Source organism: Pristiophorus japonicus, chromosome 15, assembly GCF_044704955.1.
Source record: "Pristiophorus japonicus isolate sPriJap1 chromosome 15, sPriJap1.hap1, whole genome shotgun sequence".
NCBI classification, from domain to species: domain Eukaryota; kingdom Metazoa; phylum Chordata; class Chondrichthyes; family Pristiophoridae; genus Pristiophorus; species Pristiophorus japonicus.
The window spans coordinates 125,494,946-125,639,124 of record NC_091991.1 but is presented as its reverse complement, the minus strand read 5'-3'; the positions used below and the strand labels follow the sequence as shown (position 1 = coordinate 125,639,124).

At 44.0% G+C, this 144,179-nt stretch overlaps 3 protein-coding genes across 3 annotated transcripts; 1 reads left to right on the top strand and 2 right to left on the bottom strand.

Moving 5' to 3' along the window:
• Positions 1–26,550: 26,550 nt before the first annotated feature.
• Positions 26,551–36,008, bottom strand: ptx4 (pentraxin 4, long). The gene is made up of 3 exons (XM_070856710.1): positions 35,831–36,008; positions 34,884–35,475; positions 26,551–27,230 (listed from the first exon to the last, which is right to left on the bottom strand). The coding sequence occupies exons 1-3, from the start codon at positions 35,966–35,968 to the stop codon at positions 26,593–26,595; spliced, it is 1,368 nt and encodes a 455-aa protein (XP_070712811.1). The 5' UTR covers positions 35,969–36,008; the 3' UTR covers positions 26,551–26,592.
• An 11,802-nt stretch (positions 36,009–47,810) lies between these two features.
• Positions 47,811–77,580, top strand: eci1 (enoyl-CoA delta isomerase 1). The gene is made up of 7 exons (XM_070900899.1): positions 47,811–47,884; positions 54,726–54,863; positions 59,324–59,451; positions 64,141–64,287; positions 66,669–66,790; positions 69,979–70,157; positions 75,892–77,580. Exons 1-7 carry the CDS (start codon positions 47,845–47,847, stop codon positions 76,056–76,058), a joined length of 921 nt encoding a protein of 306 aa, XP_070757000.1. The 5' UTR covers positions 47,811–47,844; the 3' UTR covers positions 76,059–77,580.
• A 4,595-nt stretch (positions 77,581–82,175) lies between these two features.
• On the bottom strand, positions 82,176–119,956 carry dnase1 (deoxyribonuclease I). Its single transcript, XM_070856709.1, has 8 exons — positions 119,819–119,956; positions 113,581–113,669; positions 107,636–107,719; positions 107,411–107,526; positions 105,575–105,687; positions 105,322–105,479; positions 86,727–86,823; positions 82,176–82,328 (listed from the first exon to the last, which is right to left on the bottom strand). Exons 1-8 carry the CDS (start codon positions 119,954–119,956, stop codon positions 82,275–82,277), a joined length of 849 nt encoding a protein of 282 aa, XP_070712810.1. The 3' UTR covers positions 82,176–82,274.
• Positions 119,957–144,179: the final 24,223 nt, after the last annotated feature.

Here is a 144,179-nt window from a genome sequence, read left to right as displayed (position 1 = left end):
GGCAACAACAATGTTAAAAGTTACTCACTGATATGGGAGAAAAAAGAAAAACTACTCACCAATCCAGCCAATCACTTACCCTCTTGGCTGTGACGTCACCTTTTGATTTCTTTCTACTTCTTTTTGCCTTCTCCCTGTAGCTGCACAAGTACGCCTTTTATAGGCCTCTCCACGCACCTCCTCGACGCTGCTCCCGACTGCCGCCGACGCTGGGCCCCGGACTCCCTGCTGTGCCTTTTATAGGCCTCTCCACGCACCTCCTCGACGCTGCTCCCAAGGAAGAGGCATATAAATTGGCTAGAAAAAGCAGCAAACCTGAGGACTGGGAGAAATTTAGAATTTAGCAGAGGAGGACAAAGGGTTTAATTAGGAGGGGGAAAATAGAATATGAGAGGAAGTTTGCAGGGAACATAAAAATGGACTGCAAAAGCTTCTATAGATATGTGAAGTGAAAACGATTAGTGAAGCCAAATGTAGGTCCCTTGCAGTCAGAATCAGGTGAATTTATAATGGGGAACAAAGAAATGGCAGACCAATTGAACAAATACTTTGGTTCCGTCTTCACGAAGGATGATAGAAATAACCTTCCGGAAATACTAGGGGACCGAGGGTCCAGCGAGAAGGAGGAACTGAAGGAAATCCTTCTTAGTCAGGAAATTGTGTTAGGGAAATTGATGGATTGAAGAACATAAGAACATAAGAATTAAGAACAGGAGTAGGCCATCTAGCCCCTCGAGCCTGCTCCGCCATTCAATAAGATCATGGCTGATCTGGTCGTGGACTCAGCTCCACTTACCCGCCCTCTCCCCGTAACCCTTAATTCCCTTATTGGTTAAAAATCTATCTATCTTTGACTTGAAAACATTCAATGAGCTAGCCTCAACTGCTTCCTTGGGCAGAGAATTCCACAGATTCACAACCCTCTGGGAGAAGAAATTCTTTCTCAACTAGGTTTTAAATTGGCTCCTCCGTATTTTGAGGCTGTGCCCCCTAGTTCTAGGCTCCCCTACCAGTGGAAACAACCTCTCTGCCTCGATCTTGTCTATCCCTTTCATGATTTTAAAATGTTTCTATAAGATCACCCCTCATCCTTCTGAACTCCAATGAGTAAAGACCCAGTCTACTCAATCTATCATCATAAGGTAACCCCCTCATTTCTGGAATCAGCCGAGTGAATCATCTCTGTACTCCTTCCAAAGCTAGTATATCCTTCCTTCAGTAAGGTGACCAAAACTGCACGCAGTACTCCAGGTGCGGCCTTACCAATATCTTATACAGTTGCAGCAAGACCTCTCTGCTTTTGTACTCCATCCCTCTCACAATGAAGGCCAACATTCCATTCGCCTTCCTGATTACCTGCTGCACCTGCAAACTAACCTTTTGGGATTCATGCACAAGGACGGTCCAGGGTGTCCTTGGAGATGGAGCACGCGGTGTCCACCGGTACGCTCGCGGCCTTCCGCGAGAGGTGGGCACCGGAGGGACTGGAGTGCATCATCACGCCCGGCAACCAAATTTTAATTTGATTTTACGTTTTAAAGTTAATTTGTTTTAATTGCCGGTGCTTTTAGTGTCCCCTTCCCTTTTATAGGGGGCACTGGGGAAAAATTGTGATTTTAGTGCCAAAAAAAAAAGGGGGGGAAAAAAAAAGGGCCTTGTAAATGTCTGGAGTGTCACCCAGGTCGGGTGGCACCGTTTAATGTTTTATGTTTTGCAGGTGAACTCCAAAAAGAGTTTCATGCACAAGGACGGTCCAGGGTGTCCTTGGAGATGGAGCACGCGGTGTCCACCGGTACGCTCGCGGCCTTCCGCGAGAGGTGGGCACCGGAGGGACTGGAGTGCATCATCACGCCCGGCAACCAAATTTTAATTTGATTTTACGTTTTAAAGTTTAATTTGTTTTAATTGCCGGTGCTTTTAGTGACCCCTCCCCTTTTATAGGGGGCACTAGAAAAAATGTGATTTTAGCGCCCAAAAAAAAACAAAAAAAGAAAAACACAAAAAAAAAACACAAAAAAGGAAAAAAAAAAGGGCCTTGTAAATGTCTGCTGTGTCATCCAGGGCGGGTGGCACGGTTTAATGTTTTTTGTTTTACAGGTAGACTCTAAAAGAGTTTCATGCACAAGGACCCCCAGGTCCCTCTGCACCACAGCATGTTGTAATTTCTCCCCATTCAAATATTATTCCCTTTTACTGTTTTTTTTCCCAAGATGGATGACCTCATACTTTCCGACATTGTATTCCATCTGCCAAACCTTAGCCCATTCGCTTAACCTATCCAAATCTCCTTGCAGCCTCTCTGAGTCCTCTACACAACCCGCTTTCCCACTAATCTTAGTGTCATCTGCAAATTTTGTTACACTACACTCTGTCCCCTCTTCCAGGTCATCTATGTATATTGTAAACAGTTGTGGGCCCAGCACTGATCCCTGTGGCACACCACTAACCACTGATTTCCAACCCGAAAAGGACCCATTTATCCCGACTCTCTGCTTTCTGTTCGCCAGCCAATTCTCTATCCATGCTGATACATTTCCTCTGACTCTGCGTACCTCTATCTTCTGCAGCAACCTTTTGTGTGGCACCTTATCGAATGCCTTTTGGAAATCTAAATACACCACATCCATCGGTACACCTCTATCCACCATGCTCGTTATATCCTCAAAGAATTCCAGTAAGTTAGTTAAACATGATTTCCCCTTCATGAATCCATGCTGCGTCTGCTTGATTGCACTATTCCTATCTAGATGTCCCGCTATTTCTTCCTTAATGATAGTTTCAAGCATTTTCCCCACTACAGATGTTAAACTAACCGGCCTATAGTTACCTGCCTTTTGCCTGCCCCCTTTTTTAAACAGAGGTGTTACATTAGCTGCTTTCCAATCCGCTGGTACCTCCCCAGAGTCCAAAGAATTTTGGTAGATTATAACGAATGCATCTGCTATAACTTCCGCCATCTCTTTTAATATCCTGGGAATCATTTCATCAGGACCAGGGGACTTGTCTACCTTCAGTCCCATTAGCCTGTCCAGCACGACCCCGCTAGTGATAGTGATTGTCTCAAGGTCCTCCCTTCCCACAGTTGTGGCCTGCAAATTTTGGCATAGTTTTTGTGTCTTCCACTGTGAAGACGGAAGCAAAATAATTGTTTAAGGTCTCAGCCATTTCCACATTTCCCATTATTAAATCCCCCTTTTCATCTTCTAATGGACCAACATTTACTTTAGTCACTCTTTTCCGTTTTATATATCTGTAAAAGCTTTTACTATCTGTTTTTATGTTTTGCGCAAGTTTACCTTCGTAATCTATCTTCCCTTTCTTTATTGCTTTTTTAGTCATTCTTTGCTGTTGCTTAAAATTTTCCCAATCCTCTAGTTTCCCCACTAACCTTGGCCACCTTATACGCATTGGTCTTTGATTTGATACTTTCCTTTATTTCCTTGGTTATCCACGGCTGGTTATCCCTTCTCTTGCCGCCCTTCTTTTTCACTGGAATATATTTTTGTTGCGCACTATGAAAGAGCTCCTTAAAAGTCCTCCACTGTTCCTCAATTGTGCCACCGTTTAGTCCTTGTTTCCAGTCTACTTTAGCCAACTCTGCCCTCATCCCACTGTAGTCCCCTTTGTTTAAGCATAGTACGCTTGTTTCTGAAACAACTTCCTCATCCTCAATCTGTATTACAAATTCAACCATATTGTGATCACTCATTCCGAGAGGATCTTTTACTAGGAGATCATTTATTTTTCCTGTCTCATTACACAGGACCAGATCTAAGATGGCTTGCTTCCTTGTAGGTTCTGTTACATACTGTTCTAAGAAACAATCCCATATGCATTCTATGAATTCCTCCTCCAGGCTACCCCGTGCGATTTGATTTGACCAATCGATATATCGGTTAAAATCCTCCATGACTACTGCAGTTCCTTTTTCACATGCCTCCATTATTCCCTTGATTATTGCCAGCCCCACCATGAAGTTATTATTTGGGGGCCTATAAACTACGCCGACCAGTGACTTTTCCCCCTTCTTATCTCTAATCTCCACCCACAATGATTCAACATTTTGTTCATTGGAGCCAATATCATCCCTCGCAACTGCCCTGATATCATCTTTTATTAACAGAGCTACCCCACCTCCTTTCCCTTCTTGCCTATCTTTCTGAATCGTCAGATACCCCTGTATGTTTAATTCCCAGTCTTGGCCACCCTGCAACCATGTTTCTGTAATGGCCACCAAATCATATCCATTTGTAATGATTTGTGCCGTCAACTCATTTACTTTATTTCTAATGCTGTGTGCATTTAGGTAGAGTGTTTTCATCCTAGTTTTTAAACCATGATTTTTAATTTCGACCCCTCCTGCAGCCCTTTTATATTCAGTGGCCCTTTTTGTTTCTTGCCTTTGGTTTCTCTGCCCTCCACTTTTACTCATCTCTTTTCTGTCTTTTGTTTTTGTCTCCTTTTTGTTTCCCTCTGTCTCCCTGTATTGGTTCCCATCCCCCTGCTATATTAGTTTAACTCCTCACCAACAACACTAGCAAACACTCCCCCTAGGACATTGGTTCCGGTCCTGCCCAAATGCAGACCGTCCAGTTTGTACTGGTCCCACCTCCCCCAGAACCTGTTCCAATGCCCCATGAATTTGAATCCCTCCCTGCTGCACCACTGCTCAAGCCACGTATTCATCTGTGCTATCCTGCGATTCCTACTCTGACTAGCACGTGGCACTGGTAGCAATCCCGAGATTACTACTTTTGAGGTCCTACTTTTTAATTTAGCTCCTAGCTCCTTAAATTTGTCTCGTAGGACCTCATCTCTTTTTTTAACCTATGTCGTTGGTACCAATGTGCACCACGACAACTGGCTGTTCTCCCTCCCTTTTTAGAATGTCCTGCACTCGCTCGGAGACATCCTTGACCCTTGCACCAGGGAGGCAACATACCATCCTGGAGTCTCGGTTGCGGCTGCAGAAATGCCTATCTATTCCCCTTATGATTGAATCCCCTATCACTATCGCTCTCCCACTCTTTTTCCGGCCCTCCTGTGCAACAGAGCCAGCCACGGTGCCGTGAACTTGGCTGCTGCTGCTCTTGCCTGAAGGCCGATAAATCTCCAGGGCCTGATAGTCTGCATCCCAGTGTACTGAAGGAAGCGGCCCTAGAAATAGTGAACACATTGGTGGTCATTTTCCAACATTCTATAGACTCTGGATCAGTTCCTATGGACTGGAGGGTAGCTAATGTAACCCCACTTTTTTAAAAAGGAGGGAGAGACAAAACAGGGCATTATAGACCGGTTTGCCTGACATCGGTAGTGGGGAAAATGTTGGAATCAATTATTAAAGACGTAATAGCAGCGCATTTGGAAAGCAGTGACAAGATCAGTCCAAGTCAGCGTGGATTTATGAAAGGGAAATCATGCTTGACAAATCTTCTAGAATTTTTTGAGGATGTAACTAGTAGAATGGACAAGGGAGAACCAGTGGATGTGGTGTATTTGGACTTTCAAAAGGCTTTTGACAAGGTCCCACACAAGAGATTGGTGTGCAAAATTAAAGCACATGGTATTGGGGATAATGTATTGACGTGGCTAGAGAACTGGTTGGCAGACAGGAAGCAAAGAGTAGGAATAAACGGGTCCTTTTCAGAATGGCAAGCAGTGACTAATGGTGTACCGCAAGGTTCATTGCTGGGCCCCCAGCTATTTACAATATACATTAATCATTTGGATGAAGGAATTGAATGTAATATCTCCAAGTTTGCAGATGGCACTAAGCTGGATGGCAGTGTGAGCTGTGAGGAGGATGCTAAAAGGCTGCAGGGTGACTTGGACAGGTGAGGTGAGTGGACAAATGGATGGCAGATGCAGTATAATATGGATACATGTGAGGTTATCCACTTTGGTGGCAAAAACAGGAAGGCAGAATATTATCTGAATGGTGACAGATTAGGCAAAGGGGAGGTGCGACGAGACCTGGGTGTCATGGTACATCAATCATTGAAAGTTGACATGCAGGTACAGCAGGCAGTGAAGAAGGCAAATGGTATGTTGGCCTTCATAGCTAAGGGTTTTGAGTATAGGAGCAGGGAGGTCTTGCTGCAGTTGTACAGGGCCTTGGTGAGGCCACACCTTGAATATTGTGTACAGTTTTGGTCTCCTAATCTGAGGAAGGACATTCTTGCTATTGAGGGAGTGCAGCGAAGGTTCACCAGACTGATTCCCGGGATGGCAGGACTTACATATGAGGAGAGACTTGATCGACTAGGCTTATATTCACTGGAATTTAGAAGAATGAGAGGGGATCTCATAGAAACATATAAAGTTCTGACGGGATTGGACAGGTTAGCTGCAGGAAGAATGTTCCCAATGTTGGGGAAGTCCAGAACCAGGGGTCACAGTCTAAGGATAAAGGGTAACCCATTTAGGACCGAGATGAGGAGAAACTTCTTCAGTCAGAGAGTTGTGAACCTGTGGAATTCTCTACCACAGAAAGTTGTTGAGGCCAGTTCATTAAATATATTCAACAGGGAGTTAGATGTGGCCCTTACGGCTAAAGGGCTCAAGGGGTATGGAGAGAAAGCAGGAATGGGGTACTGAAGTTGCATGATCAGCCATGATCATATTAAATGGTGGTGCTGGCTCGAAGGGCCGAATGGCCTACTCCTGCACCTATTTTCTATGTTTCTATGTAACAAGAAAAAGCTTGGTCTTGAGATTTCTCTTCATCAGTAGTTCAGCAGGGGAAACCCCAGTAAGTGTATGAGGTCTTGTCCTGTAACTGAGCAATATACATGACAAACAAGTGTGCAGTGAACCCTGAGTTACACATTTCATACTCTGCTTGATCGGTTGAATAGCATGCTCTGCTTGACCATTAGAAGCAGGTTTGAATGGAGCTGACCTCACATGTCTAATACCATTGAGTTTCATGAACTCCTGAAACTCAAGACTTGTGAAACAAGATCCATTGTCGCTCACAACAATGTCAGGCAAACCATGAGTGGTAAACATGACACGAAGGCTCTCAATGGTAGCTGTGGATGTACTGGATGACATGATGATATACTCTATCCACCACAACTAAAAACATCTTTCCCAGGAAGGGGCCTGCAAAGTCGATATGGATCCTGGACCATGGTTTAGATGGCCATGACCACAGACTCAGCGGTGATTCCACTGGTGCTTTACTTAGCTGCATGCAAGTGTTGCACTGATGCACACATGATTTCAGATCAGAATCAATTCCAGGCCATACATGAGACCTGGCAATGGCTTTCATCATGACAATACCGGAATGAGTGCTATGTAGATCATGTACAAATTTTTCTCTCCCTTTCTTAGGCATAACAACACGATTACCCCACAGTAAACAGTCTTAACTGAATGGATAGTTCATCTTTGCGACGGTTGTAAGGTTTGGTCTCATCACCCATTTGCTTGGGTATGGCAGACCAATCACCACTAAGGACACAACGTTTCACAACTCATAATATCGGTTCCTGGCTGGTCCAAGTCTTAACTTGTTGAGCCGTGACAGGGGTTCCTTCACTTTCAAAAGCATCCATGACTAACAGTAGGTCTGCAGGTTGTGGCACCTCCACCTCCGGAGTGGGCAACGGCAGACAGCTCAGTGCATCGGCACAATTCTCGGTGCCAGGTTTATGGTGAATGACATAATCATAGGCAGATAATGTCAGCGCCCACCTCTAGATGTGGGACGATGCATTGGTATTAATACCTTTGTTTTCCAAAAACAATGAAATGAGTGGATTGTGATCTGTTTCCAGTTCAAACTAAAGACCAGACAGGTACTGATGCATCTTTTTAACCCCATACGCACAGGCTAGGGCTTCTTTCTCTACCATGCTGTAGGCTCTTTCCGCTTTTGACAAACTTTTAGAAGCATACGCAACAAGTTGTAGTTTACCCGACTCATTAGCTTGTTGGAGCACGCAACCAACTCCATATGACGAAGCATCACAGGCAAATACTAGACACTTACACAGATCATAATGTACCAGCAGCTTGTTAGAGCAAAGCAGATTAGTAGCTTTCTCAAAAGCTCTATCTTGAGACGCACCCTAAACCCAGTTGACATCTTTTCTTAGCAGCTTGTGCAGTGGTTCTAATGAAGTGCTCAATCTAGATAGGAAATTAATGAAGTAGTTGAGATCCGTCACATTCTGAGGCTTGGGTGCATTTTTGATGGCCTTTGTTTTCGAGTCCGTCAGCCTGATGATGTCAGCAGCAATTTTCCTCCCCAGGAATTCGACTTCCGGTGTCGTGAAGGCACACTTCGAACGTTTCATTCTGAGTCCCACTTTGTCCAGACAATGTAGAGCCTCTTCCAGGTTGTTCAGATATTCAGCGGTATCATGACCTGTGACCAGGATGTCATCTTGGAACACGACGGTTCTAGGGACCGACTTCAGTAGACTCTCCATGTTCCTCTGAAATATGGCTGTAGCCGAGCGAATTCCGAAAGGACACCTGTTGTAGATAAACAGTCCTTTATGACTGTTGATGCACGTAAGTTTCTTCGATGTCTTGACCAGCTCCTGTATCATGTAGGCCGACGTCAGATCCAGTTTAGTGAATGACTTCCCCCCGGCTAGTATTGCAAACAGGTCATCAGCCTTCAGTAACGGGTATTGATCCTGTTTCAAAACTCGGTTGATCGTAACCTTGTCGATTCCACAAATCCTGACCATGCCATCACTCTTTCACACAGGAACAATGGGGCTGGCCCATTCATTAAATTCAACCAGTGATATGACCCCTTCACGCTGGAGTCTGTCCAGTTCAATTTCGACCTTCTCCCTCATCATGTACGGAACCATCCAAGCTTTATGATGGACGGGTCTTGCATCTGAGTCCACGTGGATCTGCACCTTGGCTCCCGTGAAATTGCCGATGCCTGGTTCAAACAGCGAGGGGAACTTGCTCAGCACTTGAGCACTCTGACGACAACGCTTTGATATCATTCCAATTCCATTTGATTTTTTCTAGCTAATTCCTGCCGAACAGCGTTGGACCATTGCCTGGAACAATCCATAATGGTAAATCATGAACCGCACCATCATACGACACCTTGACTACTCCACTGCCAATCACCGTTATGAGTTCTTTAGTGTACGTACGCAACTTGGCATTGACTGGACTCAGCTTAGGCCTCACAGCCTTAGTATCCCATAGCTTGTTGAATGTCCTCTGGCTAATTATTGATTGACTCGCACCCGTGTCCAATTCCATCAGTACCGGCACACCGTTAACTTTCACATTAATCATTATCGATTGGCTCTTTGTTAGGAATGAATACAGTCCATACACTTCCTCCTCTGGTATCTCAGATTGCATATCTGGATCCGCGCTATACTGGTCATCATCTTCCACGTGGTGTGTCGCAGCACGCTTGCTCAGTTGCGAACACATGTTCTGGGGATACCCCAGTCTCGAACACCCTTTACAAATGTACTATTTAAACTGACACTGATGAGGCTGATGATTGCCCCCACAACGCCAACACGGTGAAATCTGATTCATTCCCATTGGCGGACTTTGGGCAGCCACAGTCGAGTAGGTCCTACCATATGCAGCTCTGCCAAACGACGATACGATCTTGTTTACAGTACTTGCCGAGTTCCGATTTTTTGATAATATCTGCTTTAAGTTTGTGTCTGTCGTCATGCATGCCTGAGCAATCGTGATGGCCTTGCTCAAATCCAGCATCTCCGCCGCCAGTAGCTTACACAGGGTCATCTTGTGGTTGATGCCAATTACAACGAAGTCCCGCAGCATGTCTCCCAACGCGTTTTTGAACTTACACGGTCCAGCTGGACGTCTTAGGCCGGCAATGAATTCCGACACATCCTGGCCCTCAGAACGAACGTGCATGTAGAATTGATATCATGAGATGATGATGCCTTCTTCTGGTTTGAGATGGTCTTGTACCAGTGCACACAATTCCTCATAATCCTTGTCCATTAGACTTGCAGGCGAGAGAAGATCCTTTATGAGTTCATAGATTTTCAGACCACAAACCGTGAGGAAGACCGCCCTGCGCCTAACTGCGTCAGTGGATTCCTGCATTTTGTTGGCCACCAAGTACTGGTCCAGGCGAGCTACAAAATCCGCCGAGTCCTCTCCCTCCACGAATCTCTCCAGAATTCCAATTGTGCTCATTTTTGCATGCGAAGGTTCTTAAGTTACCTCGTCGCCAAATGTTATGTATGTGATAACTCGATAGACTGAATACTGTATACTAACACAGGTACAAACCTGGCTTTGTTTTATTAGGGCCCAAAGTGAATACATTACATGATGGCTTGCCTTTTATACCTGGGCCGCACACATGTGCGTACAGCCCAATGACCTCCAACAGTGGCTAATAACGGCAAGCATACATACATGACAACAGGTACAGCAAGCAATAAGGCAGGCAAATGGCATATTGGCCTTCATTGCAAGGGGGTTGGAATATAAGAGTAAAAAGTCTTGCTACAATTGTACAGGGTCTTGGTGAGATCACACCTAGAGTACTGTGCATAGTTTTGGTCTCCTTATCTAAGGAAGGATATACTTGACTTGGAGGCGGTACAATGGAGGTTCATTGGATTAATTCCTGGGATGAGAGGGTTGCCCTATGAGGAGAGATTGAGTAGATCGGACCAATACTCTCTGGGGTTTAGAAGAATGAGAGGTGATCTGATTGAAACATACAAGATTCTGAAGTGGCTTGACAGGGTAGATGCTGAGAGGTTGTTTCCCCTGGCTGGAGTGTCTAGGGGGCATAGTCTCAGGATAAGAGGTGGGCCATTTAAGACCGAGAAGGAGGAATTTCTTCACTCAGAGGGTTGTGAATCTTTGGAATTCTCTGCCCTAGAGGGCTGTGGATGCTGATTCTTTGAGTATATTCAAGGCTGAGATAGATAGATTTTTGGAGTCTGGGAGAATAAAGGGATATGGATATTTTGCAGGAAAGTAGAGTTGAGGTTGATGATCAGCCATGATCTTATTGAATGGCTCAAGGGGCTGTATGGCTTACTCCTGCTCCAATTTCTTATGATCTCTCCTCACCCTCATTCACACCAGGAGACAAGCAACAAAGCTAATTACATCTCATTTTACTGCTCAAAACAGCTCCCTGTCCTCCCCTCCCTCGCCCTACCCTCACTCACCCCACCCTTATCCCCCTCCCCACCCTCACTCACTCCACCCTCATCCCCCTCTCCCCACCCTCTCCTCCTCCACCCTCACTTACCCCACCCCTCTCCCCAACCTCACTCTCATTTACCCCATTCTTACCCTCCCCACCCTCACTCACCCCACCCTCATCCCCCTCTCCCCACCCTCATCCCTTCTCTCCACCCTCACCCTCACACACTCCACCCTCAACCCCACTCTCCACCCTCACTCACCCCACTCTCTCAGCCCAGGGGACTAGCAACAAAGGCTCACTACAACTCATTTGTTCTTTTGATACTTTGGATGCTGAAACAGTACCCAGACCTCAAAATAAATGTTTTGAAAAAGTTCCTCAGGGGAGTATGCTAATTTAAAGTGGCAGGAATTCAATAAAAATAAAAATTGGGACCGGACGGGAAATTGGCTGAAGAGTAGAGCGTACTGGTGGGAGAAGTCTGCGTGGAATGGCCCAGCAACTGCAGTTAGGAGCCCAATTGCTGCTATATGCAGTTCTTTTAATCTTTTTCCTACCTACTTGCAACCTGGAACATAGAAACATAGAAAATAGGTGCAGGAGTAGGCCATTCGGCCCTTCTAGCCTGCACCACCATTCAATGAGTTCATGGCTGAACATGCAACTTCAGTACCCCATTCCTGCTTATAGAAACATAGAACATCTCCCTCTATGCTGTTAAAATGTTGAGGTAACATTAATTACACAGTTAAAGAAACTTTTAACACCCATTAAAGATTTACAATTTCTGTACAAAAGGAGTTTGAACCTGAAAATATAACAGTCCTAAAACGCTGTAATAAAAACACATTTTGACTTATTCAATCCCTGTAAATCAGTGACCCTGAATTTGTATTGTACTGTACATTGCAAAGCATGATTTTGTCCTCTGACTCACCATGAGCAACAATGTAAAGAGATGCTCTCTGCCTTCACTAGTATTTTCAGAACTGATACTCATTTAGGAGATTCTGACCATTTTTTCTTAACCATTGATTTTGCAAATATTGCTTAATTGTCTTCATGTTGTGCGATTGAAGTTGTGTTCCAGATATGACTGCATCTGTCATTGATTTGCAGTAGAAAACATAGTTTTTACCAGCTTAGTTCTTAAATGCGTGTTGGAAGATATTCATGCAATATTATAGTGGAAGTTATTTTTTCAGTCCCTTGTCAAGTAAGGCCAGACAAAGTGAAGAAGGTGGGACCTGTCCCAGATTAGTAACTATATCATTGTGTAGAATGCACCAGAATGTAGAACTTTACATGTAATTGGAACATACAATGCCATAAGAAACACTAGTTATTATTGAATGATATCATCATACACAAGTACACACTTGTAAATGTGAAATAGTTTTAGTGACATTGCTTGAAAGTAGTCTTATTGGGCCCAAGTTTCGAGCCGCGCCTAGAACGGCGCAGTCCCGACCTGGACGCCCGTTTTTCGCGCCACAAAGTGCGCTTAAAAAAAACCTCCATATTCTCCACCTCCCTGCAGGTCCTCTGGCCCTCGGCGCAGCGCAGCAGGAGCTGTAGGGGGCGGAGTCAGGTCCCTGCGCTGAAAACAGTGCCGGGACCTCTGCACATGCGCGCTACAGTGGGCACGCAAGTGCAGTAGCTCCAGGTGCCCGAAACTGTGTGGGAGGGGCCCGAAGCACGCAGCCCCTAGCCCTGGAAGAATGGCCTCACTGGGGCTGCGTGAATAAGGCTCCTCCCACGGCCAACTCCTGCTTCCTCCCGACCCGACTCGACTCCCACTTCCCACTCCCTGCCTCCAGACCGAACACTACCCGACCCGACTCCCGCTTCCCCCGGACCCGACCCGACCCGATTCCCGCTCCCCCCCCCCCCCGGACTGGATCCGACCTGACCTCCCTCCCCCCGACCTGACCTCCCTCTCCCTCCCTCCCCCCGACCCGAACCGAACCGAACTCCCTCCCACCACCCCCCCGACCCGACCCAACGCCACCTACCTGTAAATCTGGTGCTGGGGACGGGCCCTGCCCGAAGTCTCGGGCCCGGCCCGTTCAGCCTCCCTCCCCCTTCTCCTTTCCCCCCACCCCTTCTCCTTCCCCCCCATCTCCTTTCCCCCCATCTCCTTTCCCCCCCACCCCATCTCCTTCCCCCCATCTCCTTCCCCCCCCATCTCCTTCCCCATCTCCTTTCCCCCCCATCTCCTTTCCCCCCCCATCTCCTTTCCCCCCCATCTCCTTTCCCCCCTGCCCATCTCCTTCCACCCCCATCTCCTTTCTCCCCCTTCTCCCCTTTATCCCCTTCTCCCCCCCTCCCCTCCCCCTTCTCCCCCCCTCCCCCTTCTCCCCCCTCCCCTCCCCCTTCTCCCCCCCTCCCTCCCCCTTCTCCCCATCCCTCCCCCTTCTCCCCCTCTGCTCCCCCCCTCTCCTCCCTCTGCTCTCCCTCTACCCCCCTCCCCTCACTGTCAGAAACACAGACACTGACAGACAGAGAATGAGAGACACACACAGACAGACAGAGAGATAGAGACACTGACAGAGACACACTGGGGGGGGGGGGGCATCCCAGCATGCTGTTGGAGGGCTCCCGGTGCTGCAGTCGGTAAGTAGAAAATGTTTTATTTATTGATTTTTAAAAAAAAATTATTTCTTATTAATTTTTTTTAATTGATTTATTGGTTGATCTATTGATGTATTTATCATTTATTATTGATGATGGCTCTTTATTTGTAAAACTAAAGTGTTTAATGTTTGTAAACTTCCCTTTAAACCCCACCATTCCCTACGCCTGATTTGTAACCTACGCCTGATTTTCTAAAGTGTAGACAAGGTTTTTTCGAGCGTACAAAAATCTTCACTTACTCCATTCTAAGTTAGTTTGGAGTAAGTTTTCACTGACGAAACTTTGAAAATAGGCGTAAGTGGCCAGACACGCCCCCTTTTGAAAAAAAAATTCTGTTCCAAAGTGAAACTGTTCTAACTGATTAGAACTGGAGTAAACTAAATGACGCGAATTCCGATTTCTAAGATACTCCGTTCTACACCAGTTGCTCCTAAAAATCAGGAGCAAATCATGTGGAAACTTGGGGCCATAATTTTGTAATTATCACATGGTCTATTCATTCATTCCTCGCTGAACTACGTTTTTTCCCTGTATGGTGGTACCTATATAACATATTTATTCATAATTGACAGCATTACTGGGTCTTGTATGAGCACAAACTTTCATTCTTTAACCATGTAACTGAACATCCAAAAATACCCAGATCTAGACAAATGTACAAATATGAACATTGCAATTGAATCTTTCCACTAGCTAACTTCTTTTTGAAAATGATCGTGTATATAATTGTGCTTAAAAGAAATGAATTTTGTTGGAAGCATTTTTCCCATTATAAGAAACATTACTGTTAAATGACAATCAGAGAATGCGGAGTCAGGGGACAAGTAGCACAATGGATAGCTAGCTGGCTTCATGACAGGAAGCAGAGAGTAGGGGTAAATTCAGAGCGGCGAAAGGTGGGAAGTGTTGTTCCACAAGGATCAGTGCAGGGATTCCTGTTATTCGAAAATTATATTAACGATTTAGACTTTGGAATCAAAAACACAATTTCTAAATTTGCGGATGACACCAAATTACCTCAATACTGAGGAGGACTACAACAAATTACAGGAAGACTTTAATAAACTTGCAGAAACGACGTGTAATTGGCAAATTAATTTCAACACAGATAAATGTGAGGTATTACATTTTGGTAAGAAAAATAGGGATGTCACATATTATTTGGAAAATACGAATCTAAATGGGGTAGAATAACAAAGGGATTTTGGAGTACAAATACACAAATCACTACAAGTAGCGACACAGGTTAACAAGGCCATTTACAAAAAATGCAAACCAAGCACTATGGTTTATTTCTAGAGGGATAGAATTGAAAAGTAGTGAAGTTATGCTAAACTTGTATTGAACCTCAGTTAGACCACACTTGGAGTACAGCAATGAAATAAACATAGTGGGAGAGTAAGTATTAAGGGAACTAGCATCTTTGAAAGTGCTTAAATCCCCAGGCCTGGATGAAATGTATCCCAGGCTGTTAAGAGAAGCAAGAGAGGAAATAGCAGAGGCTCTGACCATCATTTTCCAATCCTCTCTGGCTACATGTGTTTTCTGGAGGACTGCTAATGTTGTACCATTGTTTAAAAGGGGAGAAAGGGATAGACCGAGTAATTACAGGCCAGTCAGCCTAACCTCGGTGGTGGGAAAATAATTGGAAAAAATTCTGAGGGACAGGATTAATCTTAGTTTAGAAAGACACGATTAATCAAGGACAATCAGCTTGGATTTGCTGAGGGAAGGTTGTGTCTGACTAAGCAGATTGAATTTTTTGAGGAGGTAAAAAGGAGGGTCGATCAGGGTAGTGTGTTTGATGTAGTGTATATGGATATATATATGGACATAAATGCCGTGGATACTAGAGCAGGTCAGAGGCTGGGTATTCTGCGGCAAGTGACTCGTCTCGTGACTCCTCAAAGCCTTCCTACCACCTGCAAGGCACAAGTCTAAAGTGTGATAGAATACTCTCTATTTGCCTGGGTGGGTGCAGCTGTAATAACACTCGAAGCTCAATGCCATACAGGACAAAGCAGGCTGCTTTATTGGCACTTCATTCACTAGCCCAAACATCCACCCCCTCGATCACCACCATACTATGACTGCAGTGTGTACTATCTACAGGAGGTACTACAGCAATTTACCCAGGCTTTTTCAGCAGCATTTCTTATACCCACGGCCGTCATTACCTTGAAGGAAAAGTGCAGCAGGTGAATGGGAACACCATCGGCTCCAAGTTCCCCTCTAAGTCACACAGCCAGATCAACCATGATCTTTTTGAATGGTGGAGCAGGCTCGAGGGGCTAGATGGCCTACTCTTGTTCCTAATTCTTATGTTCTTATCCCGACTTGGACATACATCATCGTTCCTTCATCGTCGCTGGGTCAAAATCCTGGAGCTCCCTACCGAACAGCATTATGGGAGCACCATCACCACAGACTGCAGTTGTTCGAGAAGAAGGTCCACCACTATCTTTTCCAGGCCAACTAGGGATGGGTAATAAATGGCATCCTTGCCAATCATGTCCACATCTCGAACATTTAAAGAAAATGGCCATTTTGTTTTGCCTGATCATCATCACAGCCATTGATGGGGAAGAGGTGGCGAGTTGAATTGATTTAGCTCCCAGAGATGATAAGATTCTGTTTCAGAAATGACATAAACTCAGGAATGCTGGCATTGAGCCTAGATACAGCAAGTACTGCCTGGTATCCCTGTGGTAGTGCATGATCATAATATTTTTCTGTCTGTGATCACATATGTTTTTGTGTTGTATCCATTTTGGGCTTTTGTTTAATTGAATCAAAAAATGAAAAACAACTTCATAATGAACCAAAGGCTTTGAAAGGAGCAATTATTTGACCATGTAGAGTCTATGGCATTTACTGTCTAAATATATTGTACCAAAAGGAGGCTGACTTTTTTTTAATGCAAACTCTTAACTACATGGGTCAGACAAAGTGTTAGAGAGATATTCTCCCGGGAGGATAAAAGAGCTGGGGTGTGGGCCCCTGCAACATTGTGGGTCACCCCGACCTGCGAGAGGACACCACCACAGGTCGGGAGGATAAAAGAGCTGGAGCATGCCACTACAACTTCCAGCGCGAGCTGCTCCAAGTGTGCGACGGCTTCGAGGTGGGTGACTGGGTGACGTCATCAAAACCCAGGTCGCCATTTGGAGCGTAGGCAGGAACATCGGCGAGGCCCAGGTACAGCAGAGGAGCGGGAAGGCCGGGGCGGGTGAGTGGCGACAGATCATGGCGGAGGTATGACGAATGATTGAGGTGGACAAGCAGTGAGAGATAGAGGCAGAAATGCAGTGGCCGATCGGGGCGGAGGAGCAGTGAGGGATCGTGGCTGTGATTCAGTGAGTGATCGCGGCGGAGGTGCGGTGAGAGATTGTGGCGGAGGTACGGCGAATGTTTGTGGCGGAGGAGCGGTGAAAGATCGTGGCGGAGGTGCGGCAAATGGGGTACGGGGCCCAGAAGAGCCAAGGACCCGGGGCAGCACGGGCCATCCCACACTGCAATATGTGTGTGCACTATGTTCGTGCAGCAGAGCAGGTCTCCAGTCATCCTGGTTAACCCTTGCCACTGGATAAAGGCCTAGCTCTGTCAAGCCCATGTGGTGGCTGAAGTGCAATGGTCAGCACACATTAAAAAAATCCACACACAGGCATCTTCCACCCCTCGAGTTCAGGACTGGAATATCGGGTCCTTCATTGAAACATCTGCAAACTCATCCCTTTTGGTGTGGAAACAAGTCATCCTCGTTCGAGGTACCGCCTATGATGATGATGATATGGATTTTAGCAAGACTATTAAGTCCCACATGGCAGGCTGGTCACGAAAGTAAAAGCCCAAGGGATCCAAGGCAAAGTGGTTCCAAAATTGGCTCAGAGGCAGGAAGCAAAGGGTAATGGTCGATGGGTGTTTTTGTGACTGAGAGGCTGTTTCCGTGGAGTTCCGCAGGGCTCAGTACTATGTCCCTTGCTTTTTGTGGTATAAATCAATGATTTAGACTTGAATGTAGGGGGTATGATTAAGAAGTTTTCAGATGATACAAAAATTGGCCGTGTGGTTGATAATGAAGAAGAAAGCTGTAGACTGCAGGAAGATATCATTGGACTGGTCAGGTGGGCAGAACAGTGGCGAATGGAATTCAATCCAGAGAAGTGTGAGGTAATGCATTTGAGAAGGCTAACGAGGCAAGGGAATGCACATTAAATGGTAGGACACTGAGACGTGTAGAGGAACAAAGGGACCTTGGAGTGCATATCCACAGATCCCTGAAGGTAGCAGGACAGGTAGATAAGGTGGTTAAGAAGGCATACAAAATACTTGTCTTTATTGGCCAAAGCATAGAATACAAGAGCAGGGAGGTTATGCTTGAACTGTACAAAACACTAGTTAGGCCACAGCTAGAGTACTGCATGCAGTTCTGGTCACTACATTACAGGAAAGATGTGATTGCACTCGAGAGGGTACAGAGGAGATTTACAAGGATGTTGCCTGCACTGGAGAATTTTAGCTATGAGGAAAGACTGGATACGCCAGGGTTGTTTTCTTTGGAACCGAGGAGGCCGAGGGGAGACCTTATTGAGGTGTATAAAATTATGAGGTACCTAGATAGAGTGGATAGGAAGGACCTATTTCCCTTTGCAAAAGGGTCAACAACCAGACGGCATAGATTTAAAGTAATTGCTAGGAAGTTTAGAAGGGATTTGAGGGGAATTTTTTTTCACCCAGAGGGTGGTGGGGGTCTGGAACTCACTGCCTGAAAGGATGGTAGAGGCAGAAACCCTCACCACATTTAAAAAGTACTGGTATATACACTTGAAGTGCCGTAACCTACAAGACTACGGACCAAGAGCTGGAAAGTGGGATTATGCTGAATAGCTCTTTGTTGGTCGGCCGGCACGGACACGATGGGCCGAATGGCTTCCTTCCTGCTGTAAATTTCTATGATTCTTGAATTCTAGTTGCCATATTATAAAAAGGATATAGAGGCACTGGAGAGGTTGCAGAGAAGATTTATAAGGATGATACCAGAAATGCGAGGGTATATCTATCAGGAAAGAATGAACAAGCTGAGTCTCAGGGGTGACCTAATAGTCATTAAATTTATGAAAGGTTTTGATAGATTAATTTAGAACAGATATATATACACATGATTGTATTCTAGCAGGTACTGGTCTGGTTACACTCTATAAGGATGAATGGCAAAACACGCACATTCAAGAAATTGGTCTCACAACTGCAATTATGTTTTGTTGCTTATGCCACATCATCGGGGCATCATCAGTTATGTTTTCGATAAGTGGATAAGTGTAAGTGGGTAGCTGTGGTCAACACTGTCTGCTCACAATGCTACTGGTTTAATTAATAACCTTGCAGTAAAGGGACCCTTAGGAAAGAGTGACCATAATATGATAGAATTTTATATTGAGTTTGAAAGTGATTTAGTTAAGTCAAAACTAGGGTCTTAAACAAAGGAAACTACTTAGATATTAGCGGCGAGTTAGCTGAGATAGATTGGGAAACTACATCAAAAGATATGACAGTAGACAAGCAACGGCTAACATTTAAAGAATTAATACATAATTTACAACAAAGATACATTTCTTTAAGGCACAAAAACCCCACAGGAAAAGTGGTCCAACCGTGGATAACAAGAGAAGTTAAAGATAATATTAGATCAAAGGAAGAGGCTTATAATGTTCCCAAAAAGAGTAGTAAGCCTGATGATTGGGAGGATTTTATAATTCAGCAAAGGAGGACCAAGAAATTGATAAGGAAAGAGAAAAAAGAATATGAGAGTAAATTAGCAAGAGTCATAAAAGCAGATTGTAAATGTTTCTATAGGTATGTAATAGGAAGAGATTCATGAAAGTAAACGTGGGCCCATTAGAGGCAGAGACAGGAGAAATTATAATGGGCAATAAGAAAATGGCAGACATTAAATAAATACTTTGTATCTGTCTTCATAGTTGAAGACACAAAAAATATTCAGGAAATAATGAGGAACCAAGCGTCTAGAGAGAATGAGAAACTTTAAAAAAATCAGTATAAGTAAAGGCATAGTACTGGAGAAATTAATGGGACTAAGTGGCGACAAATCTGCTGGACCTGATGACCTGCATCCTAGGGTTTTAAAAGAGGTAGCTGCAGAGTTAGTGCTGGCATTGGTCTTAATCTTCTAGAATTCCCTAGATTCTAGAACAGTCCCTAAGGATTGGAAGGTAGCAAACATAACTCCGCTATTTAAGAAAGGAGGAAGAAAAAAAAATGGGAAACTATAGGCCAGTTAGCCTGACATCAATAGTAGGCAAAATGCTAGAATCTATTGTTAGGGACGTGGTAGCAGGGCACTTGGAAAATCATAATAGGGTTAGGCAGAGTGAACATGATTTTATGAAAGGGAAATTGTGTTTGACAAATCTGTTGGAGTTTTTTGGAGATGTAACTAATATGATAGATAAGGGGGAACCAGTGGATGTAGTGTATTTGGATTTTCAAAAAAGCATTCAATAAGGTGCCACACAAAAGGTCATTACACAAAATTAGGACTCATGAGATTGGGGGTAATATATTAGCATGGATTAAGAATTAGTTAATGGATAGAACACAGAGAGTAGGAATAAACGGGACTTTTTCGGGTTAGCAGGCTGTAACTAGTGGAGTATCGCAAGGATCGGTGCTTGGGCTTCAGCTATTTACAATCTATATTAATGACTTAAATGAAGAGGTTGAGTGTAATCTATCCAAGTTTGTTGATGATACAAAGTTAGGTGGGAAAGTGAGCAGGATGCAAAGAGGCTGCAGAGAGGTATGGACAGGTTGACGGAGTGGACAAGAACATGGCAAATGGAATACAATGTGGGGAAGTGTGAAGTTATCCAGTTTGGTATGAAAAACAAAAAAGCAGAATATTTTTTGAATGGTGAGAGACTGGGAAATGTTTGCATTTAGAAGATGCTCAGTCGTTGAGTATATCCACAACAGAAGTCGATAATCCTTTTGGAACTAAGGGAATTCAGGGATATGGAGATAGTGCAGGAAGGTGGAATGAGGTTGAAGATCAGCCATGGCTAATCCAGCTCTTATTTCTTATGTTCTTATATGGATTTCCACAAGGCATTCAAAGAGGTTCCACATAAGAGACAGTTAACAAAAATGAGAATGCATGGAACTAGAGGCAACCTATGTCCATGGGTGGGGAATTGGAACATATGAACAGGAGCGGTCATTCAGCACCTTGAGCATGTTCCACTATTCAGTGAGATAATAGCTGATCTTTATCCTAACTTCATTTACCACCTTGGTTCCATATTCCTTAATACCCTTAGCTAGCAAAAATCTATCAATCTCAGATTTAAAATTATTAATTGAACTAGCATCTACTGCTTTTGTGGGAGAGAGTTCCACACATCTACCACCCTTTGTGTGAATAAGTGTTTGCTAACTTCTCTCCTGAATGGCCTGGTTCTGATTTTAAGGTTAAGTCCCCTTGTTCTAGACTCTCTACTAGTAGAAAAAGTTTCTCTCTATCTACCCGATCAATTCCTTCCACAATCCTAAAAAACTCAAACAAACCACCCCTTAACCTTTTATATTCTAGGGAATACAAGGCTAGTTTGCATAATATCTGCTCATAATTTAACCCTTGGAGCCTTGGTAACATTTTGGTGAATCTGCATGGCCAATATATCCTTCCAAGGCCAATATATCCTTTCTAAGTTGCGGTATCCAGAACTGTACACAGTACTCCAGATGTGGTCTAACCAGAGGTTTGCATAGCTATCGCAGAACCTCTTCCCCTTTATATTCTAGCCCTCGAGATATAAAGGCTTAATTATATTAGCCTTTTCAATTCTTTTTTGTTCTTCACCACTACATTTTAGTGATCTGTGTACATGGATGCCTAAATTTCTTTGGACTGCCACTGTTCCTGGCTTTTTGACATTTAAAAAAATACTTAGATCTATCCATTTTTGGTCCAAAATGGACGACCTCACACTTACCTGCATTGAAATCCATCTACCACAGTTTTGTCCACTCACTTAATCTATCAATGTCTCTTTGTAATTTTATGCTGCCATCTGCACTACTTAATATGCACTAATCTTTGTGTCATCAGCAAACTTGATATATGGCTCTCTATTGTGTTATCTAATTCATTAATAAATGTAGTGAATAGTTGAGATGCCAGCACAGATCCATTAGTCACATCCTTCCAATCCGAGTACATACCCATTATCTCTACTCTGTCTTCTACTGCTTAACTCATCTTCTAACCAGGTCATGAATTTGTCTTCAATTCCATGAGCTTTTATTTTAGCTAACAATCTCTTTTGTGGAACCTTATTGAATGCTTTCTGGAAGTCCTTATAAACTACATCTTCAGACATTCCCTCTCTACTACTTTAGTTACTTCCTCAAAAAAATCAATTAGATTCGTTAGACATGACCTACCCTTTACAAATCCATGTTGGCTCTTTCTAATCAGCTCAAATTTCTCTAAGTGCTCAGTCACTCTGTCATTAATTATAGATTCCAATAACTTCCCCATAACAGATGTTAGACTAACAAGTCTTTAATTTCCTGGTTTCTCTCTCACCTTTCTGACTAGGAGGTAGAAGACAGAGAGTACGTATAATGGGTATGTACTCCAATTGGCAGGATGTGAAAAGTGGTGTTCCCCAGGGATCTGTACTGGGGCCAAAGCCTTTCACTATATTTATAAATAACTTGGATGAAGGAATAGAGAGCCATATATCTAAGTTTGCTGATGACGCTAAATTAGGTGGCACAATAGTGTAGCTGGGAGCAGAAAGTTGCAAAAGGACATTGATAGATTAATGAGTGGGCAAAATTGTGACAGATGGAGTTCTGTGGGGAAATGTGAGATCATCCACTTTGCACAGTGTAACAACTGTCTGCCTTTATAATCTTCTGCCTGCATGAGGGTATTTCATTATTATTTTTATCCATTATCTGGCCTCTTTCCCATCTGGATTTGTCCCCTAGCTGGAGGTGATCTCCTCTATTTTTTCTTTCACCAATCCCCCTTTTCCATGATGCTTATTAAGGATTGAGGTTTGTATGGTTAGTACAATGGCTCCTCCACTGTTAGTCAAAACACCATACGCTTTCGAATCTGTTCTACTCCTCTAATTAATTAAGCATTACTCACACACGTAGAGGTTATTTATCCTGTGCCCTGCAGCATATCTGTCGCCATGGGTTGCCAATGGTGGAAGTAATCTACTTCCTGTCCTGGAACTCATTCGCGATTAAGTTCTTGATGGATGCAGTTTCTTCAATCCGACGTCAATGACCCTACTGTGCCCCATCAACCTCTCTGTATCTTCCTTCTCCATGTTTGAACATGTCCCATGTTCCAACAATGTTACAGTTAAATAAAGCTCAGGTTAGACCCCATCTGGAATACTGCATTCAGTTCTGGGCACCGTATCTCAGGAAGCATGGGCCCGCAATTGATGCACTCACTGCCGCCCACTGCCATCCACATTCCTCCTCGGGTTCCACCCAGTGCCAGTTTCAATCTGATCTGGAGCAGGCGGGAGGGGAGAGCTGCCGGGAACCTTCCGCTGGCTGAGTGGTGTAAATGGACTCCTACCCACCGAGATGCCAAATTGGTGTGGGTGGGAGTCGGCGCCAGAATGGGGGTGGACTGCTGTGAGGAGGTTGGTCTGTCCCCGACGGTAGGTATGGAGAGCTGAAAAAAAAGGTGAGTAAACATTTTTTTCTTTTTTTCTTTACAGGGACTTAATTGTATGGGGTCCCCTGAAGGTGTTCCGATTTTTTTTTCATGACCCTCTGTGGGCCTGACTCCATCCTCGGTGACACTTGGGCGGCAAGTGCCTTTGCCGCCGAGATTGGGAGCTCCCGCCGGCTGCTGCCCAGATTGACAGCGTAAGTCCCTCATTTGCCGCCCGCGGCCCTTTGCAGGACCTTTTTGATGAAAACCCCATCCAAAATACCGTCAGGTACCTCGGTGGCCATCGGCGGAACTTTGGGCAGCACTTGGGCGGGCGGGGGCCTTCACCAAGGTTGTAAAGACTAAGTTTGTATTCCCTTGAGTATGGAAGATTAAGGAGTAATTTAATTAAGGTGTTTAAGATGATTGAAGGAGTTGATAGGGTAGAGAGAAACTATTTCCTGAGGTAGGGATTTCCAGAACAAGGGGGCATAATGTTAAAATTAGAGCTAGGCTGTGCAGGGGTGATGTCAGGAAGCACTTCTTCACAAAAAGGCTGGTGAAAATCTATAACTCACTCCCCCAAAAGCTGTTGAAATGTAATTTAATTAATAATGAAATTGAAAATGTTAAAATTAGGATTGATAGATTTTTGTTAGTCAAGGGTATTAAGGGTTCCAGAACCAAGGTGGGTAGATGGAGCTAAGATGCAGACCCCACTGTCAACCCACCGCAATGCGCCTTTCCCAATTTCGGGTCTGTCAGCGCTGAGCAGACCTGACAGGTAGCGGTGGGGGACCCAATTAATCTCATTCGCATCTAGTTGACAGATGCTTAACAGCTTTTTTAACTTACCTTTTCACTAACTTCACGGCCACGGGAACAATGCTGTTCTGGAACCATGGCTGTCAACCTGAGTTCAGTGGCCATTGCTCCAGCTGATTCCTTGACAGTTTCACATGTACAGTAAAAGCTCCCACCAGACAGATCTTCAATTTCCTCAGCCATAAGCTGGTTCTCAGTCCATTTCTAGCACACATTCTGCAGGCTTTCCACTTTCCACTCTCCATCCACCCTCACCTCATTGGAAGAACTCTCTCACCATTGACAGAATGCTTTGGTCATCTCTACTTTATCTGCCATTGATTCCATCAGCATGGGGTGCCCTTTATAACTGTCTCACCTTAGTCCTCACAATCCGACCACAATCAGCCCCAACACCAGCAGCACCAGGCACACCAGCAGCACCAATACCAACCTCCTCCGCAATCACCTGATGCTGCACAGGACAGAGTACATCAGCACCAGGTCACCGTTTGGAGCGTGGGCAGGAACATCGGCAGGGCCCAGGTACAGCGGAGGAGCGGGAAAGTCAGGGCAAATGAACGATGAGAGATCGTGGCAGAGATTCGGCGAGTGATCGTGACGAAGGTTCAACGAATGTTTGGTACGGAGGTGCGATGAGAGATCGTGGCGGAGGTGTGGCGAATGTTTTGTGGTGGAGGAGCGGCGAGAGATTGTGGCGGAGGAGAAGTGAGAGATCGTGGCGGAGGTGCGGCATTGTTTTTGTGACGGAGGAGTGGCGAGAGATTGTGGCGGAGGTGCGGCAAATGAGGGTACAAAGCCCAGAAGAGCTGAGGGCTCAGGGGCAGCACTGGCCAGCTCACATTGCGATATGTGTGCGCACTAGGTCTGTGCAGCAGAGCAGGTCTCCCGTCATTCTGGTTAACCCTTGCCACTGGATAAAGGCCAAGCTCTGTCAAGCCTGTGTGGTGACTGATGTGCAATGGTCACCACATGTTAAAAAAATCCACGCACAGGCATCTTCCACCCCTGGAGTTCACGACTGGAACATTGGGTCCTTCATTGAAACATCTGTGAACTCATGTGGAAGCAAGGTATCCTCATTCGAGGGACCGCCTATGAAGATGCATCAGCACCTGAGCACATTACTGCCCGGGAGGCCATGGGTGGCCTCAACAAGGTCAAATTTACTTTACTTGACACTGTACATCCTGGCTGCATCAAGTTGGCACCACCCCACACCAACACCATAAAGCATCCCTACAATGTCCAAGCCATTCCTTTCACACTCATTGGCTTAAAGCACTTTGGGATATCCGGGGATCGTGAAAGGTGCTATATTAATGCAAGTCTATCTTTTTTCTTTCTAAACGAGGAATCAATCATACGGCCCTCCTCTCAACCTTTTCCAGGGCCTTGATATTCCCCACGTTGTTATTATAGATGTGGCCCAACCAAGATCTTGTGCAAGATAAGGATCTTACATCTAATTTTATATTTAATTGTTGTAGTTATGCATCATAACACATTATTTGCTTTTGCATTGGCATCAGGACAATGGTCATGATCCTTCAATGGCTTGTGAACTATAACCCTTGGAGTTTTCGACTTAGCTGCCTTGAGTGTAACCCAATATCGAACATTGTAACTTGATCGGAATGCTCCCAGTAATAAGAAAATTTGACACAGGTAGCAGTTGTTTGATATCAAATCGCTTTATGAGTAAAACATTTTACAAAAATAGAAGGGACAAACAAGATTAATACATCATTTCAGTAAAGAATCAATTCAAAGGAAACGATAAATCATAATAAGAAAGCCCTAAAACACACAGCTAAATTTAATTATCAATATTCAAATTAGTATGACACAACTTGAGTTTATAAATTAGATGTGTAATACAAAAAATTGATTCTGCAAGACTATTTGCGTCTTTAAAATTGCAGTATCCTTGTACTTGGTCTTATAAATATTTCTATATTACATCTATAAAGGTTATTGCAAATACATTGACTTTATTTCGATGGATGTCTTCAACTCGACCCAAAGATTTTCTTTACATTGTTTGCTTACAGTCCTGCTATAATCAGGGAGTTTAGCCAAATATTACTGGTTGATTTCTGAAAGTACGAAAGTGATCAAGTTTTAAAGCCGATTGCTGAGACGTGAATATGACATTTCTGAATTGCTATATAAAAAATGCAGCAATTGCCAAAGAAAATTACCAGAATAGCCGTATTGCAATGCAGTTTAATGAGTCCCTATCCAATGTGTTATTTTACTAACAGTGTTCTAGGCATGTACAATTACGATGTTGAATAGCACCATTAAGAGTGGAAATATCACTGAAAGTTAAAACTCTGCCTCCAGGTAATGCCTTTCCTGTGGTGATGCCGGAGATTTCTCCAGGAGACAAAGCACGGTTCCAAATTGTGAATCCAGCCAAATTCCCCACAAAGGACTCAGTGGCATCAAAACCTCCTCCCATATTATCCTGTTCCTGACCTATTATAAGTATTCCACCAGCTGGAATCTCATAGCCTTTTTGGAATTTGGAACCAGCTGCTGCCAAACGTCTGTCTATATAGTACCAGTACTTACCCTCAAAGGAAGACCAGATGATGCAAACGTGATGCCAGTGGCCATCTAAGAGTGGTACCACTGGAAGTTCCCTGAATGCTGGATCTCCAATTACAAAATGTATGGTGGTTTGTTTGCTTGTATTTCTGCCATGCAGTACCAATTTGTTGTCATTATCCTCTGTTGCATAGGACAATATAGTTCCCAAATAGTTTGACTTGGTACTGAGCCAAGAGCAGATGGTCATTTCATATAGCCCAGTTGAAAAGCCTTTGCCAAAGGATGCATAGTTCTCAGTGGAAGAATTGGGAAAGTGCATCATTGATTTCACATTGCAGACTGCAACAAGAAAAACAAATGTATTACAAGAAATACAATGTATTACAAACTAAAAATAATGTGTTTGTACATCTAAGCAATAAATAATAATTGATCCCTACTTTCAGATCACTTTTGTGTGTTACTTTTGCACAAAATATTAACTTTGTATGTCAGTTTGTTGTACATGATACAAAACGTTATCAACCATTATGATGCAGTCGAAGTATTTACATAACCTATAATGAATGCATATTTTGAGATTGTAGGATTTCCCAGGCGATACAGAAAGTTAAACTAAATCCTTCCTCCGATGAAATAAGATGTAGAAATAATTTTATTCATTCAGGGATGTGGGCATCACTGGCAAGGCCAGCATTCATTGCCCATCCCGAATTGACCTTGAGAAGGTGGTGGTGAGCCACCTTCTTGAACCGCTGCAGTCCGTGCGGTGAAGGTACTCTCATAATGCTGTGAGGTAGGGAGTTCCAGGATTTTCACCCAGTGACAATGAAGGAACGGTGATATATTTCCAAGTCAGGATGGGGTGTGACTTGGAGGGGACCTTGGAGGTGGTGGTTTTCCCATGCGCTTGCTGCCCAAGTCCTTCTAGGTGGTAGAGGTCATGGGTGCGGGAGGTGCTATCGAAGAAGCCTTGGCAAGTTGCTGCAGTGCATCTTGTAGATGGTACACATGGCAGACACTGAGTTTTGAAAACCTTCAATTCCTTAACTTAACCACCAATACAGGAACTCTCCATAAATGGGTCAAGAGATAGAGAAGGAAAAAGAGTGGCTTTATTAATTAAGGACACAATCATAATCATAGAAAGGAAAGATTTTATTGGTGCTGGTTGGTGCTCAGAAAGTGAGTTAATAAATAATAAGTGATGTGTTACCATATTGGGAGTACACTATAGAGCACCAAATTGAGGAAAAGAAATTGAGAATAAGGCACATAGGCAAATTGGAGGTTGCAGTAATAACAGAGTTGTAAGAATGGGAGACTTTAACTATCCTAAGGTTGACTGGGATAAGACAACATTTTGTGGTCAAAATGGGAAGGGTCTTTTAAAACACATCAAGGACTCTTTCCCTAATTAGTATGATGAGTGCATTCTACCCAATAGAGAAGGTTAAGGGGTATAGGTTAATAGATGTTTCAAAATTATGAAAAGTTTTGAATGGTAGATAGTGAAAGATTGTTTCCTCTGGTTGGTGAATCAGTAACAAGGTCCATAGACCTGGAATAATCACCAGAAGAACAAAGGGGAAAGTTAGGAGAAATGCTTTCACACAGAGGGTTACCACCACCTTCCCAAGGGCAGTGAGGGATGGGCAATAAACACTGGTCTTGCCAGCGACACCCACATCCCAAGAACGAATAATTTAAAAAAAATTATAACCTGGCATGCTCTACCACATGGCTATTGAGACAGAGAAAATAGCATCATTTTAAAAACAATTGGATAAGTATTTGAAAAAGAACATAAAAGTATACGGCAAAATGATAGGGAAACGCGATAGCTCCAGTTGAGATGTCATAGCCAGAAACCAAAATGGTCTCTGTCTGTGCTGTAATTTCTGCTTTTATGATTATATGATAAATCAACTCAATACATCTACAAATAGCTAGCATGTACGATCTTAATTTCTTAAGCAATTTCAGAGACACTTAATTGCCAGAAAGAACTGTATAAGTAAAGATCATCCACATTAATATAGATAAAACCATTCATATTCTCATTATTGTATTCATTCTTAGAAATAAAGATCCATTAAATCTAACTCATCTATATCTATTCATCATCCTGTGTAAAATGATTTTTTTACAGCAATCTAATGTTAAAGAGGGTTATTATTGTTTGCTTTTTGACAATTAACAGTTTTCTTTGTAAACTGTATTCATTATGTATGAGAGTTTGTTTCAATTGTCTATTTCAGTGCATATCTATTGATACTATTGTAAAATCTTTCTGTTGCACAACAATTGGCAACAAGATGCTCAGTGTAAAATACTCTGACTTCACCAAAAATTCTTCAATCAACTGAGGCTACAATTGTACTGTAGCTACCAGGCTCAGACCAGTATCTTGTGGAATGCAGTATATGGTCAGTCGATCCAAATTATAGTACTATCTTCGCATCTTTCAAGATTGTCAGGAGGCAGTGACAAAAGGAACTGTGCGTGCATGCATGCTTGTTACATGTATAGAGCTCTGCTTACCAATGGCTAATTTGTAATGTTAGGAAAGTATGGGTGGGAGTATCCAAACTCTTGTAATACAAAATAAAGGTCATACAAAGCTTTAAAAGTTACCAGGTGATCCAATGGATTGTCTGGGCAGCTTTGAATCAGGCTGAAGGTATACAAATTGACATCAGTGTAAATTAACCTCCTGGCAGGCTCTGACACCAAGATATGGTGCAATTGGGGCATCAATGCACACCCAAAACTGCCTCGCATGACTGTTAAAATGTCAATATATCTGCATTCTCAGAAATGTAAAACAGTAGGTTTATGATAAGTTTATTTTTATAAAGCATCTTAGAATCATTGAAACATAGAAAACATAGAAACATAGAAAATAGGTGCAGGAGTAGGCCATTCGGCCCTTCTAGCCTGCACTGCCATTCAATGAGTTCATGGCTGAACATGCAACTTCAGTACCCCATTCCTGCTTTCTCGCCATACCCCTTGATCCCCCTAGTAGTAATAGAAACATAGAAAAGCAGAGTGGAGAATGCAGGCATTGATCCTGCTACCTCTCACATGCTAAGCAAGCGCTCTACCATTTGAGCTAATTCCCCATTAGCTATTTTGGGATATTTTACTACGTTAAAGGCGCTATATAAATGCAAGTTTTGATATCTACTCCTCTCAGGTATCATCTCCAGATATGTATATAGATTGTGGAAATCAAGTTATACAACACGAGTTCTTAGTATGCATTGTTGTACTTTGTGCCGTCTGAGTCATTCCATTTATACAGCATTAGAATCCTATATTTTTGTGGTGGCTTGTCACTACTTTCATGCGTAATGACTTTACCAAACTGTTTTGTAGAAATTACAAATTAAGTCTTTCTTCTACAGATGAAGTTGGATTCTCATGATCAATTTACAGTTCTAGATCTAAATTATACTGGAACTACTAGTCTTGGACTGGTGTCCATAATAGTCATATTGTACTTGCAATGTGGATCTCATAGAAGGCAGCAACAAAGGAGCTCTGACACATATGCTTGGGATGCATACTCAAATTTCTACTCTTCTGGGCATATTTGTTAATGTTAGAACAAAGTAGTGGAACTGCAGAACACTAAAAGCATAGAAAAGTAAGTTTATTAAATGCCCATTAAGTCCAACTGACTACATCTTCAAAAGATTATGATGAATTAATTGTAAGGATACTACCCTATATATAGATTTATTTGTTAATTCAAAATTAATTTGTTTGGCCTGCTTTGCACCGCATTCATTTATACAATTATGATTAGAGGTAGTAAATGGAAGAAAAGAATAGAGTTAAGTGCACTATCCCTTCACTTATGGGCGTAGGTATGAATCCAGAGGGATTAAATGAAATTATCCTCCCTCTGTTGGCTTCTATATACAACTAACTTGGGGCGGCTCAAATCAGTGTCTAGCATGTATGGCAAACAGCATAAATAATAATTAACAGACAAACTCTGAGGTTGGTGTAGAAAATTCCCATTGGTGCAGTAATTACTGTTTTATGGTATTGAGGCTATGATAGAACATAGTATTACATAGTATTACATAGTATGTTCAGCACAGAAACAGGCTATTCGACCCAACTACTCCGTGCCAATGTTTATGCTCTACATGAGCCTCCTCCCACCCGTCTTCATCTCACCCTATCAACATATCCTTCTATTTATTTCTCTTTCATGTGCTTATCTAGCTTCGCCTTGAATGCATCAGTGAAGGTGGAGTTGGATGTCACTGGCATGCATTGGCTCAGCTCCCTCATGCATGACAAAGACATCCAGCTCTTCCCCTTCACCACTCTCTCAACCCCTCCACTGTCTCTGTACCGTCAGACTGCTTGTCCGTCATTCAGTCTCAGACGTTGCAACTTCCTCCAGGCCAACATGGTAAAGACCGAGGTCATAGCCTTCGGCAACCGGCCACAAACTTCTCTCATTCATCACCGACTCCATCCCCCTCCTCGATCACTGATTCACAATGAGCGAGACTTTTCACAATCTTAACATGTTGTTCAACCCTGAGCTGAGTTTCAGAGTCCTGTTCTTCTCCATCACCAACACTGCCTACTTCCACCTCTGTAACATAGCCCACCTCCACCCCAACCCTGGCCACACCCTCATCTATGCCTTCATATGCTGCCCAGATCCTGTCCAGTTCGCCCATCACGCTGTCCTTGCTGACCTACACACCTCCTCCTGATCTTTAATTCCTATGATGGCATCTCCCACTCTTGCTCTGCCATCTCCTCCAGACGCATAAGTCTCTCCCAAGCCCTCCATTCATCTGACTCGGACTCAACCACCTCCCTCTCCTTCATCCCACTATTGCCGGCCATAACGAACAACACATTGCACTGTGTAGTGAAATCTGTTCTTTATAAAGTTCACAGAGTTCACAACTTTACTATACCTAGCATGCAAAGGAAATGTTTTCCTTTTGTTTGTGACGGAATGAAAGGAGTTTTACTCTGCATCATTGTGGACACTGGCTAACCAAAGTAGAAAAGTTCCATTCCTCAAGAGTGACTTCTCTCACTTCGACAAATACAAAAAGAAAATCTCAGGAAACATATATGCAAGTATAAGCAAATATTGATAATGTCAGCTTGATTTTAACTCCTGGGCCGGAACATGGCAAAGCAAGCGGCCATCCTGCCCAAGAATGGTAGCAATGAAGCTCGGACAATTTTGACCTGTGGGCTCCATTATCATGTTGCTTCTCAACTACCTAATCAAAGTGTCCAGGAATTTGGCAGGAAACAGCTGCCTGGCTATTAACCTCCAGGGATCCATGGGAATGCTACTCAACATGAGGCAAGTGCTCCAGCAGGCGAGGGAGGTGTGGAAAGCCGGGGCAGGGGATGCCCAAGGTTTCCTTGTGGACCCCAGAGATCCACTTCTGCTCCTCCTGACCCACGAGGAAACTCCTTTTAAAAGTGTTGAAAAATGACCTTGTTCGACCACTTCTAGCCTTGGCTGCTGTACCCAGCAGGATTGGCCTGGCGGAGGGAGCCATTACTGCTCTTCCATTCAAGCTGCAAGTCAAAATACCAAATTCGGACCCTGATAACATCATCAGAGCTTGTGGTACATATTTAAAGAGAACCCCGCTGGATTGAGCGGGTGTCCTTGTCGTCTGCAATTTAAAATTGCAGTTGACAATATCAGTCGGGAAAAGAGTGGGTAAGTCCCCCACTCCATTTTAACTGCCTGGGTTAAGATGGTGGAATGGGCAGAAAAGTGACAGATGGAATTCAATATCAGTACATGTGAGGTAGTACATTTTGGTTAAATAAAAATAAAAGTAGTAATTAAACTTAAAATGGGGGAAAGCTGGGTGATGTGGAATATCAGAGGGATTTGGGCATGGAGGTTCAAGAGGATAAGGTCATAAAAATAGCTAATGGAAACTGTTTAACAACAAGTGGTGTAGGCTATAAACATGTAGATGTAGTGGTGAATCTATACAAAACCTCAGGAAGACATAGTTAGAGTACTAGGTGTAGCTTTTGGGCAACGCACTCTAGGAAGGATGTTGAGTAAATGGAGGGGGTCCAATGCAGATTCAATAAGATGCTGCCTAGTAAGAGGAAATACAAATACGAAGGAAGATTTGACAAATTGGGACTGGTTTTGTAAGAGCAGTGGAGATTAAGGAATAGTTTGATAGAAGTGTTAAAAGTTATAAAGGATGGGACAGTAGATGGAAACAGATTGTCTCCAGTCCCTATTAAGTCCCTCCTCATCCTTCTCTTCTCTAGGGAGTAAAGTCCCAGTGTCGATAATCTTTTCTCAGAACTCAGCCCTCTATGTTGAGTAGTCTAGTACAAGGGGACATAGATACAATAAATGTAAGAGATTTAAGACAGAGAGCATGAGAAACATTTTTACACAGAGATCTGTATGGCTGTGGAATACACTACTGGAATTAATGATTGAAGCAGAGACCATGTCAACAATGAAGATGAGTTTTGATAGGTGGTTGAAGGAAAAATAAATAAAAGGGACATGGGAATAGAGCAGGTACATAAGATTAGGACTACTACTCATGTGGAGGAGAAACATCATGCTATTGGCTGGGCCAAGTAGCCTGTTTCCGAGATGTAATTTCTATGTAATTTCTTTTTTTCAAGCCTGTCAATGTTTTCTTTTCTACTATCCGCTGGTATTTTGTTTGAAAATTCTATCACCATCTTGCTAAAAAAAATTGTTGCATTCATTTCCTATAATCTTTTGATGCCCTTTTCTTTAAATCGTCCCCTCGTCCTCAAATCCTGTGACTTTATCCGAATCCAAATTCTACAAAGTTTGTTAAAATCTTGATGATCTCTATTAAGTCCCTCCTCGTCCTTCTCTTCTCTAGGGAGTAAAGTTCCAGTGTCGATAATCTTTTCTCAGAACTCAGCCCTCTATGTTGAGGAATTAGCACAGTCGCCCTTGTTTAGACTCACTGCAATAATTCTATAATCTTTCCTATAACAGAGGGCAAAACTGAACACAGCACCTCCAGATATATCATCATCAAGATCACCATTGCCTCGGACTTACAAGTCACGCCCTTGGGTATATAGTCTGACATTTTATTTGCTTTTTTCACCACCTGTGAAAACTGAACTTATGGTTTTAAAAACACATACACCAAAATCCCCAGATGTCTCTCCTATTCATTTAATAAGTAAACTACGTTCTGTCTTTTTCTACCTAATTTCGTGACTTTACACTTATCCATGCTGAACTTCCTCTCCTACTTCTGTGCCTATCGATCATAAATGGTTCAACGATATTAATATACAATCTGCATTTATAGAAAGTTAACCAAGATACCCCATGGGTGTAATTCAACAGCAACATGCTCTGAACTTCTGACCTTTCGTCCTTCTGCAGGCTCCAGTTTCTAAGAGGACTGCTATTCTGGGGTAGGAGTTGGAGCACATTGTTGGGATGGAGGAGAGGACTGAAGAGTCAGCACTAAAGCGTTAATTCAGCCATTGCAATGCGGCAGAAATAGAATATCCCGGAATACCCAAAGTACAGTGCTGCTATGTTATGTACATAGTTCCCGCAAATATCGCTTTGACCGCTGCATATGTAAATCAGAATTATATTGGTGTTTAAAAAGAATCCTGATTTTGTGTCACATTCCCTTGCAGTCTTTGAAATCCTAATTTAAATATTATAACGTGTTCCAGCGCAATGCAAATCCACTTCGCTCTAACGGGGATAGAATTGTTTAACACTTTGGGTGTGTGAGGGCTTTAATTTAAACTCATACATCAACACAATTACATTTTAAGAAATGATCAGGAATGATGAGGAACGGGGAGGCTGCCGTTTTAATTCAGGGAGGTTGATATTTGCTTAATTCAACTTGATGCCGTATAAATCTTCAATAGCCTTATTCGCTTTGCACCCGTGTCGGCGCTGCTGGGAATCTGACCTACCTGAGCCTTGTTTGCGAGAGAGAGGCTGCTTGGCCCGCAGCGCCTGGTTGAAGGAATTTGCCGGGTGCACTAGCGGCGCTGGCGCTGCCACCGCCTGTGCTGGGCTGGGCTTCGCCGAGAGCGCGTCGTTCTGCAGGGCACTTTTCATCCGCTCCTCAAACCGGGCTATTTTAACGCGTTGGCCTTTAATCTCGTCCTGAAGGCTCTCCATTTCCTTTTGCAGCTTGTTCTTGCCCAGGGCCAGGGAATGCATTTGATTCCTCTGATCTTTCACTTCTGCCGTCAGGTTGGACACGGTGGCGCTCTGCGCTTTCTTGTCTTTTAACCGTTGCTTGCTTCGCTCGTTAAGGAGTAACTCCAGGGTCGACATTTTCAGGTCAATTTTCTTGGTTTTCTTCTGCAGTTTTTTCATCCACGATTTCAGGCTCCGGATGTCATTTTCGGTGGCCGTGTGGAATCCGTGTACGGTGGCAGTGATATTGCGGTACTGTTGTGTGAGCAACTGCAGGCGGGCGTCAACATTGGAAGAAATATTGAAGTTCTGGGAAATGATGTGCAATCGTGTCAAGCTAAGCTCTTTAAATTGACGAAACTGTGGTAATAAAATTGGAGAGATACACATTAAAACAAAATGTTTCATTAAACGCTATACTAAACAAATAGTGAAGCTTATAAAAAAGACCTCGTGGACTCATTGATCTCAATGTGGCTGAAATCCGGTAACGCCACGGCTCTAAGACAGTCAATGGGGTTTGACTTATTCCCACTGACTGCAGCGACTTGCTCTGATCCGCAAATAGGCCCAGAATATTGGCCGGAGGGGAATCTGAGTGAGTGCATTTACCCTGTCGCTCCGCACAGCCACCTGAGCCATTCTGCCCCCCTCCCAAAGAGCAACTCTGTGCAAAAACTGCTCCATTGCCCCATTGGACATCGCTCGGACCCACCTGCTCCTCCAGCCGCCGAAACCGCTCGAAAAACGGCTTCTTCTGCTTCACACTTTGAGCCTCTTGCGAGCAGCAGACGCGCAGGTTGCAGCAAAGCCACATTATGAAAATCCAATTCGACTTCTTGCCGAAAGCCATCCTTAACCCGACGGACAGCTCGCTAGATTCCTCTCAGTAAATGCTGGCGACAACCCCGCAAAATGAACCGTGCTGGCGTGGGCGCTGGCTTTATATTTGGCAACTGTACCGTTTACATGATTGATGGTGTAATCTCTCCCCCAGCTTCTGTTACAGGGGAATCGGAAATAAAGGCAGTCGTTTACAAAGATGAGGTTTGCAGACCTGGTTCGCTGTATTTTCCAAATGGACTGAAGTACTTTCCAATTGTTTTCATTGTAATTGGGCAATGAGCAATGGGATCCGATGACCTTAAAGTAATACACTGCGGACCGCTCAATGCAACTGCGCCCGCTGTGCCTGAACACTTTTCCAGGTGCACTAAGCAACGCCTGCACATTGTAGAGTAAAACTGCTGGAAATACACTGGACAAGTCAGCATCGATAACGAGAAAGGCAGGTTCTGATGTTGTGGGTGTTTACACTTCGCCTTTCTGATCAAGGATTTTCAACATTTGCAGTTCTTCCTGTCTCCATCCTGCAGCTCACTATCATTTGAGTTTCCCTTGAATCACAATGCATTGAATGGCTTAAAAACAAAAATAAAGACTGGCATTTATATAGCGGCTTTCACGACCCCCGGACGTCCCAAAGCGCTTTACAGCCAATGAAGTACTTTTTGAAGTGTAGTCACTGTTGTCATGTAGGAAACACGACAGCCAATTTGCGCACAGCAAGCTCCGACAAACAGCAATGTGATAATGACCGGATAATCTGTTTTTTAATTGGTGTTGATTGAGGGTTGAATATTGGCCAGGCTACTAGGGATAAATCCCCTGCTCGTTTTCAAAATAGTGCCATGGGATCTTTTATGTCCACCTGAGAGGGCAGACGGGGTCTCAGTTTAACGTCTCATCCAAAAGATGGCACCACCGGCAGTGCAGCACTCCCTTAGCACTGCACTGGAGTGTCAGCTTGGATTTTTGTGCTCAAGTCCCTGGAGTGGGACTTGAACCCACAACCTTCTGACTCAGATGAGGGTGCTACTAACTGAGCCACGGCTGACAGACTAGATCAATTAATATAACAGAAGTTACTAATGGAAGAACTGAGAGATACCACAGAACACACAAAGCAAAACCCATAGCATATGTAACAGTCAAATGGTGGAAAACCACAACACAGTTCAAGGCTAGTTTTTTCAACTGAAGCTTCCTGCAGTGACCCCCTCAAGTTTGGTTTCATTACATGTTGCAGAAAATAGAAATAGGAGATGAGAGTAAAGGTCAGACCAAGTCTGTAAAAAATATGATTTTACAATGATTTTGGTGTAAAGTACACTTGTGAAATTAATACAATTGTCATCTGTACTTATTTAAATACTCAGACTTCTGCACATTCCTCCACAGTCCTCTGTTATTTCACTTCCATTGTTCCACATTGTAGCCAAGAATAATAATTATTGGATTTAGCAGTGTCCTAGCGGAAAAGATAAATAGGGCTGTAGATAGGACGTTAAGCTAGTAAGGTGGGGTGGGAGGGGGGATTTAGGGAAATAACAAAACCTGAAGATAAAAGAAATAGGAGATGAGAGCAAAGGTCAGACCAAGGTAAAGAATAAGGGTATTATAAATGGTCAGGGAACACATATAGTTATAGGATATCAGTGGATAGAGTCAATAATTTGTAGCGAGGAGCCAGATGTCATAGGGATAACTGAAACATGGCTTAATAAAGAACAGGACTGGCAGTTAAATATTGCAGGATATCATCATCATCATCATAGGCAGTCCCTCTGGATCGAGGACAACTTGCTTCCACACTATAAATTAGTACTCAACTGACTGATGAAATCATTTTAAATGGTGGAAGATGCCTGTGCGTGAATTCTTTTAACATGGGGTGGCCGTTGCACACCAGCCACCACATGGGTTTGATGGAGAAAGGTCTTGGTCCAGTGGCAAGGGGGTCCAAGATGACTGAAGACCAGGCTCCGCTGCATGTGCCAATAAATACACATAAACTCAAACGTATTCCTACTGTCCCCCTTCCTCCCTCCTTCCCATAGGACCGCTCTCTATGTGGAATTCATAGTACACAATGTGAGCCTCAGCCTTGCTATTGGCCCGTGCTGTGCCCTCCCTTGGTCCTGTCCACGCTGCTCCACCTCTGGGCTCTGACCTCTCCACTCCTCCGTGCCTTGTCCGTCCTCACCTCGCTGGTCCCGATCTCTGGGCCTCACTGGTCCTGACCTCCGCTCCTCGCCGCTTCTGACCTCCGCTCCTCCCCGCTCCCGACCTCCGCTCCTCCCCGCTTCCGACCTCTGCGTTGTTGATTCTGCTGCTGCGGTGGCTAGATTTTTTTGATTTGACCACAGCTCCAGCCTCGCGCTCCAAACTGCAGGATATAGCATATTTAGAAAAGGAAGGACAAAGGGGGTGGGATAACTGTACTCATTAAAGACAACATAATGGCAGTAGAAAAAGGGGACATAACTAACATTAAGATAGAAATAGAATCCATGTAGATTGAAGCAAATGATAAGAAGGGATCGATCATGTTAATAGAGGTACTCTAAAGACCATCTAATAATGGAAGGGAAGTGGAGGAAGAAATATATAGGCACATCTATGAAATGAGTAAGGTCATAGTATAATAATAATCATGGGAGATTTCAATTAACCCCAAATAAACAGGCAAACAGAGCTGGGGAAAAGAGAAAAGGATTGGAGTTTTTACATTGTGTTCAGAACTCCTTTCTTACCCAGTATGTAAGAAGCACAGCAAGAGAGGAATCACTGCTGGATTCAGTAATAGGAAATTAACCAGAGCAGATAAAAGAAGTAAGCATAGGGGAACATTTAGGCAATAGCGATCATATAACATAATATGGTTTGAAATAATTATTAGCAAAGACCAAAGTAATAGATTGTAAAAATAATTTTGGGGAGATGAGAATGGAAATAGGGAAGACAAACTGGAAAAAATGACAAAGAGATAGAACCACAGTGGGAACTATTTTGAAAGGCGATCAATAGAGTTCAGGAGAAATATATTCTGCTAAAAATCAAGAACAAACCATCCAATAATAAAACATCGTGGATGAATAAAGAGATAAGGGTAAAATTGAAACTGATGAAAAAGGCATACACTAAGTACATAGGCAATAAAGGACAGGATGAAAAAAGGGAATATGAAGAGGTTAGGTAAGAAGTCAAAAAACAATTAGGAAAGCAAAAAGAAACTATGAAATTAAGCTATTGAGGAATATAAAAACAAATAGTAATGTATTCTACAGAGACATAAATAACAAAAACAATCAGGATAGGCCTAGGGTCACTAAAGGGTGCACAAGATAAACTCACAGGTAATGACAGCAAGATGGCAGAAATATTGAATAGTTAGTTCACCTTAGTATTTACCAGGGAAACTAACAAGGTGGGCATAATATTAGAAGAAGAGATCAAAAAAGACAAAGGCATTTAAGATGAAAAGGGGGAGATAATTGATAAACTAATCAAACTTCGAGAGGATAAAACCTCGGGTCCCATTGGATTGCATCAATGCATTTAAAAAAAGTTACGGAAGAGAAAGCAGAGGCACTATTACATATAAATTCATGAGAAAAGGAAATAGTGCCAGAGGGCTGGTGGACAGCTAATGTTATACCTGTACTTCAAAAGGGAGCTAGAATAAATCCCAAGAATTATTGATCAGTTAACTTAACGTCAGTGGTAGGAAAGATAATGGAATCTTTACTCAAAGATGTAATAGAGAACATCTAAAAACCAAAAATATAATAAAGAGTTTCTTTGAAGAAGTAACAGAAAGAGTAGATTTGGGTAATGTAGTAAATGTAATATACTTTCAAAAGGCCTTCAATAAAGTACAGCATAATAGACCCATGACTAATAGACTCAGCATGAGGACCATATAATTCTTATTATGTTAATGTAAAAATTACACAAATATAAAGTTGTTTTTTCAGGGCCAGAATGGTTGCTCAGCAGTCAATATGTTGTTAAAAAAAGATCATGGGCGGGGGGGGGAGAGCATGGTTTAACAGCGATATTCCAGCGCAATAGGTGAAGTTTTCATCCTTCAGTGTGATTTGAATTGATTGCCGGCTCCAGGGAGTTTCACAGCGCAACCTTCTCACTTATTCCCTACTTTGCCTTTGTTGATCATTTGCTCACGCTTTTACTTTTTCCCCTCTGCAACTCCCTGCCTACTTCTATCTATCTTACAAACCTACCTATTTGCTTCCAAAGCTTCCTCAAGATCATTCTTCTCAAGCATACTGTTGCTTCCCCTATCGTAACCCTCTTCATTTTCCCCCTTCCTGGTTCGATTTTGTCCTCTTTAATATAAAGCAATTTGAGACATTCATAGAAACATAGAAAATAGGTGCAGGAATAGGCCATTCGGCCCTTCGGGCCTGCACCACCATTCAATAAGATCATGGATGATCATTCCCTCAGTACCCCTTTCCTGCGTTCTCTTCATACCCCTTGATCCCTTTAGTCGTAAGGGGCTAACTCCCTCTTGAATACATCCAATAAACTGGCATCAACAACTCTCTGCGGTAGGGAATTCCACAGGTTAACAACTCTCTGAGTGAAGAAGTTTCTCCTCATCTCAGTCCTAAATGGCCTATCACTTATCCTAAGACTATGTCCCCTGGTTCTGGACTTCCCCATCAATGGGAACATTCTTCTCGCATCTAACCTGTCCAGTCCCGTCAGAATCTTATACATTTCTATGAGATCCCCTCTCATCCTTCTAAACTCCAGTGAATAAAGGCCCAGTTGATCCAGTCTCTCCTCATATGACAGTCCAGCCATCCCTGGAATTAGTCTGGTGAACCTTCGCTGCACTCCCTCAATAGCAAGAACGTCCTTCCTCAGATTAGGAGACCAAAACTGAACACAATATTCCAGGTAAGGCCTCACTAAGGCCCTGTACAACTGTAGTAAGACCTCCCTGCTCCTATACTCAAATCCCCTAGCTATGAAGGCCAACATACCATTTGCCTTCTTCATCGCCTGTTGTACCTGCACGCCAACCATCAGTGACTGATGAACCATGATACCCAGGTCTTGTTGCACCTCCCCTTTTCCTAATCTGCTGCCATTCAGATAATATTCTGCCTTTGTGTTTTTGCCCCCAAATGGATAACCTCACATTTATCCACATTATATTGCATCTGCCATGCATTTGCCCACTCACCTAACCTGTCCAAGTCACCCTGCAGCCTCTTAGCATCCCCCTCACAGCTCACACCACCACCCAGTTTAGTGTCATCTGCCAACTTGGAGATAGTACACTCAATTCCTTCATCCAAATCGTTAATGTATATTGTAAAGAGCTGGGGTCCCAGCACTGAGCCCTGCGGCACTCCACTAGTCACTGCCTGCCATTCTGAAAAGGACCCGTTTATTCTGACTCTCTGCTTCCTGTCTGCCAACCAGTTCTCTATCCACGTCAGTACATTACCCCCAATACCATGTGCTTTGATTTTGCACACCAATCTCTTGTGTGGGACCTTGTCAAAAACCTTTGAAAGTCCAAATACATCACATCCACTGGTTCTCCCTTGTCTACTCTACGAGTTACATCCTCAAAAAATTCCAGAAGATTTGTCAAACATGATTTCCCTTTCATAATTCCATGCTGACTTGGACCGATCCTGTCACTGCTTTCCAAATGTGCTGCTATTTCATCTTTAATAATTGATTCCAACATTTTCTCCACTACTGATGTCAGGCTAACCAGTATATAATTATCCGTTTTCTCTCTCCCTCCCTTTTTAAACAGTGGTGTTACATTAGCTACTCTCCAGTCCATAGGAACTGATCCACAGTCGATAGACTGTTGGAAAAGGGTCACTAATGCATCCACTATTTCTATGGCTACTTCCTTAAGTACTCTGGGATGCAGACTATCAGGCCCCGAGGATTTATCGGCCTTCAATCCCATCAATTTTCCTAACACAATTTCCCGCTTTATAAGGATATCCTTCAGTTCCTCCCTCTCACTAGACCCTTGGTTCCCCAATATTTCAGCAAGGTTATTTGTGTCTTCCTTCGTGAAAACAAAACCAAAGAATTTGTTTAACTGGTCCACCATTTCTTTGTTCCCCATTATAAATTCACCTGATTCTGACTGCAAGGAACTTACATTTGTTTTCACTAATCTTTTTCTCTTCACATATCTATAGAAGCTTTTGCAGTCAGTTTTTATGTTCCCAGCAAGCTTCCTCTCATACTCTATTTCCTCCTCCTAATTAAACCCTTTGTCCTCCTCTGCTGTATTACAAAATTCTCCCAGTCCTCAGGTGTGCTGCTTTTTCTGGCCAATTTATATGCCTCTTTCTTGGATTTAACACTATCCTTAATTTCCCTTGTTAGCCATGGTTGAGCCACCTTCTCCATTTTATTTTTACTCCAGACAGAGATGTACAATTGTTGAAGTTCATCCATGTGATCTTTAAATATTTGCCATTGCCGATCCACCATCAACCCTTTAAGTATCACTCGCCAATTCTAGCCAATTCACGTCTCATACCATCGAAGTTACCTTTCCCCAAGTTCAGGACCCTAGTCTCTGAATTAACTGTGTCACTCTCCATCTTAATAAAGAATTCTACCATATTATGGTCACTCTTCCCCACGGGGCTTCGCAAAACAAGATTGTTAATTAGTCCTTCCTCAGTACACATCACCCAGTCTAGGATGGCCAGCCCTCTAGTTGGTTCCTCGACATATTGGTCTCGAAAACCATTCCTAATACACTCCAGGAAATCCTCCTCCACCGCATTGCTACCAATTTGGTTAGCCCAGTCAATATGTAGATTAAAGTTGCCCATGATAACTGCTGTACCTTTATTGCACGCATCCCTAATTTCTTGTTTGATGCTGCCCCCATCCTCATTACTACTGTTTGGTGGTCTGCACACAACGCCTACTAGAATTTTCTGCCCTTTGGTATTCCGTAGCTCCACCCATACAGATTCCAAATCATCCAAGCTAATGTCCTTCCTTACTATTGCATTAATTTCCTCTTTAACCAGCAACGCCACCCCACCTCCTTTTCCTTTCTGTCTATCCTTCCTAAATGTTGAGTACCCCTGGATGTTGAGTTCCCAGCCTTGGTCACCCTGGAGCCATGTGTCTCAGTGAAGCCAATTACATCATATCCATTAACTGCTATCTGCGCAGTTAATTCATCCACCTTATTCCAAATACTCCTTGCATTGAGGCACAGAGCCTTCAGGTTTGTCTTTTTAACACCCTTTGCCCCTTTAGGATTTTGCTGTAATGTGGCCCTTTTTGCTTTTTGCCTTGGGTTTCTCTGCCCTCCACTTTTACTTTTCTTCTTTCTATCTTTTGTTTCTGCCCCCATTCTACTTCCCTCTGTCTCCCTGCATAGGTTTCCATCCCCCTGCCATATTAGTTTAACCCTCCCCAACAGCACTAGCAAACACTCCCCCTAGGACATTGGTTCCGGTCCTGCCCAGGTGCAGACCGTCCGGTTTGTACTGGTCCCACCTCCCCCAGAACCGGTTCCAATGTCCCAGGAATTTGAATCCCTTCCTTTTGCACCACTCCTCAAGCCACGTATTCATCTGATCTATCCTGCGATTCCTACTCTGACTAGTACGTGGCACTGGTAGCAATCCTGAGATTACTACTTTTGAGGTCCTACTTTTTAATTTAGCTCCTAGCTCCCTAAATTCATCTTGTAGGACCTCATCCCATTTTTTACCTATATCGTTGGTACCTATATGCACCATGACAACTGGCTGTTTACCCTCCCCCTTCAAAATGTCCTGCACTCGCTCCGAGACATCCTTGACACTTGCACCAGGGAGGTAACATATCATCCTGGAGTCTCGTTTGCGGCCGCAGAAACATCTATCTATTCCCCTTACAATTGAATCCCCTATCACTATAGCTCTCCCACTCTTTCCTGCTCTCCTGTGCAGCAGAGCCACCCATGGTGCTATGGACTTGGCTGCTGCTGTCTTCCCCTGATGAGTCATCCCCCTCAACAGTACCCAAAGCGGTGGATCTGTTTTGCAGGGGATGACCGCAGTGGACCTTTGCACTACCTTCCTTCCACTGCTCTTCCTGTTGGTCACCCATCCCCTATCTGGCTGTGTAACCTTTACCTGCAGTAAGACCAACTCACTAAAAGTGCTATTCAAGTCATTCGCAGCATCGTGGATGCTCCAGAGTGAATCCACCCGCAGCTCCAGTGCCGCAATGCGGTCTGTCAGGAGCTGCAGCCGGATACACTTTCCGCATATGTAGTCGTCAGGGACACTGGAAGCGTCCCTGACTTCCCACATAGTACAGGAGGAGCATAACATGTGTCTGAGCTCTCCTGCCATGACTTAACCCCTAGATTAACTTAATTTGCCAACAATAATGCTAAAGGTTACTTACTGATAAAGAAAAGAAAAAGAAAAAACTACTCACCAATCACCAGCCAACCACTTACTCCCTTGGCTGTGATGTCACCGTTCGATTTCTTTCTACTTTTTTTGCCTACTCTCCCTGCTGCAGCTGCACCAACTGGCCTTTATAGGCTGCTCCAACATCCCCGAACCTCTTGCTGTGATGTCACACTTCGTTTTCTTTTCCTCCCAGGTCAGGAAGTCAGCACTGGTGGGGAAAACAAGACAAAGCAACACCTCCCGCTCCCACTTACCAAACTCTTACCTTTGCACTCTGACCTGCCGCTGCACGCCGAGCAAGACTGCACCAAACCCCCTCTTTTTATACTGTTCCTGGCTGACTCACCGCTGGCCTGTTTAGGGAACCAGTTTTTACTGGCTGCCCAATTAACTAAGCTAGCTTGCTTGTTTGTCTCTGCTTAAACCTACAAGAATCCTATCTGTTTAATATTGCAGTTTTACTGAAACTTGTAATCTTATTTTACCTTTAGAAGCTACTAGAGATTGTCACTAGTAATTAACACCAACCTTGAAAGGCGTACTAAAGAATTACTGCATGTAAGGAGTACTAAAGAAATGCAATTAGTGATTGTGAGATAACCTCTTTTACTGTTACTGATCCACATTTGGTATTACCCTGGAGCATATCGGGACAGCAGACAGAGATTTGCCTATCATTCAGCTTTTCTCTATACTTATCATCATCATCATCATAGGCAGTCCCTTGGAATTGAGGAAGATTGCTTCCACTCTAAAAATGAGTCCATAGGTGGCTGAACAGTCCAATACGAGAACCATAGTCCCTGTCACAGGTGGGACAGATAGTCGTTGAAGGAAAGGGTGGGTGGGACAGATTTGCCGCACGCTCTTTCCGTTGCCTGTGCTTGATTTCTGCATGCTTTCGGCGATGAGACTCAAGGTGCGCAGCGTCCTCCCGGATGCACTTCCTTCACTTAAGGCAGTCTTTGGCCAGGTGTCAGTGGGGATGTTGCACTTTATCAGAGAAGCTTTGAGGGTGTCCTTGTAACGGTTCCTCTGCCCACCTTTGGCTCGTTTGCCGTGATGGAGTTCTGAGTAGAGCGCTTGCTTTGGGAGTCTCACTTCTGGCATGTGATCTATGTGGTCAGTGCTGCAATGCTGGGGATGTTGGCCTGGTCGAGGACACTAACGTTGATGCGTCTGTTCTCCCAGGAGATTTGTAGAATCTATATTTAATACCATTTGTGGATCATTGCATGATTATTGTGGTCCTGCTGCAAGGTCCCAGATGAACAATTCTCTGCTACACCTGCTCAAATTGGGAGCATGGCATCCACTGCCTCTCGCTACCGCTGCTCCAATCTCCCAAGCATTGATCTTCGCACCTGCATCTGTCGCAAGTTTCCCTTTAGGTTATGCAATTTCATTGGTTTCTGATTGATTGATCAACAACCAATGAGGCTTTCCATAATCCTATTCTTAAAATAAAATGAACAGTAAGAGGAAGTGCAAAGTCCAAGGCAGCTTGATGCTGTGGATTTGCAACATAGAAACATAGAAAATAGGTGCAGGAGCAGGCCATTCAGCCCTTCTAGCCTGCACCGCCATTCAATGAGTTCATGGCTGAACATGAAACTTCAGTACCCCCTTCCTGCTTTCTCGCCATAACCCTTGATCCCCCGAGTAGTAAGGACTTCATCTAACTCCCTTTTGAATATATTTAGTGAATTGGCCTCAACTACTTTCTGTGGTAGAGAATTCCACAGGTTCACCACTCTCTGGGTGAAGAAGTTTCTCCTCATCTCGGTCCTAAATGGCTTACCCCTTATCCTCAGACTGTGACCCCTGGTTCTGGACTTCCCCAACATTGGGAACATTCTTTCTGCATCTAACCTGTCTAAACCCGTCAGAATTTTAAACGTTTCTATGAGGTCCCCTCTCATTCTTCTGAACTCCAGTGAATACAATCCCAATTGATCCAATCTTTCTTGATAGGTCAGTCCCGCCATCCCGGGAATCAGTCTGGTGAACCTTCGCTGCACTCCCTCAATAGCAAGAATGTCCTTCCTCAAGTTAGGAGACCAAAACTGTACACAATACTCCAGGTGTGGCCTCACCAAGGCCCTGTACAACTGTAGCAACACCTCCCTGCCCCTGTATTCAAATCCCCTCGCTATGAAGGCCAACATGCCATTTGCTTTCTTAACCGCCTGCTGTACCTGCATGCCAACCTTCAATGACTGATGTACCATGACACCCAGGTCTCGTTGCACCTTCCCTTTTCCTAATCTGTCACCATTCAGATAATAGTCTGTCTCTCTGTTTTTACCACCAAAGTGGATAACCTCACATTTATCCACATTATACTTCATCTGCCATGCATTTGCCCACTCACCTAACCTATCCAAGTCACTCTGCAGCCTAATAGCATCCTCCTCGCAGCTCACACTGCCACCCAACTTAGTATCATCCGCAAATTTGGAGATACTGCATTTAATCCCCTCGTCTAAATCATTAATGTACAATGTAAACAGCTGGGGCCCCAGCACAGAACCTTGCGGCACTCCACTAGTCACTGCCTGCCATTCTGAAAAGTACCCGTTTACTCCTACTCTTTGCTTCCTGTCTGACAACCAGTTCTCAATCCACGTCAGCACACTACCCCCAATCCCATGTGCTTTAACTTTGCACATTAATCTCTTGTGTGGGACCTTGTCGAAAGCCTTCTGAAAGTCCAAATATACCACATCAACTGGTTCTCCCTTGTCCACTTTACTGGAAACATCCTCAAAAAATTCCAGAAGATTTGTCAAGCATGATTTCCCTTTCACAAATCCATGCTGACTTGGACCTATCATGTCACCATTTTCCAGATGCACTGCTATGACATCCTTAATAATTGATTCCATCACTTTACCCACTACTGAGGTCAGGCTGACCGGTCTATAATTCCCTGTTTTCTCTCTCCCTCCTTTTTTAAAAAGTGGGGTTACATTGGCTACCCTCCACTCCATAGGAACTGATCCAGAGTCAATGGAATGTTGGAAAATGACTGTCAATGCATCCGCTATTTCCAAGGCCACCTCCTTAAGTACTCTAGGATGCAGTCCATCAGGCCCTGGGGATTTATCGGCCTTCAATCCCATCAATTTCCCCAACACAATTTCCCGACTAATAAAGATTTCCCTCAGTTCCTCTTCCTTACTAGACCCTCTGACCCCTTTTATATCCGAGGAACTGAATAGAGGCACTGAATGTGAATCGAACTTGGAAATATAACACCATTCGCAGTGAAAGCATGCAGTGCTACAATAAGGTAAGGTACAGCACTCAGTCTCCTGAGCTGCAATACCTCTGTTGCCCGCTGGGCTGTAACAGGCTACAATCCCGACCTACCCCAGGTGGCGGCGCTGCTGGCGGATTACCGTTTCCGGTTCCCGGCCGGGCCTGGCGGACGATGGCGGCGCTCTGGAGGGCGGCTCGGGCCCTTGGCTCAGGTCTGTGACACCGAATCCCGGCTCTCGGGGCACGGGCACGGGCGGGCCTATGATTCCCCGCCCCGGGCCTAAAACATTGGCCACAGCGGATTTGGGCGCTTTGTTACAGGACAGTCCGGCAATTCAGCCACACAGTACACCGCTCCCCGCCCGTACAGCGCCAGTACCCCGCTGGTACAACACCGATACTCCGCCCGTACAGCGCCAATACCCCGCTGGTACAACATCGATACTCCGCCCGTACAGCGCCAATACCCCGCCCGTACAACACCGATACTCCGCCCGTACAGTGCCAATAACCCACCCGGACAACGTTGATATCCCGCTCCTCGCCCGTACAGCGCCAATACCCTACTCCCCGCCCGTACAGCGCCAATATCCTGCTGTCTGCCAATACCCCACACAGCGCCAGCTCGCTGCACTGTGCCAATATCCTGCCCAACACAGCACTGTACCTTGCTCAACACACAGCGCCAGCACCCCGCTTACCACCAGTATCCCACTCAAAGACAATACATGGCACACTGCCAATAAATCGTTCACCGCCAATGCCACACATATCTGTAGTACAGCGCTCTCCGCCAGACACTTCACATCAATGATACAGGTGTGACGTCCGAAATCCAGAAATCTTGGGACCGAGGTCGTTCAGGATTCTGGGTACTTCCGGATTTCGTAACATCTTTGCCTGGGCCGATGAAGGTAGGTAGGGGAGTTCGGTTAGGCCGCTGGAGGTCTGGGGGGGGGGGGGGTTGGTCGGGCCGAGGGAGGAGGCGGTGTCGGTCGGGCCGCTGGAGATCGGGAGAAGGTCAGGCGGCTGGAGGTCAGGCTGATGCCGGGTGAGGTCGGTCGGGCCGCCGGAGATCGGGGGGCGGTTGGGCCGAAGTCGGGGGAGTCCGGATTTCGGAACATTTTCTGGTTTCCGGATGACCCCACCATGGATCGGCCCGGATTCTGGAACTCCGGATTTTGGACGTTGCACCTGTACATGGCTCACTATCAGAACATCCTCTGATTTGGATTTTGTTCCATGTGCTATACAATATAAGATCCTATTTGCTTCATTTACTGCAGTTGGTTTCAGTATGTCCACAAATTTCCCAAAACTTTTTCCTGAGCTGAATCCCATTCCCTAACTTACGTGTAGTTTATGGCTTCGAGGCTTATTCTCCTACCCCATCTCACTTTGCATTTGTCACCATTGAATTCTGTTTGCCATTTCTCAGCCCAGCTTCTCGATCTATTGACCCGCTCTTGATTGTTTGTAACCCCCACCCTCATCCACTTTGGTATCATCAGCAAAGTTTTAAAGTTTTGCCTCTATTCCTGCTTCTGAGTAATTGATATACAAGTTGAATAATAACGGCTCGTAAGCGATGCACCAGTTACCTCCTGCTACATCAACTCATTTGTTGCTGATTGTGCCAATCCACTTTAATATCTACCCAACTATTCCATGCATTTTGACTTTATAGACCAACTTCATATACACCACTGTATCAAAAGCTTTGCTAAATCTAAATAAACACTTTGTTCACGGAGTTCCCTGTATCCACAAGCTCGGTTACCTCAAAGAATTACATAGAATGTACAGCACAGAAACGGGCTAACTGGTCCATCATCATCATAGGCAGTCCCTCGGAATTGAGGAAGACTTGCTTCCACTCCTGAAGTGAGTTCTTTGGTGACTGTACAGTCCAATACGAGAGCCACAGACTGTCACAGGTGGGACAGATAGTCGTTGAGGGAAGGGGTGGGTGGGACTGGTTTGCCGCACGCTCCTTCCGCTGCCTGCGCTTGATTTCTGCATACTCTTGGCGTTGAGACTCGAGGTGTTCCGCGCCTTCTCTGATGCACTTCCTCCACTTAGGCCATGGACTCCCAGGTGTTAGTGGGGATGTCGCACTTTATCAGGGAGGCTTTGAGGGTGTCCTTGTAGCATTTCCGCTGCCCACCTTTGGCTCGTTTGCCGTGAAGGAGCTCCGAGTAGAGCACTTGCTTTGGGAGTCTCATGTCTGGCATGCGGACAGTGTGGCTTGCCCAGTGGAGCTGATCAAGTGTGGTCAGTGCTTCAATGCTGGGGATGTTAGCCTGAATGACGACGTTGATGTTGGTGCGCCTGTCCTCTCGGGAGTTGTAGGATCTTGCGGAGACATCGTTGGTGATATTTCTCCAGCAGCTTGAGGTGTGTACTGTACATGGTCCATGTCTCTGAGCCATACAGGAGGGCAGGTAGACCATGAGCTTGGTGGCAGTTTTGACACTCTTCCTCAGGTGGCCGAAGGCTGCACTGGAGGCAGTGTTGGATCTCGTCGTCGATGCCTGCTCTTGTTGATAGGAGGCTCCCGAGATATGGGAAGTGGTCCATAGTGTCCAAGGCCGCACCGTGGACCTTGATGACTGGGGGGCAGTGCTGCGCGGTGAGGTGAGGATAGGCTGGTAGAGGACCTTTCTCTTACAGATGGTTAGCGTAAGGTCTATGCTTTCGTCAACTATGACCTGGAGTTCAGCGTCCGTATGTGCGCAGACACAGGTGTCGTCCGTGTACTGTAGCTCGACGACAGAGGTTGGGTTGGTCTTGGATCTGGCCTGGAGACGGCGAAGGTTGAACAGGTTCCCACTGGTTCTGTAGTTTAGTTCCACTCCAGCGGGAAGCTTGTTGACTGTGAGGTGGAGCATGACGGCGAGAAAGATTGAGAAGAGGGTTGGGGCGATGACGCAGCCCTGTTTGACCCCAGTCCGGACTTGGATTGGGTCTGTGGTGGATCCGTTGGTAAGGATCACGGCCTGCATGTCGTCGTGGAGCAGGCGGAGGATGATGACTGAACTTTTGGGGGCATCCGAAATGGAGGAGGACGCTCCATAGACCCTCGCGGTTGACAGTGTCAAAGGCCTTCGTAAGGTCAAAAAAGGCCATGTATAAGGGCTGGCGCTGTTCCCTGCATTTTTCCTGTAGATGTCGTGCTACAAAAACCATGTCCATTGTGCCCCGTAGGGGACGAAATCCGCACTCTGACTTTGGGAGGAGCTCCTCGGCCACGGGAAGAAGACGGTTGAGGAGGACTCTCGCGAAGACTTTCCCAGTGGCTGATAGCAGGGAGATTCCTCTGTAGTTCCGCAGTCCAACTTGCCCCTTTTTTAAAGTTGGTCACGATTACTGCATCTCTGAGATCCCCCGGCATGCTCTCCTCCCTCCAGATGAGAGAGATGAGGTCGTGTATTCGTGCCAGCAGTGCCTCTCCACCATACTTCAATGCCTCAGCAGGGATTCCGTCCGCACCCGTAGCCTTATTGTTTTTAAGCTGTCGTATGGCTTTTTCTACCTCGTGCAGCATGGGGTCTTACTGAGGTGGTGGCGGGTAGCATGCTGCGGGATGGAGTCGAGAACACTCGAGTCAAAGGTAGAGTCTCAATTGAGGAGATCTACGAAGTGCTCCTTCCAGTGTGCCTTGACTGCCTCGGTGTCTTTGAGTGTTTCCCCGTTCTTGGCCAGCAGTGGGGTGGAGCCTTGAGTGTTTGGCCCGTAGGTGGCCTTGACTGCGATGAAGAATCCTCACACATCATGGTTGTCGGCTAGCTGCTGTATCTCCTGTGCTTTCTCCATCCACCACCTGTTCTTTAGGTCCCGGGTTTTTTGTTGAACCTCAGCCTTGAGCGGTCTGTAATGTTGCTTTGCTGCTCCTGCGTTGGGTTGTTGTTTAAGGCTCAGAAATGCCCTGCGCTTGCAATCTATTAGCTCTTGGATCTCCCGATCTTTCTCATCAAACTAGTCCTGGTGTTTCCTGGTTGAGTAACCGAGCGTCTCTTTGCAGGCACTGATTATGGAGGCCTGGAGGGCAGACCAAGCGCTGTGGGCATTCTGCATCTTGGGGGTCGTCAAGGCACGTCAGGTTAGCTGTGAGGTGCTGGCTGTATAGGGCTCTCTTCGCTGGGTCCTTAAGTGCTCCGGCATTGACTTTATTGCGGCACTGCTTCTGCTGCCCCCTCCGCTTTGGGCTTATGTTGATGTCGATGATGGATCGGATTAGGCAGTGGTCCGTCCAGCATTCGTTGGCTCCTGTCATGGCGCGGGTGATGTGCACGTTCTTGCGATCCCTGGCTCGGACGATGACATCGTTGAGCAGGTGCCAGTACTTGGAGAGAGGGTGTTGCCACGATGCCTTGTATTTGTCTCTCTGGCGTTCATGCTCTAGACATTTTGTCAGGAGTAGGATACCACTGGAGTTGGCTTTCCCTACCCCCTCTCAACCAATCGCGCCCTCCCCCCCCCCCCCACCCCCGAAGTCTGTGTCCTTGTCAACCCTGGCGTTGAAGTCACCAAGGAGGATCAGTTTGTCACCCGCGGGGACACAGGACAGGGATTTTTCGAGTTTGGTGTAAAAACCCTTTTGGCCTCATCAGTTGCATCAGGTGTTGGTGCGTATGCACACTCCACACGACTGTACTCCCACCCCTCTTCATCTAACCTTATTCGCCTCACCTATTTCTTGCTTGCTCGTGGATTTATCTAGCTTCCCCTTACATGCATCAGGTTTTATGACAGTTTTTTCAAGCATGGTCTCTTCCCAACCCCTTCCCCCCCCCCCGCCGCCCCCAAATAAATCTATTTGTTTCTGCTCCCCATTCCTCTACTTCATTTTGGGTAGCTTAAAATTCCCCAGGCAATCATATTTCCACTCAAACATACCACCCTAATCCTTTTTGTATAGTTCAGCATCTGTAGCCTCAATCTGATTTAGTGAGCTGGCACAGAGCCCAACAACTAGCTTCTTATTATCCCTTACCGCAGTCCACAACACCTTTAGCGTGTCCATACTGAATCCAACTTTAATTATTTACCATACTTTCATATGTATTATATACAACACAACATTGCCTTCTGGCCTATTCTGTCCCTGTGCATCAATTTACATCCTTTGAGATTGCCATCATTCTGTATCCTTATTTAGCCATAACTCTAATAGCTGGAATGTAATTCTTGTCATGTATAGAGTTGCAGATCACTGAGTTTATTCTGAATGCTCCTTGTATTTGTATTTTAAGACACTTGCCCCCGCTCCCTGGTGCCCTCCACTCTTGCGTTCCCACTTTTCTTGATCTCCCTTTCTTCTTCCGTTTATTCTAATTGACCTACTGTAAATGATCAATTTTCAGTGTGCTTGCTCCGTGGTCCACTTCTATTCTGCTTGTTTCCTGCTCTTTTTAAAATGTCCTTCCCCCGACCAGTCTATTTTAAATCTACCCCCTTGTTCTATTTATCCTCTTCACCAGCATATAGCATCCTGTAGAGTTCAGGTGTTTTGGAATTTATTATTCAGGGTTTAAGAACACAAGGTACAGGAACTGGAGTATGCCTTATGGCCCCTCGAGCCTGCTCCGCCATTCAATAAGGTCATGGCTGATCATCGACCTCATCTCCCACATTCCCGTCCGATCTCCATATCCCTTGATTCCCCTAGACTCCAAAAATCTTTTTAGCTCAATCTTGAATATATTCAGAGACCCAGCATCCACAGCCCTCTGGGGCAGAAAATTCCAAAGATTCACAACCCTCTGAGTGAAGAAATTCTTCCTCATCTCAGTCTTAAATGGCCGACCCATTATCCTGAGACTATGTCCCTAAGTTCTAGACACTCCTGCCAGGGGAAACAACCTCTCAGCATCTACCCTGTCAATCCTCTTCAGTATCTTGTATGTTTCAATGAGATCACCTCTCATTTTTCTAAACGCCAGAAAGTAGGCCCATTCTACACACTCTCTCATCATAGGACAGACAGCCCTCTCATCCCAGGAATCAATCCAACGAACCTTCGTTGTACCGCCTTCACGGCAAGTATATCCTTCCTTGGATAAGGAGACCAAAACTGTGCACAGTACTCCAGGTGTGGTCAAAACCAAGGCCCTGTACAATTGGAGCAAGACTTCCTTACCCTTATACTCCACCCCACTTGCAATATATGCCAACTTGCCATTTGCCTTCCTTGTTGCTTGTTGAACCTGCATGCTAGCTTTCTGTGTTTCTTGCACAAGGACAACCTAAATATTTCAACACCAACATTTAATAGTTTCTCACCATTTAAAAAATATTCTGTTTTTCTATTCTTCCTACCAAAGTGAATAACCTCACATTTCCCCACATTATACTCCATCTGGCACCTTACTGCCCGCTCATTTAGTCTATCTATATCCCTTTGCAGATGCTTCATGTTCTCCTCACAGCTTACTATCCCACCGAGCTTTGTAGCATCAGCAAACTTGGATACATTACATTCGGTCCCTTCATTAGGTCATTAATATAGATTGTAAATAGCTGAGCGCCCAGCAATCATCCTTGCAATACCCCACTGGTTACAGTCTGCCAACCTGAAAAAGACCCATTTATCCCTACTGTTTATTGTCCATTAACCAATCCTCTATCCATGCTAATACATTACCTCCAATCCCATAGGCCCTTATCTTGTGTAATAACCTTTTATGTGGCACCTTATCGAATGCCTTTTGGAATTTGAGGATTTGCTTTTGGGAGTTGATGGTGGTGGTTATTGGGACTTCTTATGACAGGTTTCTTCCTGGATTTATCCTAGGGTTTGTTAACGGGAGTTGTCATTTTATGGATAATTGGGAACAGTATATGGGCCTGTTATCAGGGTCTGACATTGGTTGTTATTTAGAAGCTGGTATTGGGATTGCTGCTGGAGTCAAATAGCTGAAGATTTCAGCCTTACAGGAGTTATAAGAATATTGATGTTACCTACATTGATTTACAATGCAAGAGAAACAGTTGGTATCAGATATTCTCATCCCCTGAGTATTGACTACCTGCAAAAATTTTGTGTTTCAGGACATACAACACTTTCTGGTATTAAAAGTTTACAGGATAAGCCCGGAAAGATTTTGTGCCCATTGCCATGGAAATCATCTATCAAGAGGAGACTGTTCACAAATAAGAACATGACAGTTGAACTGGATAGCAACACAGGTAATTTCCGAAGTATCTATGTATGTAATATGTTGCAGTTGAAGATGGGTTGTGTGTAAAAATAGCACACGATACTCCGTTAGTTGTGTGATAATTCTATGTTTAGGAACATTAATTATATCATTTATTATTTTCAAGTGTAGAATTTATAGATAGGATACAATTACTGAGGAATGTAATATGTAGGGCTGTAATTCAATCCAGCCAGTGACGCCATAAACTGAGAGAGTGAAACTCAGTCTGTTACTTTTCTTTGTTTTATGTGGTGATTGCAGCAGAGGCCTTCTGAAGTGGGCTCTGGGCCACCTGGGCTGAATGGTCCTCCTCACCTGTATCTATTAAAGTTCAACAAGTTGTTCTTTTGGGACAGATATAGCCCCAACAAGTTGGCTTCATTTGTAGAAAGGGGAATGTGCCTATCATGCTGGCCACCTCCATGCACTCTATTGCCCAAGAATGGTGCGTGTCAGTGGGTTGGGTAATAATCCATTCCGGTAGTATTTCAGGATTTGGCTTTTGCGTGTGGGGATGAAGGGTTGTGCTACCCGCAGAAGCTGCGTGAGGATTGTGCGTGATAACCGTTGGGTATATTCTACGGTCTCTTGATCAGTATTGGGGCGGCTGGCATTGATGATGCACGCAAAGGCCTGATTGCTCGCGGATACACAGAACTCACAAGGATAATGAAGGGTAGTCAGGTAAGCCATGCATGAAAGCCAGAACAATGTCAGGATCCCAGGTGTGGGAAAAGAGCTGAAGGCAAAGCTGAGACCACAACTGAATGGAGGCTTGTGAAGGCTAAACTTCCTCAGCCACAGGAAGTTGGGATGGGCGAGTTGATTGGAAATATTTGAACTTTTTCACAACTATTGAATTTTCTTAGCATTTATCACCCAGGACGGACGGAGCCTATCATCTGCCACAAAATATTTTTTAAAGGACAAATCTATTTTTTAATTTTCTTCAGCAATCTTCCAACTTGCTCTATTTCAGATGCTGCCCGTCAAGGCACTGTCCCAACTACTCCTCGGCCCGGACAGTCGTATCTCCAAGTTCGTCTGGGTGGGCAAAAGGCCCTGAATATGCCTGAAACGCCCCCAGCTCCAAAAACAAGAGGAAGGACTCGGTCTCCCATATTTCTGGGCAGCTCAAACCAAGTGATTGTGGCCTGGTTCCCAGTTCCCATCCCAGAACATAACCGTGGTTGGGAGAGGAATCCAGGACCTCCTTCCTAACTCCCTACACAGCGCACCATTCATCCACCCTCCGAAGAGACCAGTAGAGAGCGAGAAGTATCTTGTTGCTACAAGCTTCAAACTTGGAGACAGGTGTGTTGCCTCCTTAAAGATCCCAGAAGGTATGTCGGCCTTCTGCCCATTTTGGCACAATGGGACGTTCCTAGAAGGACTTGTCTGTGCTGAATGCAGAGTCTGGCAGGAGAAAGTGAGCACCAGATTAGGTGCTTCCATTAGTTAGCTGACCAATTTCATCTCTTCCCAACATGATCTATACTATTATCTCCAGATAAAGCTATAACTCCGGAACCCTACAATAGTTTGCAAACTTCAGCATGAACCCTTGGAACTTTTCCTCCACTCCCCCAATATCTTCTTGTGGAAGCATCTCCAATCTCTGTGTTACTCCTCTATGACCAAAGACAGGACAGAAACCCTGAAGGAAGCCTTGAAATTGTGACCTAGGCTGAGTGTTGAGAGGAGAAACGGCAGCAAGTATGGAGTTAGTCTCTTACAATCACCATCTGCAACAAAATAGACAAAGGCAAATTCAAAACCAAACATTACACATACCGCACGTTGCACATAGAAAATAGTTGCAGGAGTAGGCCATTCGGCCCTTCGAGCCTGCACCGCCATTCAATAAGATCATGGCTGATCATTCCCTCAGTACCTCTTTCCTGCTTTCTCTCCATACCCCTTGATCCCCTGAGCCGCAAGGGCCATATCTAACTCCCTCTTGAATATATCAAATGAACTGGCATCAACAACTCTCTGCGGCAGGGAATTCCACAGGTTAACAACTCTGAGTGAAGAGGTTTCTCCTCATCTCAGTTCTAAATGGCCTACCCCTTATCCTATGTCCCCTGGTTCTGGACTTCCCCAACATCGGGAACATTCTTTCCGCATCTAACCTGTCCAGTCCCGTCAGAATCTTGTACGTTTCTATGTGATCCCCTCTCATCCTTCTAAACTCCAGTGCATAAAGGCCCAGTTGATCCAGTCTCTCCTCATATGACAGTCCAGCCATTACTGGAATTAGTCTGGTGAACCTTCGCTGCACTCCCTCAATAGCAAGAACGTCCTTCCTCAGATTAGGAGACCAAAACTGAACACAATATTCCAGGTGAGGCCTCACTAAGGCCCTGTACAACTGCAGTAAGACCTCCCTGCTCCTATACTCAAATCCCCTAGCTATGAAGGCCAACATACCATTTGCCTTCTTCATCGCCTGTTGTACCTGCACGCCAACCATCAGTGACTGATGAACCATGACACCCAGGTCTCGTTGCACCGCCCCTTTTCCTAATCTGCTGCCATTCAAATAATATTCTGCCTTTGTGTTTTTGCCTCCAAATGGATAACCTCACATTTATCCACATTATACTGCATCTGCCATGCATTTGCCCACTCACCTAACCTGTCCAAGTCACCCTGCAGCCTCTTAGTGTCCCCCTCACAGCTCACATCGCCACCCAGTTTAGTGTCATCTGCAAACTTGGAGATAGTACACTCAATTCCTTCATCCAAATCGTTAATGTATATTGTAAAGAGCTGGGGTCCCAGCACTGAGCCCTGCGGCACTCCACTAGTCACTGCCTGCCATTCTGAAAAGGACCCGTTTATCCCGACTCTCTGCTTCCTGTCTGCCAACCAGTTCTCTATCCACGTCAGTACATTACCCCCAATACTATGCGCTTTGACTTTGCACACCAATCTCTTGTGTGGGACCTTGTCAAAAGCCTTTTGAAAGTCCAAATACACCACATCCACTGGTTCTCCCTTGTCCACTCTGCTAGTTACATCCTCAAAAAATTCCAGAGATTCGTCAAGCATGATTTCCCTTTCATAAATCCATGCTTACTTGGACCGATCCTGTCACTGCTTTCCAAATGCACTGCTATTTCATCCTTAATGATCGATTCCAACATTTTCCCCACTACTGATGTCAGGCTAATGTTTTCCCCACTACTCTTGATCCGCAACTTCCACCCCTCCACACCAGACGGCTGCCGGAGGGGCTCAGCCAGAAGGAAACCTCCCCCATATTCTGGTCAGGACCTTCATCTGTCCATTCTGAATAGTAGTCCCAAAGATCATCAGGAACAGGACTGATCTCACGATCCTAGAGGACCCAGCATGGCACTTCCTGGGCCTGCCCACTGGAGAGAAAGGGACCTCCACCCCACCCAACAAGTAGCACAACTCGTTACTAGCTGCAAGAAGATGCAAACCCCCTCTCTGGTGGAGTGCAGCCCCATCCACAACAAATGTGGCTGAAACAGAAATGGAATTTCTGCTTATAAAACGAGTCTCCACCTGGAACTGGGAAAACACCACACAGTCTGATGTCCATTCCTGAAGATCCACCCATCCCAAACTACCTCCTCAGGAAAGCAACCCACCAGCGATGGGAGCATTCGCCCAACCAACATGATCATCAGTACACAGGGCTCCTCCCCATTGTCCCGAATCTTAAGTATCCTCCGAACCCAGGGTGAAACAACCTTTCATTGCTCCTAGTGCAAGCAGCCCGATCACTTGACGCTTCCCCCCTACAGGCACTGTGCAGTCAGGATGTACAGTGACTACATAATCCATGTATGAGAGTGAGCGTATTCCAGTGAAATGTATAATGTCCTCATAAAAATTCTAAATGAATATTCCCTTACTCGTGCAGTGGCTATATAAAATATATATGAATTTACAAGTATTATCAATAACAGTTTCATAGACTATGTGTTTGAATGTAAAAAGAATGGAAATGTAGTGTCGAACTACCTATTTGGCTTTATGGACCACTCCCTAAGTACTGCACTGAAATATCAACCTAGATTATAGGCTAAAATTCTGGAGTGAACCTTCTGGTACAGAGGGGAGAATGCAACCAACTGAGCCAAGCTGACAATATAGAAGAGATTTTGAAGCATCTCAGCTGATAGTTGTCCCATCATGAGCTGAGAATTTACTGGAGCAGTAGTGGGCCAATTATCCAAGCAACTCAACAAATATTAACAATTGGATGTACAAAGCCTCCATTCCCTCTGGCCAAAATTATTCTGTACTTCCAATGGTCATTTTATTCATTTTGCCATCAACTTCTGATCATTTTGGTTTAAAATGGTATTACTGCAGTGGTCATGTTATTTTTTCATTACAGAAAAGGAATAAGAATCTTTTTGATGCATTAGTAATCAAAAGCCTTTTCTATTAATGTTGTTTTAGGTGTTGCGGTGATTCAGATGAAGAAACCTCCAGTTAACAGTCTAAGCATGGAATTCCTCACAGAGTTTGCGATTAATATGGAGAAACTTGAGTTGGACCGAGGGTGTCGCGGTGTCGTTCTCACTTCTGTATGTATAAAACATTGAACAATAATTCTGGCTGATAGAATCATAGAATGATACGGCACAGAAGGAGGCCGTTCGGCCCATCGAGTCTGTGCCGGCTCTTTCGAAGAGCAATCCAGTTAGTCCCCATATCCCTGCAATTTTTTCTCCTTCAAGTATTGATCCAATTCCATTTTCAAAATCTGTATCCACCGCCCTATCAGGCAGTGCATTCCAAATCCTAACCACTCTGTGTAAAAAAAAAAAAAAAGATTTTCCTCCTGTCGCCTCTGGTTCATTTGCCAATCGCCTTAAATCTGTGCCCTTATGTTAACGACCCTTTAGCATTGGAAACAGTTTCTCTCTATTTTATCTAAATCCTTCATGATTTTAAACACCTCTATCAAATCTCCTCTTAGCCTTCTCTGCTCCATGGAGAATAACTCCAGCTTCTCCAGTCTATCCACGTAACTGTAATCCCTCATCCCTGGAACCATTCGAGTGAATCTCTTCTTACTTTCTCCAAAGCCTTCACGTCCTTCCTAAAGTGTGATGCCCAGAATTGGACACAATACTCCAGCTGGGGCCAAACTAGTGTTCCCCATAGTCTTGTATTTATTTTGCTTTCAAGTATTTATCCGATTCTCTTTTGAATGTTACTGTTGAATCTCTTTCAACCACCCTTTCAAGCAGTGCATTCCAGATCACCAACTCACTGTGTAAACAAATGTTTCCTTATGTCACCTCTGGTTCTTTTGTCAATCATCTTAAATCTGTGTCCTCTGGTTACCGACCCTTCTGCCACTAGAAACAGTTTCTCCTTATCTACTCAATCAAAATCATTCATGATTTTGAACACCTCTCTTAAATCTGCACTCAATCTTCTCTGCTCTAAAGAGAACAACCTTCGCTTTTCCAGCCACTCCACAAAACTGAAGTCCCTCATCCCTGGTACCAGTCGAATATATCTCTTCTGCACACTCTCCAAGGCCTTGGCAGCCTTCCTAACGTGTGGTGCCCAGAATTAGACACAATACTCTAGCTTAGGCCTAACCAGTGTTTTATAAAGGTTTACCATAACTTCCTTGCTTTTATACTCTATGCCTCTATCAGTAAAGCCAAGGATCCCATATACATTTTTAACAGCCTTCTCCCTTGTCCTGCCACCTTCAAAGACTTGTGTACATACACCCCCAGGTCTCTCCGTTCCTGCAACAATGAGGTGCCACACAAGAGGTTATTACACAAAAATAGGGCTCATGGGATTGGGGTAATGTATCAGCATGGACTGAGGATTGTTTAACAAATAAAACAGAGTAGGAATAAATGGGCCATTTTCAAGTTGGCAGGTTGTAACTAGTGGGGTATAAAAACATAGAAACATAGAAAATAGGTGCAGGAGTAAGCCCTTCGAGCCTGCACCGCCATTCAATGAGTTCATGGCTGAACATGCAACTTCAGTACCCCATTCCTGCTTTCTCGCCATACCCCATGATCCCCCGAGTAGTAAGGACTACATCTAACTCCTTTTTGAATATATTTAGTGAATTGGCCTCAACAACTTTCTGTGGTAGAGAATTCCACAGGTTCACCACTCTGGGTGAAGAAGTTTCTCCTCATCTCAGTCCTAAATGACTTACTCCTTATCCTTAGACTGTGACCCCTGGTTCTGGACTTCCCCAACATTGGGAACATTCTTCCTGCATCTAACCTGTCTAGATGCTTGTCTAGAGGATTGGTGCTTGGGCCTCCGCTATCTTTATCAATGACTTAGATGAGGGCGCCAAATGTAATGTATCCCAGTTTGCTGATAATACAAAGCTAGATGGGGAACTTGAGTTGTGAGGAGATGCAAAAAGGCTGCAAAAGGATATAGACAGGTTAAGTAAGTGGGCAAGAACAAGGCAGATGGAATATAATGTGGAGAAATGTTAAGTTATCCACTTTGATAGGTAAAATAGAAAAGCAGAATATTTTTTAAAATGTTGAGACTGAAATGTTGGTATTCAGAGGGACCTGGGTGTCCTTGTACATGAATTACTGAAAGTTAACATGCAGGTACAGCAAGCAATTAAGAAAGCAAATGGTATGTTGGCCTTTATTACAAGAGGATTTGAGTATGAGTAAAGACGTCTTACTGCAATTATATAGGGCCCTGGTGAGACCACACCTGGAGTATTGTGTATAGTTTTGGTCTCCTTACCTAAGGAAGGATATACTTGTCATAGAGGGAATGCAATAAAGGTTCACTAGACCAATCCCTGGGCTGGGGGGGATTATCCTACGAAGAGATTTTGAGTAGACTAGGCTTATATTCTCTAGATTGAGAGGTGATCTCATTGAAACATACAACTGGGTAGTTGCTGTAATGACATTTCCCCTGGCTGGGGAGTCTAGAACCAGGGGTCACAGTCTCAGAATAAGGCGTCGGCCATTTAGGTTTGAGATGAGGAGAAATTTCTTCACTCTAAGGGTTGGAATTCTCTACCCCAAAAAGCTGTGAAGGGTCAATCTTTGAGTATATTCAAGACAGAGATCGATAGATTTTTGAATATTAAGGGAATCAAGGGATATGGGGATTGTGCAGGAAAATGGAGTTGAGGTAGAAGATCAGCCGTGATCTTATTGAATGGCGGAGCAGGCTCGAGGGCCGAATGGCCTACTTCTGCGTCTATTTCTTATGTTCTTAAGTCTGTCCATTTTACCAGTGACTTTCTGAAGTTTGTTACAATCCTCCCCATTGTTTATTACATTTCCAAGTTTCGTATCACTTGCAAACTTTGAAATTATGCCCTGTGTACCCAAGTCCAAGTTGTTAACATATATATCAAAAAGAGCTAAGAGACAGTGAGCACATTACACATAATGGGACTTTAGAGCAGATCGTAACAGCAAGGATTGAGTACTGTAACAATTCTTGTATTGTAATGTGAGTAATCAGAACTTGCTCGTAAAACTGAGCAGCTAAAATAGTAACTAATTCCAGAATACATTCTGAGTAGCAGATCAGTATTATTGATATGTGTGACACAATCAACAATCTGGCATAGTTACAGGTTGGGCTTGTAATTGCAATAAACTGAGTCAAAAACTGACCTTGATGGTCAGTATGTGCTTGCTTCTCAATTGGGTAGCTTTGCCTCAGTAGATGATTACCCAGCATTGTTTTGATGGCCTACAAATTTGTCATACATTATGGAGAAATTTGCAAGTGCAGTATTTGTTTCTGTATTTTAATTATTAGAGTTTACATTTAAATAGAAGAATATGAAGACTATTACGTAGTGCTCTTAATCTTAAAATCTTCAAGTGTGAAATATTATAGGGGATCAATAATGGAATATTACCTGCTAGAAAAGAAAGTGCCGCAAGGTTTAGAGTTTTCCCACAGCAAAATTGAGCCAAATATTCCTGATTTTTAAATTGCTTTCCCCAAATGCTCAGTTGTTGAAGTACATGTGTAGCTGAGTGCTACAGACCAGAGGTTTCCCGATTTACTTCCAGTGGCTACTTCAACTGGGGTGGCTACAGTTGGCCTCAGCAGCCCTGAGAAAAAACATCCAATACTTCCACTCCTGACTCAGTGACTCCTGGTGGAAGTACACGGATGCATGTTTGAATAAGGACACTCTGTTGAATGGCCCACGAACACTCACCGTCTCGTCTCACACATGAAGAATGGCCACTTGGACAAGGTACGGGGGAACATCCAAGTGTTGTAGCAAGGAGGGGAGAAAATTGGCAGAAAACGAGTGCTTTAAACTAAACTTTATGTCTGACACAATCAATATGTTATGGTTATGTATATCATTTACTTAGCAATTTATATTGGGACTGATTTTTTCCATTGTAACATTTTCTGCTGGGAGTACTTTAGGAGGAGCAAAGTATAATTATTCTTAGACAATATTGTTTTGAAATGACAAATGTCCACTTATTTACAATACAATTAACCCTAAAATGGGGTGAAAAATCTGTGTCCAAGAAAATCTGTTATTCAGGATTTTAAATATAATTCACTCTGGACCATGGAAACATCTATTTCTCCATCTTGTCATAGAGTTGGCTTTGTCAAATGCACAAGATGTATAACATAAGTATATTAAATTAACGTAAAACTATTCTTGAATGTTTCTGCAATATGCGATCAATGCATCATATACGTAAAACCAACATGTGGATTATAATAAATAATGTATACATTCATTACTTTAATGCAATTACATTTCAGGATAAATAATCCAGCTGGGCACGGTGATAGTTTTAGCAACGCAGTACAGATTCTTGGAACACAGATTTGAATGCAGCCCAGACTAAAGTTGGAATTTGGCAATTTGTGAAGATTAATTTTCACTTCATCGAAAATGGAGAAAAAAGTGCACGTGAAATATTGTGATTCTGTGAAGCAAAGGAAAAGGTCTGTAAATCTCTTTATACAGAGCTTTGCCCATCAATGGCTGACAAAATTGGATTGGTGTCTATTGGTACAGCATTGTTCATGTAATCATGAATTCCCCGAATCAAACAATGCTCCTTGTGAACATTAGGTTGCTGCATTGAAATCCCAGCAGCAAGTGGTATGAGGCATTTCATCTTAAAAGATTACAAACTAAAATTGCAGTCTAAAGTACAAGGTGATCCTAACTAGCTTCCAATATATTTGGATTGTCTTGTGTTTTGGGAAGAAATGTAATCATAAAATTTTCATTTTAGTCTGTTCCTAAGATCTTTTCTGCTGGCCTGGATATCAGTGAGATGCATGGGAAGACACCAGAGCATATTGGGGAGTTCTGGAGAGCCATTCAAGAAGTCTGGTTGAAGTTGTACGGATCCAATCTGGTGACAATAGCTGCAATCAATGTAAGTGGCACAATGGTCTTGCAATTTAAAAATTATTCGCATAGATTGTTACCTAGCATTGAGATTGTATACATAAATAAATATCAAAAACACCAGTAAACTAGAATATGTAAAAATACTGATCCACATTCAGTTAAGAGTTTCATTTTCAGCGTCAATTTGAAGAATCAAGACCGGTTTTGAAAAGGAGGAGTGAATTCAGTAATGCTACCAACATTGTGAAGTAATAATTAACATACAAAATTGTGGGAGCAAAATCAACTAACGTTGTAAGAACATAAGAATTAGGAACAGGAGTAGGCCATCTAGCCCCTCAAGCCTGCTCCGCCATTCAATAAGATCATGGCTGATCTGATAAGATCGTACTAATATGGGAGCATCATTGACTAATGTACTTGTGTGAAAGCAACATCCATTAATTCAGTCATAGCCAGAGAAGCTCCAGCAATGGCTGCTCTTCCCGCCCACCCACTGCAACCTCTGGAGTCACCCAAGGATCTATCCTTGGCTCACTCCTATTTCTCATCTCTATGTGGCCCCTTGCCGACATCATTTGAAGACACGACTTCATGTCCTTATGTACGCTGACAACAAACAGCTCTACCTCCGCCAGCTCTCTGACCTCTCCTCTGCCTCTGTTTTGTCAGACTGCTTGTCCAACATCCAGTCCTGAATGAGCCACAATTTCCTCCAATTAAACATTGGGAAGACCAAAGCCATTGACTTCGGCCCCACCACATACTCCGTTCCCTAGCCATCGATTCCATTTCCCTCTCTGGCCACTATCTCTTGCTGAACCAGATGGTTCACATCCTCAGCATCCTATTTGACTCTGAGCTGAACTTCCGACTCTTTATTCTTTCCACCACAAAGACTGCCTACTTCTACCTTTGAAATATTGCTCATCTCCGCCCTTGCTTCAGCTCATCTGCTGCTGAAACTGTCATTAATGCTTTCGCTACATCCAGACTCTCGAATTCTAACGTTCTCCTGGCCAGCCTCCCATCTTCCACCCTCCATTAATTTGAGCTCATCCTAAACTCTGCTGCCCGTATCCTAACTCACACCAAGTCCCATTCACCCATCACGCCTGTGGTCGCTAACCTACATTGGCTCTCGGTGCACCAATGCTTTGATTTTAAAATGGGCATTCTCATGTTCAAATCCCTCCACAGCCTCACCGTCCCTATTTCTGAAACCTCCTCCAGCCTTACAATCCCGAGATCTCTGCGCTGCTCCAATTTTGGCTCCTTGCCCATCCCCCACTTCCTTTGCTCCATCATTGGCGGTTGTGCCTTCATTCATCTAAGCCCTAAGCTCTGGAATTCCCTCCCTAAGCCACTCCGCCTCTCCACCTCTCCTCCTTTAAGACACTCCTTTAAAACCTACCTCTTCGACCAACCTTTTAGTCACCTGTCATAATTTCTCCTTCTTTAGCTCGGTTCATGTCTGATAATGCACCTGTGAAGCACGTTGGGACGTTTTACTATGTTAAAGATGCTATATAAATGCAAATTGTTATTAATTCAACTGTGACATTACTGGAGTCCTTCCACCCTTGCTTGCTTTGGTGATTATCACTCACTGTTGCAACAAAATATTTCAAATCAAAATACAAATAGATGAGGAAAAAAACAACAGCAAAAAGATTAGACTGGAAGAGGTCACCTGAGATAGCTGGTCAGTCTAACACCCACAGCCATCTGTGTCCCTGTTGCTCCTGACCCACTGTTTGACTACACTTGAAACCTAGAACAATATGACAGCAACCAAGAAAACAAGAGTAAGTTGAAAGGAACAAGGCACTTTTGCTACTCGCCATCAAGAAGGTTCACCATCGCTGTTATACAGGACCTCTATGCAAATGTGTCAAACATATAACCATTACCTCCTGGTCGACCAGTGAAATCACCATATATTCTGTTTTCCAAATCATGGAGCAGGCCACCTGATCACACTTTTCCAGCGTGCCTTCCAATAGTGTGTCCTGATCCTCTGATGACAATAAATATTGTTATTATACACAACCTGGATTTTAATGCTGTGAATAATAGCACAGTTAGAGCAAATGACTTACTCGCTCTATCTCACCCAAGCACTTCCTGTTCTTTGAAAAATAAAGACAGCCTTACAAAAATGATCTGCCCTGTACTTAGCTATTAACACCATAACCCAGCAGGTCAATGCCTTGCTTTCAACACCAGTCTGCTTCAGTATTTATTTCACTGTGCCTCCTGTTCACAGCTACTTATTGTATATTGGACATTTTATTCTGAAAATCAATCATTATTGTTTTAAATATGTTGCTGTGGAAGTAACACAGTTGATGTTGTCCATTTCTGTCCATGTTTTGAAATTTGCCATTTCCATCATTATTCTAGGGAGCCAGCCCTGCTGGAGGGTGCCTTTTGGCTTTGTCATGTGACTATCGAATTATGGCAGATAATCCAAAGTATAGAATCGGACTAAATGAGACAAAGCTTGGAATTGTTGCACCATTCTGGTACATCCTCGCAAATTGTAGTAGTTGAATTTTACTTCTATACGTTGTATTGCTGCAGCAAAAATAAGAAGTTGTCTTGTCTTTCACTTTTGAAATGTATTTGTCTTCCACTATATATCTATATGATTTTTTTTCTTGCTGTCATCTTTAGATCTGTCTGTGAGTCTTTCTGACTCTTCTATCTCCCTTTCTCTGTAAGCTTGATGTCTCCTTTGCCATCCCTCTTCATGTTTCAAATTCTCTGTATTCCTGTACCTGTCCAATTCTTCCTCAGTCTCTTTCTTTGTGTATGTGTGTTTCCTTGTCTTGCACACACTTCATTGTCCTTTGCAGCACAGTAAAACATACACAACGCATGCACCTTTTAAACACTAAAGCAGAAAATCAGCTGTTGCAGTGTCCGTTCGAGCTGCAGCGGCTGATCTGCCCCAAGTGATCTGGTCAGGGAATTGCGCTCCATTCACTGATGTTCTCCCTGCTGGTCTCAGCTGCACTTGATATCTGGTACTGCTGTTTGGTTCTGGGGCAGGACTCTGTTGCAAATATTAAATTCTCATCTGAAGTACAGGATCTGATCTCGGAACAAAGTAACAAAACCAGGTAGGAGCTGCATCCAGGACTGAGAGTAAGGAGCACGTTAGGAGGTAAAGTGTAACTATGAACTGTGTGTGTTTGTGTGTGTGTGGGGGGGGGGGGCGGTGGCAGGGTTGGATGGGTAAAGTGACTGTAAACTGGAGGAGAGTGCCTTGGTGGGAGAATTTCTGTGGAAAGAGTTGAAGGGCAAGTGCCTGTAAGCTAGGAGTGAGTGCATCTATAAACTGGGAAACTTGAAGGAGATGCACGCGTGCCTCTGAATTGGGGGCTTGCAAGAGCAGGGTGTCTCCGAACTGGGGAGTGTTAGAAGGGAAAGTGCCTGTGAATTGGAGGGGAGAATGTCTCTGAACTAGTAGGGGATGGTATTATAGAGAGACAGCGGCCTAGAAATACATCCTGGGCAGTGGCGCAAAGCAGGTGGTATTGGATTGGCCACCCATTATACACAGCGCTTGATACTCAGTCCCATTGCAGTCAGTGAACTCAATATTGGGCAGAGTGTATTATGGGCAGCCAATCCGATACCGCCACTGCCCGAGACAAGTTTTCAGCCCAGAGTCTGTGAGCTGGGAGGCAGTTGGATTGGGAGAGTGTTTGAACTGGGGGTAGAGGAAGGTGCCTCTGTGAACTGGGAAGAGTTAGAGGATGAGAGTGCTCTTTTGAAATAGGAGGAATTAAGCTAGTGGGAGAGAGAGTCTCCCTGAAGAGGGCAGGTACGTACCTCTTGAAGGAAAGAAGTAATGGTTGAGGCAAACTTTAGGATGTGTTGGTCTGTTGAATATGAATAAATCTAATATCACTTTTTCCTATGATTTATAGAATATGAAAATCTATCAGATGTGATGTTATTAAAACTGTCATGAACCAGAATGGACAATTGCTGCTGTACTCCCCCCACACCCCCACAATCAGGGAGAGAACAGAATCTGGTTAATTTGCATACAATTTAAAATTTGCTGCCTACAGTCCTGAGCCTTTCATTCTTGTGGATTTTTTTCCCTACTTTAGAATTTGCTTTTTTTTCTTTGAGATTTTTTTCCGGTCCCTTGGTCTCCATTTTATTTCTCAATCTACTTCTACTCATCTGATATTTAAATATCTTTTTGTTTCATTTCCCAGTCCCGGTTTCAGGGCTGTATTGGGAGGGGAGTGGAGGAGAAGTAGGCCACGTATGGGAGCGGAGAGGCTGCGCAGGCTGCCAACTAACTGGGAGAAAAAATATATAATTTAAAAATGTGGAGCATACTAAACAAAAAAGCCTAAAATAAAGTAAATGATTTTAAAAAAAAAAGAAAGCAGGTAAAAATTGTCGAACATGGGAAGAGCATAAAAAATACTAAATGTATGTTTAATGTGACTTTTTGGAATGTGACTGGTCAGTGATGACTACATGGTCAGGCACATTATTGGATCGGCGCTGGCGGGACTCTCATCATCATCATCATAGGCAGTCCCTCGGAATCGAGGAAGACTTGCTTCCACTCTTAGCATGAGTTCTTAGGTGGCTGTACAGTCCAATATGAGAACCACAGTCTCTGTCACAGATGGGACAGACAGTGGTTGAAGGGAAGGGTGGGCGGGGAGTCTGGTTTGCCGCACGCTCCTTCCGCTGCCTGCCCTTGATTTCTGCATGCTCTCGGCGACGATACTCGAGGAGCTCAGCGCCCTCCCGGATGCACTTCCTCCACTTAGGGCGGTCTTTGGCCAGGGACTCCCAGGTGTCAGTGGGGATGTTGCACTTTTATCAGGGAGGCTTTGAGGGTGTCCTTGTAACATTTCCTCTGCCTGCCTTTGGCTCGTTTGCTGTGGACGAGTTCCGAGTAGAGCGTTTGCTTTGGGAGTCTTGTGTCAGGCATGCGAACGATGTGGCCTGGGCAGCGGAGCTGATCAAGTGTGGTCAGTGCTTCAGTGCTTCAATGCTGGAGATGTTGGCCTGGACGCTATAGTATTACAGACACACAACTTTGTAATGACATAAATTACATTCTATTTTATAAAATGTGACTCTTTGAACTATGCAAGTATTAAAGATGAATGGACTTTTATTTGTGGGATAAATATCACTAGAGCACATAAGCCTCTGGATAAATTGTAGTGATTTGTATTTCTGTCTCTGTAATCTCTTTCAGCCTCACAACCCCCACAAGGTGTCTGCGCTCCTCAAATTCTGCCCTCTTGAGCATCCCTGATTATAACTGCTCAACCATCGGTGTCCGTGCCTTCAGCTGCCTGTGGCCTAAGCTCTGGAACTCCCTCCCTAAACCTCTCTGCCTCTCTACCTCCCTTTCCTCCTTTAAGACGCTCCTTAAAACCTACCTCTTTGACCAAGTTTTTGGTCACTGTAATTTCTTCTCATGTGGCTCGGTGTAAAATTTATCTGTTTTGTCTTATAACAGTGCTGTGAAGCACCTTGTGAAGTTTGACTAGGTTAAAGGTGCTACATAAATAAAAGTTGTTGATTGAGTTGTGCTTTAGTTTTCTCTGTCATATCCTCACATTGTAATTGTTTTCCCATAGCCATTTAATTAAGTAGCTGAACTTTTATGCAGCTTTTTGGTTCAAGTTGTAGCTTATTTTTCATGTCATCATCAAAGGTTAAAGGACACCATGGTAAACACCATTGGAAGGAGGGCCACAGAACATTGTCTCCAGCTTGGGCTCCTGTACAGTGCTCCGGAGGCCTTGAAAATAGGACTTGTTGACCATCTGGTACCACAAGATAAAATGATGGCAACTGCTTTGAGTGTAATGTCAGAATGGTTGACTGTTCCAGGTAAAGCTAGTAAAGTGGTAAAATGAGTGCTAGTTCTGATGAATCTTTTTGGGGAAAATCTTATTTTATAATTTCTGCATAAAGATAAAGTAAAAAATTTCATATGAAAATAACTGCTGAAAATGTGCTGAGCATACTGGGAAACTGCTTTGTAATTGCTGAAAGCAGATTTACACAACAAGCTCTTTACAAATTTAGCCAAGGGTTTCATACAAATGGCAATGAGCCTTTAAAATGTCCATAATGTCATAACAGACTTATAACTCGAGCTCCATGTTCTTTGTGTGTAAATCATGTTCTGCATGCCCAAACTAATAATTGAACTTGGTTATAACAACTTGTTTTTTCCCCCACAGTTATTTACATCTGAGGTTCAAACAGAGTATAATACTACAACCTGTACACCATCAAGGGGCCATGAAGATTTTATCCCAAGATTGTACACTAAGAATCAAAGAACCTTGCAGCACAGATGGAGACCATTCGGCCCGTCGTGCCTGCACTGGCTCTTTGAAAGAGCAGCCGTGCTTAGTCCCACATCCCTGTTTTTTGTCCATATCCCTGAACGTTCCTCATCCTCATGTACCTGTCCAACTCCCTTTTAAAATTATTCACGGACTCAGCTTCCTCTCACCTTTTCAGGTAGAGCTTTTCAGATCCCGACAACTCTGAGTGAACAAAATTCTCATCTCCCTTTCGATCTTTTGCTAACGATTTTGAATCTATGACCGCTGGTTATTGACCCACTCACCAGAGGGAATAGTTTTTCTCTATCTAACCCATCAAAATCTCTCACAATCTTGAAAACCTCTATTTGGTCACTTCTTAACCTTCTCAGTGCCAAGGAGAGCAGTTGTGACTTCCAATTTCTCATAACATAAGAATTAGGAGCAGGAGTAGACCATACGTCCCTTCGCGCCTACTCTGCCATTCAATAAGATTATGGCTGATCTTCAACCTCAACTCCACTTTCTCGCCCGATCCCCATATCCCTTGATTCCCCTAGAGTCTAAAAAAACTGTCTATCTCAGCCTTGAATATACTCAATGACTCAGCATCCACAGCACTTTAGGGTAGAGAATTCCAAAGATTCACAACCCTCTTGAGTGAAGAAATTCCTCCTCATCTCTGTCTTAAATGGCTGACTTTGTATCCTGAGACTCTATCCCCCAGTTCTAAACTCTCCAGCCAAGGGGAAACAACCTCTCAGCTTCTACCCTGTAAATCCCCCTCAGAATCTTATGTTTCAATGAGATCACCTCTCATTCTTCTAAACTCCAGAAAATATAGGCCCAGTCTACTCAATCTCTCCTCGTAGGACAGCCCTCTCAACCCAGGAATAAATCTAGTGAACCTTTGTTTCACCGTCTCTAAGGCAAATATGTCCTTCCTCAGATAAGGAGACTAAAACTGTGCACAGTCCTCCAGGTGTGGTCTCACCAAAGCCCTGTACAATTGTAGCAGGACTTCCTTACTCTTGTACTCCAACCCCCTTGCAATAAAGGCCAACATGCCATTTGCCTTCCTAATTGCTTGCTATACCTGCATACTAACTTTCTGTGCTCCCTGTACGAGGGCACCTAAATCTCTCTGAACACCAACATTTAATAGTTTCTCACCCTTTAAAAAATATTCTCTTTTTCTATTCTTCCTACCAAAGTGAATAACCTCACATTTCCCCGCTTTGTGTCCTGCTCACAACTTACTTTCCCACCGAGCTTTGTATCGCCAGAAAACTTGGATACATTGCACTTGGTCCCTTCATCTAAGTCTTTATTATAGATTGTAAATAGCTGAGGCCCAAGCACTGATCCTTGCAGCACCCCACTAGCCACAGCCTGCCAACCTAAAAATGACCCATTTATCCCTACTCTCTGTTTTCTGTCCGTTAATCAATCTGCTATCCATGCTAATATATTAACCCCAACCCCATGAACCCTTATCTTGCATAGCAACCTTTTATGTGGCAACTTACTGAATGCCTTTTGGAAATCCAAATATACTACATCCACTGGATCCCCTTTATCAACCCTGCTAGTTACATCCTCAAAAAAAACTTTAATAAATTTGTCAAACACGATTTCCCTTTCATAAAACCATGTTGACTCTGCCTAATCATATTATGATTTTCTAAGTGCCCTGTTACCACTTCCTTGATAATGAATACTAGCATTTTCCCAACGACTGATGTCGGGCTAACTGGTTTGTAGTTCCCCATTTTCTTTCTCTCTCCCTTCTTTCTTGAATAGCGGGGTTACATTTGCTACCTTCCAATCCACTGGGACAGTTCTAGAGCCTAGGGAATTTTGGAACATCACAATCAATGCATCCACTATCTCTGCAGCCACCTCTTTTAGAATTCTTGGATGTGGACCATCAGATCCAGGGGATTTGTTGGATTTTAGTCCCATTAGTTTCACTAGTACTTTTTCTCTACTGATAGTAATTACTTTCAGTTCCTCACACTTATTATCTTCTTGATTTCCCTCCCCCCCCCCCCCCCCCCACTATTTTTGATGTGCTTTTTTTGTCTTCTACCGTGAAGACAGATGCAAAATATTTGTTTAAAGTCTCTGCCATTTCCTTATTCCTCAATTTAATTTCTTCTGTCTCCGCCTCTAAGGGACCAATGCTTACTTTTGTTACTCTGTTCCTTTTGACATACTTGTAGAAGCTCTTACAATATGTTTCCTGAGTGTTGTACCCAGAATTGTCCACAATACTCCAGCTGAAGCCTAACCAGTGATTTATAAAGTAATGATCTCTTTATTCTATTCCTTTATTTATAAACCCAAGTAACCCATATGCTTTTCGAACCACCTTAATAACTTGCCTTGCCACCTTTAAGGATTTGTGTATATGGACACCAAGTACTCATTTAATACTATAGCCATATCCTCTGCCTCCACATTAATATTTCTCTTTGGGTCCTTAATAGACCCAACTTTTTCCCTTAGCTTACCGCTTACACTTTTGATGTTTATAAGATATTTTAGGGTTCTTGTAACCTCTCCTTGCCTCTTGTATTAACTTTTTCAATTCCATCCTGTACTTTCCATAATCTTCCTAGTTATTAACTGAATTTTGCTCCTGACATCTGTCATAAGCATCCTTTTGCAGTTTTGTTTTAAGTTTTATTTCCTTTGTCATCCAGGGCGCATTAGCTTTGGATGTTCGACCTTTTCCCTTCAAAGGAATGTGCCTAGTTTGTACCTGAATTATCTCTTCCCTGATTTGCTCCATTACTGCTTTACCCTGCTTTTCCAATCTACCCATGCTAGGTCCCTTCTTGAATCACTGAAATTAGTTCTTCCCAGTTTAGCTCTTCCCCAGTTGAGCATTTTTATCTTTGAAATTACTTTAAACCGAATTATGTTGCGGTAACTGTTGGCTGGATGATCTCCGATTATAACACACTCCACTTGCTCTACTTCATTTCCCAGAACCAGATCCAACACGTCTTCCTTCCTTGTTGGACTGGAGACTGATTGATCAAGATAGTTCTGCACACAAATCAGGAATGACTCTCCTTCCCTATCCTTCGCTTTATGTGTTTCCCAAACTATATTAGGAAATAAAGTCTTCTAATATTGCTACTCTATTTTTGTTGCATGCTTTTGATGTTTGCCGACAAATTTGCTCATCTATCTCCATCATTGTTTGGAACTCGATTTTTTTTTTTAAAAACTCCCAAAAGTAACAGATCCCCCTCTGTTCCTCAATCCAAGCCAAATAGATTCAGTCCTAGAACCACCTAGTATATCCTTTTTATTTCGAACTGTAACATCATCCTTAATCAATACTGCCACGCCCCCCCCCCCCCCCCCGTGTGCAGTTTTGGTTTCCATATTTATGAAAGGATACACTTGCTTTGGAGGCAGTTCAGAGAAGGTTCAAAAGGTTGATTCCAGAGATGAGGGGGTTGACTTATGAGGAAAGGTTGAGTAGGTTGGGCCTCTACTCATTGGAATTCAGAAGAATGAGAGGTGATCTTATCGAAACGTCTAGGATTATGAGGGGGCTCGACAAGATGGATGCCGAGAGGATGTTTCCACTGATGGGGGAGACGAGAACTAGAGGGCATAATCTTAGAATAAGGGGCCGCCCATTTAAAACTGAGGTGAGGAGAAATTTCTTCTCTGAAGGTTGTAAATCTGTGGAATTCACTGCCTCAGAGAGCTGTGGAAGGTGGGACATTGAATAAATTTAAGACGGAGATAGACAGTTTCTTAAACGATAAGGGGATAAGGGGTGATGGAGAGCGGGTAGAGAAGTGGACCTGGTCCATGATCAGATCAGCCATGATCATATTAAATGGTGGAGCAGGCTCGAGGGGCCGTATGGCCTTCTCCTGCTCCTATTTCTTATGTTCTTATGAACATTGACATACATACAATTTAATACCTCCTTTGGTGCTTTTGCTATTTTGCTCAATCTGGTCCCTGCAATTTCTGGGATATTCAAATGTTACTGTTTATATCTTTCTGTCCTCTGATCTCATTTCTGCTCCTTTCTGATTCCCCTCCCCATGCAAAATTAGTTTAAACCCTCCCCAATAGTACTAGTTAACCTCTCAACGAGAACATTGGTCCCAGCTTTGTGCAGGTGCAACTCCTCCATCTTGTACAGGTGACCCTTCCCCCAGAACCGATCCCAATTCCCCTTCCCTCTGAAACCCTTCCTCCTGCACCACATCTCCAGCCACGCACGCATTTACCTGCAATATCTTCCTGTTTCTATACTCACTAGCAAGATGAGGCAATGTTTGAACTCGAGCATATAATTGAAACTAAAACGGACAATACTTAGTCATTATTTCCTTTTTTCTGCTCTTTCCTTCTGTGTTTCTGCATCCAATCCCCTATGTCCTAAATTGGCCAAAATCGTACTTCAGCCTGTTAGCCCATTCAGGCAGTTCTTTATGTAATGTACTCAAAGTCACAGCAAATTTGCATGTGCGGCTGTTGTGCGAGTTAATGTCTATCACTTTGGAAATATTTAGGTGATCATTTTTGTTAGTGACATTCAGATTACTGTTTGTGACCAAAACTGTCCACAGGTGTAGTAAAGTGCTTGTTGTAAAGGTAGTTGCAGAATTTTGCTGAGGTCATGAATCCTTCTCTTACTTTCCATGCTACATGCTTCCTGCAGCCTGCTATCCCAGTCTCTGCAGCTAGCGTTCTGTGTCAGCCACAGCTCTGGGGCAAACTCTCCATGATTCTGGCTTTTGCTTGGCACCTCTCTGCCATAGTGGAACTGAGATCAGCAACGTGGGAGATTGAAGTTGTGTCATTTCAATGGCATCATGCGTAGGTACTCCAATGAGCCAGTATATCAGCATGCTTTTACAATTGGGCTGTCCTTTATGAGCTGTGTGCTGTTGGAGTACTAAGTTCTTTTGTGTATCATTTTGTAACTTGCTGTCTGTCTGGTTGTAAAGTAGCAGGTTCTTCTAAAGATCTACTGTGTGCTCAAAATTGGGTCAATTCACTGAATGTGCCCAACTTGAATACAATCATAAGAGAAAAATGCCACGGTTCAATATTTGACTTGGCATGACATGGCAAGTTGGCAAGAAAATGCTTTTCTTCAATTTTTAATAAAAATGTAAAAAAGTGTTTACATCAATTGCAGTGATATGCTTTTTCTGTGTTTATATTATATTAATTGCAGTTAAGTTTTGTCTTGCAGATCTGTTACCATACTTTTGTTAATGATTGACTTTGCTTTGCAGATCATGCTCGGCAGATTACCAAGTCCATGATGAGAAAGCCGACACTCGATCGACTTCTGACTCACAGGGAATCAGATATACAAAATGTTGTTAATTTCATCAGCAAAGATTCCATTCAGAAGTCGCTCCAACTGTACATGGAGATGCTAAAAGAAAGAAAAAGCTGAGGACCTGTGTTCTTAAACAGGGTACTAATAAACCTGTGTACATGACTTGATGGACAGTAATTCCTAGGATTCTCCGAACAATTCACAATCCCATTTTTCTTTCAATTTGAATACTGCAAATAAGTTTAGCATATTCATTCTCTAATTCTATCACTAATTTTTTTACATCCTTTTCCAAAATGGCTTTGCAAAATGTATGCAATTTGTATCCTAACGCTCAGCGGTATAAAACCTGAAGGTGCCTAATTCTGATGTCGGGTTGATTGTGTAATTTAATCAAGCATAGTAAATTGCTTGTTGAATGCCTGAGTATTTTTAAAAAAGAAGTCATTTAAACACATTTCCAAAATGTGCTTTTTATTTATTTAGTCTGGGTTTCATACACTTTTTTTTGTTTTGTTGAAAAGCTAAATATTGTCTATACTATCTGTTTTATGGAGAACTTTTTAAAAAAAAAGTGTCTTTCAAATGAATTGCTTTAAAAAACAAATTGCAGTGATCTGGATCTACATTCAGAAACAATTCTACAATATAAATTATAATATGTCCTCCTAATAAGACCCTTTTAATTTTTATACAAACTTTGTCTTTTTGAATTATGTTAATACAGTGGTAGATTCGTAAGAGGATATAACAGCTGTTCAGAAGATGGATGTAACAACAGAAGGGGAGATTTGCAGAAGAAATCTGGGTAGAAACTAGTTAGATGACAAAGTGGTATGCAGCAATTGCTTTCATTTACATTTATATTTATATTGTACCTTTAAGTCGAAAAACATCAAGTTAATTCACAAAGGCATGAGGAGAAATGGACACCGAGACAAAGAAGCAATGATTGCCAAAGCTTGGTCAAAGAGATGGGTTTTAAAGAGTGTCTTATTAGGAGGACAGGGAGGTGGAGAGGTTTAAGGAGAGAATTGTAGAGCATATATGGGGTCTAGGTGGCTCAAAATACAGCTGCCAATGATGGAACAAAAGGAACAGAGGATGCATGATGCCAGAATCAGAAGAATGGAAGTTGCAGGGCTGGTGGAGTTAAAGAAGATAGGATGGGCGAAGCCATGGAGGGATTTAAACAGCCCAAACTATGTAGGCAGATGAACTGTTTTAACAAGTTAGAGAGGCTTTAGGAAATTGTCATGTAATCAGAGATAAAGTAGTCCGGGACAATGAGAAGGATGAGATAAAAGATTAACGCTTTCATAGAGCAAGTCAGTGTTTGCCACTACAGACAGTGTGTGAAGTAGATACTGTATTAGCTTAGATTAAGTAGTAACCTGGTAGTAAAAAAAAAAGTTTAGTCTGGGTGTGATTTTGCATTACGGTCAAAAATAATAACTTTAGGGCAGAAAACGTTATAAAAAAGAGCTTTAAAGAATATTAATTGAGAAGCAGTAATAGAAAATAAAACAGAAGAAGTTGAAATTTTAAGCAATGTGGAAAGAAAATATATCCTTATGAGAAAAATTCCAATATGTAGACCAGAGTGGCTAAATAAAGAATATAACCTGATTTAAACAAGTATACAGGATCAAAGTGTGAGGTATTAGTGGTAATCTCCAATACTTGATTATGAACTGGCTGAAAGTAGTTGTAGATGGTTCGGATTTGCTTGGAGATCGGTCATGAATGGTGTCTCACAGGCATCGGTCTTAGGACTGTTACTATATTAATGATCTAGATGTAAGTGTTGGGAATCACCTGCAATGACTTCTCTTCCCGCTCCCGCACTGTTACCTCTGGCATCCCCCAAGGATCTATCCTTGGCCCCCTCCTATTTCTCATCCACATGCTGCCCCTTGGTGACATCAGGTCAGGTTCCATATGACACCCAGCTCTACCTCACCACCACCTCCTCTATCGATCACTGCCTCTGATTTGTCACGCTACTTCCCTCCAACTAAATATTGGGAAGACTTAAGCCATTGTCGAGTCCTTGCTGCAAACTCTGTTCCCGAGCCATTGACTCCATCCCTCTGGCAACTGTCTGAGGCTGAACCAGACCGTTCACAATGTTGCCATCCTATTTGACCCTGGGCTGAGTTTTTTAAATGTATTCATTCGTGGGATATGGTATTGCTGGCAAGGCCAGCCTTTATTACCCATCCTTAATTGCCCTCAAGAAAGTGGTGGTGAGCCGCCTTCACATACTATGTATCACACTATGTTCGTCTATATTAAAAGGCCAGAAACAGGCTCATTCTTTCACCAAGTTTGCAGATGACACTAAGCTGGGTGGCAGTGTGAGCTGTGAGGAGGATGCTAAGAGGCTGCAGGGTGACTTGGACAGGTTAGGTGAGTGGGCAAAATGCATGGCAGATGCAGTATAATGTGGATAAATGTGAGGTTATCCACTTTGGTGGCAAAAACAGGAAGGCAGAATATTATCTGAATGGTGACAGATTAGGAAAAGGGGAGGTGCAACGAGACCTGGGTGTCATGGTACATCAGTCATTGAAAGTTGGCATCCAGGTACAGCAGGCGGTGAAGAAGGCAAATGACATGTTGGCCTTCATAGCGAGAGGATTTGAGTATAGGAGCAGTGAGGTCTTATTGCTGTTGTACAGGGCCTTGGTGAGGCCACACCTTGAATATTATGTACAGTTTTGGTCTCCTAATCTGAGGAAGGACATTCTTGCTATTGAGGGAGTGCAGCGAAGGTTCACCAGACTGATTCCTGGTAAGGCAGGACTGACATATGAAGAAAGACTGGATCGACTAGGCTTATATTCACTGGAATTTAGAAGAATGAGAGGGGATCTCATAGTAACATATAAAATTCTGACGGGACTGGACAGGTTAGATTCAGGAAGAATGTTCCCGATGTTGGGGAAGTCCAGAACCAGGGGTCACAGTCTAAGGATAAGGGGTAAGCCATTTAGGACCGAGATGAGGAGAAACTTCTTCACTCAGAGAATTGTGAACCTGTGGAATTCTCTACCATAGAAAGTTGTTAAGGCCAGTTCGTTAGATATATTCAAAAGGGAGTGAGATGTGGCCCTTACGGCTAAAGGGATCAAGGGGTATGGAGAGAAAGCAGGAATAGCGTACTGAAGTTGCATGATCAGCCATGATATTGAATGGTGGATGTCAAATTTTTTTAAAGCATTTTTTTCCATTTCGGATACTGCCTTACGCTCAGGGCCTGTTTCCACTAGCTGTAAAATTTCCCGAAGTAATTGCTGGCCAGTTGGTGGGCAAATAGCCCAACTCTGCGCCAGCGATTAGCTTTTCAATGGCCTGACAACGCGTATGTAAACAAACCGTAAGTTCTGGATTTAGCGCATGTGCAATTGCATTTGGAAATCCCAAACTGGCGGTGGATTTCAAAGGTGCTATGACGGCGAACTCTGAGAGTCGCTGACGTACCCACTGCAAAATTAGGGCCCTACGGCTGTAAAGCTCCTGAAATTAGTCACAAATTGGGTAGTTGGATTGATAGCTGCTGTGGCAGTAGGAAATGGAAGCTGATTGATTCCTGAGATGAAGGGATTGTCTAATGAAGAAAGGTTGGGCCTATACTCATTGGAGTTTAGAAGAATGAAAGGCGATCTTATTGAAACATAAGATTCTGAGGGGGCTCGACAAGGTAAATACAGAGAGGAAGTTTCCCCTTGTGGGGGAATCTAGAACTAGGGAACATAGTTTCAGGATAAGGGGTCCACCATTTAAGACGGAGATGAGGAATTTCTTCTCTGAGGGTTGTGAATCTTTGGAATTCTCTGCCCCAGAGAGCTGTGGAAGCTGAGTCATTGAATATATTCAAGGCTGAGATAGACAGATTCTTGAACTACAGGGTAGTCGAGGGTTATGGGGAATGGGCAGGAAAGCAGAGCAGACTTGAGGGGCTGAATGGCCTACTCCTGCTCCTATTTCTTAAGTTCTTATGATAGTACAGGGTAAATGGAAAAAAAATCTGGGAGGCACTGATCAGCAGAGATACACAGAGATCTGTTCTGTTACATTTTAAAATTTGCTGAAGTTATGTGGCCAGGTGATGAGTATAAGAGAAGCGTCAATCATTCAAAAAGATCTGGAAAAATTAAGCTGAAGAGATCAAGAACATCAGATAGATTTTAATATAGACTACTTGGTCTCCCATGCCATTGCTTCAGTAAGTCATATTGTACACTGTTTTACAATAGCTGAAGCATTAAGCTCAAGTAATCCATGAAGTAGTATTCTGTTTCTGAGGTGCAGTTGTGTTTAATGTGCCATGTCCCTTTAAGGTAAGAAAGTCTCAATTGATGTAAATCCTCAGCTCAGTACAAGGTTAATTGGTGTTGGTGAGGGAGATTTGCAGATCAGCAGGTGTTTCTCATTTCCGTTTGTATATGTCTTTCGTTATATCTGGTCACCTATATGCTTGCGCACTCTCTGTTTTTCTGCCTCACTCGCATACTATGCCTCTCTCCTTCCCTCACATACTGTGTCTGCCTCTCCTCACTCACTCATTCACACACTGTCTCTCAAAAAATAAGCCCTGGAACATAATTTTACTTTCAAATTTACCTCAAAAGAAGATTTCAAGGTTCATGCTTTACAAAGTTTTAAAGTCTCCAGGGAATATAAACTTTTAACTTGAGAAATATGAGGCTTTCAGTACTCTATAGATTACCCACAGAGAATGATACTGCTGAAAGCTGGGATCTTTACCCACCGTGAAGAGTGCACTACGCTAAGTATTTTAGGCACAGGTGTTTGCTAAGAGTTCTCGTCAATCAACAAAGCGAATTAAATAATTGGATATATCTCAATGGCCTTTGAGTCATTGCATCTTGCTGGAGAGACCACATCGAGAATATCGTGCAGTTTTCTGAGCTCTCAAAAGCGTTTGAGGGCCATCAGAATTGGGCAACTTGGATAATTCTGTAAATTAAGGCTATAAGCTGTGACAAGACTTGCGGAGCTGATCCTGTTATATTTGAGCAAAGAATCAGATGATTCAGGTCGTGATATAAATGTAAACAGGTTATTTGACTTGCAGCGTGAGTCCTGAATTAGACACAGATTTTAAATGATCAAGAAAGTTCAGATATGAGAAGATTGTTTTCCCTCCTAGGAGTATTCGATGTGTAAAACACATTGCTTGTAAAAACAGTAGATATTGTTATCAATGTACTTCTTCAAAAAGCAGCTGCATATTACATTTTGGAGAATAGATTCAAAGGCTGTAGTGATAATTATGAACTCATGATGAAATACTCAATGCTTCGTGTGCGGCACGGTTGAGCTGAATGTCTGCGGAGTGAAGCCTGATTATCAGGGAAGGGAGGATGGATGAATATTCTGGGGTTTTGTTACCCGGTGAGATCAAAGGATTATTACAGAACTTTTCAGGAGATTAAATGGATGGGCTAGTGTCCACGATGAAAAAGAAAGAATGGTTTGCATTTATATAGCACTTTTCACAGCCTCAGGATTCCTAAAGCACTTTACAGTTAATGAAGTAATTTTGAAGTGTAGTCACTGTTGTAATGTAGAAAATGCAGCAGGCAATTTGCGCACAGCATAGTCTCACCAACAGCAATGTGATAATGACCAGATAATCTGTTTTTTTACTGATGTTGATTGAGAGATACCAGCGATAACTCCCCTGCTCTTCTTCACAATGGTGCCACGTGATCTTTTACATCCACCCGAGAGAGCAGACAGGGCTTCAGTTTAATGTCTCATCCGAAAGACAGCAGCTTCAACAGTGCAGCTCTCCCTCAGTACTGCACTGTCATCCTAGATTTTTGTGTTCAAGTCTCTAGAGTGGGACTATGAACCCACAACCTCCTGACTCAGGTGAGAGTGATACCCACTGACCCACTGCCAAGGTAAACTGGTGTGTGTGTAAGAAATAGGCTCGAAAGGTATTGTGAATAGTGTGCTTCACTTTTTTGACTAAATCTTAGGACAATGTCCAGTTCTGGGGAAATTCTTATTCTAAACACAGATATGACAGTGACTTTCTATAATCTTACATTTCTAGAAGGATTTCACTGGCAAATTCCAAGTGACAGTGCACCACCTAATAATAAAAAAAATGACGCCAGTAATTATAAAATGGCAGTACATAGAGAAACAATTGCATGTGGTGCCTTGTGAAGTCAGCAGAAAACACTCTGTAGCTTATATGGTATTTTTGACTTTATTTATGTATGTTATAAAATATCATGCCAATTTAAGTTGGTTTTAATCAATGCTGAGGTCGTAGATTCAGTGACTTCTTTATGCAGCACGAAGACGTACCTCGACTGGGTAATGGTCGCTAACTGCACGGGTCTGTAAAGAAAGAACACATTGTTTCCATTTCTGCTCTCGCTTAGCTGTCTATCCACTGGCCCCCTTCACTTGGAGGCGGAGTGGGGAGAGCTGCAGATTTCTGTTTAACTATATGCTCACTTTGTACGGCCTTTTCAAGGTAAGGCAGATTTCCCTGATATTGCCGTTCCATTGCCTTGAGATAAAACACTTCACTGTACCGTAAGGGAATTTTTCATTTAATAACTTTTACTGGTGAAGCTTGCTTTAGAGAGAAACTGAGGTCAACTCTCAGTCAAAGCTGGCAGTTACGTTAGGCCTACGAAATGGGGGTTAAGCATGCTCTCTAACCAGATCTCCCGAGGCACTAGACAATGAGGTCATGGTTAATGGAAAGGATATTTTCTCAAATACCAATATATTCCAAAGTATTAACACAGAAAATAGGAGCATAGTAGGCCATTCGGCCCTTCGAGCCTGCACCGCCATTCAATGTGATCATGGCTGATCCTCTATCTCAATACTATATCTCAATATTGCGCAAGACATAAAAACAGATAGTAAAAGCTTTTACCGAAATATAAAACGGAAAGGAATGACTGAAGTAAATGTTGGTCCCTTAGAAGATGAGAAGGGGGATTTAATAATGGGAAATGTGGAAATGGCTGAGACCTTAAACAATTATTTTGCTTCGGTCTTCACAGTGGAAGACACAAAAACCATGCCAAAAATTGCTGGTCACGGGAATGTGGGAAGGGAGGACCTTGAGACAATCACTATCACTAGGGGGGTAGTGCTGGACAGGCTAATGGATCTCGAGGTAGACAAGTCCCCTGGTCCTGATGAAATGCATCCCAGGGTATTAAAAGAGATGGCGGAAGTTATAGCAGATGCATTCGTTATAATCTACCAAAATTCTCTGGACTCTGGGGAGGTACCATCCGATTGGAAAGCAGTTAATGTAACACCTCTGTTTAAAAAAGAGGGCAGACAAAAGGCAGGTAACTATAGGCCGGTTAGTTTAACATCTGTAGTGGGGAAAATGTTTGAAGCTATCATTAAGGAAGAAATAGCGGGACATCTAGATAGGAATAGTGCAATCAAGCAGACGCAACATGGATTCATGAAGGGGAAATTATGTTCAACTAATTTACTGGAATTCTTTGAGGATATCACGAGCATGGTGGCTAGAGGTGTACCGATGGATGTGGTGTATTTAGATTTCCAAAAGGCATTCGATAAGGTGCCACACAAAAGGTTACTGCAGAAGATAAAGGTACGCAGAACAGAGGAAATGTATTAGCATGGATAGAGAATTGGCTGGCTAACAGAAAGCAGAGAGTCGGGATAAATGGGTCTTTTCAGGTTGGAAATCGGTGGTTTGTGGTGTGCCACAGGGATCGGTGCTGGGACCACAACTGTTTACAATATACATAGATGACCTGGAAGAGGGGACAGAGTAGTGTAACAAAATTTGCAGATGACACAAAGATTAGTGGGAAAGTGGGTTGTGTAGAGGACACAGAGAGGCTGCAAAGAGATTTAGATAGGTTAAGCTAATGGGCTGAGGTTTGGCAGATGGAATACAATGTTGGAAAATGTGAGGTCATCCACCTTGGGAAAAAAAACAGTAAAATGGAATATTATTTGAATGGGGAGAAATTACAACATGCTGTGGTGCAGAGGGACCTGGGGGTCCTTGTGCATGAATCCCAAAAAGTTAATTTGCAGGTGCAGCAGGTAATCAGGAAGGCGAATGGAATGTTGGCCTTCATTGCGAGAGGGATGGAGTACAAAAGCAGGGAGGTCCTGCTGCAACTGTACAGGGTATTGGTGAGGCTGCACCTGGAGTACTGCGTGCAGTTTTGGTCACCTTACTTAAGGAAGGATATGCTAGCTTTGGAGGGGGTACAGAGACGATTCACTAGGCTGATTCCGGAGATGAGGGGGTTACCTTATGATGATAGATTGAGTAGACTGGGTCTTTGCTCGTTGGAGTTCAGAAGGATGAGGGGTGATCTTATAGAAACATTTAAAATAATGAAAGGGATAGACAAGATAGAGGCAGAGAGGTTGTTTCCACTGGTCGGGGAGACTAGAACTAGGGGGCACAGCCTCAAAATACGGGGGGAGCCAATTTAAAACCGAGTTGAGAAGGAATTTCTTCTCCCAGAGAGTTGTGAATCTGTGGAATTCTCTGCCCAGGGAAGCAGTTGAGGCTAGCTCATTGAATGTATTCAAATCACAGATAGATAGATTTTTAACCAATAAGGGAATTAAGGGTTATGGGGAGCGGGCAGGTAAGTGAAGCTGAGTTCACGGCCAGATCAGCCATGACCTTGTTGAATGGCGGAGCAGGCTCGAGTGGCTAGATGGACTACTCCTGTTCCTAATTCTTATGTTCTTATATTCCTGCTTTTTCTCCATACCCTTTGATGCCTTTTGTGTCTCGAAATCTATCTCCTTCTTAAATATATTCAGTGACTTGACCTCCTCCACAGCCTTTTGTGGTAGAGAATTCCACAGGTTCACCACCCTCTGTGAAAAAATTTCTCCTCATCTCGGTCCTAAATTTCCTACCTCGTATCCTGAGACTGTGACCCCTAGTTCTCGACTTCCCAGCCAAGGGAAACATCCTCCCCGCATCCAGTCCATCCAACCCAATCAGAATTTTATATGTTTCAGTGAGATCCCCTTTCATTCTTCTAAACTCTAGTGAATACAGACCTAATCAACCCAATCTCTCCTCATACTGCAGTCCTGCCATCTCAGGAATCAGTCTGGTGAACCTTCGCTGCACTCCCTCTATGGCAAGTATATCCTTTCTTGGGTAAGGAGACCAAAACTGCACACAATACTCCAGGTGCAGTCTCACCAAGGCCCTGTATAACTGTAGTAAGACATCCTTGCTCCTGTACTCAAATCCTCTTGCAATGAAGGCCAACATACCATTTTCCTTCCTAGCTGCTAGCTGCTTGCTGCACCTGCATGTTTGCTTTCAATGATGGGTGTACAAGGACACCCAGGTCCCTTTGTACATAGAGACTTCCCAAGCCATCACCATTTAAATAATACTGTGTTCTTATGTTTTTCCTACCAAAGTGGATAACTTTACATTTATCCACGTTATACTGCATCTGCCACGTGTTTGCCCACTCAACCTATCTAAATCGCCTTGCAGCGTCTTTGCATCCTCCTCACAACTCAATCCCACCTAGTTTTGTGTCGTCAGCAAACTTGGAAATATTACATTTGGTTCCCTCATCCAACTCATTTCTATATATTGTGAATAGCTGGGGCCCCAAGCACTGATCCCTGTGGTACTCCACTAGTAACTGCCTGCCACCCTGAAAAAGACCCGTTTATTCCTACTCTGTTTCCTGTCAGTTAACCAATTTTCAAGCTATGCCAGTAATTACCCCCAATCCAATGTGCTTTAATTTTGCACACGAACCTCTTATGTGGGACTTCTGAAAATCCAAATACACTACATCCACTGGTTCTCCCTTATCTATTCTATCAGTTACATCCTCAAAAAAACTCCAGTACGTTTGTCAAACATGATTCTCCTTTCATAAATCCATGATGACTTTTGTCTAATCCAGTTGATATTATCTAAGAATGCCGTTATCACATTCTTTGTAATAGACTCTAGCATTTTCCTTATTACTGATGAGGCTAACCTGTCTGTAGTTCCCTGTTTTCTCTCTCCCTCCTTTTTTAAATAGTGGGGTTACATTTGCCACCCTCCAATCTGTAGGAACTGTTCCATAATCTATAGAATTTTGGAAGATGACAACCAATGCATCCACTATTTCCATGGCTACTTCTTTTAGTACTCTGGGATGCAGATCATCAGGCCCTGGGGATTTATCGGCCTTCAGTCCCATTAGTTTCTCCAGCATTATTTTTTTTTTACTACTTTCACTCATTGAAAGCTATTTGCGATGCTTTTGTCTCTATTAGGCATAAGAAATAGGAGGAGGAGTCGGCCATAGGGCCCCTCGAGCCTGCTCCGCCATTCATTTAGATCGTGGCTGATTATCGGCCTCAACTTTCCCGCCTGATCTCCATATCCCTTTATTCCCAAAATCTATCTATCTAGGCAGCTGAGTAAATGGGTGATTTTATGTTCACAAATATCCCAATAAGTAAGCTTCATCTGTAGAAACAATAGTTTAGAAATGTTTCATTAAATGTTGCAAAATCTTTTGAAAATATTGAACACACTGACCACTACGTAAAGCATTTGCACCAAATGGTCAAAGCAGTCAACTAAATGCAGAATCGTTATGGTGAGCATAGCGAATACCCTGAAAGAACCTGTTCTATAGATATAATTCTGCTATAAACTGCCGTAACCAAATTAAGCATAGTTTCTGATGTATTTTTAATTCAAGTTCTTAAATCTAAACTTACCATTTTATCATTGAGATTGAAAGCTTTACTGAAATTATAAATAGCAGCTGATCCCTCAATTACAGCATTTTTCATTTCTGAGCCAACAACTATGATTCTGTAGTGGGAGAGAAAATACATCCATTACATGAAGGAAATAAATATCACAACATTTACTTAATATGCCTGGCTTATTAGATAGCATAGTGGTTATGTTACTGGACTCGTAATCCAGTGGCCTGGACTAATGATCTGGAGATGTGAGTTCAAATGTCATCACGGCAGCTGGAGAATTTAAATTAAGTTAATTAAATAAATCAGTAATGGTGACCATGAAACTACCAGATTGTTGTAAAAACCCATCTGATTCACTAATGTCTTTTAGGGAAGGAAAGCTGCTGTCCTTACCTGGTCTGACCTATATCTGACTCCAGACCTACAGCAATGTGCTTGACTCTTAACTGCTCTCTGAAAAGGTCTAGCAAACTGCTCAGTTATACAAAACCACTACGAAAAGCAATAATAAGAATAAAACTGGACGACCATCCGACACCCAGCCCAGTCGACCCTGCAAAGTCCTCCTCACTAACATCTGCGGACTAGTGCCAAAATTGGGAGAGCTGTCAGGCAGACCAGTCAAGCAACAGCCTGACATAGTCATACTCACAGAATCATACATTTCAGCCAATGTCCCAGACTCTTCCATCACTATCCCTGGGTATGTCCTGTCCAACTGACAGGACAGACCCATCAGAAGTTGTGGCACAGTGGTATACAGTTGGGAGGGAGTGTTCCTGGGAGTCCTCAACATTGACCCCATGAGGTCTCTTGGCTTCAGGTCAAGCATAGGCAAAGAAACCTCCTGCTGATTACCATCTACCGCTCTCCCTCAGCTGATGAAACAGTACTCCTCCATGTTGAACACCACTTGGAAGAAGCACTGAAGGTAGCAAGGGCACAGAATGTACTCTGGGTGGGGGACTTCACTGTCCATCACCAAGAGTGGCTCAGTAGCACCTCTATTGACCGAGCTGGCCAAGTCCTGAGGGGACTTAGTTGCCAGACATAGTCCTCTCACCACCTGTTGCAGACTAACACGAAGGAAAAGCCTACTTGACCTCGTCCTCAGCAATCTACCTGTCGCAGATGCATCTTTCCATGACAATAATGGTCAGAATGACCACTGCACAGTCCTTCAGAACAGATCTAGCAGTTCAAAACTGGGCGTCCACGAGCCGATGTGGGCCATCAGCAGCAGCAGAATTGTGTTCCGAACACAGATGAGACTGCACACAGGGAGGTTAAAGTAACAGTGACCTCAGTCTTTATTAAGCCACTCCAGAGTGAGGAACAGGCCTTAAGGGGCCAGCTTATATACAGTGCTCCCAAGGGATGCTGGGATCCCTTGGGACTTAAGGGGATGCGCTCCCTGGTGGCGGAACATGGGAGTGCATGCTTTACAGATACACAACATCACTCCGCCCCCAAAGTCAAAGTGAAAACTATTTACCAGGTGAGGCGATCGGGAGCCTTTGTTTCCCTGTTGGACCGCCTCGGTACAAATGTCTGTTCTGGTGCGTTGGCTGTGCCCTCGTTGAGCTGGCGTGTTGTTGGCCCTGCACGGCTGCTGGGTGAGCCTGGCCTTGCTGAGCTGTTGGGCGTGATGGGTTTGATTTCCTGGTCCGGGGTGGTGTCGTTGATCCTTTGGGTGTGTGTTGTGGGCTCGAAAAAGGAGTCTGCTGTGGGTTGTTCAGGGCAGTCTGTGAACCGCAGCCTCGTTTGGTCCAGGTGCTTTCTGCAAATTTGTCCATTGTCTAGTTTGACTACAAACACGCTACTCCCTTCTTTAGCTATCACCATGCCCATGATCCACTTGGGACCATGTCCATAGTTTAGCACATACACAGGGTCATTCAGATCAATTTCCCGCGACACAGTGGCGCGACCATCGTGTTTGCTGCTGCCGGCTCTCTACCTGATCATGCAATTTGGGGTGAACCAGCAACAGTCTGTTTTTAAGTGCCCTTTTCATGAGTAGCTCAGCCGGGGGCACCCCTGTGAGCAAGTGGGGTCTTGTGCGGTAGCTGAGCAGTACTCAGGACAGGCGGGTTTGGAGTGAGCCTTCTGTGACTCGTTTAAGGCTCTGTTTAATTGTTTGTACTGCCTGCTCTGCCTGCCAGTTGGAGGCTGGTTTAAACGGGGCCGAGGTGACATGTTTGATCCCATTGCAGGTCATGAATTCTTTAAATTCGGCACTGGTGAAACAGGGCCCGTTGTCACTGACCAGTATGTCAGGCAGGCCATGGGTGGCAAACATGGCCCTCAGGCTTTCAATAGTGCCGGTGGCGGTGCTTCCCGACATTATTTCACATTCAATCCATTTTGAAAAAGGATCCACCACCACCAGGAACATTTTACCGAGAAACGGGCCCGCATAGTCGACATGGATCATCGACCATGGTCTGAAGGGTCATGACCACAAACTTAGTGGTGCCTCTCTGGGCGCGTTGCTCAACTGAGCACACATGCTGCATTGCCCTACACAAGACTCTAAGTCAGAGTCGATACAGGCCACCACACATGGGATCTGGCTATCGCTTTCATTACTATACCCGGGTGTATGCTGTGGAGATCCGAGATGAACGTCTCCCTGCCCTTTTTGGGTAGCACTACGCAGTTACCCCACAACAGGCAGTCTGCCTAAATGAACAGCTTGTCCTTTCGCCACTGGAACGGCTTGATTAGCTCTTGCATTTCAATGGGGATGCTGGCCCAGCTCCCATGCAGTACAGTTTTTTTACTAGAGATAGCAGAGGATCTTGGCTGGTCCAAGTCCTAATCTGGTGGGCCGTGACAGTGATTTATCATTTTCAAACGCTTCCATGACCATCAACAAGTCTGCGGGCTGCGGCACCATCAACAAGTTTGCAGGCTGCGCCATTTACACCCCCGTGGTGGGCAATGGTAGCCGATTGAGAGCATCCGCACAGTTCTTGGTGCCTGGCCTGTGGCAGGTGGTATAGTTATACGCTGATAACGCGAGTGCCCACCTTTGTATGCGGGCTGAGGCATTAGTATTCCCTTGTTTTCAGCGAACAGGGATATGAGGGGCTTGTGATCGGTTTCCAGCTCAAATTTGAGGCCAAACAGGTACTGATGCATTTTCTTTACCCCGAACACACACGCTAATGCCTCTTTCTCAATCATGCTGTAGGCCTTCTCGGCCTTAGACAAGCTCCTGTAGGCATAGGCGACAGGTTGCAACTTCCCTGCAACATTGGCTTGTTGTAATACACACCCAACTCCGTATAACAACGCATCACATGCTAGCACAAGTCTTTTACACGGGTTATACAATACAAGCAGCTTGTTGGAGCATAAAATGTTTCTGGCTTTCTCAAAAGCAATTACTTGGTTTTTTTTCCCCCATACCCAGTTCTCACCTTTGTGCAATAACACATGTAGGGGCTCTAAGAGGGTGCTTAACCCCGGTAGGAAGTTACCAAAATAGTTGAGTCCCAGGAACAACCGCATATCCATGACGTTGTGTGGCCTGGGCGCGTTCCTGATAGCCTCTGTCTTGGCGACTGTGGGCCGAATGCTGTCCGCCACGATCTTTCTCCCCAAAAACTCCACTTCTGTTCCAATGAAGACGCATTTCGACCTCTTCAGCCACAGCCCTACGCGATTCAGTCGCTGGAGGACCTCCGCCAGGTTTTGTAGGTGCTCGACGGTGTCCCGACCCGTGACCAATATGTTGTCCTGAAAAACCACCGTGCGGTTGTTCCTGGGACTCCTCAACTATTTTGGTAACTTCCTACCGGGGCTAAGCACCCTCTTAGAGCCCCTACATGTGTTATTGCGCAAAGGTGAGAACTGGGTATGGGACTGGAGTAGGCTCGCCATGTTTCTCTGGAAGATCGCTGCAGCCGACCGAATTCCAAACGAACATCTGTTGTAGATGAACAGTCCCTTGTGCGTGTTGATGCAGGTGAGGCCCTTCGAAGATTCCTCCAGCTCCTGCATCATGTAGGCCGAAGTCAGGTCGAGCTTGGTGAACGTCTTGCCTCCTGCCAGCGTCGCAAATAGGTCGTCTGCCTTAGGTAGCGGGTATTGGTCCTGTAGCGAGAAACGATTAATAGTTACTTTATAATCGCCGCAAATCCTGACCATGCCATCACTTTTGAGTACTGGAACAATCGGGCTGGCCCACTCGCTGAATTCCACTGGGGAGATGATGCCCTCACGTTGCAGCCTGTCCAGCTCGATTTCCATTCTCTCCCTCATCATGTGAGGTACCGCTCGCGCCTTGTGGTGAATGGGTCATGCGTCTGGGACCAAGTGGATCCGCACCTTCACCCCGGAAAAGTTTCCAATGCCTGGCTCAAAAAGGGAAGGAAATTTGTTAAGAACCTGGGTACATGAGGCCTCATCGACATGTGATAGCGCTCGGATGTCATCCCAGTTCCAGTGAATTTTGCCCAGCCAGTTCCTTCTAAGCAGGGTGGGGCCATTGCCCAGAACAATCCAGAGTGGCAGTTCGTGCACCGTGCCCTCGTAGGTGACCTTGACCATGGCGCTGCCCAGGACAGTAATGATCTCTTTGGTGTACATTCTCAGTTTCGTGTGGATGGGGCTCAGGGCTGGTTTGAGTGCCTTGTTGCACCACAGTCTCTCAAACATCTTTTTACTCATGATAGATTGGCTAGCGCCAGTGTCCAGTTCCATGGTTATGGGTAGGCCATTCAATTTTCCATTTAGCATTGTAGGTGGACATTTCGTCGAAAATGTGTGCACCCAGTGTACTTCAGCATCTGCCTCCTCTCTCTGAGGCTCGAAATTGCTTTGATCCACCATGGGCCGATCTTCCTCTGCCACGTGGTGGTTAGCAGGTTTTGCAGAGCTTGCAGCTTGTCTGCAAGCTCGTTGGAGGTGCCCCATTATTCCACAGCTCTTGCAAACATACCCTTTGAAGCGGCATGAATAGGCTGAATGGAAGCCTCCACAACGCCAACAAGGTGTGAATTGCCTTGCATTCATCCTTTGTTGCCGACTCAATCATCTGGGTCACCTGAGGCCTGTTGGCAGTTGCAGACTCGTGGTTTCTGCCCTGTACATTTCTGCTCGCAAATACAGTTCCAGTTAATTGATGAACATTGCTAGCACTTGCGTGCTGAGAGATTTGTTTGGTGTTATCACTGGTAGACATAAATGCCTGCGCTATCGCAATGGCCTTACTGAGGGTCAGTGTCTCTACAGTCAAAAGTTTTCGTAGGATGGTCTCGTGACCAATGCCCAGTACAAAAAAGTCTCTGAGCATCTGCTCCAGGTAGCCATCAAACTCAGTGTCCTGCAAGTCGCCTTAGCTCGGCGACTTAGCTCGCCACTTCCTGACCTTAAGATCGCTGGCACGTGTAGAACCGATACCTCGCCATCAGCACGCCCTCCCTTGGGTTAAGATGCTCCCGAACCAGTGTACACAGCTCGTCATATGACTTATCTGTGGGTTTCACTGGAGCCAGAAGATTCTTCATGAGGCTGTAGGTCGGTGCCCCGCAGACCGTGAGGAGGACCGCTCTCCTTTTTGCAGCGCTTCCTTCTCCGTCCAGCTCGTTGGCTACAAAGTACTGGTCTAGCCGTTCAACATAGGCTTCCCTGTCCTCACCCTCTGAGAACTTCTCCAGGATGCCCACAGTTTGCTGCATCTTTGCGTTGGATTCGTATACTCGTCGCCAGTTATTGTGTTCCTAACACAGATGAGACTGCACACAGGGAGGTTAAAGTAACAGTGACCTCAGTCTTTATTAAGCCACTCCAGAGTGAGGAACAGGCCTTAGGGGCCGGCTTATATACAGTGCTCCCAAGGGATGCTGGGACTCCCTGGTGGCGGAACATGGGAGTGCATGCTTTATAGATACACAACATATTCCATCCCAATCTGTAACCTCCTGGTATTTCTCACTCTACCATTACCATCAAGCCAGGTGCCCAACCCTGGTTCAATGAGAAGTGCTGAAGAGCATGCCAGGAGCAACACCAGGCATATCTAAAACTTAGGTGCTAGACTAGTGAAGCTGCAACACAGGACTGTATGCATGCTAAACAGTAGAAGCAAAATGCTGTAGACAGTTAAGTGATCCCACAACCAATGGATCAAATCAAAGCTCTGCAGTCCTGCCACATCCAGTCGTGAATGGTGGACAATTAAACAACTAACGGGAGGAGGTGGCTCCATGAATATCCCCATTCTCAATGATGGCAGAGCCCAGCACGTGAGTGCAAAAGATAAGGTTGAAGAGTTCACGACCATATTCAACCAGAAGTGCCGAGTGGATGATCCATCTCGGCCTCCTCCTGGAGGTCCGCACCATCACAGAAGCCAGTCTTCAGCCATTTCGATTCACTCCACGTGATATCAAGAAATGGCTGAATGTACTGGATACAGCAAAGGCTGTGGGCCCCAACAACATCCCAGCTGTCGTACTGAAGACTTGTGATTCAGAACTAGCCGCACTTCTAGCCAAGCTGTTCCAGTACAGCTACAATACTGGCATCCACCTGAAAATGTGAAATACTGTCCATATATGTCCTGTCCAAAAAAACAGGACAAGTCCAATCCGGCTAATTACCACCCTATCAGTCTATTCTCAATCATCAGCAAAGTGATGGAAGGTGTCGTCGACAGTGCTATCAAACGCGATGCTCAGTTTGGGTTCCGCCAGGACCACTTGGCTCCAAACCTCATTACAGCCTTGGTACAAACATGGACATAAGAATCTAATTCCAGAAGTGAGGTGAGAGTGACTGCCCTTGACATCAGGCAGTATTTGACCGAGTGTGGCATCAAGGAGCCCTGGTAAAATTGATGTCAATGAGAATCAAAGGGAAAACTCTCCACTGGCTGGAGTCATACCTAACACAAAGGAAGGTGTTTGTAGTTGTTGGAGGTCAATCATCTCAGCCCCAGGACATTGCTGCAGGAGTTCCTCAGGGCAATTTCTGAGGCCCAATCAATTTTCAGCCGATTCATCAATGACCTTCCCTCCATCATAAGGTCAGAAGTAGGGATGTTTGCTGATGGCGTTGTTCACAATGTTCATTTCCATTCACAACTCCTTAATGAAGCAGTCCATGTCCACATGCAGCAAGACCTGGGCAACATTCAGGCTTGGGTTGATAAGTGGCAAGTAACATTTGCGCCACACAAGTGCCAGGCAATGACCATTTACAACAAGCGAGAATGTTACCAGCGCACCCTCGACATTCAATGGCATTACCATCACCGAATCCCCCACCATCAACAGCCTGGGGTCACCATTGACCAGAAACTTAACTGGACCAGCCACATAAATACTGTGGCAGAAAAGCAGGTCAGAGGCTGGGTATTCTGCAGTGAGTGTCTCATCTCCTGAATCCCCAAAGCCTTTCCACCATCTACAAGGCACAAGCTAAGAGTGTGATGGATACTCTCCACTTCCCAGGATGAGTGCAGCTTCAACAACACTCAAGAAGCTTGACACAATCCAGGACAAAGCAGCCAGCTTGATTGGCACCCCATAAAGCACATTAAGCATTTACTTCCCCCACCACCGGTGCACCGTGGCTACAGTGTGTACCATCTACAAGATGCACTGCAGCATCTCACCAAGGCTTCTTCGGCAGCACCTTCCAAACCCGTGACCTCTACCACCTAGAAGGACAAGGGCAGCAGATGCATGGGAACACCATCACCTCCAATTTCCCCTCCAAATCACACACCATCTTGACTTGGAAATATACTGCCATTCCTTCATCGCCCCGGGTCAAAATATTGGAACTTCCCACCTAAAGCACTGTAGGAGTATCTTTACCACATGGCCTACAATGGCTCACCATCACCTTCTCAAGGGCTGTTATGTATTGATGATTTGGGTCATCAGACATGAGAGGGTGCCACTGTCAGAGGTCATCAGGCTGTATGTGCGTGTGCGCGATCACTGGTATATAAGCGCGGGTACTATGTCACGCGGATACTCTGGGCGTGAATAAAGTTGCATCAAGTTTACACCTGAGGCAGTTTACAGTAACAAGACTCTTAAGTTACCTCATCGCCAAATGTAATGACACAAGAACCTTCACATGTATAATGGGCACTATTGGAATTTTGGAGAAACTTGTGGAGGGCAAGGATTGGGTGGATTTTAGCGACGGTCTGGATCAGTATTTCATGGCCAACAAAATGGACGGAGAGGCTGATGAAGTGGTGCAGGGCGGTTTTCCTCACTGCCTGTGGTCCGAAAATTTACGGCCTCATGAAGAACCTTCTCCCGCCTTTACGTCCAATGGACAAAGATTATGAGGATTTGTGTGCTTTGGTGTGTGACCATCTTAAGCCAAAAGAGGGGATCATCATCGCATGCTATTGCTTCTATACGTTTGTTCACGCTGAGGGCCAGGATGTGACGGGACTTGTCACCAACCTACGACGTCTTGCTGAGCCGTGTAAGTTCGGGAACATGTTGGAAGACATGCTGCGAGATTTCTTCGTGATAGGCATTAACCATGATGTGATTCTCCGGAAGTTATTGGCAGAAGAGAAGCTGGACTTGAGAAAGGCCATCGCGACTCCCAGGCATGCATAACGGCTGATGATAATTTGAAGCAGATATCATCGAAGAGTCGGAGCTCCACGGCAGGTACTGTAAAGAAGATTGTGTCGTCTGGCAGAGCTGCCTCAAATTATCGACTGCGTATGTGAAACCTGTAGCTGCTCAGAGTCCGCCAACTTGTACGAATCTGACTTCACCCTGTTGGCATTGTGGGGGCAATCAACAGCCTCATCAGTGTCGGTTTAAACAATACTCCTGTAATGGCTGTTCGAAAGTGGGGCATCTTCAGAGAATGTGCCCACAACTGAGCAAACGCGCTGCTGCTCATCACATTGTTGATGATGACCAGTCTAGTAATGGCCTGGATACACAACCCAAGGAAGAAGTGTATGGGCTGTATTTGTTCTTGGCAAATAGCCAGCCGATAATTGGTAATGTGAAGCTGAATGCATGCCTGTACCAATGGAGCTGGACACGAGTGCAAGTCAGTCGATAATGAACCAAAGGACATTCGACAAGCTGTGGGACACTGAGGCTGTGAAGCCTAAGCTGAGTCCAGTCAATGCCAAGTTGCGTACTTACACTAAGGAACTCATACCGGTGATTGGCAGTGCAGTAGTCAAGGTGTCATATGATGGTGTGGTTCAAGATCTACCGTTATGGATCATCCCAGGTAGTGGTCCAACGCTGTTCGGCAGGAAGTGGCTTGAGAAAATCAAGTGGAACTGGAATGATATCAAAGCGTTGTCCTCGGTGGATGACACTTTGTGTGCTCAAGTGTTGAAGAAGTTTCCTTCTTTGTTTGAACCGGGCATTGGCAATTTTACTGGAGCCAAGGTGCAGATTCACCTGGACTCTGATGCAAGGCCTGTCTATCATAAAGCCATTCCTTTGATGAGGGAGAAGGTTGGAATTGAGCTTGACAGACTCCAACGTGAAGGGGTCATATCACCGGTCAAGTTTAACGAGTGGGCCAGTCCTATTGTTCCTGTGTTAAAGAGTGATGGCACGGTCAGGATTTGTGGAGACTACAAGGTTACGATTAACTGATTTTTGAAACAGGATCAGTATCCGTTACCGAAAGCTGATGACCTGTCTGCCATGCTAGCTGGTGGAATGTCGTTCACTAAACTAAATCTGATATCGGCCTATATGACACAGGAGCTTGTTGGCACTACGAAGAAACTCACTTGCATCAACACCCATAAAAGGACCGTTTGTCTACAATAGGTGTCCTTTTGGAATTCGTTCGGCTGCAGCCATATTTCAGAGGAATATGGAGAGTCTACTGAAGTCCATTCCTAGAACTGTTGCATTTCAAGATGACATTCTGGTCACAGGTCGCGACACTGCTGAACATCTGAACAATTTTGAAGTCGTCCTCCATCGTCTGGACAAAGTGGGGCTCAGGCTGAAATGTTCGAAGTGTGTCTTCATAGCACCTGAAGTTGAATTCCTGGGGAGGAAGATTGCTGCTGATGGCATCAGGCCTACTGATTCAAAAACCAAGGCCATCAAAAATGCACCCAGGCCTCAGAATGTGACGGAGCTGCATTCATTCCTTGGGCTACTCAACTACTTCGGTAATTTTTTATCCAGACTGAGCACTTTTCTGAGTAGCATTTGCAATGGCTCTAGTAAAGGCGACAACTGGGTCTGGGGTGTGTCTCAAGATAGTCTTTGAGAAAGCTAAGAATCTGCTCTGTTCAAACAAGTTGTTTGTTCATTATGATCTGTGTAAGCGTCTTGCATTGACCTGTGATGCTTCATCATATGGGGTTGGCTGTGTACTCCAACAAGCAAATGAGTTGGGTAAGCTACGTTGCGTATGCTTCGAGAAGTTTGTCAAAAGCGGAAAGAGCTTACAGCATGGTAGAAAAATAAACGTTGGCCTGTGTGTATGGAGTCAAAACGATGCATCAGTACCTGTTTGGTCTTCGTTTTGAACTCGAAACGGATCACAAGCCACTCATTTCATTATTTTCGGAAAACAAAGAGATTAATACCAATGCATCATCCCGTATTCAGAGATGGGCATTGACATTGTCTGCCTATGATTATATTATTCGTCATAGACCTGGTACGGAGAATTGTGCCGATGCACTGAGTCATCTGCCTTTGCCCACACCTGATATGGAGACGCCTCAACCTGCAGATCTACTGTTAGTAATGGATGCTTTTGAGAGTGAAGGAACTCCTGTCACTGCTCAACAAGTTAGAATCTGGACCAGTCATGACCCTATTTTATCGGTTGTGAAATTTGTGTCTTCAGTGGTGATTGGTCTGCAATACCTATGGAGATGTGTGATGAGACCAAACCATACAACTGTCGCAAAGGTGAGCTGTCCATTCAGTCAGATTGTTTACTGTGGGGTAATCGTGTCATCACACCTAAGAAAGGGAGGGAGAAATGTGTACGTGAACTACATAGCACTCATCCCGGTATTGTCATGATGGAAGCCATTGATAGGTCTCATGTATGGTGACCTGGAATGGACTCTGATCTAGAATCATGTGTGCATCAGTGCAACACTTGCATGCAGCTAAATAAAGTTCCAGCGGAATCTCCGCTGAGACTTTGGTCGTGGCCATCTAAACCATGGTCAAGGAGCCACATCAATTTTGCGGGCCCTTTCCTGGGAAAAATTTTTTTTGTTGTGGTGGATGCATATTCAAGGTGGATAGAGTGTATTATTATGTCATCCAGTACATCTACAGCTACTATTGAGAGCCTTCGTGTCATGTTTGCTACTCATGGTTTGCCTGACATTGTTGTGAGCGACAACTGATCTTGTTTCACAAGTCTTGAGTTTCAGGAGTTCATGAAACTCAATGGTATTAGACATGTGAGGTCAGCTCCATTCAAACCTGCTTCTAATGGTCAAGCAGAGAGTGTTGTTCAAACAATCAAGTAAAGTATGAAACGTGTAACTCAGGGTTCACTGCAGACTCGCTTGTCATGTATATTGCTCGGTTATAGGACAAGACCTCATACGCTTACTGGGGTTTCCCCTGCTGAACTGCTGATGAAGAGAAATCTTAAGACCAAGCTTTCTCTTGTTCATCCTGATTTGAATGATCGTGTTGAAAACAGATATCAAAGTCAGCAATGGTATCATGATCGTGCTGCTGTCTCTCATGACATCTTTATCAATGATCCGGTTTATGTACTGAACTATGGTCAAGGTCCAAAGTGGATCGCTGGTACTGTTACAGCCAAAGAGGGTAACAGAGTGTTTATTGTTATGCTCAAGAATGGGCAAACATGCAGGAAACATGTTGATCAGGTCAAACTGTGGCACACGAATGAACTGGAACTGTTTGAGGAAGATGCAATCAGTGACCAGTAACCAATGTTCATTCATCAGGAGGACTCTGCTGTCATTACTGAACCTGGACCTTCAGTCTCTGCTGTGGTAAGTACCACTCCCACCAGATCGGTTACTCAGCCTTCAGTCACAACTGACTCAGAACGCTCGCCCAGAACTAAAGTTGAACTGAGACGATCAACTTGCGAGCGGAAAGTCCCAGACCGTCTTAATTTGTAAAGAGACTGATAGTAAGAGCTTGAAAGGGGGATGTTGTTATGTATTGATGCTTGGGGTCACCAGACACCAGAGGGCACCACTGTCAGAGGTTATCGGGCTGTATGTGCGTGTGCGCGGTCACTGGTATATAAGCACGGGTGCTATTTCACACGGGTACTCTGGGCGCAAATAAAGTTGGATCAGGTTTACACCCAAGGCAATTTACAGTAACAAGACTCTTGAGTCATTACAAGGGCAATTAGGGATGAGCAATAAATGCTGGCCTTGCCAGCGAAATCCATATCCCAGGAACAAATAAAAAAAATTATAGTCAAGAGTTTAAATTAAGCTTTACTGTACAGATTTTAACTGGGAATTCTATTTCATGCATCTTTTTGAAGAGTTAGCGAGGTGGCACATTGAAAGAAGGAACTTGCTTTTATATAGCGCCTGTCACAAACTCGGGACATCCCAAAAAGCTTTCCAGCCAGTTAAATACTATTGAAGTGTCGGCACAGTTGTAATGTAGTGGAATGCGCAAACCAATTTGATCCGCAAAACAGCAGTGAAATAAGTGATTAGGTTATTGGCTGAGGGATGAATATTGGCCAGGACACTTGCAGAAATCCCCTGCTCTTCTTCGAATAGTGCCTTGAGATTTTTTGCATCCACTGAGAAGGCAGATGGGAGCTTGGTTTAACAGTTCATCCAAAAGATAGCTCTTCCAACAGTGTAGTACTCCCTCAGTACTGCACTAAAGTGCCATCCTGGATTATGTGCTCAAGTCTTTGGAGTGGGGCTTGAGCCCACAATCTTCTGACTCACAGGTGAGAGTGTTACCACTGAACCAAGGCTCACCCTTGAACTAAAGTGCTGTACAATGTTGTGGTAGGTTGTGAGGTCGTGCTTGTGCTTGACAAACAGTGAGCTCTCAGTTGTATCTGTGCCATCAGGTCGAGGTTTAGAAAAAAGGTCAAGGGTTTTCTTACAGGCTGAGAAGGGAACTCTGAGGTCTTGCACACAGCCTATAAGTTAATTGCAGTCCACGTTTCTTACCCGTACTTTTGAACGGGACATGTTACAGAGACCTAAACACGAGGCAGAGGAGAGAATATTTTATATAAAGTAAGTTACAAAAAAAAATGAATCAAAACTGTTCTGTCATATTGAGTCAAAATGTTCAAATTTCCCTCCGGTCAAGATGTAACTTTAACTTGGTCCTCATTTAGTTCCTCAGGATCACAGATCAATGTTAATGAAACCTCAGTGACTTTCATTGGTCACACCTTGAAGTTCAACTCATTTATTTGATACAAGCTTTAAATGTGTGGCTGAGTTTATCAGTGAAAAGCCCTGCTACAAGCAACACAAGTGTGTTCAAAATGTACTTTTTAAACCAAAATAATGTGTTAATTGTATTATAAACCTGGGTCTGCTGTAGCTGCCAAACAGGGCTGCGTCATCGCCCCAACCCTCTTCTCAATCTTCCTCGCTGCCATACTCCACCTCACAGTCAACAAGCTCACCGCTGGAGTGGAACTAAATTACAGAACCAATAGGAAGCTGTTCAACCTTCGCCATCTCCAGACCAGGTCCAAGATCACCCCAATCTCTATCGTTGAGCTACAGTACGCGGACGATGCCTGCATCTGCTCCAGGACATAGTCGACGTATTTACTGAGGCGTACAAAAGCATGGGCCTTATGCTAAACACCCGTAAGACAAAGGTCCTCCTCCACCAGCCTGTCCTCGCCGCACAGCACTGCCCCCCCAGTCATCAAAATCCACAGCGCGGCCCTGGACAACGTAGACTATTTCCCATACCTCAGGAGCCTTTTATCAACAAAAGCAGACGTTGATGAGGAGATTCAACACCTCCGCCAGTGCACCAGCGCAGCCTTCGGCCACCTGAGGAAAAGAGTATTCGAAGACCAGGCCCTCATATCTACCACCAAGCTCATGGTCTACAGGGCTGTAGTAATACCCGCCCTCCCGCATGGCTCAGAGACATGGACCATGCATAGCAGACATCTCAAGTCACTGGAGAAATACCACCAACGATGCCTCCGCAAGATCCTACAAATCCCCTGGGAGGACAGACGCACCAACATTAGTGTCCTCGTCCAAGCCAACATCCCCAGCATTGAAGCACTGACCACACTAGATCAGCTCCGCTGGGCAGGCCACATTGTCCGCATGCCAGACACAAGACTCCCAAAGCAAGCGCTCTATCGGAACTCCTTCACGACAAACGAGCCAAAGGTGGACAGAGGAAACATTACAAGAACACCCTCAAAGCCTCCCTGATAAAATGCAACATCCCCACCGACACCTGGGAGTCCCTGGCCAAAGACCACCCTAAGTGGAGGAAGTGCATCCGGGAGGGCGCTGAGCGCCTCGAGTCTCATCGCCGAGTGCATACAGAAAATAAGCGCAAGCAGCTGAAAGAACGTGCGGCAAACCAGTCCCACCCATCCCTTCCCTCAACGACTGTATGTCCCACCTGTGGCAGGGACTGTGCTCTCGTATTGGACTGTTCAGCCACCTAAGGACTCATTCTAAGAGTGGAAGCAAGTCTTCCTCAATTCCAAGGGACTGCCTATGATGATGAGCTGCCTTCTCAGGTTCAGCAACATCAGTTGTTTCCTTAAGCACTCTGAGCATTTTACTTATGTGGCAGTTGAGGTGACACGGTACTACTTTTACAATAACATAAGCCAGGGATGCAACAACAGCAATCCCTTCTGATCTCGACCAGATACTCATTCCCTTCTTAAATATATCGCTTCAATCTCTCTGAAGGTGAGCTGTGTTAACACGAGAAGTTTGGCTCGAATCGTAAACTGCTTTGAGAGTGAGCTGGGAACAGAGTAAGCATCTCTAAAACGGGAATATGGTGAGAATGGGAATCCAGTGCAGAGGAGGAAGTGGGTTCTAAGTAAATTAACCAATGTACGAAAGCTAAATGTTCAAATATTTATTCATACTTTAACAGTTAACGAAATGGTAGATTAAAGGGCTACTAATCAAAACAAAAATAGAAAATAATAAATAAGCAGCAAGGGCAAAAACTTAAGTAGCAGCTTTAAATAAATTTTAAAAAACTGACATCAATAAGAGTAAGGAATCTTCGAATTATTAACCGTATAAATAGGACTGTGGAAAGGACTTTAAATCAATAAAGGGAGGTAGGAGGAGTGGGGTCGGTGGGGAAGTTCGGATGAAAATAATAGGAAAAGAGGGGATGAGCAGAGGTCAGAATACAAAAAGTGCGAAAGATAATATAAATACTTTGGGGACTGAAATGGTTAAAGGAAATAATAAAATACCTGTTAAAAGTAAAGCAGGAATGTTGAATAATAATCACATATTAAACTGCCTGTATAGCAATGTAGAGAACATCAGCAACCAAATGTGTGACAGGTCAAAAAGTGTGTGAAATACACCATCAGTGTATGTGGACAGGGTGGGAACAGTTACCCACATAACAGTTCTGTACTTAAATGGACATAGCATAAGAAATAAAACAAATGAGTTAGAAGCACAAATTCAGCTCCACAAAAAGGCCTCTCACTGCCGGAAAGCGGCGGCTAGGCGACGGATTCGAGCGGCCACCGACCTCCGATCCAATGGCCGCCGCCAGCGAAATTTAGCTCGGGGATTTTTCTGGTGGCCCCAACTTCTGCCCCGCTGCTGCCAACCGTCCTAAGTGCGTCATCAATAGGTGCACCGCCAATCTCCCGCACCTCCATCGCACCTCCCGCAAAATTTAGCTCCAAAAATCTTTAATCCGCCGCGCGGTACCCCCGACAGCCTTTTCTGTCGGTGCACCTTGCTTTTAGTCTGTGAGCCATGGCAGTGCAGCGGCCCTCAAGGGAAGGGCGCACTGTCACGGCCACCATGTTTTTTGTTGTCGGCTGACTGCTTGATCGGCCGGCAATTATGCCCCTAGGTTCGGGTGCTGGGCTGAAGTTTCAAAGTGCCGAAGGCTCTCCCCTTTAAGTGAAGCAGAGAGCATGGTGATGCACATACATCGTGACGTCATCATCGCTCCGCTGCTGACTGACAGCAGCGCAGACTCTGTCCCGCCTCCACTTCCGCCCCTCGAGAGTGCTCACTGCCCCACTTCCGCCCCTCGAGAGTGCTCACTGCCCCACTTCCGTCCCCATTATCAACGAATTCCGGTCCGCTTAAAAAACGACAAAGAACTGAATTTACCAAGAGACGACCTCATCCGACGCGGCGGAAAAAACACTTCAGGAGCAGAAGATGCGACTCCTTTTGGGCGGGGGTGAATTTCAGCCACATGATGTAGTCGTACACCTGCTTCTATTTCTTATGATTCTTATTCTTAAATAGAGGCTATTATTTGTATTCCAGTATAGGTTGGAATACAAAGGGGAAGAAGAGATGTTTTAGTTTACATCTTCCGACCCCGATTAGTATGGGACTAACTATTTGTACTGCACTTTTTTGACTGACAGGTGAGAAGCCCCGCCCCTGTCAAGCTCCACACCCCTCCCGGTCGAATCATTCCATGCACGTGGTGCCGAGAAGCAGGACCTGAGGCTCTGACTCTCTCCCCCCACTAGCCGGCGTGGGTCCTGATGGCGGTGGGAGGGGCCAATGGCGAGAGCAATGGAGCCCCAAACCGGAAGTGGGACCCTGCGATCAGTCCGATCTCGTTGTTGCTCCACGGGTTCTTTGACCGAGCTGCTGCTCCTCCGCGAGCCTGTTCCTCTTCCGACTGACCGCCGACTGGGCCTTCCACTAAGCCCCGAGTGTCCCGCTGAGCCGCGAATCTCGAGCAGCGGCGGCGGGGGGAGAGCGGAGGAGGGTGGCTGCGGCCTGAGAGAGAGAGAGAGCGAGCGAGCCTGGGGGGAAGGAAGGAGAAGCTGGGAGGGGAGAGTGAGAGAGAGGCGAGTGGAGTGGTGGGGGCGGGGGGTGGAAGAGAGGCTGCGGGGGAATGAGGGAGAGAAACATGGAAGAGAGGAAACTAAGGGAAGATGGATCATATTCTTCCAACCCCCTACAAAGGACATCGTTGGAGTGGATGATATCCAGAAGTCACGACACTGTCACTATTCACTTCATACCCAATAAACCTATTGACAAGCTGTACACAATGCTCCATCTATGGTGGGGTGGGGGGGTTAGAAGGATGCACTTGAGCTGGGATAAGGCACTTCGACTGGGGGAGGCATGCACTTGGACTGGGGTAAGGCACTTTGGCCGGCCCTTGCAGTCTTCTGGGGAGCTCTGTCGCTTCAGGAAGTCAAAGTGCATCAAGTTACAATTTGCAAAGTCAGTGAAACCTTGGGATGGGCAGTTCCAGTTACACGTTCCTGTGCAACTTCAAGGTGTGGCTGGTCCCTTTGGAGGATAAATCAGAAACAAAGGATGGAGCATGTTGGCAGTACAAGTAAACATGTCCGATTAGTATATGCTTGAGGCTCCTGCCTGAGTCCGCCATCATCCGCTGTTAAAAACAGCAGTGTTAAAATCGGAGATTGGTGGAATGGAGCAGGAAATGAAACTGTTCCATTTTATTTGCTCACCCGCTCCATTCCTGTCCCGTGGATTGCTGGTCTTACACAGATTGGTGTTTACTAATGTTGGGTAAAATAACAGCGTTCAAAAAGGATGCCGAATTTGAGATGATATCACGAGCAAATCATTGGCGCTAACTATGAATTATGTGCGGGGGAGCAGAGGGAAGATGAGGGGAGACGGGGGCGTGGAATGGAGGGGAGAGTGGTGGAGGTGGGGGGCAGAAAAACCCAGGGCGGGGGACAGGAGGGGCCACATTGGGGCGAAGTGTGTTGGAGGGGTGGGCGAGCCTGGGGGCTCTGTGCCTCGGTGCGGGGAGTGTTCAGAGTGGGGTGGACGGGTTGACTGCGCAGATGACAGTTGGTGGGTGTGGTGTGGTTGGCGTCGCGGGGGCATGGCTCCGGGGTGGCCGGGGCTGGGGGCTTGACATCTGGGGGTGGTCGGCATTTGGGAAGGATTCTGACGGGGCGGGTTGGGTGCGGGAGGAGTGTTCCCGGTGTTGGGTGGGTCTGGAGCCGGGGGGTGGCATGCTCTTGGGATGGGAGCTGGGCTGTTTGGGATTGGGATTGGGAGAGACTTCTTCACTCGGGGAGTTGTTGGCCTGTGGGGTTCCCTGCCGCGGAGAGTTGTTGATGCCAGTTCATTGGATGTGTTCGGGAGGAAGTTGGATGTGGTCCTTGCGGCTGGGGGGGGTTGGGGGTGTGGAGCGGGGTGGGGGGGGAGGTGCTGGGATGGGTGATCAGCCATGATCTTGTTGAATGGCGGTGCAGGCTCGAAGGTCCGAATGGCCTACTCTTGCACCTATTTTCTATGTTTCTATGAATGAATGAATGAAACAGTGCGGTACTAATTAGTGCTTTGGACAACAGGATGTGCAGTGCAATCATTCCATTGTCATGTCACATGGTATATTTAATGTTACACAACATTGTTGTCAGAATTATCTCTTACCTGTCATAAGCACATTTTGTAGTGATGGTGGTAGTAGTATCTGCAGAATCCGGGATCAGCCATTGGAATTGCCCATCATTGCGCAGGCGAATATGAGGCCAATCAGTTGTTTTGACATAAGAACAATCTGCGTTGAGATCACCCATGATCAGTATGTTCTGTGTGGGCCAGAAATGAAGATGCATTACTTTAAATCATGAATATTAATGTAATAAATCTTCGGTCATTAATATTTCTAGGTTTTATTGCTTACGTCAGTTCCCAGCTTTTTTCTAACATCAAGAAAGACATCGTACAGGGCATCAATTTCCTCGACTGCTGATGAAGGTGACGTGTGCTGCGGCATGATAACAAAGTCACGAACGGCTAAAGAAGGGGAAAGGATTTACAGAAGGGAAATGTCAGCATGAGCATTAACCTTATTCACTTTCACAAATCACCATTTTCTTCAGAAATAGTGACAGGAACAACAATGTAGAAATTGACACTTCTGGAATCCTGTTTCTCCATTTAAAATAATCAACAGTTTTAAAACAATAATTTAAGCTCCCATCTCATTCACTGGAATGCTTCTGGCTGGTGTTCCCTACACATCATGACCTGGAGTTTTCGCTTGGCTTCAGCGCACTTCGCCTGAAATCGACCAAAGCAACGCAAATGATTGAGGGATTTAAACACAAATTACTTTCAGCACAACTCGTGTGTTCACGATTTAAAAAAAAACATCACGCTGGAAGCTGGCCCCGCCCACAAAATTGGCCACGCTCCCAGATCGATTAATCACCATGGTGAGTTTCCGCTAATTGCGTCGTTTGCGGGCCTTATATAGAAACATAGAAAATAGGTGCAGGAGCAGGCCATTCATCTTAAAATTACGCTTTTTTTTAGGTGTAAGGACATTAATAAGCACCTTTTAAAAGCTTTTAAATATTAAAAAACTAATAATTTACCAAGAAACACCTACTGAACACTAATAAAACTAGTAAATGGTTCTGTATCACTTTTTAAAGCCATTTTCAGTTATTTAAAATCCGATTACTCGCAGGTGGTGGACTAGATACTGATTAAAATCGCTAATTATTTGTAATAAACCCATTTTTATCTGTCTTAATAAAACAGCACCAAGTTACCACTTCTAAATATATGAAGGAATATTTTTACTATAACTATTTGCACTGCACTTTTTTGACCGACAGGCGACAAGCCCCTCCCTCTGTCAAGCTCTGCTTCTCCCCTCCCGGCCAAATCATTCCATGAACGTGGGCCTGAGAAGCAGGACCTGAGGCTCCAACTCTCTCCCTCCCCCCGACCAGCGTGGGGCCGATAGCGGCGGGGGAGGGGAAACCAATGGCGGCGGGTGTGGACCCAATGGCGGAGGGGAGGGGGGATGCTGGGGTAAGGCACTTCGGCTGGGGGAGGGATGCACTTGGACTGGGGTAAGGCACTTTGGCTGAGAGAGGCATGCGTTTGGACTGGGGTAAGGCACTTTGGCTGGCCCTTGCTGCCTTCTGGGGAACTCTGTCCTCTGTTGTTTCAGGAAGTCAAAGTGGATCGAGTTACAATTTGCAAAGTCAGTGAGACTTTGGGATGGGCGATTCCAGATACACATTCCTGTGAAACTTCAGGGTGTGGCTTATCCTCCAAGGGGACCAATCAGAAACAAAGGATGGAGCATGTTGGCCATTTTGGAAGTACAAATAAACACGTCCATATTTTTAATGCAAAAAAATTATGTTCCAAAACACTGCCCATTTGTGTTCGTGGCAGATTTTGCATTTGGCGATATGCAAACAAGCTTGAATGGAAATTTGAGCAAAAATAAATCAATTCTGAAAATGTGCATATCTTTGAGCGCAATTTGCATCTGGTTTGCCGATTGCGTCCAAAGGGGAAACTCTTGGCCGTCTATCTATCTGAGCCAGCAGGAGCTTGCTGAAGTATGGTTCGAGGTGACATCCCTACTAATGACCCGTCCCTCAATCTCAGCTAAATACCTCATTTTAATTGGTGTTCTCTCTGAAATCAAAACTACTAAGAAATTTCACAGTGAAGTACTTTTTCCTATTTTTGTATTGTGATACAGAAATACCTGAATAGGGTGATGAAAATTCCACAATGAATGGCTCACGGTTGAAAATATCTTGAGCTGTATTCTCAGAACCATCGTCATAGAGGTAACTGTTGGCCACAGACACCACTGATTTTCTGTCCAGATGAGAACAGTTGTCATTACAAAGGCACGGATAGGAGCTTCTACACGCTAATGAAAATTGTTTCAAAGCAACTTTCTGGTTAAACGTAGTCATGAGCGTACCTGTAAATAAAGAGGTATCTCTCCTTGTAGCTGCTGCGTCCGAGTGGAGGACTGGCAATGTACAAATAGGGATGCTCAGAGGGACTGGAGAAATGATAAAAAGTTAGTGATATGCGGAGAAAGCTCAAAGTAACCAAGCACTTATAGATGTGTAGACTGATTAATTTACATCTCCTGGGCTCTTCACGGTGGATTCAGTAGGTACTATTCAAAAATGTAAACTTTGAAAAAACAAGACTTGCAACAGCTGGTTCCTACGCTCTTGAACTGACCATCAGTAAATGTGTCTTCAACATCTGGTTACATTATTAAATCAAATAATAAAGAACAAAAAAAGTGACAGTGTGCATGAATTGCCCGAATTTTTCTCTGACACTGGAATTTGCTGATTCGGATTTCGGCGGTGTCATCACCATTTACAATTGATAGCGGGTGAGTCGGCCACCTTCTTTTTCAAAAGTAAAAGCTCTAACAATCGAGTCCTGGATTGCTTTCCCCCCCCCCCCACCAAAAATTAACCAAGCGATGAACGGTAGTGGCTGGAAAGAACAAAGCATTTTTTTAAGTAATTATTCATTTGAAATCTAGTTTTTACCATATCATCACTTCAATGGGGTAGGAAAGAAAGATATTTTTACAACATATGAAGTAAAAATAATAAATTAGAGTGAGTAAATAGAAATCATTCAATAAACAGCTTAAAGATCTGTTGGGTTACATACGAATACATATGACCGGATCAGAGACTGGGGTAATGTATGCAGCATACATGATGTGCACCTGCCTGGACTTGTGTACCATGCAGGGTGAATACATATGTAGGAAGTGTACAAAATTTGCATTTCTCAACTAGAAAGTTGCCCAGTTTAGAATCAACTGGACACACTCCACAACATTTGGGAGGGAGAAAGTTTTCTGCAGCAGACATTACATAGGGTGGTCACACCACAGGTTACTAGAAGTAGAGAAGCTGGTATGGGAGACAGAGCCAGAAGCGACAGATAAGGGTGGAGCTGGATTTGTCTCATAGGTATACCTGTTTAGGTACCAGTGCTGTGGACAAAAATGGTGACACAGGAGGGTACTGAAGAGTAAGTGGTTACCCATGTTGAAGCAGTAAAGGTATCAGTAAAGGTGAGTGATGATTGTGGGGCATTCCATACGTAGGGGATAGTTTGTGCTTTAGACATGATGTACAGTCCTGAATGGTAGGTTGCTTTCCAGGTACCAGGGTTCAGGACATAATAGAACAAATAGGACAGATTTGTGTGCACCTTTGGAAGTGGCTTAGTGAGTTGCAGTGAATGGTGAGACATAACTGTACCTCCCGCAATGGTGATGAGTGTGAAAGGATTGGCTTAGGGACATTGCAGGGATGCTTTATTGGTGCTGGTGTGGGATGGTGCCAACCCGGCACATCACGTAGTAACCAGGATGCACAGCATCAAGTAGTCATGGTGGGGACATCTCTGACATCCTGGGCAGCAATGTGGTCGGGTGCTGATGCCCTGTGTCCTGTGCAGCATCAGGTGATGCAGAGAAGGTTGGTGTTGTTGATGATGCTGGTGTGCCTGGTAATGATGGTGTGCCTGGTGATGTTGGTGTTGGGGCTGATCACGGTGGGATTATAAGAACTAAGGTGAATCTTTTTCCAGGGCACCAATGCTGCTGGAATAGATGGCAGGTGAGGTTAAAATGATAGAAGCGATCTGTCAATGGTGAGAGAGTTGCTCCAAGGAGGTGACAGTGAATAGACAGTTCACTGCCAAGACTTCCAACCTGTATCCAGCTCCATGTATCCTTCCAAATTCTGAAGGCTTCAGCTTCTTACATTGGAAAGTGATCAGTTGTGAAATGGTAGCTTTTATACCAATTCTGCAGCTGTCAACTTGCCAAAGCAATAGAGTCACTGATTCCGATTCCACTTACCTGCCGAGTTCCCTGAGGGACAGGAAACCCAACAGAAAGGTGGTAAAATTGTAAGTGCCTGCTTTTAATCCTCTTAAATACCACTAAACTATTTGTTAAGTACATTAATGAACTGGCCCGCCGCTTGCTGTCAAGTCTACAATCCGCACACAGACCTGACAGCTGAGAAACTCACACTGAGGCGGGTTCAGAGTGCTGTCAATCAAAACTATCCTGGCTGGGAAGTCTAGAACAAGGGGTCACAGTCTCAGGATATGGGATAAGAAATTTAGGACTGAGATGAGGAGAAATTTTTTCACTCAGAGGGTGGTGAACCTGTGGAATTCTCTACCACAGAAGGCTCTGGAGGCCAAGTCACTGAATATATTGAAGAGGGAGATAGACAAATTTCTAGAAATAAAGGACATCAAGGGGTATGGGGGAAAAGCGGGAATATGGTGTTGAGATAGAGGATCAGCCATGATCATATTGAATGGTGGTGCAGACTCAAAGAGCCGAATGGCCTACTACTGCTCCTATTTTCTATGTTTCTCTGTTTCTATGTCAGTGGGCCCGCCTCCAAACCCGCACTCACAGGGCTGGGAAGATTCCAGCCACAAGTCAACAAGTTTGGGAAAAAGACCAGCTACACATCTGCCAGGGTGCGGATAAAAGTTTTTTTTTTTACACAAATCCACGTAGCATAAGAAATAAAGCAAGTGAGATGCTTAAAGTGTATAATGTAATAGTCATTACAGATACATCACTATCTGATAATCGAGTGTTAAATAGTCCCGGCTATAGGATCTTGAGAAAGGACAGGGAAATTGGGAAAGGAGGAATAACAATATTGATAAAAGGTACAATTGCAGCGGTAGAAAGAAGGGATTTCAGAGTAATTTTTTAAATGAATATATTAAAAAAAAAGAATGGTAATGGGGAATGTGGACCCATTATGGACTGTTGCAGGTGGGACTATCATGGATAATAAATAAGTGGCAGACTTATAGGCCCCAAGTTTCCACACGCGGCGAAAAAGGCGCACCTCAGAGCTGGGCGCCTGTTTCTCGCGCCGGAAAAAAAGTGCGGTATTCTCGAGCTCCTTGGAGCTCGATGTCTGCTTGGCGCGGCGCACACGGGGCGGAGCCTACCACTCGCGCCGATTTTGTAAGTAGGAGGGGCCGGGTACAATTGAAATGAGGCTTTTTGGTGCTGGCAACCCTGCGTGTGCGCGTTGGAGAGTTTGCGCACGCGCAGTCTGAAGTAAACATTGGCACTCGGCCATTTTTAAAAATACTGCAGAAAAAGTGAAGATTTGTTTCTTGGACCCCTGCAAAGGCTTGTATTTTAAATTTCTTGATATTTCTGTGTGTGAGGGAGTGCTTTTAGCAGCACTGCTGAATAAATCACCTGCTGAAATCAGTGAGTTCAGCTTTTCACTGCTAAACTTGCAGAACCGGTGCCTGCAAATTAAGGACTGTGTGTTTGGAGAAATAAAAGTGCCAATTCAACTTTGCAATGGATCAACTTCTACCAAGAACAAAGAATTTCTTGCATGAGGAAGCAAACCATTGCATAGTATGTGGTGCACCCATTCTGCAAATTTAAATATAAAGATGTCGATGTGGCTGCCTCTCCCTGTCCAAATGGCCTCAGTCAGTCCCCCTCACAGCTCGAAGGCTGCTGCTGTTCTTTCTTCGGCTCCCGACCAGCCACTGACGCCGCTGCAATCCCATGGCCGAATGGCCTCAAGTCCGTCCGGGTGCTGCATCTTCGCAGGGAACTGCAGCTCAGCTCGAAGGCTGCTTGCTGCCTGCCGCTGCCGTCGAGACGAGACATTGACGCCACACCCCTGCCTCAAGCACTGCAGCTCAGCTCGAAGGCTGCTTGCTGCCGCTGCCATCGAGACACTGACGCCACACCGCTGACTGAAAGGCCTGCCTGAAGCACTTTCACACAGGTAGGAACATGGTTTATTTAATCTTTTCTTTGCTTATAAATTTTTATTCAGGTTGGATTTATTTGTATAATATTTGTATAAGTATAACTAAGGATTGATTGTAGAATTTAATGACTTCCCTTCCGCCCCCCCCCCCCCAACCTCGTTCCCTACGCCTAATTTGTAACCTGCGCCTGATTTTTTAAAGTGTAGACAAGGTTTTTTCAAGCGTACAAAAATCTTCACTTACTCCATTCTAAGTTAGTTTGGAGTACGTTTTCACTGTGGAAACTTTGAAATCAGGCGTCAGTGGCCGGACACGCCCCCTTTTGAAAAAGAAATTCTGTTCCAAAGTGAAACTGTTCTACCTGACTAGAACTGCAGAAAACGAAATGTGGAGAATTCCGATTTCTAAGATACTCCGTTCTACACCAGTTGCTCCTAAAAAATCAGGAGCAAATCATGTGGAAACTTGGGGCCATTAAATGAGTAGTTTGTCGCATTTTCACAATGGAGGAAGACAAACTACCAGTGGTGCAAGTGAACCTAAAAATAAGACAAGGGGAGGAACGTAATTGGATTTAATATAAATAAAAAAAAATGCTAATAGGAAAAATAATAGGACTTAAAATAGGACTGGTTTCCACCCAGTGTATTAGGATAAATAGGGGAGGGAACTATAGATTTGTTAGTTGTAATTTTCCAAAGCTCTCTAGATTCAGGAATTGTGCCTTTGGATTGGAAAATTGCAAATGTCACTTTACTAATTAAGAAGGGATGGAGTGCGAAACCAGATAACTACAGATTTGTCAGTTTAACATCAATTATGGGGAAGTTATTGGAATCTGTCATCAGTGACTGAACATTTGGACAAGTATCAACTGATCAAAGAGAGTCAGCATGGATTTGTGAAGGGTGGGTCATATCTGCCTAATCTGGTTAACATTTTTGAGGAGGTTACTAGCATGATGGATAGAGGAGTGGAATTCATAGTACGCAATGTGAGCCTCACCTATGATGATGATAATGGATAGAAGAAATTGTCCATATAGAGTTCCAGAAGGCATTTGATAAGATTTTGCACAAGAGATTACTAGCAAAAATGAGAATGCACAGAATTGGGTGTGACCTTGTGATGAGTCAGTAATTGGTTGGGAGGAAGGAGAGAGAGAATAGGGTTAAAGAGTTTGCTCTCTGATTGGTGGGATGTAATAAGTGGTATTCCCCAGGGATCTGTACTGGGACCTCAGCTTTTCACCATATATATTGATGACTTGGATGAAGGAACATAGAGTTTCCAGATGACACTGTTACTTATTGTGTACATGGGAGCAGGAAGTTACAAAGAGACATAGACTAAGTGAGTGGGCAAAACTATAGCAGATGGAATTCAATGTGGGGAAGTGTGAGGTTATCCACTTTGGATCTAAAATAGACAATTTGGAACATGATCTTAATGGTGAGAGATTGGGAACTGTGGAGCAGCAAAGAGTGTCCATTTATGCTTATCATCAAAAGCTAGTGCACAGGTATAAGTGGAGTTGAAGTAGAGATCAGCCATGATCTGATAGAATGTCAGAACAGACTCGAAAGGTTGAATGACCTACTCTTAAGTTGTGACATAAAGTGTGACAGTCACATGACACAAAGTGCTTGCAGTTGTACATTTCTATATAACTGGTTGATGCTCACTATTTGCTTTTGGTTTGTGAATGATACAAGGCTCTACTGATATGCTGTGAATATGAGTATACAGCATAGATTCACCAGGAGGATAACAGGGATGGGAAACTATAGTTATTTCCACTGGAGTAGAGAAGGCTAAGAGGAGATTTAATCTTTTTGTTTAACTATTAGAAGCGGATGGAGATACATGATTATGGGGAGAAAACAAGTCAGTGTGGATTAGATTTGGGTTGCTCTAGCAAAGAGCCAGCATAGACAGGATGGAGCAACTAGCTTCCTTCTGTGCTGCAAACCTTTTTGATTCTATGGGAACAATTATTCAAGATTTGCTTGTATCAACTCTATCTAGAATCAGTAGTACAATATAACTAAAAAAGATTCACTAACGTATCTAAGTAATAGATGATTATACCTATTGAGTTTATTCATTAGGACCTTTACAGCACTCAAGTCAGCATCACGAACTTCTTGTATTAGGACAATGTCATACCTTTGGATAATCTACAAAGAAATCAAATGTAGAATTTTAATTTATTCAACATGGAGCAAGAAGAATTGTATTGTACGACTGAGACATATATTTTTAAAGAAGAAAGAAAACTATCGCCCCTATTTTTTACATAGAGCATAATAAAATGATAATAATAGATTGAGAAATAGTGATTTGGACCGTCAAACCTTGTCATTTAATGGATTCTAGCCCTCCCTGCCTCCTGATTCGATCACCTAAGGGAAAGTGCTGCAAAATTGCTCCTCGTTCCCTGCAGCACAGGATCAATCATAAAAATAGTTTTTCAATGTTGTTTTATATGGTTGTACGTTCAAATCCCACTCCAGGGACTTGAGTACATAAATCTCGGTTGACACTCCAGTGCAGTGCTGAAGGAATGCTGCACTGTTGGAGGTGCCGTCTTTCGGATGAGCTGTTAAACTGAGGCTCCGTCTGTCCTCTCAGGTAGCTGTAAATAATTCTATGGCACTATTTCGAAGAACAGCAGGGGAGTTATCCCCGGTGTCCTGGCCAATATTCATCCCTCAATCAACATAACAAAAACATTTTATCTGGTCATTATCACATAGCTGTTTGTGGGAGCTTGCTGTGCACAAATTGGCTGCTGCATTTCCTAAATTACATCAGTCACCACACTCCAAAAATACTTCATTGGCTGCAAAACGCTTTGAGACGTCCGGTGGTCATGAAAGGCGCTATAGTCTTTTTTTCTCTTTCTTATGATCGTAGAGATGAGCATTAAATCTGGCAGAAGATGTGGAGATAAGCTGAAACTGTGGATATCTGAACGGAATATATGGAATTAAGGACAGTAAAAGTAAACGGGATATATGAAAATGTATAAGCCATGGAAGAATAGCTGGGAGAATGTCAGATTGCAAATAGTGCAACATCAGCATAGCTAACAGTCTGTCTCAAGGTTTCAAGTCACTAATCCTGCCAATAATATATAATTGTAACATGAAATACATCTACAGAATTGCAAGGTCTCAGTAAATAGTCACACCATTAGATTGAAACATTTAGAGGCAATACTTGAGCTTTCAAGAAGAACATCTCATATAGATTGACTAATGAGTGGCTGAGTTAGACTGTCAATCCATTTGTATTTTGTTATCTGATTTCAAAACTGTATAACTGTTAACGCTTTACGATGTAACTTCACCTATCCGTAGGGAGTGTGTACGCTCTATCCAGAGAGTATATCTTCTGTCTGATAGGTCTTACTGGCCGGTAATAAAGACTGCTTTGTTCAAAGCACGAGGTATTCGACTCAGTAATTTTACTGAACCAGATTGAGGTAAAAGAATCCAGGAATTAACAAAACCACCAGTTTTTGTCTTTTCTGCGCTACTCACTGTTCCTCACCAACAACCAAAAGAGAGTTTCAAAAAAGTCTACTGCCATTTCTTAAGATCTTGTTAACAAACATTGAGAGAAAGATGAAGCAGTTTTCCACGGGGGAATTAAAATGATCAGGTAAGAATAAACTCATCTGTTGAAATGAGTTGATTTAAAGGTAGAGCTGCTAACCTCTGCAAAACCGTCGGCTTAAAATGGATTTTTCTGCAATTGTTCCATTAATTGGTTCAGTATTGCTGTTGGTGGAAGGCAGTTGCCAGGGAGCCTCCTCCCGAGAGTAAATACCATTCCCCTAACATTACTGCCATGTGCTCACTGGTGCTGCAGCAGCTGAACACTGGTTGGCCAGGGAACACTTTAAATAAAGCAATATTGGGAAAAAGGTTTGATCTTCTGCTCAGCTCTAAATTTCATTCTCCTTCATGAAAAATTAAAAATTATTGCAAGTATGAAGAAGACCTGAACTAACTAAGAAATTATTATTAATATTTATGTTTCAATATGAACTACACAAGCAGATGATTTTTTTGAAACTTGGATTGTCGTTTACAATCTATTGGCAATTCAAAGTCAATTTTTCCACAAAAAATGTGAATTATCCGGTAATTTGAATGAAGTGACTTTGCATTAACAACAACAATATATATAGCGCAGAGAAGGAAGTGTCCTCTTTGATTATGGTTTCAAAACCCTGAAGTTGATTGCACATGCCAAAAGAAACATTTATTTTGAATGCATGAATCTATAATTCAGTCATACAAAATTTGGGAATGACCACGTGACCTGGGATGTACGAGTTTGCTGCTCTTCTTAATGTCATACAGTCTCCCACTCTCCAGGATTGCCTCTATTCCCCGGCCATGACTTGACGAGTTAAATTACTATCGACCACTTCAGAAGTGTGGCATGAGCATTATTGCAGATGAGTCCTGATAGCCTTTGATTCCGTCAGTAAGGCTAAACAAAAACCTAGTGAACAAACTAAAACCAAAGTAATTAACATTTATCTTTGTTGCTATTAACATAAAACAGAAAGTGGTGAGATTAACACTGTGATATCTAAAAGCAGTAAACAGCCTCTTGGTTCCGTTGTGTATTTGATCATATGTATCTCTGTAAACTTTAATTCCCTTTCTAACTATTAACTCATCCAACTTTATTTTCGAAGAATTAATCAGCGCAGCATTAAGTGCTTTTGTTGGGAATCTGTTCTATATATCCACCAGACTTTGAGTAACAGTATTCTTCTAATCTCCAGTCACACCTAAGGCTCGTTAATTTTGTATTTGTATCTTTTAATTTGTTGCTTATAGTCAACTTGCTTAACAAATTGTTCACAAATTTGTCAGGATTTTTAAAGACATGGGTGGATTATGCTCCCTAATTTACAGATAGCTAAACATTATTGTCAATGTTGTAGTGCAATACTAAACAATGTGATGAAAGGAGAAGAGGATTTCTCATCTGTTACTTCAGGCAATAGATTTAATATTCACAACTATGTGGCAATTTAGACAAAACTTCATTTTAGAGATGATGCTTCAGCGTTGGCTCGGTGGTAGTACTGTCGTCTCTGAGTAAGAGGGTCATGGATTCAAGCCCCACTCCAGAAATTTGAGCACATAATCTAGGCTGACAATTCAGTGCAATATTGAGGGAGTGTTGCACCGTCAGAGGAGCCATCTTGTCAGCTGAGACATTAAACCGAGGGCCTGTCATCAGGTGAATGTAAAAGATCCTATAGCACTATTTGAAGACGAGCAGTGGAGTTGGCTTGGTTTCAACCAGCATCCCTAAAACAGATGCGCTCATTATTTCATTGCTGGTTGTGGAATCTTACTGTGTGCCAATTGGCTGCCATGTTTGCCTACATTGCAACAATGACGACAATTCAAAAGTGCTCATTGCCTGTGATGCGCTTTGGGACATCCTCAGGATGTGAAAAGGACAATATTAATCCAAATTCCTTCTCTCTTTCCATAATGAAGCTGGAAACTTTCCAATCACAAGTAAAAACATACAGTAGGAGTCTTCAGGTATTAATTAAAGCTAAACGTTTATACATACAAATAATTGGCTTGAGGGATGATTTAATTTGCCACTGAGATGTTTATGTTGAGCAGTATCTTTTTTTTTACAAAATCACAGTGAATAGAATACAGAGGTAATCAAATGATATGCCAAACTAAGCTGAGACATTCCAAAGATCTTAGAAGTATATTGCACAAAATGAATTACTGCTAAAGCTTATCGCGAAACACATGTTACACCGTTGCGTATGGAGCATCCTGGGGAGGCCAGGATAATCCTTAGAACTACAAGAAACCCAGACCAAATGTCCAACAGCAGCAGACAAAAGACATTCATGGAAAATAAAAATAGGTTGTACATCCACCTAAAAAATCATGAGCATAAACATGAGAACATAAGAATTAGGAGCAGGAGTAAACCATTTGACTCCTCGAGCCTGCTCCGCCATTCAATGAAATCATGGCTGATCGTCAACCTCAACTCCACTTTCTTGCACTATCTCCATATCCCTTGATTCCCTTAATATCCAAAACATCATTTGAAGTGAACGAGAAGCTAATGTTTGTGAGAGAAGAGAAAAAAAATCCAATTGCACAGTATAAATGATAGGCAGTCTTATAAGAATGGCTAGAAAGTAAGTCGTTGAACTCAGAGCCATATTTTGAATTCAGCATTAAATTACTGAAGGAAGATTTCACAAACTGTTAATCAGAGAAAATAGTTGGCACTGCATCCACAAATATACTAACAATGTTTCAAAATGAATGAAATGTTTAATTATTATTTTTAATTGCTTTGCATTTGCTCTCTTCAACTCAATTGTTCTCTATTCACTATTCCTCCCGTTTTTAATTAGCTTTGCCTATAGAAGAGGTGTTACCATTCCTGCAAACTTGCCTGGAAAGCCTTTCACTACTCTTTATAAAGGTGATATCATTATTGTAAAAATTGTCTTTTATATGTGTCAGACCTTCATGATGAAAACAATGTGTGGTTGTTATTTAATCTTTCTCTCCAAGAGTTGCAATGGTTCCATCTTTAAACTTTATTTTTATCTTGCACTCACAGGATGGGGAGAGAGAAAAGGGATTGATCAACCCAGCACATGAAAATATTTTAGTTACTTCATACAATTTTGTTTTATAAAGAAATGAAGGTTAAATTTCAAGGTCCATAGTGCAGGGCACCACCAAGGCTCAAAAGAATAAAAGAGAAGCTAAAGTCAGTCTGGAAGAAATGATGCCAGGCTTGAGTTTTACACGTGTGAAGACTGTGGGAAGAAGTAAACCATGAGGAAGGGAAGGAATGCCACAGTTTTGAAGACATTGAAAAGAATGTATTAGAATAGTAACTGGCGGTGGTAATTTTAACACAGTGAACATGTAAGTCAGCATATTTGGAGCTTGGAACAATAGAATAATGTTCAGAGGAGCACTGATCAAAATAGTATCAATAAAATAGGGAACAACTAGAATGGCGGTGATGGAGTCATTGAAATGTGGAGGAGAGAGAAGAATCACTTCTTAGACAACACCCTTTTTTCTTGTATCCGCTCCAGAAGTTCCAGTGAGGTGCTAGGAAAACATCCCAGATATGGGGTCCAAGTTTCGGGTGGAGTTGCTCCCATTTTTTTGGAGCAATTAGTTTAGTTTGGAGTATCTTAGAAATCGCAATTCTCGGCATTTAGTTTGCTCCAGTTCTAATGAGTTAGTTTAGTTTCGTTTTAGTTCAGTTTTTTTTCAAAAGGGGGTGTTACCAGCCACTTACGCCTGTTTTGCAAGTTTAGGCACTGAAAAGTTACTCCAAACTAACTTGGAACGGAGTAAGTGTCGACTTTTGTACGCTCAGAAAAACCTTGCGTACACTTTAGAATTAGACACAGGTAAGCAAAAGATTGGGGGGGGGGGTGCGGAGGGGAAGGGAAGTTAGGGGATTTTCCAAAGCATTAAACACCACTTTTAAAAATAAAGAACCATCATCAATAATAAATGATAAATAAATCAATAAATCAATAAATAAAAAATAAAAAATTATTCAATAAATCAATAAATAAAAAATAAAAAGTTCCTACCTCACCTAGCCGATCGGGAGCCAGGCTAGGTCTAGGGGCTGCGTGCTGTAGGCTGGAAATCGGCACTCTGCGGGAGCCCATTCAGCCAGGGCTAGGGGCTGCGTGCTTCGGGCCCCTCTCACACAGCCAGCAGCACACACACACAGAATCTGGGGGCAAGGAGCTACTGCGCACGCGCGCAGACTCCACTGCGCACACGCGCAGCTGCCGGCACTCTTTTTGGCCCAGGGCTGTAGCTTCATCCCCCTGCTGTTGTGCTGCGTTGCACTGACTGCTGAACCGGCCTGTTGCACTCGGAGAATTGCGAGGTAAGTTTTTGGCGCGCTTTTCATTCCACAAAATAAGCGGGCCTCTCGGAGATGTGCCGTTCTAGCAGATATCGGAAACTTGGGCCCATGGAAACAAAATTCAAATCGTGGTTACACTTAAGCTTTGCGGTGAGTTCAGAATTGCTGAGAGGAAAATAAATGTTTGGCACAAAAGAGGAAAATGACTATTGTGGAACCAATTGTTATTTTTCCCCCCAAATGCCATTAACAATGACTTGCTAGCGAGGGAGTTAGGATTGTAAACTTTTATTACAGGATTTCAATAGTATTCGATAGTATTCACTGTGATCTAAACATCCAATGACATCCACACTGAACTATTTTAAATTTGCAGTATGATACTTACATTAACAATGATGTTAGCAATGGTGGCATTTGACATCTTGCTGTCTCCAAAGGTTTTAATGTTGAATGCACAAATTTGGATTGAGCTGACTGTACTGAGCGCACAGGCCAGGGTTAATACTGTGATTAACTGATACATAGCTGTTAGGCTGCATAGAAAGAGATTTGTAAATTAAATTCAGCACAAATTACAAGAAACAGTAAACAATAACTTGAATTTATATACTGCCATTAATGGAGTAAAAATGTCCCAAGGTGCTTCACAGGAGCATTATCAGAATAAAATTTGATACCAAGCCACATAAAGGGCTCAATTTTCCCCAATGATTTGCACCGTTCCTTTGGGGCAGGCTCAAGTTAAAAAAACACAGTTTCCCCGATCAATTTGCAGCAGCGTAACTCAGTTAGTTATGATTTGTTTAGGTATGTTTTTTTTCCAGCCAAAGGAGGCGTAACCTGCCACCCACGCCAATTCTGGCCAGTTAGGGAAGTTTGGCCAGCTGAGAGTTACCCCAGTTCTTCTTAGGCCAGCATATGTGGCCTCTGCAGAAAAACCTTCTGGAGAGTTAAGGAAATCAGCACAGGTAAGGAAATTGTCGCAGGTAAGTGCAGCAGATGCCCGGACAGCAACAGCAGGAGAGGTAAGAGAGAGGGGAAGAGAGGGGGGACGCCTTTCGGTATAGTTAGGTGCGGGGATCATGAGGGAGGAGACCATTTGGCCTGGGATAGGGGCGGGGTGGATCGGGAGGCCACTCGGCCTGGGCTAGGGGTAGGGGAGCGGGACCGGGACCCCGGCAAATCACTCTGGCCTCGGGGCAGGCTAGGGAAGCAGACCGGCAAGCCCTTTGACCTGGGATAGGGGTGGGAATCGGCACCAGCATCAGGACTGGGGGGGGGGGGGGGGGTGGCGGGGGAGGAAGGAGGGAACTTTAATAGTTGGAGGTAAGTTGCTGCAATGTATTTTAATGTGTTGCGAGCTGGTTGTATGTTTCACTTTGCAGCCTCGCCTTACCTCCAACTATTAAAGTTCCCTCCTACACCCCTCCCCCCCCCCCTCTCCACAGTCCTGATGCTGGTGCCGATCCCCCCCCTATCCCAGGTCAAAGGACTTGCTGGTCTGCTTCCCTAGCCCGCCCCGAGGCCAGAGTCCCGCTCCCCTGCCCCTAGCCCAGGCCGAGTGGTCTCCCGGTCCACTCCCCTGCCCCTAGCCCAGGTCGAGTGGCCTCCTGGTTACTGTGGCAACCCGATCTTTTTTGGCGCAGATCAAGGTTCCACCCTCAAAACTAAAGGACAGATTAGGCTGTGCCAAGATGAAGAAATCCATCGGGGAAACTTAGAACATTTTTTTTTTGGCGTACTTGGACCCCCCAAAAAAACAGGCGTAACTCTTCAAGTACGCCAAAAAAAAGCTTTGGGGAAAATTGAGCCCAAAGAGATAGTAGAAGAGGTGACCAAAAGCTGGTCAAAGGGATAGGTTTTAAGGAGTGACTTAAAGGAGGAGAAAGAGGTAGAGGGGCGAAGAGGTTTAGGGAGGAAATTCCCCAGCTTAGGGGCTAGGCAGCTGAAGGCACAGATGACATTGGTGGAGCAATTAAAATCGGGGATGCGTATGAGGTCAGAATTGGAGGGTTGTATGAATGGATGAGGTTATAGAGATAGGAAGGGATGAGATTACAGAGCTCGGGAGGGGTGAGGTCATGGAAGGATTTGAACACGCAGATGTGAATTTTAAAATTGAGGCATTGTTGGACAGCGGGATAGGGGTGATGGGTGAATGGGACGGTGAGAGTTAGATTACAGGCAGCATAGTATTGGATGAGCTCAAGTTTACGGAGGTTGGAAGGTACAAGGCTGGCCAGGAGGGCATTGGAACAGTTGAGTTTTAAGGTAATAAAAAACATGGATGAACCCACTGTCCACAAAATAGTTAGTTATTGATGCATCAAAAATTTGCTGTAGCCAATAATACTTTTGACATAACTATGGCAGGTTAACCCTCAATGATGTAGGTGTGGAAGGATTCACAGTATTCTATAAGTTATTAGAACGACCGATACATGTAATTAAAAAAGATATCAGTTAACTAATACTCTTTACACAAGAATGGTAATTATTGTTGTTGTGTATCTGTAAAGCATGCACTCCCATGTTCCGCCACCGGGGAGCGCATTCCCTGAAGTCCCAAGGGATCCCAGCATCCCTTGGGAGCACTGTATATAAGCCGGCCCCTCAGGCCTGTTCCTCACTCTGGAGTGTCTTATTAAAGACTGAGGTCACTGTTACTTTAACCTCCCTGTGTGCAGTCTCATCTGTGTTAGGAACGCAATAACTGGCGACGAGTATACGAATCCAACGCAAAGATGCAGCCAACTGTGAGCATCCTGGAGAAGTTCTCGGAGGGTGAGGACTGGGAAGCCTATGTCGAATGGCTAGACCAATACTTTGTAGCCAGCGAGCTGGACGGAGAAGGAAGCGCTGCAAAAAGGAGAGCGGTCCTCCTCACAGTCTGCGGGGCACTGACCTACAGCCTCATGAAGAATCTTCTGGCTCTGGTGAATCCCACAGAAAAGTCATATGAGGAGCTGTGTACACTTGTTCGGGAGCATCTTAACCCGAGGGAGAGCGTGCTGATGGCGAGGTATCGGTTCTATACGTGCCAGCGATCTGATGGTCAGGAAGTGGTGAGCTACGTCGCCGAGCTAAGGCGACTTGCAGGACAATGTGAGTTTGATGGCTACCTGGAGCAGTTGCTCAGAGACTTTTTTGTACTGGGCATTGGCCATGAGACCATCCTACGAAAACTTTTGACTGTAGAGACACCCACCCTCAGTAAGGCCATTACAATAGCAGAGGCGTTTATGCCCACCAGTGATAACACCAAACAAATCTCTCAGCACACAAGTGCTAGCAATGTTCATAAATTAACTGGAACTGTACTTGCGAGCAGAAATGTATAGGGCAGAACCCACGAGTCTGCAACTGCCAGCAGGCCTCAGGTGACCCAGATGACTCAGAGTCCACAACCAAGGATGAATGCAAGGCAATTCACACCTTGTTGGCGTTGTGGAGGCTTCCATTCAGCCTATTCATGCTGCTTCAAAGGGTATGTTTGCAAGAACTGTGGAATAATGGGGCAAGCTGCAAGCTCTGCAAAACCTGCTAACCACCACGTGGCAAAGGAAGATCAGTCCATGGTGGATCAAATCAATTTTGAGTCTCAGATAGAGGAGGCAGATGCTGAAGTACACGGGGTGCACACATTTTCAACGAAATGTCCACCTATAATGCTAAATGTAAAATTGAATGGCTTACCCGTAGCCATGGAACTGGACACTGGCGCTAGCCAATCCATCATGAGTAAAAAGAGACTGTGGTGCAACAAGGCACTCAGACCAGCCCTGAGCCCCATCCACATGAAACTGAGAACGTACACCAAAGATCTCATCACTGTCCTGGGCAGCGCCATGGTCAAGGTCACCTACGAGGGCACGGTGCACGAACTGCCACTCTGGATTGTCCTGGGCAATGGCCTCACACTGCTTGGAAGGAGCTGGCTGGGCAAAATCCACTTGGACTGGGATGGCATCCGAGCACTGTCACATGTCGATGAGGCCTCATGCACCCAGGTTCTTAACAAATTTCCTTCCCTTTTTGAGCCAGGCATTGGAAACTTTTCCGGGGTGAAGGTGCGGATCCACTTGGTCCCAGAGGCATGACCCATTCATCACATGATGAGGGAGAGAGTGGAAATCGAGCTGGACAGGCTGCAATGCGAGGGCATCATCTCCCCAGTAGAATTCAGCGAGTGGGCCAGCCCGATTGTTCCAGTACTCAAAAGTGATGGCACGGTCAGGATTTGCGGCGATTATAAAGTAACTATTAATCGTTTCTCACTACAGAAGCAATACCCGCTACCTAAGGCAGACGACCTATTTGCGACGCTGGCAAGAGGCAAGACGTTCACCAAGCTCGACCTGACTTCAGTCTACATGACGCAGGAGCTGGAGGAGTCTTCAAAGGGCCTCACCTGCATCAACACGCACAAGGGACTGTTCATCTACAACAGATGCCCATTTGGAATTCAGTCGGCTGCAGCAATCTTCCAGAAAAACATGGAGAGCCTACTCAAGTCGGTACCATGCACTTGGTTTTTCAGGACGACATATTGGTCACGGGTCAGGACACCGTCGAGCACCTACAAAACCTGAAGGAGGTCCTCCAGCGACTGGATTGCGTAGGGCTGCGGCTGAAGAGGTCGAAATGCGTCTTCATGGCAACAGAAGTGAAGTTTTTGGGGAGAAAGATTGCGGCAGACGGCATTCAGCCCACAGACGCCAAGACAGAGGCTATCAGGAACGCGCCCAGGCCACAGAATGTCACGGAACTGCGGTCATTCCTGGGACTCCTCAACTATTTTGGTAACTTCCTACAGGGGTTAAGCACCCTACATGTGTTATTGCGTAAAGGTGAGAACTGGGTATGGGGAAAAAAACAAGTAATTGATTTTGAGAAAGCCAGAAACATTTTATGCTCCAACAAGCTGCTTGTATTGTATAACCCATGTAAAAGACTTGTGCCAGCATGTGATGCGTCGTCGTACGAAGTCGGATGTGTATTACAACAAGCTAACATTGCGGGGAAGTTGCAACCTGTCGCCTCTGTCTCCAGGAGCTTAACTAAGGCCGAGAGGGCCGACAGCATGATTGAGAAAGAGGCATTAGCGTGTGTGTTCGAAGTAAAGAAAATGCATCAGTACCTGTTTGGCCTGAAATTTGAGCTGGAAACCGATCACAAGCCCCTCATATCCCTGTTCGCTGAAAACAAGGGGATAAATACTAATGCCTCAGCCCCCATACAAAGGTGGGCACTCGAGCTATCAGCATATAACTATACCATCCGCCAAGGCCAGGCACTGAGAACTGTGCGGATGCTCTCAGTCGGCTACCATTGCCCACCACGGGAGTGGAAATGGCGCAGCCTGCAAACTCGTTGATGATGGCGCAGCCCGCAGACTTGTTGATGGTCATGGAAGCGTTTGAAAATGATAAATCACCTGTCACGGCCCACCAGATTAGGACTTGGATCAGCCAAGATCCTCTGCTGTCCCTAGTAAAAAACTGTGTACTGCATGGGAGCTGGGCCAGCATCCCCGTTGAAATGCAAGAGCTAATCAAGCCGTTCCAGCAGCGAAAGGATGAGCTGTACATTCAGACAGACTGCCTGTTGTGGGGTAACCGCGTAGTGCTACTCAAAAAGGGCAGGGAGACGTTCATCTCGGATCTCCCAGAACACACCCGGGTATAGTAATGATGAAAGCGATAGCCAGATCCCACGTGTGGTGGCCCAGTATCGACTCTGACTTAGAGTCCTGTGTACGGCAATGCAGCGTGTGTGCTCAGTTGAGCAACACGCCCAGAGAGGCACCACTATGTTTGTGGTCCTGGCCCTCCAGACCATGGTCGAGGATCCTTGTCGATAATGCGGGCCTGTTTCTCGGTAAAATGTTCCTGGTGGTGGTGGATCCTTTTTCAAAATGGATTGAATGTGAAATAATGTCGGGAAGCACCGCCACTGCCACCATTGAAAGCCTGAGGGCCATGTTTGCCACCCATGGCCTGCCTGACATACTGGTCAATGACAACGGGCCATGTTTCACCACTGACGAATTTGAAGAATTCATGACCTGCAATGGGATCAAACATGTCACCTCGGCCCCGTTTAAACCAGCCTCCAATGGGCAGGCAGAGCGGGCAGCACAAACAATCAAACAGAGCCTTAAACGAGTCGAGAAGGCTCACTCCAAACCTGCCTGTCCCGAGTACTGCTCAGCTACTGCACGAGACCCCACTCGCTCACAGGGGTGCTCCCGGCTGAGCTATTCATGAAAAGGACACTTAAAAACAGATTCTCGCTGGTTCACCCCAACCTGCATGATCAGGTAGAGAGCCGGCAGCAGCAACAAAATGTAAACGATGGTCGCGCCACTGTGTCACGGGAAATTGATCTGAATGACCGTGTGTATGTGCTAAACTATGGACATGGTCCCAAGTGGATCGCAGGCACAGCGATAACTAAAGAAGGGAGTAGGGTGTTTGTAGTCAAACTAGACAATGGACAAATTTGCAGGAAGCACCTGGACCAAACGAGGCTGCAGTTCACAGACTGCCCTGAACAACCCACAGCAGACACCACCTTTTTCGAGCTCACAAAACACACCCAAAGGATCAACGACACCATCCCGGACCAGGAAATTGAACCCATCACGCCCAATCGAACTCATCACGTGAGCAAGGCCAGGCTCACCCAGCAGCCCTGCAGGGCCAACAACATGCCAGCCCAGCGAGGGCACAGCCAACACACCAGAACAGACATTTGTACCGAGGCGGTCCACCAGGGAAAGAAAGGCTCCCGACCACCTCACCTTGTAAATAGTTTTCACTTTGACTTTGCGGGGGAGTGATGTTGTGTATCTGTAAAGCATGCACTCCCGTGTTCTGCCATCAGGGAGCGCATCCACTGAAGTCCCAAGGGATCCCAGCACCCCTTGTATATAAGCCGGCCCCTAAGACCTGATCCTCACTCTGGAGTGGCTTAATAAAGACTGAGGTCACTGTTACTTTAACCTCCCTGTGTGTAGTCTCATCTGTGTTAGGAACACAATAATTGTCACCAACTTGCTGACATTTTTAATGCACAAGAAGGAATCTCTGAGAACACCACATTCAACTCATTTACATATTTTGCCACATTATAAAGACGGTGGGGCTGAAATTCAGGGTCTCAGAAAGACCCGTCACTGCCTGTTTGCGGCAGCCATGCGGCTGAATCCCGTGGCCGCTGCTTTGTGGTCAACTCGGCCTGGACCTAATTCCGCCCTGATGCTGATGACTGCCACCAGCATGTCATCAGAAAGCGCTCTGCCGCTCGCCCTCACCTGAAAAAGACACCGAGTGAAATTCAGCTCAAAAAAATCGCTGCCCTGCTGTGCGGTTCCCCCAACAGCTTTCTGTGTCGGTGCACCTTATCCGGAGTGAGTGTGGCCCGGCAGCGTGGCGGCCCTTCAAGGGAGGGCCCACTGCCGCGACCTCCATGTATTTATCTTTGCCAGCTGACTTTCCATCGGCCGGCAAGTCGGTGTTCATGGGTTCAGCCAGGCTGGCAACGGGCAGCCTGGCACCCCCTCTTGCGTGCCAGGCCACTGGCCTGGCTGAAACCCTCGCTGGTAGCCCAGTGGTTGAAGATTAAAAAATGACTGATTTTCTCCCATTTAACGGAGGGGAGAGAGCGTGGTGACGCACATGCGCTGTGACGTCACCACCGCTCCACCACTGAGTGGCAGCACAGAGTCCTGGTCCCGACCCAAATTCAGCCCCTCAGCCTGCCTTTCTGTTGCTCTCCCACCCCCACTATGACCAGTCCGACTTAAAAAAATTAAAAGTGCTCAAAATCGATGGGACGGTCGCCTCATGGATCCCAGCAGTAAAACCAGGTAAAAAGTCATGGGGTGCGCCAGCTTTCCGGCATACCTGAATTTCGGCCCCACTCACAAAGTACAGGTACTGCCATCTCTGACCAGAAAAGAAGCTAGTTTTGATTTTAGTCAAACTTAGTGACTTGTTTTTTTTGGCTTTTCCAACTTGCATAATTATCGTCTATTCTTGCTTTCTCCTTTTCTCTGATTGCTCCAGTTGCCAAACATTGTGTTAGAATAGTAAATAGGTGAATATGTCACGTTATCCAACTTTCTGCCTGTAATTTACCACTACATAATACAAGCCAAATTAGATTATCGGAGGATTTAAATATCATCACATAATAGTTCCAGATGTGCTTTTTAGAAGTCTATAGGCTGACCACAGTTAAGCAAGCCAGAAGGGATGCGTATAATTATCTCACAATATGTCTTTGTATTCATTATTGTGTGAGTTGCTTTGCTAATGTAGGTGTAAAATAGTCAAAATAACTTATATCTACCTGACTGTAGCTCCTGGCCTGCGTAGCATTAACAAAATACTGCTTGCAGTGCTGCAGTTGTGCTATCTTTTATTATCACGTTTGTCCTTCAAATGTCCCGGTATGCATTTGGAAAACTTATAAAATATCAATTTTTTGTTTTGGAAAATTTGAAAAAGTAGAATGTAAATAAAGAGCAATATCTGGATATAGATAAGAATGTAAATTCAACATATGTGTCCAAATCCAATCACAAAACAAACACACCAAGTCCTATATTATAACATGGTAGTTGAGAAATAACATTTTGTTGTAGTGAAGCCACAACTGTAATAAATATCCTTTAACAAAGAACAAAATGTAAGGTGAAAACATACAGGGCCAGAAAGTGCTGGGAGGTTGCATTATTGGAATAGCGTATTAAAAGCGCTGGCCATTATTAATTCGTGAATAATCCAGGAAAATGCAGAATAAAAGAGATATGCCACATCTTTTACTGCACAAGATAAGAGCTCACGGGGTTGGGGGTAATATATTAGCGTGGATAGAGGATTGGCTAACTAACAGAAAACAGAGTCGGGATAAATGGGTAATTTCCCGGTTGGCAAACTGTAACTAGTGGGATGCCACAGGGATCAGTGCTGGGACCCCAACTATTTACAATTTATATTAATGACTTGGATGAAGGGACCAAATTTGCTGATGATACAAAGATAGGTGGGAAAGCAAGTTGTGAGGAGGACGCAAAGAGTCTACAAAGGGATATAGACAGGCTAAGTGAGTGGGCAAAAAATTGGCAGATGGAGTATAATGTTTGAAAATGTGAGCTTATCCACTTTGGTAGGAAAAATAAAAATGCAAATTACTATTTAAATGGGAGAGATTACAAAATGCTGCAATACAGAGGGGTCTGTGGGTTCTTGCACATGAAACACAAAAAGTTAGCATGTAATCAGGAAGGCAAATGGAATGTTGGCCTTTATTGCAAGGGGGATGGAGTATAAAAACAGGGAAATCCTGCTCCAACTGTGCAGGGCACTGGTAAGACCACACCTGGAGTACTGCGTACAGTTTTGGTCTCCTTATTTGAGGAAGGATATACTTGCATTGGAGGCAGTTCAGAGAAGGTTCATGAAATTGATTCCTGAAATGAAGGGGTTGTCATATGAAGAAAGATTGAGCAGCTTGGAGTTTAGAAGAATGAGAGGTGATCTTATTGAAACATATAAGATTCTCAGGGGCTTGACAGGGTTGATGCAGAGAGGATGTTTCCCCTCGTGGGGGAATCTAGAACTAGAAGGTATAGTTTCAGAATAAGGGGTCGCCCATTTAAGACAGAAATGAGGAGGAATTTCTTCTCTCAGAGGGTCATGAATCTTTGGAATTCTCTACCCCAGGGAGCTGTGGAGGCTGGGTCTTTGAATGTATTTAAGGTGGAGATAGACAGATTTTTGAATGATAAGGGAGTCAAGGATTATGGGGAGTGGGCGGGGAAGTGGAATTGAGGCCAGGATCAGATCAGCCATGATCTTATTGAATGGCGGAGCAGGCTCAAGGGGCCAAATGGCCTACTCCTACTCCTATTTCTTATGTTATGTTCTTATGCCATGAATTCCATTCTCCGGAAATTTCTGGTTGATTTGCGCCATTCCGCTGTTGGCCTCGCCAAAGCTGATTAAACGTCCCTTCTCACCGTGAGGCTCCCAATGTAACATAATGGCGATCATAAAATTTACGACATTATTACGAATTATTCCCACTGCAGCCACTTAGGGCTGGTAATTAATATCATAGAGGAGTCTGGTAATGACTTGATTTATGATTCTTACATGACACGCAACGTTGGAGGTCCAGAAAGGTAACGGTGAACCTGTGGATTCTCTCTCCAGCAGGTAGTGTATTGTTCCAATAGGTTTTTTTTCTTTTCATCTGTCTTGGCAATCTTTTTGTGCTGTTCCTACCATCCACTCGCCTGTTGGTGTCAGAAGGTGATTATTTGCAGGATACAAAGCTATTTCGACACACAGAAGTGGGTGAAAGTATTGCAATGGCGAACCAACTGAGTGTTCCACTGTTCCTGTTCGTGATGGGCGACCAGGAAGAGGAGCAAAGGGAGCAGGCCCGTCGAGTGGGGCTCCATGGCCTGAGTCTGACCAGCTGTAACTACCACTACCACCTTAATCTGGATGTCTGTGGACTATGAGTCCTGCCCCTCCACCCACCATAGGAATTTAGACGACAATAGCCACCCGATTCCCCCCTCCCCTCTGAACTTCCGAAACATTATTAATATTTTTCTCGGTTTCAAAAAGTTGCAAGCTACTTCTCAGAATTATTTAACAGCAGAAACAACGTCAGGAGTAATAAATAAATAACACAACAGCACCAATATCAATAAAAAGAACAATTATAAAAACTTGTTCAACTAGTTAAAAGATATCGAAGTGTGCCTGAGTGTCAGGTGTGAGTGAGACTGAGCGGGAGGAGGTGGACTTTGCAGGAGAGGGGGCGCGATGTCCCTCCTAACACTTCGTCCCTCCATGTACTCGACGCCTTGTGCCAAGGGCATAGCCTCTGCGCCTAGCCTGTGGGTCGGTATCAGGGAGTGCGTAGCTGGGTTCCTCGTGCTGCTCCGAGGGGTCACGGGGAGCAGGTGGGCTGCTGTTGCATCACTGGAGAATCATCCTCAGCTGCCGGGACCCGCAAGGCCTGTGCGCCTGGCATAAGGCCTGGGGATGGAAGGGGATCAGGTAAAACCTCACAGAAATTCTCCCCGACGAGACATTAATATGGAAAGAAATACGTATTATTACTGCCCGTCAGCACCATGTTTCCCCTGGCTCTGGACTGTCCCCACAGCAGATGGCGATGCAAGAGGGAAGATGGGTGTTTACTGCATGGAGGGCATAGAAGTAGCTAAAGGTGAAGTGTGAGTTGGGGTGGTGGTAGATTTAACACCTAACCCGTCAAATCGCTGTGGAATGGTAATTAACAAGGTGAAAAGAATGTTAAATTACATTGTTAGATCGGTTGAGTACAAATCTGAAGTTGTCATGTTGAATCTGTACCGTGACCTGGTCAGACTTCACCTTGAGTTACAGTGTTCAGAAGGGATACATTCAAACCATGGTGAGGTGGATAGAAGAGCTAGAAGGCTGATCCCCAGGACCAGATGGTTTACATCCCAGGGTTTTAATGGATGTAGGTGAGATCATTGCAGATGCCCTAACTATAATCTTTCAAAGTTCTCTCGATTCAGGAACCGTTCCTTTAGATTGGACAATTTCACATGTCATTCTGCTATTTAAGAAAGGTGAGAGAGGGAAACCAGGGAATTATTGACCCGAATTTTAGGGCTTTGTTGAAACCACATCTGGAGTACTCTGCACAGTTTTGGCCTCCATACCTAAGGAAGGATATACTTGCCTTAGAGGAGTTGCAATGAAGGTTCACCAAACTGATTCCTGGGATGGGGGGATTGCCCTATGAGGAGAAATTAGAACATAACATAAGAACATAAGAACATATGAATTAGGAGTAGGCCATCTAGCCCCTCGAGCCTGCTCCGCCATTCAACAAGATCATGGCTGATCTGGCCGTGGACTCAGCTCCACTTACCCGCCCGTTCCCCATAACCCTTAATTCCCTTATTGGTTAAAAATCTATCTATCTGTGATTTGAATACATTCAATGAGCTAGCCTCAACTGCTTCCTTGGGCAGAGAATTCCACAGATTCACAACCCTCTGGGAGAAGAAATTCCTTCTCAACTCGGTTTTTAATTGGCTCCCCCGTATTTTGAGGCTGTGCCCCCTAGTTCTAGTCTCCCCAACCAATGGAAACAACCTCTCTGCCTCTATCTTGTCTATCCCTTTCATTATTTTAAATGTTTCTATCAGATCACCCCTCATCCTTCTGAACTCCATTGAGTAAAGACCCAGTCTACTCAATCTATCATCATAAGGTAACCCCCTCATCTCCGAAATCAGCCTAGTGAATCGTCTCTGTACCCCCTCCAAAGCTAGTATATCCTTCCTTAAGTAAGGTGACCAAAACTGCACGCAGTACTCCAGGTGCGGCCTCACCAATACCCTGTACAGTTGCAGCAGGACCTCCCTGTTTTTGTACTCCATCCTTCTCGCAATGAAGGCCAACATTCCATTTGCCTTCCTGATTACCTGCTGCTAGTAGACTAGGGCTATATTAGCCAGAGTTTAGAAGAATGAGAGATGATCTCATTGAAATGTATAAAATTCTTATGGGGTGTATTGTATGGGGTTAATCACATAGGGTTAATTATGATATTTAGTCATTTACAGTGTGTCTCTGCTTCATGCCTCGTGGACGTTGTTGTTAGAGAGAGAGAGGGAAAGCAACCTTGAGACGCACACCAGCTTGTTATAAGACGGTCCGCAGATCGAGGTCTCATGCTTTGTGGACAAGCACCTGGGGCCTTACAGATTAGGAGTTAGCCATAAGCCACATGCACCCATGTTTTCTTCAATAATATGTTTATTTGATAATATAAAGGTACAGCACTGTCCCGTAGCTCTTTGAACTTCACCTTGGACTGTGATTCGCGAGCGGTGCCGGGACCCCCAATGCTCCAGACCAGCCGTCACTTGTGGAGTTCCCGATGGGCGGAAGGCCGTGAGCGTTGTTGCACCTTATCATACTTCTCTTTTCTTCGGAAACTGTATTATTAATGTTTCTTTTCTCTCAGTAAACGGTGTTTTATTCTTTACTTCATTTGTCTTGTCTCTTATTTAACATTCATCCAGATCCCGAACCTGGAGTTATTATTATTGATCCAAAACATGGGGCTTGACAGGGTAGATGCAGGGAGGATATTTCCCCTGGCTGGGGAGTCTAGAAACAGGGGTCACAGTCTCAGAGTAAGCGATTGGCCATTTAGGACTGAGATGCGGAGAAATTTCTTCACTCAGAGGATGGTAAATCTTTGGAATTCTCTATCCAGAGGGCTGTGAATGCTCAGTCATTGAGTATATTCAAGACAGTGATCAATAGAGTTTTGGACACTAAGGGAACCAAGGGATTATGGGGATAGGGCGGGAAGGTGAAGTAAAGGTCGAAGATCAACCATGATTTTATTGAATGGCGGAGCAGGCTCAAAGGGCCGAATGGCCTACTCCTGCTCCTATTTCTTATATTCTTACATTCTTAGTTGGCCTAACATTTGTTGTCAGAAAATTACTAGAGTCTATAATTAAGGATACAGTGATTGAATATCTTGAACATTTTTAGCTGATCAGAGAGAGCCAGCATGGATTTATAAAGTGTAGATCATGGCTGATGAACCAGATTGAATCTTTTGAAAGGTGGCTCAAAGTAGTGGGGCCAGGGTAATGTCTATGGATGTTATTTATATGGACTTCCAGAAGACATTTGATAAAGTCCCTCATAAGAGACTTAGCTAAAGATGAAGCTCATGGAACTGAAGGCAGACTGTTGACCAGGTTAGGAAATTAACTGAGTGGTAAGACAACAGAGAGTAGGGATAATGTGCAGGTACTCAAATTGACAGGATGTGACTAATGTGACACGGGGATCTGTGTTGGGGCCTCAACTATTTACTGTATTTATTAACAACTTAGATGATGGGATAGAAAGCCACATATCCAAGTTTGCCGATGACACAAAGATAAGTGGCAGTAAGCAATGTACTTAGAAGCATAACATTACAAAGATATTAATAGATTAAGTGAATGCGCAAAACTTTGGCAAATGGATTTCAATGTAGGCAAGAGTGAGGTCCTTTGGACCTAAAAAGGATAGATCAGTGAACTTTCTAAATGGTGAAAAGCTAGAAATAGTGCAGGTCCAAAGAGACTTAGAGGTCCATGTACATAGATCATTAAAATGTCATGGACAGGTCCACGAAATAATCAAACAGGCGAATGGAATGCTGGCCTTTATATCTAGAGCACTAGACTACAGCTGTACAAAGCCCTAGTTAGACTGCACCTAAAGTACTACGTTCAATTCTGGGCACCACACCTTAAGAGGCCTTGGAGGGAATGCATCGTAGATTTACAAGAATGACACCTGAACTACAAAGGTTAAATTACAAGGAGAGTTTACACAAAGTAGGGTGTATTCCCTAGAATTTAGAAGGTTAAGGGGTGATTTGATCAAAGATTTTAATATATTAAAGGCAACTGATAGGATAGATAGAGAGAAACAATTCCTGCTGGTTGGGGAATCTAGAACTAGGGGACATATTCTAAAAATTAGAGCCAGGTCTTTCAGGAGTGAAGTTAGGAAACACTTCTACACACAAAGGGTGGTAGAAGTTTGGAACTTTCTTCTGCAAACGGCGGTGCCAGATCAATTGTTAATTTTAAATCTGAGATTGATAGATTTTTGTTAACCAAAGGTATTAAGAGAGATGGGGCAAAGGCGAGTATGTAGAATTAGGGGTCGCAGATTGGCCATGATCTTATTGAATGGCGGAACAGACTCGTGGGGCTGAATGGCTGACTGCTGCTCCTATACCTAGTATCAAAGGACTGAGTTTAAAGGAAAGGGAAACTGGAGCTCCTTCGACTTGAAAGGAAACAGTTGAGATAAGATCTTACAGAAGTGTACAAGATAGTAAACAATATTATTTCAGAGAACTACTTACAGGTAAGCCAAAATACGAAAACAAGAAGTAGAAATTAAAACTGGTGAAAATTAAATTTAAAGGCATGCCAGGAAGAAATTCTTTGTGCAAAAAGTGTTCAACACTTGGAATAACCTGCCAGGTAGGATAGTGGAGGCAAAAACCTTAGATTCATTCAAGAAACACATGATGTAACGGGAGAATGCAATTTATTTTATTCTGGATGGATGGACCATCATGGTCAGAATGGCCTCTCTCCTCTGAGTCTATGTCATGATCTTGTGTGCACCTTTAAGCAGCAAGTGCAGACTCTTTAATATGTCACCATTAATTGGAATCAACGTACTGAGTACGACTTAAAATGTGGCACAAAATCTGTCAAATAAATGGAATAAAGAATGGATGTGTACAGTATAATAGTTAGCTAGATTCTATATTGTGTGAATTAAATGTTATTTCATAACTTAGAATGAAACATGGCAAGTTTGCGTTATTATTTTCACAATTTTTTAGGAGCATTTTCCAGAGGAGATGGAAATTGATGCTTTTTACAAAGAGTATTGGCATTTATTAATAAATAGACACTTATGACAAAAAAATGATCTACCCCTATGATTCCTATCAACCATATTTAAAAAAGATATTTTTGTGGAATTAATTTTCTCCATGACTTCTCCTAATTCAAGAAATAAAACAAAGTGAACATTAAGCAAATGCAGCTGGACGGTACGATACTGCCATTTATTACTTTTCTCTATCTTTCAAGCTCCACTCCAGAGACTTGAGCACATAATTCAGTGCAGTCTGAGGGAGTGTCATCCTGTCTCATGTTTTAGATGAGACAGTAAACCGAGGCCCTGTATGGGATGTAAAATATCCCATTGTACTTTTCAAAGAATTCAGGGGAGTCCTTGGTGTTCCTGTCAATATTCATCCTGCAACTAAAATCATTAAATCACAGGGTCAGACAATTTTTTGCCATAGGTATCTTTTAGTAATAAATTATCTGGTTATCGATTGCTATTTGTGGGACCTTGCTCTGAACAAAATAGCTGACATATTTCGCTACATTACAGCAGTGACTCAAAAGTATTGACTTAAAAGCATTGGCTGTAAAAAGCTGTGGCGTGTTCTGAGGTCATGAGAAGCGCTATGTAAGTACAAGTTCTTTATTTTCATAGTGCCACATCATGTTCACATTTAACTTCAAAAAGAAGCATGAAATAAAGGACCCAGTTAAAATATGTAGAACAAACCTTTATTTGAACATGACTATAATAAGCCAGGCATGTTAAGTAAATGTTGTGATATTTGTTTCCTTTATGTAATGGATGTATTTCCCCTCTCTCCAGAATTATTGGCTCAGAAAGGAAACATGCTGTAATTGATTGATCAGCTGCGGTTTTATAACTTTGGAAAAGCTTTCTATCACGGTGATGAAATGGTTAGATTAGATTTAAGAACTTGAATTAAAAATGCATCAGAAACTGTTACATCTAATTCTGTTACAGCAGTTTTTAGAACAACTTATTTGGGGTATTTGCTATGCTCACAACAATGCTTCTGTAATTATTTTACAGCTATGATATTTGTTCTTTCTTTCAAAGTTTCAGAAATCAATATTTGTGTCAATGCCAAGAGACAGTTGTTATTAGTTCTGTAGCCTCTAGATAACAGTGTAGGGCCTGACAGGCTTATCTTTGTTTTCAGCATTCTATCTTTAAAACATGTTTTTGCTCCAGCAATCAATTGTGAAATTCCTCAAAGGTCTTTGAAAATCAGAAATACAATCAAATAAGCAGCTATATTTTAATTCTGTTGGAATCGGTGGTAACATAACTAATTAAACGGTTTTAAACTTATTTTCCTTTCTTGGCAAGGATTGGTGAACCTGACTCAAAACACCAAAGGAGGAAAGGATCGAAGTTAAATAGAAGGTCAAGGCTGAGAACAGTCGGTATCAACCAGAGACAGTGGCCGAGGAGGGGAATGGAGTCAGAGGCCAGGGTACGGAGTGTGCACGGCGGAACTGAGCCAACGGTTTCGGTCTTCCCAATGTTTAACTGGCGGAAATTGCGGCTCATCCAGGATTGGATGTCAGACAAGTAGGCTGACAACAAGACCCAGTGGAGGAGCTGAGAGAGGTGCTGAACAGGGTGTTACCAGCGTGCATGTGGAACCTGATGCCATGTCTCTGGATGATGGCAGCAAAGGACAGCATATAGATGAGGAAGGGGAGCCAGCCAAGGACAGATTCTTGGGGGACTCCACAGAGGTAACGGTGCGAAGGCAGGAAGAGAAGCCATTGCTGGAGATGCTCTGGCTACAATTGGTTAGGTAACCAGGGAACCAAGCAAGGGGAGTTCCTCTCATCGGGCCAGTATTAGTATTAGGCAGTCCCTTGTATCGAGGATGACCTGCTTCCACACCAAAAAGGGATGAGTTCACAGGTGTTTCAATGAGGGACCTGACATTCTAGGTCCCGAACTAAATACTGAAGGGTGGAAGATGCCTGTGCATGGATTATTTTATTGTGTGGTGGCCGTTGCACACCAGTCACCACATGGGCTTGACAGAGCTAGGTCTTGATCCAGTGGCAAGGGTTAACCAAGACGACTGGAGACCAAGCTCTGTTGCACAGACCAAGTGCGCATGCATGCTTCTACTATCCATGGATCGCAGTGTGGGCTGGCCCGCGCTGCCTCTGGGCCCTCGGCTCTCCTGGGCCCCGAACCCTCGCCTCTCCTGGGCCCTGATCATGACGCTTCTGGGCCCCGATCTCTCACTGCTCCTCCATGCCATTCAAAAATGGATCAGTCAGAAACAGGACATCAATTAGTCTCCTCTTATCTTGGAGACATCAAATATCAACATACTGTTATTTGAAATATCAAAATATTAAACTCCAGCCTTGTTGAAGGGTTATTAACATCAGCAGAAACAAACGGCAACTAACAGAATGAACTCAGTTCAGTCGGATGTGAATAACAGCAGCAATAACTGCAGGATCCAAACCCAGCAATCACTTGTGAACTCGCTGATGTGCCAGCAGGTTGGGTGACTGAATGAATCCCTCCCCATACTCAGAGCAGGTGAACGGTCTCTCCCCAGTGTGCACTCGCTGGTGTGTCAGCAGTTGGGATGACTGAATGAATCCCTTCCCACACACGGAGCAAGTGAACGGCCTCTCCCCAGTGTGAACTCACTGGTGTGTCAGCAGGTCGGATGACCGAGTGAATCCCTTCCCACACACGGAGCAGGGACAGTCAGTCATCCAACCTGCTGGTACACCAGCGAGTTCACACTGGGGAGAGGCCATTCATCTGGACAAGAGGCGAGGCATTAGAGGAGGATGGTGTGGTCACTCTTCTTAAAGACTGCAAAGAGATTGAGAAGAACAAGGAGGGATAGGGCACCATGGTACCAGTCACAGAGGATGTCATTTGTCTCTTTCATTAGAGCCATTTCAGTCATGTGGCAGTGGAAGAAACCTGATTGGAGAGATTCAAGCATGAATTTGGAGGGAAGCAACAACACATTCAAGAACCTTGGAGACGGGGTGATAGTTTGCATGGACAGAGGAGTCAAGTATGTTTTTTTTGAGGAGGCGGTTGTTGACACAGTTTTGAAGGGGAGATGACAGTATCTGAGGAGAGGGAACCAGCGAGCATGGAGACCAGGAAAGGAAGTTGGGTGGTCAGCAGTTTTGCAGCAATGGAGTTGAACGAGCAAGACAAGGGTCTCAGAGACAAGATGATCTTGGAAAGAGCATGAAGGGAGATTGAAGGGAACCTAGAGAAATATGTGAGTTCAGGGCTAGGGCAGGGGGAAACCTTGTGGAGAGTTCGGTTTGGTGGGTTAGGGAAAGGGGAAATGCAGCAGTCACAGCTGAACAGATGGTCTCAATCATGAAAAAGAAGTCCATGAGGTCCTCACACATTGTTGGAGATGAGGGTGGAGGGGGCAGGGGAGAGGGTTTAAAGAGATAGATGATAGTAAAGAAAATAAGCCAGAGGTTATCTTTTGCATTCCAGGATGATCCTGGAGTAGTAAACAGTTTTGGCAGTGCAGAGAATGGCCCGATAATGCTTGACTTGGTCCATCCAGATCTAGCAATGGATGGTTAAACCATTTGTGCACTGCACACATTCAAGTCTGCACCCTTTGGACTTGAGGGGGGAAGATGGGGGCTGTACCAGGGGGAATGAACAGGGTGAGAGAGAGTTTTACTGGACATCAGAGGCGGAAGTGAAGGAGTGATTGAGCAGATCAATGCTCTTTCATTGTCTACAGATCATGGAAGCAGATGCACAAGAAACTTCCAAGTCAGAAAAGTTTGATTTTAATGGGGGGAAAATCACAGGGGCGGGGGTTCTGGATAAATTTCCAAAATGTGCCAGCATGCACCAGGAACACTGAATTCAAAAATGTAAACCCCTGTGTTTCCTTTCTAATATGTTATTCCTTCTGCTAAATTAGAGTACACCCTGCTGTATCAGTCCAACCAGTTCATGTATTGCAGTAAACACCCATAAAGTTGCAAGACACAGTAACGTGGGAAAGTTGAGAATTAAGGTCCACCAGTCTTATATCAGGTAGTATATAACACAAGCACTTACAGTGAGTCTGGTTTGTACTTTACTTACTTTGTTGCAATTATCTTTTGACATCTAAATTTGTTTTAAAAACAAAAGCCATCATTCATCCATAACTTTGTTGATGACAGCTGTTGTGAAATTTTACTGTATAAGTTGAAGGTTGTTTCAGAGTAAAAATAGAATAATTAATTACTTCTAGCAGTGATGCAGTTATATAAATTTACCATGATAAACATAAAGGATAGAACTTGCATTAGCAGATTCCATATTGCACAATAGAATTTCTTACCACTCAACAGCTTCCTGTTCCCATTGTTATCTTTAAAAAAAAAATGTTTTACCTCGAACAACACTATTTCCTCCTATATCTTGCTCATGTTTACTGAAGTATTAGCTGCTCCAATTCCAAATGTAGTAAAAGTGACTCCCCATTTATGCTTTTGTGTTTTGCACACTTTAGATCCCTATATGGTTATATTTGGATCATTTCTCCTGCACAATTTCAGCCTCCCCATCAAATTTATCTATAAAGTCAAATTATCTCCTGTACACATTTTTAAAAACTGCTCATTAAAGTCAATTATCCTGCTTATTCTTTCCATGCCCACAGATTGTATTGAAAACAACCCAGGTGCCATTACCATTGCACCGTATTCTTTAAACAAACCCATCATATCATTATGCTTCCTTAGTTCCCCAGACCAATTCTTGATAGTATCATTTGTTACCACAGTAAAAATATGACCAGAAAGAAACCACAAATATGGCAGCAAAAAATAAAATCTGCTGGAAAAGAAAAAAATCCTTTCAGGCATTAATCTAAATAGGAAATAAAACTAGAAACTAAAGATAGAAGTTGCAAAGGAAAATGATAATTAGGATGTGCGCTAAATATTTCATGATTATAATCAGTCTTTGCTTTCCAACAGGCAAAGATTAAACAGAGGCCCATTGTTGTAAAGAAATCACAAAAAAATAGTCAACATTTTTGTTCAGTGCCATTTTCTGCTTAAACAGATAACAATTACTTAAACTTTATTCATACTTACTGATGTCAGTTGTATGAGGATAAAATGGAAAATCAGCAGTACATCAGTGCAAGAAATATTACATTACCATCGGTAGTTGTAAGGAAGTTGAAGAATTTTCCTTCTGTAAAACTCAGGTGTGTGCAGCTCCGCAGCAAAGAGATGATGAGATCTATATTCGTCCGTGGTTTGGATAAAGTGGAATTGGGTAATGGGCAGGTTCAGTCAGTAGTAATAACAGTAACTACCTCAGCACGTAATATAATCAGAGCTGTGACAGGCAGCAACCTAAGTTTAACATAAATTTTCTTCCTCATCTGTTTTAATGCAGGATATTCATTTCCTTATTCATTTACTTAAAGAAAGGTAACTTCGATGGTATGAGACATGAATTGGCTAGAATAGACTGGCAAATGATACTTAAAGGGTTGACGGTGGATAGGCAATGGCAAACATTTAAAGATCACATGGATGAACTTCAACAATTATACATCCCTTTCTGGAGTAAAAATAAAAAGGGGAAGATGGCTCAACCGTGGTTAACAAGGGAAATTAGGGATAGTGTTAAAACCAAGGAAGAGGCACATAAATTGTCCAGAAAAAGCAGCAAACCTGAGGACTGGAAGAAATTTAGAAATCAGCAGAGGAGGACAAAGGGTTTAATTAGGAGGGGGACAATAGAGTATGAGAGGAAGCTTGCAGGGAACAGAAAAACTGACTGCAAAAGCTTCTATAGATATGTAAAGAGAAAAAGATTAGTGAAGACAAATGTAGGTCCCTTGCAGTCAGAATCAGGTGAATTTATAATGGGGAACAAAGAAATGGCAGACCAATTGAACAAATACTTTGGTTCTGTCTTCACGAAGGAAGACACAAATAACCTTCCGGAAATACTAGGGGACCGAGGGTCTAGCGGGAAGGAGGAACTGAAGGAAATCCTTATTAGTCAGGAAATTGTGTTAGGGAAATTGATGGGATTGAAGGCCGATAATTCCCCGAGGCCTGATAGTCTGCATCCCAGTGTACTTAAGGAAGTTGCTCAAGGAATAGTGGATGCATTGGTGGTCATTTTCCAACATTCTATAGATTCTGGATCAGTTCCTATGGATTGGAGGGTAGCTAATGTAACACCACTTTTTAAAAAAGGAGGGAGACAGAAAATAGGGAATTATAGACCGGTTAGCCTGATGTCTGTAGTGGGGAAAATGTTGGAATCAATTATTAAGGATGAAATAGCAGCGCATTTGGGAAGCAGTGACAGGATCGGTCCAAGTCAGCATGGATTTATGAAAGGGAAATCATGCTTGACAAATCTTCTAGAATTTTTTGAGGGTGTAACTGGTAGAGTGGACAAGGGCGAGCCAGTGGATGTGGTGTATTTGGACTTTCAAAAGGCTTTTGACAAGGTCCCACACAAGAGATTAGTGTGCCAAATTAAAGCACATGGTATTGGGGGTAATATATTGACATGGATAGAGAACTGGTTGGCAGACAGGAAGCAAAGAGTAGGAATAAACGGGTCCTTTTCAGAATGTCAGGCAGTGACTAATGGGGTACCGCAAGATTCAGTGCTGGGACCCCAGCTATTTACAATATACATTAATGATTTGGACGAAGGAATTGAATGTAATATCTCCAAGTTTGCAGATGACACTAAGCTGAATGGCAGTGAGAGCTGTGAGGAGGATGCTAAGAGGCTGCAGGGTAACTTGGACAGGTTAGGTGAGTGGGCAAATGCATGGCAGATGCAGTATAATATGGATACATGTGAGGTTATCCACTTTGGTGGCAAAAACAGGAAGGCAGAATATTATCCGAATGGTGACAGATTAGGAAAAGGGGAGGTGCAACGATACCTAGGTGTCATGGTACATCAGTCATTGAAAGTTGGCATGCAGGTACAGCAGGCAGTGAAGAAGGAAAATGGCATGTTGGCCTTCATAGCGAGAGGATTTGAGTATAGGAGTAGGGAGGTCTTATTGCAGTTGTATAGGGCCTTGGTGAGGACACACCTGGAATATTGTGCACAATTTTGGTCTCCTAATCTGAGGAAGGACATTCTTGCTGTTGAGAGAGTGCAGTGAAGGTTCACCAGACTGATTTCCGGAATGGCAGAACTGACATATGAAGAAAGACTGGATTGACTAGGCTTATATTCACTGGAATTTAGAAGAATGAGAGGGGATCTCATAGAAGCATATACAATTCTGACGGGATTGGACAGGTTAGATGCAGGAAGAATGTTCCCGATGTTGGAGAAGTCCAGAACCAGGGATCACAGTCTAAGGATAAGGGGTAAGCCATTTAGGACTGAGATAAAGAGAAACTTCTTCACTCAGAGAATTGTGAACCTGTGAAATTCTCTACCACAGAAAGTTGTTGAGGCCAGTTCATTAGATATATTCAAAAGGGAGTTGGATGTGGCCCTTATGGCTAAAAGGATCAATGAGTATGAAGAGAAAGCAGGAATGGGGTACTTAAGTTGCAAGATCAGCCATGATCATATTGAAGGACCGAATGGCCTACTCCTGCACCTATTTTCTATGTTTCTATGTCTCTATGTTTCTTATCCATGCCGTTGTCACTATTTACGTATTTCCCACACAAACAAATTTTGTTACAATGCATATAATAAAATTACAACCCGCATTGCAACAGTGACTACAATTCAAAAAGTACTTCAATGGCTATAAAGCACTTTGAGACAGGCAGTGGTCATAAAAGGTGCTATATAAATGTAAGGGTCAAATTTCCCTTTATAACGCTGCCCATTAGCACCGGTGATAGGCGGCTAACGGGCGACAAAGGCCTACTGTTGGTATTAAGCAGCATCCACGGCTCGGGAGAAATTCAGTAGAATCTTAATAACTGATTTAATTTGATTCAATTGCTGATTTTCTAATTTTAACTTCATTTATAATTCTGGTATATATTATTTAATTTTGTTTAATTATAATTAATCTTTATTATACTGATTTTACTATTGTATACTCCTTATTTTATTATTTACAATGTAATTTGAATTTCTTTTTTATTAGTTTTTTCACCTGTGTCTATTTGTGTGCGCATTTTGGCTGCCGCTTTGGACCCGAGCCTTTAACCTCTTGTTACACTTCCTTCTCACGCTTTTTCTCTCTTTCCTCCAATGGTCAATATCTAATGTGTTGTAAAATTGTTGTGAAGCGCCTTGGGATGTTTTACTATGGTAAAGGTGCTATATAAATAAAAGTTATTATTATTTTTATTTATCTTTGGTAGAGGCACCAAGAGGTGTCTAACGCAACCACATGGTGATGTCATTCAGCGTGCAACGCCCCCCCTTGGCGTCGCCCCCGCCATATTTGGTTTGTACGGACGCCTAACAGCAAGTCGTCTGTACTACCTGGCGAAAGTGGAGGGAACATCGCGGTGCTTGGGAGTATTGGCCCAGAGATCAAGGTCAGTTTTTTTCTTTCTTTATTTCATCTTCTTTTCGTTAGTTTCATTAGTAACAGTGGAGAAGTTTGTGCGTTGGTCGAAGAAGTTTGAGAATTTTTTCTTTCTTCCCTTTACTTCCCGTTTTCCAGCTCGCATGGCGGCAGCCTTCCGAAGCGAAATTCAGTCGGCCTCCTGAGCTCCCGCCCGAGAATGAGTGCACAATGCCTCTTTTTAGCGCAGCTCTCTCATCTTTGGGCGTAAAAAACGAATTTGGCTGTTTGAGCCTGCACCTAACGCCTGGCGGTAAAATCAGCACTCGGGCAGTGACACCGCCTCAAAAATGGCGGTACCGAATTTCGACCCCGAAGTCTTTCTTTTTTTAGAATGTGGTTTTCAAAGTCTGTTTTTGGAGGCTGTAACATATTAGTCACAGAATGATAGGGCCGGGTTTCACTCCTGTCATTTCACACACCATAAACTTCTAAACTCAGTTAGGTTACCAGGGGAGGCATAGAGCAAGGGAGGGAAGAAAAATCTAAGGAGAAGTAACCCTTTTGTGCACCTCTCTAGCTTGATATAGAGCAACAGCCTGGTTACATACTCGCACTCTTGGTAATTGATTCAGATAGTCATGAGGAAGGGAATCCTAATAATGCAAAGAAAATCATTTAGAAAGTGGAGATCATTCTTTTTGAAAAATATTGCCAAGGGTATATGGTAACTCTGTTTGGGGTAAGATTTA

Bases quoted from the DNA above. Each gene is read 5' to 3' on its own strand.
- eci1 (XM_070900899.1), top strand. From the start codon at position 47,845: ATGGCGGCGCTCTGGAGGGCGGCTCGGGCCCTTGGCTCAG. The intron at 54,864-59,323 runs GTAATTTCCGAA...ATGTTGTTTTAG, and splicing joins TGAACTGGATAGCAACACAG to GTGTTGCGGTGATTCAGATG. The intron at 70,158-75,891 runs GTAAAGCTAGTA...TTTGCTTTGCAG, and splicing joins AGAATGGTTGACTGTTCCAG to ATCATGCTCGGCAGATTACC.
- dnase1 (XM_070856709.1), bottom strand. From the start codon at position 119,956: ATGTATCAGTTAATCACAGTATTAACCCTGGCCTGTGCGCTCAGTACA. The intron at 113,670-119,818 runs GTAAGTATCATA...ATTTCTTTGTAG, and splicing joins TTGCTAACATCATTGTTAAT to ATTATCCAAAGGTATGACAT. The intron at 105,688-107,410 runs GTATTTCTGTAT...CCCCTTCTTTAG, and splicing joins ATTTTCATCACCCTATTCAG to CCGTTCGTGACTTTGTTATC.
- ptx4 (XM_070856710.1), bottom strand. From the start codon at position 35,968: ATGGCTTTCGGCAAGAAGTCGAATTGGATTTTCATAATGTGGCTTTGC. The intron at 35,476-35,830 runs GTGGGTCCGAGC...TTATTACCACAG, and splicing joins TTCGGCGGCTGGAGGAGCAG to TTTCGTCAATTTAAAGAGCT. The intron at 27,231-34,883 runs GTAGGTCAGATT...TTCTTGTTGCAG, and splicing joins CTCTCGCAAACAAGGCTCAG to TCTGCAATGTGAAATCAATG.